Source organism: Alexandromys fortis, unplaced genomic scaffold (genome assembly GCF_014885135.2).
Source record: "Alexandromys fortis isolate MF-2015 unplaced genomic scaffold, M_Fortis_MF-2015_v1.1 scaffold_26, whole genome shotgun sequence".
NCBI classification, from domain to species: Eukaryota; Metazoa; Chordata; class Mammalia; order Rodentia; family Cricetidae; genus Alexandromys; species Alexandromys fortis.
This window is the reverse complement of record NW_026067894.1, coordinates 4,814,883-4,958,185: the sequence shown is the minus strand read 5'-3', so window position 1 is coordinate 4,958,185 and position 143,303 is coordinate 4,814,883. Positions and strand designations below refer to the sequence as shown.

General features: G+C 49.7%; 2 protein-coding genes across 4 annotated transcripts; both read right to left on the bottom strand.

Moving 5' to 3' along the window:
* Positions 1-20,874: 20,874 nt before the first annotated feature.
* Positions 20,875-47,322, bottom strand: Epha8 (EPH receptor A8). The gene is given in 17 exon segments (XM_050153868.1): positions 20,875-21,553; positions 21,685-21,858; positions 22,023-22,213; positions 22,298-22,447; positions 22,707-22,916; positions 23,407-23,468; positions 23,728-23,913; positions 24,057-24,221; positions 24,936-25,003; positions 25,355-25,448; positions 26,180-26,342; positions 26,466-26,590; positions 28,638-28,973; positions 30,738-30,893; positions 36,405-37,068; positions 42,369-42,433; positions 47,195-47,322. Coding segments are annotated over 17 exon segments (3,015 nt in total). The 5' UTR covers positions 47,286-47,322; the 3' UTR covers positions 20,875-21,438.
* A 25,106-nt stretch (positions 47,323-72,428) lies between these two features.
* Zbtb40 (zinc finger and BTB domain containing 40) lies at positions 72,429-138,258 on the bottom strand. 3 transcript variants are annotated; one of them, XM_050153455.1, is made up of 20 exons: positions 138,110-138,258; positions 110,814-110,918; positions 106,832-107,579; positions 106,200-106,333; positions 96,464-96,626; positions 95,784-95,926; positions 91,565-91,757; positions 91,261-91,341; positions 89,875-90,011; positions 88,892-89,093; positions 88,257-88,390; positions 85,936-86,104; positions 85,166-85,627; positions 84,374-84,580; positions 81,341-81,505; positions 79,642-79,856; positions 76,359-76,521; positions 75,646-75,732; positions 74,149-74,375; positions 72,429-72,623 (listed from the first exon to the last, which is right to left on the bottom strand). In XM_050153455.1, exons 3-20 carry the CDS (start codon positions 107,514-107,516, stop codon positions 72,429-72,431), a joined length of 3,762 nt encoding a protein of 1,253 aa, XP_050009412.1. In that variant the 5' UTR covers positions 107,517-107,579; positions 110,814-110,918; positions 138,110-138,258. The 3 variants fall into 3 exon arrangements, with proteins under 3 accessions (XP_050009412.1, XP_050009401.1, XP_050009423.1); XM_050153444.1 differs by lacking the exon at positions 110,814-110,918; XM_050153466.1 differs by lacking the exon at positions 110,814-110,918 and having other exon boundaries at positions 74,194-74,375.
* Positions 138,259-143,303: the final 5,045 nt, after the last annotated feature.

Here is a 143,303-nt window from a genome sequence, read left to right as displayed (position 1 = left end):
TACATGTGTGCGTGCTCACACACGCATGCAACAACATGCATGTGGGGGTCAGAGGACACCCTTGAGTGTCTGGCCTCACCGGCTACCTTGCTGTGGACAGGAGACTTCACCTTCTGCCTTGCTGGGGACAGGATATCTTGTCCTCTGCTGCCTACTCCAGGTGAGCTAGCCCATGGGCTTCTGGTGAGTCTTCCTTTCCCTTTTCCCATTTCTCCACGGGAGCACTGAGATTCCAGACACACTCAGTGGCTTCAAGCAAGAACTTCTACACAAGCCATCATCCCAGCCAAGGAACGTGTTAAAAACTAATCTAGATGTCCACAGTGTCAGACTCCAAAAGTGACTTAACTCACCAAGACCTCATCATGTGCCAAGATGCTCAGGGCAGGGAACTTAGACTTCAGTAAGTACGGCTGTGTGGCCTTGAGCAGGCAGCTGTGCTTCTCTGAGCCTTGGCTTTCACATCTGTAACATGAACAGGATCAACTTTTCTCTCCACGGGCTCTAAACAAAGGCAGGTGGTAAGATCCCAGCAGACTGCAAGCACCGAGGCTCCAACAGTTGATAGACATCCTGTGTCCAGATCTGGCTGCTTTTTCCAGCCTTTTGCCGCTCAGTGGGTGTGGACGCAGCTAGGTAGTCGTGAAGCCTCCAGTCTCTGGGAAGTCTCCCCTTGCTCACATTTAGCCTGCCCCCCTCCTTAGTCTGTAGTGCTGGTTCTGAGGCTGCAACCACCCTCAGGCTTCCCTGCTAAGTTCCAGAGCTGGATGTGGGCTGGGCAAGATCCTCCTTAGCCACGAGGGGCCTGTGACTTCCGGCTTCTGTCGGGGGGGGGGGGACTAACCTGGGGTGTTACGGCAGAGAGGGCCCCTTTGCATCTCAGCAGTTGGGGTGAACAGGTTACAGCAGCGATGAGAGTTTAATACATTGAAAGGCACGGTTCTCGCTCTATACCGTAATTAGCCGCGGTGGCCGTGCTCCCCTAATTGTCTCTCTCACTCCAGACGGGAGGAGATCAATAAGAAGCGGCTGCTGTGCGCTGAAAGTCACAATTAATTAATTGTCGGGCATGTGTGTGTCTCCATCTCTGTCACATCAAAGGGCCCGGGCGGCAGCTGCCCACATCTCAGCGGTGTGGGGCCAGCCCATCCCCCAGGCTCCAGGTGCACATGACTACATGCCAGGGGCTTGCTGTCCCCCTCCCACAGCAGCAGGCTCCAGGGAAAGGGGGTCCTCCTCTGACAGCCAGCATCACCTCACCCGCCACCCCCACCCTAGGCTGCTCTACCTTGCCTGTCTCCCGCTCCTCCGTCTAACCCAGACACCCCCTGCAGTTCCTGCAGCTTGGTGGGCTTTTCCAGCTGTTGGTGAAGTATTGACGGAAAAGGAATGCGAGGAATGCCGGGAATTCGTGCTGTGGGTGGTGGGGTCTCGGTGTGGGGCTGCGAAACGCTGTCTCTCTGAACCTTTGGGACTAGTAAAAACTGTTGAACACACACACGTGCGCTCAAGGCAGACACACGTGCACACGTGGGCGCCTTCCCTTCATCGCATGGCCAGTGAGTGCCAAGTTCACCCACCTTGCTTACACAGGTGTCTCACTGTTGCTTTGGAGGTACAGGACGCCGTCCCTGCCACACAGATGGGAAAATAGAGGCATGTGGGGGTTGGGCTTGGCCCACTGAGGGAGGAGGCTGGAGGGTGGAAAGGGTAAACTCGGTGACCCACCCTTCTTCCCCCTAACAGGGCGGCTATTGAATGGGGAGGGCACTTCCCAGCAGAGGCTAGGAGAGGCTACTGTGCAGGGAGAGACCTGAGTGCATCAGAACACAGGTGCTCTTGTTCCTCCATCCAGCGGAGGGAAGGGAAAGAAGCAGGTAGAGAGGAGAGAGAGGTGAGGGAGAGAGATCGGTGAATCCAGAATCCCCCCCCCCCAGCCAAATTCAAGCACAGACTAGGTGTCCATAAAGACACAGGCATGCAAGTGCTCTCTCTCTCTCTCTCTCTCTCTCTCTCTCTCTCTCTCTCTCTCTCTCTCTCACACACACACACACACACACACACACACACCTTGTCATACAATACAGTGTACACATACATACATACATACATACATACGTGCATACATACTCTCACACACACTTGGCAGCAGCACCCATCCCATCTTTCTTGGGGGTTTCTGTAGCCACCCTAGGGCCAAATGTCCAGCTTTTCCATCCAACGGGTAGAAGACCGTCTGTTCTCGGGTGTGTTGTGCTCACCCATTGGCTAACACACCTAGGGGCTCAGTGAGGTTCCTGGGCCATATTGTGTCCCACTGCAGTAGGTAGGGCCACGTGGACTCCTGGCACCCAGCTGCGTCCAGGGTTTTCTGCCTTGCAGGAGCCTCTTGGCTATGGAAAGGGAGTGTTCTGCTCACCCTGGCATCTTCTCCGAGTCCCCCTCACCTCATAGCAAGCCCCCCAGTGCTTGCCAGTTGACAAATATTATACCAGCCAGTGCTGCAGGGGAGGCATCCTTGTCCTTCTGTCTACCTCTGGCCGCATCACGGTGAGAACAGAGGCGCAGTCTCACCTCCCACTCTCAGCTGGCCGTCAGGGGAGGCCACCTCCACTCCCCCATCACTGCTGCCTCCTGTCACCGAGTCTTTGAAGTGTCGCCTGATTTTCCAGTCTGTCTGAAGTCCTTTACTGTTTATGTAGCAGCTGGTCCAGCGAGGCCCTCCTGCCGGGCATTTTCATGATGGGGATAGCCACTGGGGACACAGGGAGACAGCCACTGCGTCTCAGGGGGGCTGTGAGAGGAAGCCGCGATGACATTCCCATCTTCAGGGTCTCCGAGACAGACTTTGCTTATTTTTTTTGTTTAAAGAGACAAAAAGGGGGTTTCTGAAAACCCTGATGTGCTAGTTCACTTCAAAGAAAAAGGAACAAAGACAGAAAAACCCGAAACAAGGGGCGAAGGTGAAGCTCAGAAATGCTTTGGAATATTTTTGCCACTGCAGCAGCTGTGTGGTGGAAGACACTAACTGGGCTGGACAACCTTGGGCAAGTCACCTCTAGTCACCTGATCCAGCATAGGGGATGAGGGGTCCCCGCCAAGCTCCCCCTGTCCCAGATCAGGCCTCTTTTCCAACACAGATCAGTCAAAGGACAAGGCTACATCAGGATGCTCTAACAAGCCCTGAAGAATGGATTCCCCATCGTGAGAGAGCCACAGCTCAAGACCAGAGTGGTTCAGCAACTGGCCCGAGGTCACACCGTGAGGAAATCGGTGGTAGAGCAGAGCTATTGAATCTGTCTCTTGGCTGACAGTCTGGGGCGTTTTTACCTGCCTCTCCTGGTTCAGGAGGAAGTACTTAGAAAGGGGGGTCTCCTTTCCTTTAGCATAATTTTTCTCCTTACATCTTTCTTTCTCTCATGCGTGGTATACGTGAGGTCAGAGCTTGCCTTGAAGACAGGGTCTCTCATTGAAGCAGGAGCTTCACACTTCTGCTCGTAGGACTGACCGCTGAGCTCTCACGATCCCCTGTCTCTGTCCCCACAATGTTGGGGTTACAGGCATGAGCCCCCCATGCCTAGCTTTTTAATCTAAAATTTATTCTATTCGGCGTATGTGTATATGCCGGCATGAAAGCCTGCCGTGTGTGCTGGTGCCTGAGGAAGCCGGAAAAGGGCGTTGGATACCTTGGAGCGTGAGATACAGGTTGTAAGTCACCCAGTTGGTGTTGGGAACTAAACTCTAGTTGTCTGTAAAGCAGACCTGGCCTTAACCACTGAGTCCTCTTCCCAGCCTCCTTCTTTACCTCTCCCAACAGCCTTTATGGGTGAAGGTTCTGGGGTCGAACACAGCTCTGTCCTATAGCGCTCTCTCAGTTCATGCCTCCAGCCTCAGTTACCCTCCCTGTATAATGGGCACCCTCAGGCCTCGCTCCTGCATGGTAGTGAATGTTAAGGAGTAGAGTGGCTAGGATTCCGGGCCAGCGTTAGTAGCTGGGGATGCTGGTCACTGCCTGTCAGCATCTTCAGTACAGACTGGGACCTTCTGCTTTGTTCTCAACTTTTTGGAAGAGGAGGGCACATGGGCTGCTCTCAAAGGCCTGGCTGTCACATTCCCTCTCCCGTCACGGGCCCTCCCACCAGAGCCCCTTCCTGGGAGAGACAGGCAGTGCCTGCCAGGCTGTATGCAAAGTGTCAACCTCACGTCACTCAGAGGCCTCAGCCAAACTGAGGAGCCCCCAGTGGGGGGTGCTCAGGGCCTGGCCTTTCTCCTTTACACTGTCACAGCTCTGACTGTAGCCCCTGGGAGGTGACCCTGCTGGTTGTTTAGGTCGCCTGCCTGGGCCTAGGGACCTGTCAGTGTGAGCCGGTCTTCAGGAAGCTGGAAGGCTGTGGAAGGCTCAGCCTCAGCAGGGTGCTCAGGGGGGGGGGATGAGTGGGACACAGAACAGGCAGGGTAGAAGCTGAATCCACCCCTCACGCATCCGTCACAGGTGAAGTTGTCTCCGTAGCGGAGGGCTCACATGGTGGGGGGTGGGGTCGAGTTGGGGTGCTGCAGGGCTAGGTGGTATCCTCCCAGCAGGGCTCTGGGGAAGCCTGGAGTGGCGCTCACACCAGTGTGATAGAGGTGATACGACCCGGCCAGATGGGAGATGGTCACCTTCTTGCTTCCCAGGTAGGCACAAGCCTCATCATTTCTTTCGTTATTATTATTATTGTTTTTTTTCCTTTTCATTCTTATTGCTTTTCCCTCGCTGGGATTGAACCTGGGGCCTCAAGTATGCTGGGGCAACTGCTTGACTACTGAGTTGTGTTTCCAGCTTCTTTAATTCACTTTTTATTTTGAGATGAAATGTAACAAAGTTGTCCAGGCTGGCCTTGCACTCCCTCTGCAGTCTAGGCGGGCCTAGAACTTCCAATCCTCTGCCTCCGCTCGGCTCACTCCTGTGACTCCCAGTCCCTGGGGCCCAGAAGTTCACAATGAACAGAGACGAAGCCACTCAGGGAGCTGACATTCTGGCTTCAGAAATGGCCCGGAGGGGTCAAAGGGTGGCACAGAAGACCTGCTTCTGAGTCTGTCTCCCCCACTAACTTGCTGTGTGACCATGAACAAGACACTTCCCTCTCTGACTTCAGTTCCCATGTTTTCAGAATGGGACTAGTCATTCTGTTTTAGAGCAGCAGGAGGCCAGGCCTGAGAGAGCACGAGGAGAATGGAGCTCCATTCCTGGAGATCAGGGCTAGACAAGGAACAGGGGATCTGTGGGAAAGCCACTCACAGTACCTCCGCTCAACACGGATGTCCAGCCTGAAAACCTAGAAGCTGTGACCCCAGAAATGGTGACTTGGCCTTTTGATGTCACCATTTTGAAGTCTCTACTTGCAGGGACAGCCTTCCTTCCTTCCTTTCTTCCTTTCTTCCTTCCTTCCTTCCTTCCTTCCTTCCTTCCTTCCTTCCTTCCTTCCTTCCTTCCTTCTTTCCTTCCTTCCTTCAGTCAGTCCTTGTCAATCACCAAACAGTTGGTTAGCATTTACCATGTGGCAACTCCATACTAGACACAGAGCTTACTGAGAGGGAGTGTGCGTGTCAATTTTGTCTTAATACATTCATCTCATGGAGGTGTGTCCCAGGGTGTGTTTGGAGGTCAAGATGCATTGTGGGAGTCACTTCTTTTCTTCCACAACATGGGTTCTAGGGATCAAACCCATGTCGTCTGACTTGGTGACAAAGAACCTTTACTTACTGAGGCATCTCACTGACCCAGTGGTGTCGGTTTCTTCCAGAAGCCTTCAGCACCTCTGCTTCAGGCGTATGCATCTCTGCTTCAGGCACTGAGAATAGTGATTAACTGATTTGTTCTACCCTTAGACACACCACGGCCCTCTGCTGAGTGTGGAAGATTGAGACTCCAGACCCCCTGTGCCAGGCTCTGTGCTGAAGGCAGAGACCAGAGACTCAGGGCTTCTTACACACCTGTTCTGCACCCGACTCCAAGCTTGGAGAATTGTAGCTGATGTTTTATATGCAGACTTGAAACCCGGTATCTCCCTGTGGCTAATGAATCATCGGGCTTCACAAGAGAAGCCAACAGACCCCCTTGTCCATGAATTTGCTAATTGAGCTCCTCAAACTCAGACATTAACCTGCATTACCATAAAGACTGCTGAGGATGGTCTATGCTCACTCCCGGCTCGGAGCTAATGGAGAAAATCGGTTGAGGAATAAAACTGAAATGGAATCATAAAACCTTATTTTCACCATTAATTTGAACCTCATCTTCCCCAAATACATTTAGTTAAATCTTTCTCTTGAACTGTGGGGCTGGATTAGGGAGCCTGGGGCTGACAGAGGCCATGCTGTGCTGAGGTCATGGCCTCAGGGATAGCTGGGCTGCCTCTCGTGACTCCCTTGCTGGCCTTTGGCCTTGAGGGGTGGCTCTAGTGACTATAAGACCACCTCCACGTGAAGAAAGGAATGGGCAGAGAACAGAGGAAAAGCAGGGAGCTAGAGAGGAGACAGACAGGTGGAAGGTAGGCCTGCCTGTCTGCCGGGTAGGCAGGAGAAATCAAAGGACAGGATGGCCCAACCAATCAGGAACGTTTACCAATGGCCAGCCTGACAGCTATATGGACGGAATACAAATGCACTGGAGGTGGCTCTGGAAGGACAGACAGACTTGATATAGAGAGAGGAAGGCCAGCAGATAGAGTGGCCAACAGATAGGTGGACTGCTGGGCCGACTTAGAGCAGACAGAGTGGTGATGTCTTGAAGCAGGTCAGGGTGGGGTGATCAGTCTGTCTGCCGAGAAGCTGGGTGGATGATTGACAGGCAGTGGAGAGGAGGCAGCAGCTGGGGGCAGGGACTTGGGCTGCAGGAGGTGGGGAGGTCCCCATGTGTTCTCAGCAGGAGGGGAGAACTGGGTAGCTGTCTTCACATTGCATGTCAAGCCCTTTGCGTGAGGGAGACTGGCGTGTAGGGTGCTCCCCTGGGCCCCAGGCTTCCTGACATCATCCCCTCCCTTCTTCCCCCTCAGAGCACCATGGCACGCAAGGCAGGGAGTCTGGAATGCTCCCTGAGTTGGGCTGAGGTGGGTGTGGGGCACTGTCTGCAAACTCTGTGGTCACCTGGGCCCAATTGTCATCAGGGGTTCAGACCCAGTTCACAGTCCCTGCCCTTAGGATTGAGGGGGTCGGAAAGTTCAGAAGGAACATGCTGGGTTGTAGCCACACCTCTCTACCACCTTCTCATCCTCCACCCCTCCCCACAACTCGGTGTGGTGTGTAAGATACTATTATAAACCCCACTTAGTAGACCAGACAGGGATTAGAACAAGGAGGCAGGGGAGGGGAAGACATTCTCTCCTACTTGTGTTCTTGAGGTGGGGCTCCCAGTTCAGAGCTCCTTGGTTGAGCTGAAAGTCAGCCATACCCTAAGTTCACTGCAGGAAATCCAATAGCCCTCAGGACTGAGCAGCATCACTCAGTTTTTGAGGCTCTCTACTGGACTTTCAGATGGTGACAAAGTCAGGGGACAAGTCTTTCACAATCCCATAACAGCTGTGATTGGTCAGGTCTCCGCCTTCAGCTCCAGTCCAACCTTACTGCTGAGCATTGGGGAGCTCCTCTAAAGAGTGAATGGAGTCTCCCTTCCAGTTGCCTTGATTTGTTATTATTATTATTATTTTTTAAATATTTATTTATTTATTATGTATACAATATTCTGTCTGTGTGTATGTCTGCAGGCCAGAAGAGGTCACCAGACCCCATTACAAATGGTTGTGAGCCACCATGTGGTTGCTGGGAATTGAACTCAGGACCTTTGGAAGAGGAGGCAATGCTCTTAACCTCTGAGCCATCTCTCCAGCCCCTATCATTATTATTATTATTATTTGTTTTTTTTTTCAAGATAGGTTTTCTCTGTAGCTTTGGAGCCTATCCTGGAACTAGCTCTTATAGACCAGGCTGGCCTCGAACCCACAGAGATCCTTCTGCCTCTGCCTCCCAAGTCCTGGGATTAAAGGCATGCACCACCACCACCTTGCTTGATTTGTTGTTACTATTATTGTTATTTTGGTACTGACAATTGAACCTGGGGCCTCATGTGTACTAGGTGAGCACTCTACCCACTGAGCCACTTGCCTATGCTCTATTATTGTTTGTTTGTTTGAGATAGAGTCTCACTGTAGCCCAGGCTGACATGGATCTCACTATGTAACCCAGACTGGTTTTGAACTCGCAGCAATCCTCCTGCCTCACTTCCTTCTAAGCGATCACAGATGTGAGCCACCACACTCAGCTGTCTCATCTCTTTGTAGTGGCCAGTCTTCAGGATGCAAGCACAGGAAGATTGTCATACCTATGGTGGGATCATCAGTAGAGGTTGTGACAGTGGCCAGTTGTGGAGCGATGACTGAGAGGTGGTCCAGCTCTCAGGACGTCTGTGCTTAGTCCTCACCCATGAGGCTGCCACTGTCCCATTCCTAGGACCAGCCACACTGGAGTAGCTTTGGAACTCATAGCAGAAGGCAGAGTTGGCATCCATGCTGGACCAGTTTTGTCATCTCAGAGATGGGTCCAAGCTGGGGCATCTTCATGAACCATGGGGAGCAAGGGAGGAGGGGATATCGTGGCAGATGGTGGCACAGACGAGAGAGCCCACAGGGCCAGCAGGCAGGTGGTCTGAGTGACCTACAGTCAATGGCTTCCTTGAGCCATAGTGATGAACACTGCCCCAACTCTCATGAAATAAACATCAATTCTAATCTTCTTCAGCTCCACACACTGGGCCCCTGCTCATCCATTTTTTATTCATCTCTTCTTTAAAAGCCAACCATAGGAGGGAAGAGGGGAGGGAGTTAGAGAAAGCTTGGGAGCTGGGTTGTGGCTGGGATGTTGAGCCCTGGGCTTGTTTAGGGAGCCTTCATAGCACTGAGCCAACAGCAAGGGTTTGGAGTCAGACACGTGTGTGTGATTCCAGCCCTGTGGCTTTCCAGCTGTGTGACAACGATCACGTGGTTTTCCCTCTCAGAACATGGCTTCCTCAGGAATAACATGGAGCAATGGACACACATGCCTGTGGGCTGTCATGGGATATTAGACTAAGATGTGTTACATTCATTTATGCTGTGGAGTGTTTGTTTAATGATGCAAAGACATGTTGCATTATTTTATGTTGCAATTGTTTAACTCTGTAAAACTGTGTTACTTTGCCTGCCCAAAACACTTGATTGGTCTAATAAAGAGCTGCATGGCCAATAGCAAGGCAGGAGAAAGGTTAGGTGGGGCTGCCAGGCAGAGAAGGAGAAATTGAAGGAGAAATCTAGGTTCAAGAGAGAAGAGGGAGCAACAAGAAAAGGAGGCCAGTCACACAGCCAGCCAAGGAGTAAGAAGGAAAGAAAGATATATAGAATAAGGCACAATAAAAAGTCCAGAGAAGCAAAACATAGTTAAAGAGAAATGGAATATCTGAAGTTAGAAGGCTGGCTAGAAACAAGCCAAGCTAAGGGCAGACATTCATAAGTAAGAATAAGTCTCCATGTATTTATTTGGGAGCTAGGTGGCAGGCCCCAAAATAGTTAAAAAAAAACTACAGTGGTCAGCACATAATAATAGGTATTCAGTAGGAAGCAGCCATGGTGCTTAGGGGTTGATTCACAAGGACTGATCCTTTTTGTCAAGAATCCCACCTATTCCTGGCTGAGACAAGACAGTCCCTTACTGAGGAGCTCTGGCTGTACGAAGAGTTTCTTAATTGAAATCTGTCTTCCCAGGGCTTCTACCATCTGGTTCTGGGAAGATCTTTCTCTACTGTTACATCCCCTCAGGCATACCCACCCTTCTTCTCTCTCAGCTGCAGCTTTCCGGACTCTCTGAGTTCCTGATGCTCCGCAAGAGGTGTTCAGCCAACAGTGAAGCAAGCTCCAGGCATGCCAGGCCCATATGCAACACAGTGGGAAAACTCATTTTCCCTAATCAGAGATCTTTTCTCCTAATAATATGACCCCCCAGGACCTGAAGTTATCATTGGATCAGAGTTTACAGCTTCTCAAAGTCAGTCGGGGTCCACCCCAGGCGCCTACAACAGATACTGGCAGGTGCAGCTTCAGCACCAAGAACAGTTCCCTCAAACTCAGGTGTTTCCTCCCGCTCCACCCAGGGACTCCTCCTACAGATGTCTGGTGACAGGGTGCACATGCTGAACTATGAATGTTAAGGAAAAAATGGAACAAAAAGCCTAGAGAAGTAGGGGTTTGGGAGAAGGCCATTAGAAGTTGGAAACAAGAATCTGGGTTCCTTCAGCTGCACTGTGGGAAGAAGGAAATCCCATTACATTTGTTACATTAAAGGCATGATGCATGGATCTTTCTGAGACTTAGTTCTTCTTGACCTTGTAGCAAGGACTGTGTCTGGCCTGAAGGGGGATGCCTGAACCCATTCAAGAGACCAACTGCCCTGTTAAGTAGATTCAACACCACGGACAGATCATAAGTGCTGAAGAGATGGAGGGCCTGGATGCCAGCAGATCCTTTCAGTGTGACATGTGTGTGCATGCGTGTGCACACACACACATACACCTATACACGCACACAAAGTATATACCTGGTCTCACACAGGTTCATTAACAGCTATAGAGACGTGAACCTTCGGACACATGCACACAAAATCACACTGTGGTGCTGTGCAGCTGTCATACATATGTTTATGTGCCTGTATCACCTAGCCTCAGCTTTCTTTGGTCTCAGAGAAAGTGATTACCTGTCCCAGCTCTGATCTTGCTCATTTGCATGCACATAGATGTACACACACACACACTTGGAGATGATACCACACATACCTTTTTGTACCCATGGCGTACCAACCATCACATGCGCTCACATACGGACATAATCAGTTCCTATAGCCATAGAGAGAAGAGCTTTCCTACTACCATTGATGGAGCCCTCATAGCCTTGGATGGAGCCCTCCTCCCACTACAGATGGAGCTCTCCTATAGCCATGGTTGGAGCCCTCCTCCCACTACAGATGGAGCTCTCCTATAGCCATGGATGGAGCCCTCCTCCCACTATAGATGGAGCTCTCCTATAGCCATGGATGGAGCCCTCCTCCCACTACAGATGGATCTCTCCTATAGCCATGGATGGAGCCTCTCTTATTGCTATGCATTTTTTCCATGGTGGACTATATCCCCTTGTGGTGGTTTGAATGAGAATGACTCTTATTGGCTCATATGTTTGAATATTTGATCTCCAGCTGATGATTGTTTAGGGGGGTTAAGGAGTGTGGCCTTGTTAGAGAAGGTGTGTCACTTGGGGTGAGTTTTTAGGTTTCAAAAGATTCATGCCATTCCTAGGAGATGCAGCCCCTTCCCTCTGAGAGCACATTTGGGTGTGTGGATAACTGCTGTCAGCATCTAGCAGATGCCATCCCTGCTCTAGGGTTACCTTGACCATGTCTAGGCTTGACTTTTTCTGCTAAATCAGCTTCGTCCTCCTTTGCTGAATCTACACCACTCACCCATGCTCCTTCCCTTCTCCCTCCAGCAGCAAAGTTCCCAGACCCCTCCTTCTTCCTTCTGCCATCTCAAAGCTGGAAGGTGGCTCTCTGGCTTATTTTGCATTTTTGGTATTCAGAGAGAAGCTCTCTCAGTAATCTCCCCACTCTTGATGCTCGTCACATCCCTCTTAAAGCCACTGGAGCTCCCCCTCCCCATCTTTTATTCATCACCTTCCACCAGCCCCAACACAAGAGACACAGAAAAGCATACTCTCCCAGGACTGTGGCTCGCAGGCCAGCATTGACCCTTCCCCAGCCACCATGCCTGGGAAGGTGGGCAGGTCCTTGTGAAGTGCTGGATGCTTGGGAGAGAATGAGAAGACAGCAGGAGGCAGAAGAGGCATGGCTGAGGTTGCTACAGCATCTGCGGTCTGGCTGGCCTACCCTTCCTGCTTACAAAGCTGCACCCATCTTCGATGGCTCAGCTTTCATATCACAGCTCTCTGCCAGCTTCCTTGAGGTAGCAAAGACAATCATCTGTTCCTTGCACCTAAGCCCTCATAAGTAGAGCTTGGGATGGAAATGCAAAGTGACCCCTTGCTATAGATGATGAAACGAGATTCAAACATAGGTCAAACTTGGCATTCTTAAGTTTGCAGAGAGGAGGAACCTGGCCTGCTATTTGAAGAGAGACTAGAAGCCCAATTAGGACTCCTTCACTGACACACTATCCCACACTGAATTCTACTAGGTTCAGGTCTGAAATATGTAGATGGGGACAGTTCTCATTTCCCACCCACCCAGACCCCAAATAATCACACAGAAACTATATTAATTAAAACACTGCTTGGTCTATTAGCTTAGGACTATTATTATATAACTCTTATATCTTAAATGAACCCATTTCTTTAATTCTGTGTATCACCACAAGGCTGTGGCTTACCGGGCAAAGTTCCTGCATCTGTCTCCTTTGTCAGCCACATGGCGTCTTCTTGACTTCACCTGCGCTCTCTCTATATCTCTGTTCCAATTTCCCACCTGGCTATATTCTGACCTGCCATAGGCCCAAAACATCTTCTTTATTAATCATTGGTAATAAAACATGTCCACAGCATACAGAGGGGAATCCCACATGTATGTGCTCGGCCTTAACAGAGCCGTTCCCTCACTTGTTCAGGGCCAGTCCTTCATTAGTCCACAGGGAAAGTAGCATGTCTACCATGGTGCGTTGTGAGTAGAGAAGCCCATGGTCCTTTGGGATCTCAGAGAAGCAGGGTTCTAGCTCAGAATTAGGGGAAGTGTGAAGAGGTTGAGAGCAGCACTGTGAGTTAGAATTAGCCTATGGGGTGGGGAGGGAAGAGGGAGCTTCCTCTAGTGAGAGTCACACATGGCTAGCCAGGGAAAGCCCAAGCCCTGATGGACCTACAAGAGCTTCTGATGGCCAGAGAGGCCTTGTGGCTTGCTGAGGATGGAGAGCAGGGAATGAATGCTGAGATGAGAAGGGCAAGACAAGAAAACGGGCCTTGGGGCCCTGGCTACCTCTTCCAGTGTTTTCTCTGAACTCCTGGGCACATTCCTATTGATGTGGGAGAGTTGCATCAGCTTTGTCTATTCTAGGAGACCAGGAGACAACCTTCTGGGATTTCTGTTGGCTTAGGGAAGTCCAAAGCAGGCGAAGCTTGCTCAAAAGAGATGGATTTTGAGATGGACAGTGCAGACACTGTTTATGAAAGGGGAGGTGTCCTGGGCACCGGCTGACACTTCTCCTGCTGTCATTCTGCTGGTGGCACCTAGGACAGGCTTCAGTCAGTGGGGGTGAGGAGGACTTCTTATAAATGCAAACTACAGTAAAATATGTGGCTTGAGATCACATGTGGGCCATGCATCTGATGTTGGGTGAGCTTGGGAGAGTCCTTGACTTTCTCTGACAGGCTTGGGCTATTTTAGGTAATAAATAAGGGGCGAGAGATGAGCCACCAGATTACTTTAAAGTTCTTTGATTCTTTAATAAGGGAAAGGGGGATTATCCGCCATCTGAGTCTGCGATTTGGCACTCTGTTCTCTCTAGCCTATGAGCATCCTGAGGGTAAGGATTATCTTACTTATTCTGGAATCTACAGACCCAAGTGCAACGTCTGTTACAGAGCAGGTGCCCAGTAAGCATTCATTCAACAAACATGGATTGCTACCTGCTGGGGACAAAGTACTGAGTGAATCACACAAGGGACCTGAAAGCAAACAAGCTGATAATCACACGTGTGAGATAAGCCCTCCAGTGAGGAGTAGAGCAGGCATGGAGGCACAGGTGGATGGGAGCCCCAGCAGAGATCTTCTCTGGTGGTCACCTGTGACTGAGCCTTTGGGAGTTTGGGAAGAAAGAAGAGGGAATGCAAAGCTCATAGGTTCAAAGAATGAAAGGAAGTGCGCTGGGGGAGGATGGTGGCATGGTGGTGGGAGAGGCAGGAGAATCATCTGGGCAATGCTGAGAGTCAGAAAATAGTTTCAGATGCGATGGAACACTAACTCATAGATATCTGCTTGTCTCTGCCTCTGAGTGCTGGGATTCAACTCATGACCACTCCACCTGGCCAGAAGTATTTTCAATTTTTAATTGTGTGTGTGTGTGTGTGTGTGTGTGTGTGTGTGTGAATGTGTGCCCACGAATGAGTGCCTGCAAAGGCCAAAGGTATTGGATCTTCCAGAGTGAAAATTAGAGGTAATAGTGAGCCACCCAACATGGGCACTGAGAAGCAAACCTATGGGGCTACAGAGGTGGCTTACTGGTTAAGAACACTGACTACTCTTCCAGAGGACCCAGGTTCAATTCCCAGCACCCATGTCGGCTCACAACTCCTGTAACTCCAGTTCCAGTGCTTCTGACACCCTCACACAGTCATACATGCAGGCAAAATACCAATGAACATACTATAAAACAAAATAATTTAAAAAGCTATAAGATTATTTTTTAAGAAGTGAAGAACAAAACTTTTGTTCATGTACATCCAAGCCATGGTGCACCTGTGAGTATCAGAGGGACACTTACACTTGATTTTAGCCAAAAAGCCAAGATGCAATCAGATGACAATTTATGAGAGTAGATCAGGTTCTCTCTTTCTGCCATGTAGATGTGAGAATTAAACTCAGGTCATTAAGCTTGCATGGCAAACTTCTCTACCTCATGAGCCATCTCTCTGGCCCCAAATTGGTGTTTTAAAAAGTTCCATTTTTTGGAGTTGCGGGGCAGTGATGGGGACATGGAAAGCCACGAGGAAGCTCTCACATGGCCTTGAAAGTATAGGACATGGAGCCTATCCTATCTGGGGCTTAGACTTGCAGGTATATTGCAATGCAAACTGTGCCCACCATTGGAGTCCAGAACCCTGGACAGCGCTCTGCCTCAATCCAGGACCTTGGACAGCGCAGCCCTAGCCAAGTCACAGGCAGCTCTCTGAGTCCTTTTCAGAGACACGGGTCCTTCCTAAGGCACCTCAGAATCCTCCCTGTTTATTAAAACAACAACAGCAACAAAAGCTTTTTTTTTTTTACACTTTATTTTGTTGTGGAGGTATTGTGGCACAGAGTTCATGTGTGGTCAATTCTCTCCTTCCACGTTTGTGAGTCCCAAGGTTTGAACTTAGGCTATGAGGTTTTGTAGCAGACACCTGTACCCAATGAACCTTCGTGGTGGTCTAAGCATAAAATCTACATTTTAGAGAAGCCCCAGGTTCACAGACAAGTTGAAAGGGAATAGGCACGGGCTCTGTGTGGTTTTGTTTGCTGTTCATTGTGTGTGTGTGTGTGTGTGTATGTGTGTGTGTGTGTGTGTGTGTGTGTGTGTGTTTTGCCTGCATGTATGTATGAGCACCGCATGCCTGGTGCCTCAGAGATCAGAAAGTGTCTTCCGATCTCCTAGAACTGGAGTTACAGATGTTTGTGAGCTACTGTGCGGGTGCTGGGAACCAAACCTGTTTCCTCAGTAAGAGCAGCAAGTGCTCCAAGCTGCTGAGTCATCTCTTCATCCCTATGCTGCTGTGTGAAGCAAAGATGTCTAAATTAGGAGTTTTGTTGCGATGGAGAGACACCATGATCATGACAACTCTTAGAAAGAAAACCATCGGTTTAGCCCATTGTCATCATGGTGTGACGTGGTGACATGCAGGCAGACATGGCACTGCGGAAGGAGCTCAAAGTCCTATAGCTTGACTCTCAGGCAACAGGAAGTGGTCTCAGACACTGGGCAGTATCTTGAGCATATATGAGACCTCAAAGTCTGCTTCCACAGTGACACACTTCCTCCAACAAGAATACACCTATTCCAACAAGGCCTTACCTTCTAGTAGTTCCCAAAGAGGGACATTTTCTTTCAAACCATCACATTGGCCTTGAACTGTGTCTCAGGCTGGCTATCTGCCCTACTCAGTCTCCTTGATGCTGGAGTTTTAGGCAGGTGCCCACACATACAATTCCTTCTGACTTTCAAACTTGTTTTTGTTTTTAAGATTTATTTTATTATTTAATGCATGTGCATGCCATACACTTGTTGAGTGCCCTCGAAGGCTACAAGAGAACATCAGGTTCTCTGGAGTTATAGGCGCTTGTGAGCTAACCAATGTGGATGCTGGGAACTGAACTCCTGTCTTCTGAAAAAAGTAGCCAGCGCTCTTAACCACTGAGCTCCTTCTCTAGCCTCCAGCCATTTTTATTTTTAATCATAGACTATTTTGACACACAGGAGCAGGAAAACCTGGAAAACAATTAACGGACGTATATGCATCCATCATCAAGATTGAGCACTTTTTTGGGCCATATTTATTTCAGCCCTGTCTTTTAGAAAAGAAAATCAATGAAACACAACAAGTAGACTGGAGTCGAAGCCAGGGTTTATCTGCCCCACAGGGTCTGTGCTGCCATTATCCAGTTATTCATTCAAAACCTCAGCATCCTGTTGCAGCGTGTACTTCTGAGGTTTCCACAAACGAGACGACACGGTGCTTGCTCCGCTGTCATTCATTTCTCTCTGGATGACATTTGGAGGACTCATCCTTGCTGACTCGTGTTGATCTGGTTACTCGTGTTAACCGAGGTAGATTATTTCATTGGACTTGTTAAGCAGTGTGCTGTCCTGATCCCCCGCCGAGAGCCTGTCTGCGTCTTTGCTTTTCCGTTATGTGTTAGGCTGGGATGGATACCCTCGGACACACGTGCTTTTGCATATTAATGGAAACCACTTCTGATGGGGCTGGGAGGGTAATTTAGCTGCAGACAGATTGCTTAGCATTCTTGGGGGAGCAGACTAATCCACAATACTGTCCCCCAAAGCTCCAACTTCAAAGTCACAGTTGATGTCCCCCCCCCCCCCCGTGTCTTTTCATCTGTAGGTGGCATTGTTCCTCAGCGGCTGTGAGAGTCGGGTGCTAAGGGCTCATAGCTGTCCCTTCTAAGCAGGCTATGAATTTGTGGATGACCCACAGGCTGTGGTTAACATGAAGGTACAGAAAGACAAGCTATAGGGTCACTGATACTCCAGTGCCTCCCTCGATCATGTTAATGCTAATGTCGCAAGATCACTGAACTGCCCTGCTGTCCCCTCATGCGCAGGACGTCCTGTGCGGGACGCTCCCTCCCAGGTCCTGCTGAGAGACCAGAAGCTATGGCAGCACGCATTCATTGTGATATTGGCCAAGTCATAGACCTGTTCATTTTAAAATTTACTAAATGTTTCTGAGTTGGGTGTGGTGGTCTACACCCTTATCTCAGCACTTTGGAGGTAGAGGCAGGAGGTTCAAAAGTTCAAGGTCATCCTCTACTATGTTGTGAGTTCAAGGCCAGCTTGAGCTACAGGAGCCCTTGTCATAAGACAAACAACAATAAAATTTCCCTAAGCATTTTCAAATGACTCTCCAGAGTAGTGTGCCAATTTGTATTCCCCCAGCAGTCTATAGACAGAGCTGTTTCCCCCACTCTATCCATAGCCGTTATTAAGCGGATGCTACACTCAGATTGATGTAGACTGTGGCCTCATTATTGTTCTAGTTTGCATTTCTGTGTTTATTGGTTGAGAATCTTTGTAATATCTTTATTGTCTATTCAAATTTCTTCCTGTTATCTGTCCGTCTCTGGCCCATATTCCTATTTTGGAGAGGGGGGAGTTGGTGAAATGACTCCAAGGTTTTGTTATTATTATTGTTCATTCCTGGTTTTCATGGTACTAGAGATGGAGCCCAAGGCCTCATGCCCACTAGCCAAACACTACCTCAGTGCAACATCATGAATCCTGTGGATTTTAAAAGGGTTTCCCCCCCCACATACACTATTCATGTGTGTGTTACATGTGTGCACACATGCCACAGTGCACATGTAGAAGTCAAAGAACAACTTTGGGAGTCACACTGATCCTGGGAATCAAGTTCAGGTTATCAGGCTTGTTGGTAAGTTTTATAACCCACTGAACCACCTCACCAACCTTTGGATAAAAAAATAAAAAAAAACAAAAACAAAAACCAATAAATTAGTTCAGAAACAAATTCTGGTTTGACTACACAGTTTATAGGTATTTCCACAGTCTGTATGTACTAGAAAAAAAACCCCATTCTTCTTGGGCTGGGAATATATCTCAGTGGTAGAGAGCTTGCCTAGATCATGCCTAAGACTCTGGATTCAATTCCTAGTACCACAAAAAGCATTATTCTCACTAGTCTATTGAGACAAATTCTTGCTGGGCAGCTCAAACTGGCCTTCACTCCTGATATAGCCCAGGCTGGCCTTGGGCTTAAGAGCCTCCTGCTTCTGCCTCCCAAGTGTTGGGATAACAGATGCTACCCCCCCTATCTATCTATTTTCCAGTAGAAGTCCTTGTATTTAGTAATTAAACCTCATCATATTTTCTTTTATCATTTATGCTTTTTATGTCCTGTTGATATTTCTCCCCTAGTTGTTTTCCTTTGAAAATTTTATTAGCTTTCTTTATCCATCCAAGGCTACAGTCGCCCTGGAACTTATTTTGTGACTAGTGTGAGTTGGGACCCCGGTTTTCCTTTTCTGCAGCGCTCAGACGTCCTGACGTCATCCTTAAATGGGACCGGGCTTTACCCTTGCCATTGTCAAACTCTCCTGTGTATCAGGCTTGGTTTGGAGGCAGAGTCTCTGCTATTTTCCTAACTTGGTCCTTGGCTTGGGACTAAAACAAACTCTCCAGTTCCCACTTCAAGATGGTGACCAGCACACTGGAGTGAGTCCCTGTGCCTTTCCTCCTTGTTCTTTGAGAAGCCACATTGGCGTTTCCAGGTTCTTTCTTACTACACACTTACCTTGGGCTGACCTTGCCGCACTGCAGGGACGACGCTGGTGAATCTTTTATTCAAAGTGCAAGGCGTAGTGCAAAACGGAGGGAAACAACCAACTCTGGCTCAGCAAGTTTGCCCATCCCCAGCCCACCTCGCTCCTTTTCCTCTCTGCATTCTATGCTTCCTACCAAGGGTTGCCCAGAAAATCAACATCCAGCCCTTCTTTCTTCAGGAAACCCTCGGGGACAGTCCCAGGCACCCTTCTTTCTGGCCTCCCCGAAACCCCTGTGCCCATTTCAGGAACGTCCAGCATGCTGGATAGTCTGAGAAACTCCACTCAGCTTCATGGCCCACGTGGGTTCAGTGGAACCTGATGATTGGTGGGTAAGGGTGAAGGCAAACCAGCAGGAGTCACAGGGAGGGGCCTGGGGCTGGGCTTGGAGTTCCCATCAGGTATGGTTTCACAGAGTTCTCGCCGCTGGGACACAGGACCCTCTGCTCACTGCCGCTCCTGTTTCCACTGTCAGAGGGAGCTGAAGAGGGAGGACGCCCCCTCCTCAGTTGGAAAGCCTTTACTTGTCCATGGAACATAGAAGCATCTTCCCCAAATGCCCATGCCACTGACTCAAACTCTGCTGCCATGGTGTCCTGTCCCATCCAGGCACTGATGTCTGCTCGCCCCGTTAGCTCCTGGTATTACATTCTCAGTTTCCTGAGGTGACTTCTGGGCCTCCCTGCCTCCCAGTTCCAGTAAGTTGTCCCCTTGGGCCTTTCCTACCTCTTGTCTTTCTCCACTAGCGTGTGTGTTTCTTACCTACGAGGCGTCCAGCGAGGCCATCCAACTGCCGTGAGGTCTGGGCTGGGGGCCGAACCCCAACTGCAGCCGTGGAGTCAGAACCTAACCTAGGGGAGGATTGCATCTCCCAGTGTGTGGGCTTCAGTTCGCCAGTACCCCCGACTTGACTCCAAGACCCATTTCTCCTGGAGCAGAAACGGCTGGGGGCTGGGGGGGGGGTAATCTTGCTGGGAACTACACATTGCTAGTGCCTCGTGGAAACAGGAATGGGGGGAAAAAGAGGATGCACAGGCAAAGATGAGACAGAATTTATTCTCATCACAGGTAATTTCCAGACAGAATGGGAGCCACAGAGAGGCCCCAGGAGCCCCCAGGGGGACCCAGCTCAGAGGCCTTGCCTGAGGATCCCAAGCCCAGACACTGGGTGAGTGGGGTGGGGTGGAAGACTGGGTGTCCCCCCACCTTGTGTCCTGACCATGTTTCCCACTTCCATAGGAAGGAAGGGCAGCTCGGCTACATAGTACTATAATATATAGAAGCGCAGGAGCTGGCCGCGGCACCTGGGTGGGGCTGAGGCCCCTGAATTATTGCAGGAGGGAAGGGGCTCAGTGCTGGTGTCTCGCGGGGTGCTGTGCTGGCTGTGGGCAGGGCTGGGAAGGGGAGGGGGCCGCCCTTTGCTCTGTGCTGGGGCTCCTTGGGCCCTGCCTCCCCCAGGGTGGGGCTTTCTCACCCGGGGTGCTTTGTATGTGCTTTGAAGACCATTTTTGCATTGCCAGGAGTGAGGAAAAAAATATCCTGACATGGTAGAAAAAAAGATATTTACATACCCTGGTGGGCCGTAACGGGGGTGTCAGCCTGTAGGTGACAGGCTTCTCAGGCCCCTCCCATCCTAACAGACCATGACTGGGAGGAAGGGGGCCCAATCTGGAATTTGGTTGTCATGTGACCTCAGACAAGGCATCCCCTTCTCTGGGCATTGCTATCTGGTATAGGAAGGGGTGGGATTGGGGCTTAGAATTTGCCCCATGTTCCTGTTCCCAGCATGGGCAGGGGTGGCAGGAATGGGCAGTGAGAAGTTGGGAAGAGGCATCATAGCCGTAAGAGCTTGGCCAGGCAGCCAAGCCCCTCTGAGGGCACCTCACACTCTGCTGTGACCCTCTATGGAAGGTGGCCAGAGGGACTGGCCAGGAACCCTGTTTTCCTGTTGAGCAGCAAGAGGAGCCAGGCAGAAGCTGCAGGTGGCTCCCCCGTATAGGAAGGAGGCCCGGACCTGAGATATAGCCATGGTGGGCTCACCCAGGCTGGACGGTGGGCCTGGTGCTGGTGTGATTCGGAAGCAGCCTGGGCTCTAGCCTCCAGGCACTGGGGGGAGTGGATGTGGGCCTCTGCCTGGTCCCCACGGGTACTGGGAACTGGACAGTGTCAGAACAGATTCCTTGCTCACACTATCATGCCTCCTCATCCATGATGCGTTATCTGTGGTCACACACATGTGGCTCCTCCCCTAGTGGATAAGCACACACTTGGTAACCTGCACACATCTGGGGACAGAGACATGATCACATATTGTTTCCATCAGCTGCCAGGACCTTTCTGACTACCACCTACATGCATGAATGCACACACAGGTAGGGGAGTGACATCGCTGTTGGATTCTGGTGTTAGAGGGCCCAGGCTCTAGAAGACACAGGTCCTGTGCCTCCAGTGGGCAGGTGTTCTATCCACCTGGAGCACCAAGAACCTTGTCCCGGATGCCTGACTGCTGTAACTGTAGGTTCTACGGCAGAGCTCCGGGGCTACTGCGACTTCTGGGTGGCCCTGCAGAGCCCCTAACAGCTAGTACGACCAGGGCCAGGCAGCCAGGAGTCAGAGGTGCCGGCGGGGCCCCTGAGTGCTGCTTAGCTGGGCCCTCATGGTCTGGATGCTTCCAAGGATCTTCTTCTGGTGGCCCATGAGGGTGATGCCAAGGGCACGCACATCCCTGCCAAAGAAATGAGGTCCACTAGTTTGGCCTTAGGAGTCTGGGAGCTGGGAAGAGAGCCCACTGCCCACCCCTGAACTGCTGTGGAACTACTTCTGGCCCTGAACCCTGTTCCCCGCCCGGTCACTCACTGGGCATTCATGCGAAGCACCATGCCAAGGGAGGAGTACCCGCCGGCTGCAAAGTGGTCCCGGTACCGGCCCATTCGGATGGAGTCCAACCAGTCCCCCACAGTGAGGTCCCCACTGCCACTTCCACCTCCTCGGAGGTCGAAACAGCTCCTGGCAAAGGCAGGGGGTGGGCACCTGGGAGCAGAGAATTCAGTGAGTAGCCTATCAGGGCTCTGGCGTTTGCCAGGGACATGGGCATTGGCCATCCTCTCCCTCCATCCCAGCCCCACATAAGGTAGATGATTTGCAAAGCTGGACTCTGGGAAGGAGGCAGTATGGCTGGTGCAGGGCTCAGGTACCTGCTGACAGTGGCTGTGGCCCTAAGGTTCTCAGGGCTGTGGATCAGGGCATCGAGGACGCTCACGACTTGAGAGAAGCGAGGCCGCTGGGCACGGTCCTTATGCCAGCAGTCCAGCATAAGCTGGTGTAAGGTGCGTGGGCAGCCCATGGGTGCTGGCAGCCTATAACCCTCCTCCACTGAGCTGATGACCTGGGTGGAGCACAGTGCTGGGCTCAGGCCCGGTTCCCTGATAGAGCCCCACTGCTGCACCTCTCCCCTGGGCCCCAGACTCACATCCTGGTTGGTCATGTTCCAATAGGGCCGTTCACCATAGGCCAGCACCTCCCACATGACCACGCCGAAACTCCACACATCGCTGGCTGAGGAGAAAGTGCGGAAGGCAATGGCCTCGGGCGCTGTCCATCGAATAGGGATCTTCCCTCCCTGGTATGGATACAAAAATGTTGAAGGACCGGTGGCCGGGTTTGTCCTCTAGCCCCAGGCAGAGTCCTGCTTCTCAGTCCACCAACCAAGAGCTCACCTCCCCAAGTTACTAGAAAGATAAGAGAAGACTAAAGCACCCTGAAACTGGTGTGTTCCACAGAACACATCAGAACGTGACGGGCTGCCCCCCCAAGCTATAGAAACAATTATAAAGCCTCGCCTATACCCCCTTGCTCACAAAAAGATGTTGGAAACTCACCGCAGTGGTATAGGCGGCTTCGGGGTCATCCTCCAGAGCCCTCGAGAGCCCAAAGTCTGACACCTTGCAAACCAGATGGCCATCTACCAGGACATTGCGGGCGGCCAGGTCACGGTGGATTTAGCCCAGGTCTGAGAGGTAGCGCATGCCAGCGCCCACCCCTCTAAGCATTCCCACCAGCTGCACGATGGTGAACTGCCCATCGTGAGTCTGCAAAGGGACACAGAGTGGCGAGGGCTTTGGAGGTAGTTCCGGGTTCAGGGCTGGGGAACCTCCCATAATTCCCTAGAGACTGGGCAAAGTGAAGTGTGGAGCTGCTTAGAGGTGTCTCCTCTGGGGAAATGGAGGCCCAGAAAGGTCACGTTCCAGGTCTGACAGCCCCCAGTGAATACCCAGGAGGGGTGGCACAGGACATGCTATCCCTTAGCTTGGGGCAGGGCAGTTAAGGGCCTTTGCAAAAGTGGGACCTTCACGGTAGGGGGCTAGAAAGCAGTTCAATCACCTGACCCTCAAGATGTCCCTTGTACCTGCCTCTCCCCCACGTATGCGAGATGAAAGCTTGAGTGGGGTGAGAGGTGCCGCTTACAAACCCTCAGCAGCCAGGCTGAACCTCCATATGTGGACGGCAAGCAAACATACCCCATCTGTGTGGGTGGCAGTTAAGGACGAGCACCCTTCCCCCAAGTGGGCACAGACATACCCTGAGGAAGGCGTCCAGAGAGCCGTTCTCCATGTACTCAGTCACGATCATTGCCAGGCGGCCTGGACAGGGAAGGGTAGATGCAGGCCTGGTGTGTGCGGGGCCAGGGCTGCCGATCAGGGACCCCAAGAACATATGCCCACCCGGGAGGTGGTCAGGACCGTTTTTAGGGTCCAACTGTGGTCCTGGGCTCTGAGCACTCCAGGGTCATTTAGGGACCTGAGACATAGGGACAGAGTTAGGATGGCCCAGCAGCTGGGCCTGATCCCCCAGTGAGTATGAGCATCCCACAAGGTGAAGCTACCCTTGTCTGGCACCTACCACGGGTGACGACACCCTCAAGGCGGATAATGTTAGGGTGGTCAAACTGGCCCATGATGGCTGCCTCGCTCAAGAAGTCCTGTCGCTGTCTCTCGGTGTAGCCAGCTTTGAGGGCCTTGATAGCCACAGGCATGTCCCGCTGGCCCGGCACCTGCAGCCGCCCATAGCACACTTCTCCCGACTCCCCTGTGGGGCGCAGAAGGAGCAGGCAGCAGTGGAACCCAGCTTCCACTCGGGTCCACTCTCTCCATACCGCCAGCACCAGGTGCTCCAGGGTCCCCGTTCCCTACCCTCTGGCCGTGGATCCCCTCCCAGCCTCTGGGGCTCACCTGAGCCTATGATCTTCTCGATGTGGATCCTGGACGCTTCGATCTCTCGGGTGAAGCTGCGGCCCGCTCGACCTGGCTCCTCGTAGGTGTGGGGCTCTGCACAGAATTGGGGTTCTGGGAACTTCCCCGGGGGGTGATTCAAGGGCAAGAAGACAGGTGGGGGTGCTGAGGAGTCAAGGAGAAGGGCCCTCAATAGGGACAGGAGGAAGTTTCCTCTCCCAATATTTCCTGGGGGGAATGGGGTGTCCCTGGGAATCCCTAGATTTAGTGTCAGACAGCAGGGACCCCACAAGGCTTACCCATAGACATAAGCGGGAAGTCTACGGCATGGCTCTGTGTTCTGGGTCTCTGGCTAATTCTGACATGTCTGTTGTTCTCCATGCCCCCCCCCCATGTGCAATCTTAAAATTGCTCTTAGGATGGTAATGCTACTAAGAAAAAGAGTTCACAAGTGCCAACTCTGCCTGAAGGTGGGTCACTAAGAATTCCGAGGCTGCATGGAGCCTCGTGGGGAAGACTATTCTGACTGGCATTTAATGGGCACAGTGTTGGGACGTGGAGGGGAAGATCCCCCATGTCTCCCCTGCTTCCTGGTATCTCTCTATGGGACTCTGGAAATCTTTCTGTAGTGGGGTTTCTCGTCCAAAACTGCACAAATCCCCACCAGAGAAATCACACATGAACTATGTCTGAGTGGACATGGCTGGGCCTCGGTCTGACCAAAGAGCCTTCAGCGTCCCCCAGGAGGCTGTTATCCGGCAAAGTGGGGGAGGCCTCTGTAACAGTAGCCTTAGCCTGGGCCCTGCCTGGCCTTCCCTATAGACAGCTGGACCTGGCAGCCCTGCACTGGGTCCTGCTGGGGCGAAGCTGCACACTCACCCTGCCCATTCTGGTAATGCATCTTCTCCTCATCCGAGTCCTGGAAAGCCTTGCTGTAGCCGCAGTGCCTGCATGGGGGTGGGGGTGGGAGCAGTCACCACCCTGCTGTGGCCAGGCCAGCCTAGACCCAGTCAGAAGATGAATTAGGATGCCCCTCTCCCAGCAGGTTGGCTCTTGTCCCTCAGCAAGTCTGCAGGGGATGGTCCTTATTTTGGGGCTCACAGCCCATGGGTATAGCCCCAACAGCCACAAAACAGGCTCTGCTGGGCCACCCTAGTAAGTCCCCTCTTTTCCTGGCGTGAGTGTTGCTGGGCATGACTGGGCTGTGGCTGAGGTTGACTAGGCATGTATGTGCCTGGGGTGGGGCTGAGGTGGGACCGGGCTGGGTTGTGGCTGGGTTGTGGCAGAGTTGCACCTACCTCTTCTTGCAGATGAGGAGGAGGAGGAGCACCACCAGGCCCGCGATGAGTGTCAGGCAGATCCAGACAATGGTCCGGGTATCATAGCGGGGTCCTGCAGGAAGTCCTGGTCTTTTGCAACCAGCAGCCTGCTCTGTTCCCATGCCACCCTGCCCTAGGCTTCCCTTGGAGTTCCTGCAGCTGGGCTGCCTGGCTTCCCACTGTGCAAGCTGTGCATGCTGGGGACAGCTACTTTGCCCTCTTTGACTCAAACAAAGAAGAGCTGGAAACCACCTGTGCTTCCGTCAATCTTACAGCACCTGGAGTGTGTTGAGAGAAGGGAGCGCTGGCCTCTCTCAGCCCTGTAAGGTCTGGCCTGGCACCGTCCGCAGCCTACCGGAGGCTCTGAGAACTCTTACTGGAGGCCACACAATAAATGGAAGGGATAGGGCGTGACTGCCACCTTTGGCAAACACTGGGGCTTGTGCACACCTTTCACCGCTAAGCCCTCTTTGCAGTGTTTCTGATTCAGGGCAACAGGCCTGGGGATTATTATTTCCAACAAGGACCAATTGATGTGGATGCTGTGGGTCCCAGAATACACACAGGAAAGCCTCTACCGTCTGTGGAGAACATGAGATTCCGAAAGGATGTCCCTGGGACACCCGTAAGGTCATCTGGAAGAGGCCTTCCTGCCTGTAAAAATCCCACTGGATTAGATAATGAGAACAGAGGGTCCTGAGGGCACAGCCTGGTATGGCCACAGGTTTTCCCCTGCTGGTCCTCCTCATCCTCCTCCTGGTCTCACCAGTGGGGCTCCCTGTCCCTCCCCCTCCGTACACTCACGGGGTTTCCCGGTCTCCACCTCCATAGCCTGGCTGAAGCGGCCACAGCCGGCTGAGGTGCGGGCTCGGACCTGGAACACGTAGCGAGTGCCCGGTTTGAGTCCTGACACGGTAGCGCGGGTGGTGACGGCCTTGAGGGTGGAGTAGCTTTGCATCTCCTTATCCTGACCGAAAGGGACGAAAGGGACGAGGGCGGTGAGGCCTCGGGGCTCCGGCGGGGCTCGGCTCCCCGCCCACCTCCCTCCGGGGACCTCCTCGCCCGCCCACCTCCGGGGACCTGCTCAAACCTTCTCGTAGTACTTGATCTCGTACTCCAGGATGATGCCGTTGGGCTGCTCTGGCTCCTGCCACAGCAGTGACACGCTGGTCTGCCCCGCCCGCTCCTGCCGGATCACCACCACCTGGGACGGGGCTGGGGCGGCAGCTACCCATTAGGCCCAGCATGGGCCACGCCCAGGGCCCTCTGGGACCCCAGACTGAGCTTGTTGACCCTCCTGCTTCTACACCAGGAAAATAGCAGCCCCATACCCTGCAAAGGCACTGGCTGCCTCCTGGACACTCCCTGCGGCCAGCACAACAGCACAGCCTGGCTCTTGGGCCGGGATATGAAGTTGGCCACACCTGGATAGACCTGGTTGCCCTCAGGGCCTTCACCCTGAGCAGAGGTCTGGCTATAGCAGGTATGCCTGCAGAAGGACCCTGGGCTGGAGTCCTGGCTGGGGTAGCACTGGACAATGAGGGGCAGGAGCTGAGGAGGCCTGTCTGTGTTCAGGGGTTCTTTGGTCACTTGAGGTGCCCTGCCTCCTACCCCTGGCTTCATCTTCAGGTATTCTGTGCTCTCCTGAGTTGGCTCTAAGGTCACACATAGCTACAGACAAGGCCAAACAATGACATAAGCTGGGCATGGTGGCTCCCACCTGTAATCCCAATACTTGGGGTGAAGGCAAGAGAATCAACATGAATTCAGGGCCAGCCTGGGCTGCAGAGTGAGACCCTGACTGGCCAGTTCTTCCTGTGTCTAGGTGTCCTGCTGCTCCAGCATGCCTGGGAGCGCTTTGAAGGCAGGGACTGCATACAGCTGGTGCCCAATAGATGCTGCTGCTGCTAGACACTCTGACGAGAAAAGTCAAGAAGCCCCTATGGAAGGACCTGAAATAGGGGAGTCAGATGTGGGAGCTCACAGCTCTGCGGTGGCTTTCTTTCTCGCTAGCTAAGTCACTTTCGGCTGTCCCTGCAGGCTGCTCTAAGGAGCCCAGGGCTGGCAGGCAAGATGGTCAGGGGTACAGAACAAGGAGAGGCACCCCGCTGCATGTGGCCATGGTGCCAAGGTAAGGAAAAGACTAGCAGGTGCAGTTGAGGTCACTCTGCAAGGGAGCCTCGTGGGCCTTTTGACAGGGACAGCACATGAGATCCACGGTGGGTGGAGTGGGATAGTGGCATATCTCTTTCTAATGCGGGTGCTGTCCAAATGCTGCTGGGGTCTCTGCTCTTCCCTGCCCCCCTCCAGCCAGCCACCTGCCTTCCTGCTCCTGCAGACAGCTGGCAGAACAGGGCTGTGAACCCATGCAAGGGTCCGTTCCTGAATACTGCTGGACAAGTTGGTGGGAAGATGTGGGGGAAAGGAAGTGTGTCCTGGATAGATGTCACTGGGCCATGGGAGAGAAGGGAGTGGTGAACTTCCCAGGAGGCTGCTCCTCTGGGTCCCGACCTCGGCTTTCTATGTGGAGACAGGGGGTTTCTGAACCATGTCTGTGTATGTCAATGGTGGGGCGGAGCTGAGGGTCCTGGGAATGTTCCAGGGTGACCAAGCATAGAAAGCTGTCCCTGGCTGATCTGAGGACCAGGCTGCTGCCCGACAGGCAGGACTCCCAGAGTTTGGAAAGAATGAACCTCCGGGGGCTGAACTCAGTCCAGCTGACCAGAACATATCCAAACCCACCTGGCTCTGGAAATAGGCACTGCTGTGATGGTATCTGGGGCTGGGGATGTGGTTTAGTTGGTAGGGTGCTTGCCTGGCATGCATGAAGCACTGGGTTCAATACTCTGCCCCGCATAAACTGGAAGTGGAGGGCCATATCTGTCATCTCAGCACTTGGGAGGCTAAGGCAAAAAGACTGGTGTGGGTTCAAGGCCAGTTTGGGCCAGCATCAGACTCTGTTGCCAGCTGCTGGGCTGGGCACTCTCCCCTCTCTATGCCTCCACAGTATGGAGGGCAGTTCCGTTACTTCCACTGCACAAGAGAGAAAGCAGAGATATAGGTAGGGAAAGTTCTAGAATCCAGGCTTATGCCCCCCCCCAAGAAGCCTGCCTCTGTACTTTCTGGGGTACATCCATTCACAGTATGGGTTCTGCTTTCCTACAGGCAAAAATGTCCCCTGCTTAGGTCTTGGTGGGAAGGAAGAGCCAAGAGAGACAATGGCTTAGGGGGGTATGGGGGTCCCTAGGGCTGCTCCGCCTACCTGCCTGGTTCGTGGTGATGTTGACCATGGCAGCACTGCGGGGCTCGGGGCTTAGGTTGGACACACCGTTGACAGCCTCAATCCAGAAGGAGTAGTTCATATGGGCCAGCAGGTTGGCCACCAGCAGGCTGGCCTGTGCCAGGCTGGTCTGCTGCGGGACGAAGCGGGTTCCACTCCCACAAGCCTCACAGTGGCTCAGGGCCCAGGGGCAGCGGCGGCACACTGCGTTGTAGGTGATGTCACTACGACCACCTGGGTCCAGGGGAGGGGCCCACTCCAGGGTCACGGATGTTCCATTCACACTGGAGATCAGGTTCACTGGAGCTGAGGGTGGCCCTGAGGGCAGAGAGTAACAAGTTGGGGTGACACTGGCCCAAGACCCCCATTGTATCTGGGGCCTCTTTACTAAGGAAGCCACATCCACTCCATCCTCCAGAAGCTCACAGGGCGAAGACTGTGCCAGCATCAGAGAAAGGAGCCTGAGTTTCCATGTGACAGCTGAAGGGACACTGCGCAGCCCTGGGGAGCCCACAGCAGCCACACTTCATGTGAACAGCCTGGTCGTGTCCACCTGTCTCATCTCTGCGTTCTCCTGCTAACAGAAATGCCACCGAGCACTCTCTGCGGAAGAGGAATCCTGCCGTGTATGCACTAGGCTGTGTGGTACCACACATCCCTGCCTCATCCTTGGAATACAGCCCCAGGCTGGGCAACACAGACTCTGGGGAGAGGGGGTGGTGGCTCCTTACTTGAGCTAATAGTGGGGCTGGGTAGACGTGTCATGGGGGTTGAGCAGGGAGAGCACAGGGTGGGTAGAGGACCCCAGGGCTCATCATTTCAGGCTGGGAATCTTGGCCTTGAGAGATTAGAAGCACACGTTCTTAGAACCCTTCTTAAAGGGTTCTCGGGGCTCTTGAAAGATGTAGGGAAGAATTTCCAAGCGCACGGTACAAGACACCAAAAGCCCGGAGTTATAGACTTAGGCCAATTGGTAGCTCTGGGCCCTGTAGCATGGGCTTGGGAAGAAGCCAGAGTCTAGCCAAATGTGGGCACCTGCTTTGGACCGAGAGCTAGGTCCGCCTCAGCTGAGGAGGAATTCTTTCTGCCCCATCAGGTCCACATCAAGATAATGCTCAAGCCTGGGCAGGAATCACTATGGAGGGACGATCGGCATGTGTGTGTGTGTGTGTGTGTGGCACCCGTGGGTGTGAGCACATTGGCCGGCACATGTATGTGTGGCACCCATGGGTGTGAGTAGATTCAAGCCCTGACCTACCTGTGCAGGGAGCCTGGGGCTGGGTGGTGATGGGAGGGGCAAGGGAGGAGGGATCTAGGCTGCAGCTTCCACGCAAAATCATGCAAGCCCCTCTGCGGTAGGCAGTGAGCTAGGGTTGGTGAATGCTGGGCCCCAGGCCAGTGGAGGTCAAGGGCCAGGGTTGAGGAACATCAATGCCAAGACAGTCCTGCAGCCCTCAGAGTCCCCTTGGGTACACAGGGCACACATACACAGAACCACACCCTCTCCAGGCACGAGTCACACTTGTTCAAGCTCAGGAATCCATTCAGCTGTCCTGTGTCTCACACACAACCACCTGAGAATCTGTAATACACATGAATACAAATGCATGCTGCACACTCACACTCAGGCGTGCAGACATCACCCGTGGGTCTGCCAACACACACACATGCACACGCACATGCTGCTCCCAGCATCCAGCAGTTCCTGCTGGCTTGTCTAGGACGGTGAGGGTGGGAGTGCTGTTCTGGCTCCCACCCTCACCTCACACTGAGCACAAGGCTTGCCCACCCAGCCCTGGGACACTGACATCACTGCCAAATCTGATGACCAAAGCCACCTTGCTCCAGGAAAGCAGGAGCCCTGACTGGATGTTCCTTTAGGAGAGAAAGACCGAGGGAAGGGCAGAAGGAGGTTCTTGGGTGTCCCTGATGGCAGGGGACCACATCAAGACTCCAGGAGGTCAAGCTTGATGCTGCAGTGAGGGCCAGCCCCTCCCCTACACACAATCCACCCTTATTTCACAGACACACAGCTCCTGAACCTTGGGGGTCCTACCAGGAGAGCTGCTAGGCAATACTCACGGGTGCAGGCTGCTGATGGTGGGTCCAAGGCTGCGCGGTAGTAGCTGAGGTCACAACGGCAGGTCTGGGCCGCAGGGGTTGCAGAATGGCTGTGGGGTGGGCATCGGGCACACAGCTGGTCCCCGGGGGCTGATTTGTAGAAGCCCAGCTCACAGGCTGTGGAGGATAAGACAGTTGCAGGCAATCTGGGGGCCCACCAAATGGCTTCGGAGAGATTCCCCCTGAGCTTCCCAGTGTTTGTGTTGGGGGGTCCTGGAGGGCCAAGCTTCTCATCTGTAACACAATGCTGCTATCGTCACCAATGAATAAGGGACAGAGTGTAGAGAGGACATTTGACTTCTGTAAGGTTGTATGGAGCTGAGCTAGGACCTTGATATGCATTCCAATTACCAAAAGGGACATCCCAAAACCCCACTCCCAAGCTTCCCAAATCACCCACCCTCCTTGGCCTTGGGGTCTGACAGGGCCCAAGCAGCTGAGAATCAATGGTAGGGTGGTTAAAGCCATGACTTGAGTGGGTCAAAGAGGGAGAGGGGGGAATATGGGCGAGTAAGAAAAGCCCCACGCATGACCTGTCCCCAGCCTGGACAAACAGGGACCCTCTCCCATTAAAGCCAGCTTCCTGGCTCGAGCACAAATCCTAAGGTGGCAATGGCTACGGCTGGGGTCTCATACTTCATGCCTCACAAGTTCTCTGGGGAACCTAACTCCAAGGCCCACCACCTTCCTACCTGTGCTGCCCGCGGCTCGTCTCCTGCCTGATCCTTTCTTCTGCCGACCTGGCCAGATAGCTTAGAGAAGGACCCAGGACCAGGCCCTTATCCAGACCCAGGAGACTCTGACAAAAACCCAACCCACTTTCTGGGGCCACCATGTTAGGGAAGGACACACAAAGTAAACATGACAAAATAATCTTCAGGAGGGCGAGGGGATTTGTGGAGGGCAGTGGCAAAAGCCCCCTCCCCAAGAAGGGGAATGTCTGAAAGGTACGAACAAAATCACACAGGCAGATGGGTGCAGGAATTCTGGCACCCCCGCACCCACTCAGTCTCTTAGAGTTCCAAATAAAAACAACCTTCTCTGCCAGGCCAATGTCAGTCGCCCATCCCCAGGCCAGACTGAACAGGCTGCTGGCCTCAGGGCCTTTGCACGTGTTGGGTTTTCTTCCCATGGTGTCTTTTCTCTCCTATCCATGTGCTGAGCTCCTCTTTCTGGATCCATTCCAACTGGTCCTTGGTGACAGCCTTGCTGGCCCTCCCCATTGAACACACAGAAATGACTGCCTGTCTCTGCATCTCCCTTTCCCGGTCAGTCTCTCCCCCTGGGTTCCCAATCCAGGGCCTCCCAGGTCCTTAGGAGGTTAGGATTGATTTGTGCCAAAGCCGGTACTCATGGGAACCTTTCTGGAGGGTCAGTCACACCCAGTGCCACCCAGTCGCTTCCAGCTCTGCCACAGCAGAAGTCCTGTGCCACAGGGACAGTCACAGGCTCACTGGATTCTCTCCACACTAAATCCCATTCTGGAAAAGCCAGTCCCCCAGAGTTTTATTTAAGGATGTCATTTCAGAGCACGGTGCCTGTGGATGCCGATCAGATCTCTTTATTATACCCGCTAATGCCAAGCAAATTCTAAAAGTCAGCAGACTTGTAAGAAAGTGAGAGGCAGAGGAAAGGACGACCCTAGAGTGACTTTGGGGGCTCAGCATTGTCAGGTGATGGGACAATATGTCCACGCTTTGAGGTACCTGCCCCATCCAAAGGGACCCCAAGAAGATTCAGGCTTGATTCCATCTGGGCTCGGAGTACAGGGATCTGTCTTGGGGTGCAGCCTAGACACAGGCTCCTTCTGAGGCAGGGAGCTATCAGGGCAGTTAGCAGGGGGCTTGGTACCTCCATACTGGACCTGGGATTGTGCTGAGCAACAGTGCCCACCCTGTGGTGGGCAGACCCCTGTGTGCTGTTCCTCCAGTACCCATTCCCCACTCCCTTGCCCCTCCACTACAAACTAGGTCTGAGGAGCTGGCTCTGCCCAGGGAGCCATTGGAGCAGCAATGGACAGAGAAGCTGTTCTTAGGGACATCTTGCTGTGGCACAGCATGAAGGGAGCACAATGTGACAGGCATCTCTGAAAAGCTTTGGCTGTCAACAGTTCATGGCTGTTGGATGGGCATGGGGGGTGGACTGAATCTCTTTCTGGTATAACCCCACAGTTGGGCTAAGTGACACAGGGCACGTCATTGGACCCTGGTTTCCTTATCTGTAAAACGGGGACAGCAACAGTGCTAGCTCGGGGCCGCAGAGAGGGTCACGTGAGCATCAGGATCTGGTGGTACCTGGTACCGGTTACTATAACTAGATACAATCGGCAATTGTAGTACAATCGTTTTGTCTGTGTGTGTGCCTGAGTGCGTATGCCTGTGTGTCGGTGAGCATGTCTCCGTATGCTTGTGCCTGTGTGCGTGTGTATGTGTACGTGTGTCTGTGTGTGTGCATGTGTGCATGTGCCTTTGTGTGTATATGTGTACGTGTGCCTGTATCTGTGTGTATGTGTGCATGTGTCTGTGTGTATGTGTGCACGTGTCTGTGTGTGTGTGTATGTGTGTGCATGCTAGGGCTAGAACCCAGGGCCTTGCACAAGCTCAGCAAGCACTCTGTCACTGCATTGCACCCCAACCCACAGGACCCTTTGGCAGAAGAGGGAACAGCTCAGAGAGTTGCAGCCTTCAGCCCCAGATTCTCAGCCCGGAGGTGATGCAAAGACAGTTAGGACCACCTAGCTGGGCCCCTACCTGGTTCTCCTCACAGTCCTGAGCTTAGAGGTGGCTGTGTCTTCCTTAACCACCAAGCCATCTCTCCACAGGCTGGCTGTGCCTTCCTACAGCTCACCGGTTGGCAGTTCCCTCCTGCTCCGCTAATACCCAATATGGCTATCACGTGTCAAGGCCAGATTAATCCACGCCTTGAAAATAAAATCATCTTTAATAAGAATACTAATCACCGGGCCTCAGGGAGTCCTGGATCCTGGAGGCTGGGCTAGGAATTAGCGGCTGGGACAGATGGAGGTGCTCCGGGCTGTGGCCTGGTCCTGCCCCGTGACCCAGTGGGCTTCCGGAGTAGTACAGGGCTGGAGCGGCAGGCTGTGGGCCAGGAGAGGCCGCTGCCCCGCCGAGGGCACCTTGCCCAGCCTGCCTGTCAGGCTGGCAGCTGCCCACAGCCTCAGCCACCTCTCTGCTCCCCCTGCACCAAGCCTGAGATTTGACAAATAAGGTGCCCGCCCGTGGTCGACCAAAGGAAATTAATTCTAAATCAGATTTTAAACACAGGCAGGAAGGCGAAAGAGCTCATCGTCCCCGCTCCCCTCCACATGAGCCTCTGATATTTATAGAAAGATGATTAGGGCCCCCGAGGGTGATTTACATTCCCATCCAGGTGACAGGAAGGACAGCAACTAGGCTTCAGACTCTTCCTGCCACTTGGGATGGGGGTGATGCTCCAAGGCCCTTCCACATGCTGAAGGAGTTGGGGGAAGAGAGGAGTACAGGTGGCTAAGCAGGTCACTGAGTCACTAACTGGCAACTTCCTGCTTGGAGGATCCTGGAGACTAGAGATCTACCTGCCAGTCTTTGCTGTGTGTCCCTGGGCCAGTAACTTTACCTCTCTGGACCTCTGTCTCTTAATGGTAAACTGGACTAGCTTCGTATGACTCTGACATTTTCTGACGCCTGAAAGAAATCTCACTTGGGCACCTGAGGAGCCAGGTGACACGGCAGAGTTTACAGTCTCCAGACAGAGACCCAGGCAAGGCTGCTGGCCTGGCTTCCCGTGTGAAGGTCTCAGTTCAGACCCCATGTGGCTCCTTCCAGATGTGGTGACATAGACAGCCACAGATGCCACCAGCAGGGCTGGGGAATGTCCTTCCATGTGGGACTCGAAGCCCGCAGCTCATCCCTATGGCTGCCTGCAGTGCACTGTGAATTGATATTTTTTATAAAACCTGTAATTATCTTGCAACTAGCGTAATTATGTTGCATTATGATTTAAATGTAAAACTCAAAACACACTGCAGTTCCCTAACCCTGCCCTGCGCGTCTTTGTTATTTTTTTATTAATGGGCTGGCAGCGGCAGGCAGGAAGCTTGGCCTTGGCCTCCCAGTCTCTGAGGAATTCTCACCAAGAGCCCTGCCCTGCCCCGTTTCTCACCTCTTCCAAACAAGGGGACTTCCTAGTCTTTCCCGCAGGCCAGCTTGTCTTGGCGCATGTGGGACTGGCTGGCTTACTTGTAGAGCTGGTGGCATACAGGACTGGGAGCTGAGACAGCCCTGAGCAGGTGTTACCAGCTAGTCGTCTGCCTAGTCATGAAGGCATGGCTGTACCCATCACTAGTAGCCTGAATGGGATAGGTAGGCTCCATGGGTAGAGGGGGAGTCTTGATGGGCAGTCAGCCTGGGATCAGATCCATTCTGCTTCTCATGTTAGAGGGTCTCAGTTTGTCCCATGTGCAAAAATGTCCCATCTCACTTAGAAAACTGTTAAAAGAATGGGGACTTCCTAAAGGCAGGGGTATCTGGCCCAGACCTCCATGCCTTGAGAACATGGTACTCAGTGGAAGAATAGCTAACCTAATGTGTTAAGGGAATACATTAAAGTCTCCAAATATGGCAAACATTGGAAAAGGTGTCACAGAGACAGTGTGTTCTCCTTGGTCTGTAGGAGGTATCTCCATGACTGCCACAGAGGAAGGTCCCTCCCTGAACCCTCTGTAGCCAGAACCAAAGTTCTCCACAGCCAGTCTTGTCTGTGCTCTGATGGCAGAGGGACCATGTGTCCAGCCTCTAGGGGATCCAAGAAGGGCAGAGGGAAAGCAGGCCGAGCCCCACACCAGCTGGTACCCCAACTGGTGCCCACGGAACTCCCCTAGGTAACTTGTTCTCAGCATTCCAAGCTGCAGGGTCCCACATGGCTCCAGAGAGCACAATGTGTGCACATGCTTGTGTGTGCACGTGCACAGACACAGGCAAGCATGCGTGCAGGCAGTATGGTGCCTTGTCTTGGAACACCCAGTTGCTCAGCTGTTCTCAACAGCACTTTGCAAGCTCCCAGAAACACAGGCAGCCTGAGTCTGGGGCCATGTGACAAGTCCAGCCCAGGCTGTCCTCTTTGGGTGGCCCTGTAGGCATGTCTTTGCAATGTCTCCTCCCTACGCTTCTTTATTCAGAACCCTGGTTCTGCTTCTGTTCACTCCACCATTTAGAGGGTTGATTGAGTCCAGAGCCAGCGTCCAAATCAAGCTTTGCTACTGCCTAGCTGTGTGACCTGGGGCACGCTGCTTCCCCTCTCTGCGCATCTTCAAAACCAGGGCATTAACAGCCCCTGCTTCACAGGGTGGTGACGGGGACTGAGTAAGTTAAAACATGTGAAGCCCCTAGAACAACAGCCTCACAGATTAGCACACAGAGTGGTTTCCTACCCTAGGGACATGCCTGATAGCATACCTGATCCCTTTGACAATGTCGACAGGACAGGCCACCTGCCTGCTCCCCAGCCCCCAGATGCCCTGTGCATCTGCTGACAGGGAGCCAGATGGCTGGCGATGACGTCCACTGGCAGCCCTGCCCACACGGAGCCACTTGCCACCCACCCGGCCAGCCAGCCTTGAGTTCCACTCACCCATACAGGCATCCCGCCGCTCCTCATAGCCGGCACTGCACACACACTTCCCGATGGGTACCAGCCACTCGCCCTCGGCACTGCAGTACATCTTGGGTGTGTCACGCTCCTCCGAGTGCCGCACACACTGTCCTCGCACCTCTACCAGCGAGGACGAGTCAGCCCCCGTCACTGCTTCTGAGAAGGCCGCCAGGTTGCGTACCATAGCGGGGCACTTCTTGTAGTAGATGCGGAGGGAGAGGATGGCGAGGCAGGCGCCTATGTCCTGGAAGGCCAAGTAGAAGCCGCGCTTGCTGAGCGGACCCACCCCACGCACCTCCGTGTTCAGCTTGAGCCTCCGCACGCCCAGATCAGCACCCGTGAAGCTCTCATCAGCCGCGATGGTGTCGATCTTGAGAAACTGGCTCTCCTGTGTGCTGGCACCCAGGTCCCGGTCAGACTCCAGGTAGTGAAGGTTGAAGGTCTCCTTGCAGGTACCCAGCACTCCGGGGATGCTGTTGCAGTCACGCAGTGTGAACTTGATCTCGGCTTAGACACGCCGGGCGCCGTCGCGGGGCACCCAGCTTGTACGCAGCCAGTTGTTCTGATTGGGACTCATGACGTTGCACACTTGGTACGTGTGGATGGGCCGGAAGGACTCGTCCACCTCATTGATGGAGTCCCACTGTGGCAAAGAGAACACAGTCTGCTAGGGTGGAGGCCACACAAGGCCGTCTCCAGCCAGCCTCTGCATAGGTACCAGGAAAAGCACAGGAGAAATGTCCCTCTGGGCAGGCGGTCACCCCTGCCCAATGCCAGACATCTGCAAATGAACCCTCAAGTTACACCCATGGAAGTGTTACTGAGGAAGAGCCAGCTATGTGCCGCCAAGCAGATACACCAGAGCCCACCTTCGCCTGATTGCCACCCAGGCTCTGAGCACTGTTTCTATATGGCTTGTCCCTCCATTCCCAGGGTGACAGGTCTAGCTTAGAGAAGTGGGCGAGTCCAGTTTCCCACTGAGCTACTTAAGGTACCTGTCCAGCACAAGAAGCAGTGGCCCTTAGTTGGACCCCACTTCAATCCCTCTCTGGCTCCCTCTCCTTTGTGGCTGCTTGCTGAATGACCGACGGACTCTTCCCTTTACCCTGCTGCTTTTTGGTTTGTGGTTTGTTGGAGATGGGGGGTCTCTTGTAACTCAGACTGGCCTTAAACTCACTTTGTAGTCAGAATCAAGCCCGAACGCCTCCGTTCCTCCTGCCTGGACCCTCTGAGTGCCTGGATTACAGACCTGACTGGTTGGTGGAATGCTGGGGATGGGACTCAGAGCTATGTTGTGTGCTTGGCAGGAAAGCTACCGAAAGAGGTTCTGCACCACATCCTTGGCCTGGGATCCTAGGGCTGGTCTGGACCCCACTCAGGCTAGAACGAGGCTGAGGGAAAGTTAAGCGGTACTGCTTCTGTCTGGCCCTAGCCAGGCAATGGAAACAGAGATAAACCAAATACCCCCACAGAGCTGAAAGAAAGGCAGCCGGGAAGCAGGGGAAATCTGCCAACCATATATCAGACGAGACATTATTATCCATAACAAATAAATACGGCTCACCAACGGAAAACTAAGAGTCCAATTAAAAAAGGAGCAGAGGACTTGAAAAGACATTTTTTTCTAAAGAAGATACACAGACGGCTAAACAGCACAAGAAAAGACACTCGACATCGCTAACCACTGGGGAAATGCGGATCAAACCCACAGTGAGAGCCCACTTCTCATCCGCTAGATATTTAAACAGAAAAGAATGCCGGTGAGGGCACGGAGAACGCGGGAGCCTGGTGCATCTCTTAGCCTGGTGTATTGCTTAGCCTGGTGTTTGGCTGAGCCTGTTGTTTTTCTGAGCCTGGTGCATCACTTAGCCTGGTGCATCATTGAACTGTGCAGCTGCCGTGGCAAACAGTGTAGCAAGGGCCTCAAAAACCAGAATTACACGAGGCAGCGATTCCTGGTGTACACAGTCTTGATGAGACACCTGTATACCCACCATGCTCACGAGGTGGGCGGGCAACCGGATGTTCTGCGGAGTGAGCCTGCCTAAAATGCAACATCCCCTGGGTCTGATCCCCAGCACCGAAAACACAAACATCTCAAGTACACAACCTACCTGTCTACCAACAGACACACTGACAGAGAAAATAGTGCACACAGACAGGGGACTATTACTCAGCCTTAAAGAGGAATGGGAGCTGGGCGGTAGTGGCACAAGCCTTTAATCCCAGCACTTGGGAAGCAGAGGCCTGCGGATCTCTGTAAGTTCAAGGCCAGCCTGTTTGGTCTGCAGAGCGAGTTCCAGGACAGCTAGGGCTACACAGAAAAACCCTGTCTCGGAAAACCAAACCAAACCGAGCAAAAACAAAATAAAGTGGGCTCCTGGCCCCCCAGCAGTGGAGAGTGACAGCTCAGGGGACCTGGATCCAGATGGGAGAGGGAGGGTAACACCTGAGCCCTCCTGATGTGGCACTTGCCAGCTACATCCTGGGTGAAGCAGGGGCTTATGTAGGCACAGCAAGGGAAGAGCCCTGGCTCCCTCATCCACACCACTACCTAGCTCTAGCCAGGGGCAGGCACTGAACTGAGTCCTGAGGGCCTCAAGGAATTGCCGGGGCCGAGGAGAGACACCATGTCCACCTCTGTGACTCTCTCTCTCTGCCCTGTCGGAACTAAGGATCTTGTTACTTCAGTATGGGGCAGGGGGGCTTGAAGACCCTCCCTCCTGACACTCCACTAATCTGGAGGTTGAGTTTGCTCTAAGTGTGGCACAGTGGGGGTCCTGAGTGCCCCAAGGCCTTTCCTGCCTGTCACAAGGCCCTCCACCTGTCCTCATTTCTGCTGGCCACACTGGCAGCAACCCCAGCACCCCCAGACAGGCCCATCTCTACTAGGCTGGGAGGACGCCAGGAGAAAATGTCTACAGAGTGCTGAGCTCAGGCCTGGCACAGGAAGACACTCAAAGAGCAGAACACGAATGCACCGCTGCCCTTGCCAGCAGATCCCTGCTCTGCCTGCATGCCTGCAGGACCATTAGGATGAGGTTCTTACCCACAGAGCTTCTGGGGGGTGTGGCCTCACTTGTAAGAGCCCTTGCTTGCTGCCCCCCCCCAACACTGTAGCCCCAGCTCCAGGCAGTGGTGCCACATCTGGGGCTAAAGTCATTGTCACAGTTAATGGAACACCAAAAAGCTTGCCAGATGCTCCCTGTCTGCTTCCTGCCAGGGGCCCAGATAAATTACCCAGCTTGAACAGAGTCCGCCCCAGCTGTCCCCACCAGTGCCAATGGCCTGGCCCAGCCCTGGCAGCCCCAGAGTGAGGGCAGACGCCTGGAGTGGCCAGGTTCCTGGAAATAAATGCAAGGACAAGCCAGCCCAGTCAAGACCACTCTGGGCCACTAGCACCCAAGTTACCTCTGCAGCTGACACCTCAGGCTGTCCCCCACAGTGTTCTCTTCCTGGAACAGAACCATGCAAAGCAGCTGTGCAGCTGTGGGTCTGTTACACTCCCTCTTTGAGTGTTGGGTGTTTTATCTATGAATGCCTGCTTCTTCTAGCTACTCCAGGGCATGGTAAGGGTCAAGGGAGGTGAGGACAGTAATGTGCCCCCTTCTAAGGGCAGCGTGCACTCTGGCTGTTCATCGCCAGGCAAGGCACTGGATACTCCAGCGGGGCAGAGAGAGAGAGAGATGCATTCTGGTTAAGTACACAGGGTCGGGGCCTAAGCAGAGTAGATGAAGCTCTCAAAAGCTTCTGGCTTCTCATTGGCCAATGCCCTTTCTATGCGTCACTCTCTGTAACTGCACAGAGCATGCTCCATGATCATCTCGGTATAAATGAGGAAGTGAATGGCCTGTGCGGTCCCACTGGTCAGAGAAGGCAGCGCTGGACCATCTTGGGTCCCGGTACCCACGCCTTCAGCTATGCTCTGCCCAAGCGAGATACCACCCCCCAATGCTAAGCACAGACCAGAGGACCAAGGAGCAAGCTGCAGAGAGTTGGGCAAAGCTTGGTGAGCCAGTCCCAGAGGCTTTCCTCCTTGCTGGGCAGGAGGATCAGCAGAAGGACCCTGAGATGGGAGTATGTGCTCACGCCCCCACTCGACCTGCTCAGTTTCAAGCCTGGGGTTGGAGCCAGCAAGCTATTCCTTTTTGGGCAAGTCCAGACATCCCTGGAGTGCATCCTTGGCTCAGCAGACAATATGAATCCTTCCTCACCCCTTACAGGGAGGTCAGACAAGCCCTGACCACCTGAGGTGCCTATGGGTTCCACGTAGGTGCCAGGCCTAGAGAGATCTGGGTTTGAGTTTGGCTCACCGCCAGAGCAGGGTTCTTTGCTTTTTGTTTTTGGGCTTTTTTGTTTGTTTGCATTCATTGCACTGATGCAGGCCTCATCTGTGGAATGGGCTACCATCCTCCAAGGACTTGCTCCCGTGGTGATATAAACACAAGGTTTTATCATTGTTTTCTAAATCTCAGAAGAAGCAAGAAGATGCTGCACATGCCTGAAAAGCTGAGCCCTCTGTCACCGGGTGTGAGCCTCCCCAAACCAAATCCAGGTTCTCATTAACCTAATGGCCAAGCCCTGGCCCCAGGGCAACAGAGACAGCCAGCACGGAGCCCACCTGGGGCCAAAGCTACCTCTACCTCGCAGTTAAGAGGCAAGGGAGATGCCCACTCAGCTAGTATCAGGGCACTCAGCATGGACCAGGCCTGAGACTGGAGTTTCCCGTGGACAGGCCCATCCCAGGCCCTTCCCAAGGACAGCCACACTGAGAAGCATGTCTCAGGAGCAGAAGGCCCAGCCTCTGTCCTCAAAAGCCGTGGTTGTGCAGGCTACCGCTCTGGGTCTCGAGAATTACAGCATTCAGGCTTGTCCCTGCCAGCTCCCAGAGTCCTGCGCCCAGGGCTGATGGCTGTTGGCTCAGCCCACTGCTGCCTGCCATGAGACCCCAGAGAGGGAGAGCAGAGATCCATCCTGGCATCCAAGAAGAAAACCCCACCCGAGGTAAAACAAAACAAACAAACAAAAAAAAACCCTGTCCCTTTCCAGGCCTGAACTCCTGGGGCCACTGTCATCATCAAGGACAAACTATGCCCTGTTCCCAGGACTATGAAAGTCAAAAGTATTCATAAAAGCCGTCAATATACACGCCTGTGCTGGGACAAGGGTTCGTGTCACACATGTGTTCATTACAATCACAGCACACACAAGTAACAATGCTCACTGACTCCAAGAGCCACACTGCTGAGGTCCCACCCTGCACCAAGGCCATGTGACAGCCTTAGGAGATCACCACGCACACCTTCCTTTCTACAGACAGGGAAACTGAGGCCTGGAGAGGTGAGGTGGTGACCCAGGTCCCACCAGTCACTGTCCCACCTTTACTATGATGTCCATGGAATTTGGGAAAGATCGTGGAGGCCACAGGTTGTGCAGTATTGTTATAGAGTCCACGGTCACCTGGAGACCTGATGGGGCCTGGGAATGTGCCATCGTGGACTGCTGTGCACAAGGTGATTCCAACAGACACTCAAGGTTCCTGGGTCCTAGGAGCCCCTGGTGAGGCCCGGCAGTTGGAGGGAGGGGACCCAGCCGAAACGAAGGAAGGTCTCGGTGGACTTGATTGTCTATTTTTCTGTTGCTATGGTTCCAACTACCTTGGGCCTGGGCTGGGCAGGCTGTGAATTCGCAAGTCCAGGGCACAGATATAAAGATTCTCAAACGGAGGGTTAGACAGGAATCGGGGGCCTGTATCAGAGCTGGCTCTGTGACCCCAGGGGAGCCAATGAGCTAAACTGCTAAGAACTATCCACTCTGCCTCCCATTTCTGTGCCCTTGAACGAATGAATATACTTCTCAGAGCCTCTGCTTCCTTTTGACCTGTGTCATGCCAAGACCCCAAACTGTAACCTCTCAGAGAGACGACGCAACTCCATCACTCACCCCATGAGCCGGATACGTGAGCCAGCCCCAGTCTCCGTGGATGGTGGATGTGTCCAACAGGTTCACTGTCAAAAGAAGACAAGAGGGCATTAGGACCCTGGGACCCCTTTCCAGCCAGCGCCAACCACACCGGTCACTCTTAGCTGCCCCTTCCCAGGAGCTCACAGTTCCTATCCCAGGATGCTTGTTCTTGCCAGTGTCCTTCAACGCCCCAACCAACAGCCATGTCCACTACTGCAGCACATGCTACCCAAGCCCGGGGCTTCCTGGAATATCTGGGTGTACAGAGCTGGGTCTGGGTGGGGGCCGTTCTGGTTCTGCCTCTTCACCCTCTCTAAGCCTCAGATTCCTCCATTGTGGAACGGGGGTGGTGGTGTTTACCCCCAGTGCTCTCTGAGGAGATGACAGCATTCACGTTTACACTATCAGGTCCCACCCTTTCCCCGAGGACAGGCACGATTTTAATGTCCTCAGTGTCCCCAGGATGGAGATCGGCACCCGCTGGACCACTGAAGACAGGAATGGGAGGGGTCGTGGATGGACGAGAGCTCCCTCCTGACGCCATCTGTGTGCTCCACTCTGCCCACGGGAGCCTTAGATGACACCTTGCCTATGACGGTGTCTCATGACAGTCCAGAGAAGCAGTCTGTACTACTTCCACTTAGGAATGAAAGACATATGTCTCTAAGAGGTTCGGAATCTGCCTAGAAGCCCGGGTGTGTCTAGCAGGGCCAGCACAGAGAGAGCTAGCCAGAGACAAGGCTAGCCAGAGAAGCAGGTTCTCTGGGTGGTGCCCTGGGCAGCAGGGAAGGGGCTCTGACACAAATGCCAGCTTGTTCAAAGTCAGGCCCCACAACCACCTGGGGGGGGGCCTGGCAGAATCACCAAGTAAAGAGCCTGCTTTTGGGGTCAGGCATTCCTGGGCCCTTGCTACATTAGCCCCTCATTACCAAATGGCTTCTATTTCTTTGAATCTCAATTCTTCATCTGTAAAATGAATCATTAGGACTTGGGGGTTGAGATGGGGGCAAGGAAGCCATTTGTAAAGCACAGGGCCAGCTGCCTGGTCCAAAGCTGGTCCTGTTGACACGCCGTTCTATTTCCTACAACCCTATGCCTACGCCCTCGCTATCCTGCTTAGAGAACAGGACTCCAGTCTCAACCATCTGCGTCTGCTGTGTGTCCTAGGAAAGTTCCTTCCTGTCTCTGGGCTCTGCTTTTTTTTTTTTTTTTTAAATTATCTGAATATGCCTTTGGCACAAAGCCCCATAGCCTTCCGTGTTTTGTTTTGTTTCTTCTGTGGGCTTCCATCTACCAGGGTGGAATGTGACCTGGCTAGGTCACAGATGGTTAAAGCTCTTGGAACTTTCCCACTGGGAGGAGGGGTATCCTTCTGTTTGACATTTGCATAGCTCCGAGTTGGCCCTCTCTGGCCCTCGAAGACACAGCCAAGTGTCATCAGGAACTGTGGAGTGAGGATGCTCTTACAGACTCGTTTTCTTTTTCCTTCCACCCTCCCACCTCAATGTCAGGAGCCTGGCTGAACCGGGGAAGACTCCTCTGCACTCCTTTCTAGGTCCCCAGGGACTGGGTGGGACCAGAACCAGAACAAATGCCCACAGAGGGAAGTCCCCTCTCTGGAGCCAGCCCTACGCCAGGGGCGCAGGCAGAGAGAAGGCTTTCCGTCTCCCTCCCTCCTTTGCTCTCAGGCAATAGAAAAGTGGGTCAGGCAAGCTCTTTCCTCCTGCTGGCTGGGGGAGGGGAGGGGGCTGTATTGCAGCCCCCCCCAAGACCGATGGGGCCCCATTAGGAGAGAGGGTGGGGAAAGAACACCCAGAGGTGTCACCACACGAGCCAGTATCCCACATGTGGGTCTCAGCCTGAGGCCCCTCTTCCAGGCACAGAACAGTCCAGTCCAGACCTGCTTCTACATTAGAGGACCCTCCATTGCCACGGAGGCTCCCCCTGAACACCTTGACTACAGGGCCACCGTCTGTCCCTAGGAAGTACCACCACATCAGCCGGTACTCAGATAATCCACAGTTAAGTCAAAAGTCAATTCTATTGAATTCACAACAGGCTACAGGAGTCCAGGGCTGTTTGTTTCGATCCCTTCCAGACCATTCTCTGTCCCTTTCCTCCCATCCTTCTCCTCTGGACCATTGCCAGCTACCGTATCTCGCATCTCATCCGTGAGGGTACGGAGGAGAAGTGGGATGAACCTCAAAGGGCAACCCACGCCAACAGGGGTTGATGGGAACTGGGTGGAGTTCCAGTACTAGGCCTGTCAGGCAGTCTGAGGCCCCTTGGACCAGACCCCTGATCGTACAGCTGCCTGGTTTCCCGTCCTGCCAGACCGTGGGATCGATTCCCCACTCTGGACGGATCTCCTATTTGGAAAATGGGAGGCTGGACTCTGAGGCTTCCCACTGAACCCTTCAGGCCTCAGTTTCCTCATCCGGAGCATGCCCACAGGCAGTCCTCCGAGAACTCCCTGTCCAGGTTGTACTGGGGACCACACGGTGCCGTGAGGTGCTGAGCAGCAGAGATAATTCCACCGCGGCTTCCCGCCGGACCGTGGAAGGCATTATGTGATTCCTTTTCTCTCCAGAACTGTCACCTTCCCCCATTCCATTTCGCTGAGACTAATACTTAAATTGATTCACATTCCCCGAGGACGCAGCACGTGATGGGGAGGCCAAAGAATCGGGGTGGCCCAGGGACATCAGGCAGGACATGCAGACTGCCTTAGAGACCACCCTGAAGTGGAGGACGGTCCACTCTAGGGAGCGAGAAGGGGCCTGGTGGCTGGCCCGACTCAAGGAATCTCTGCAGGTGTACGACTGCCCAGCAGCCACTGCGAGCAACGGGCAGCTAGCCAGGCTGGGCACTGTCGCCTCCGCTGGTCCCCAGCTTGGAAGTGTGCCTTCTCCCCGAGTCCCCAGTGGTCTCCCTAGCAGGTTCTGGCTCTGTACCAGTGCAAGGATTCCTGGGAGTTCCACGTGGACATCGGGTCCAGGTCTCCATCATGTGGTCATCTGAGTTGTGTGGGTCACCCCTGCTTGGCTGGCCACTCGGCAAGCTATCATTTGGCTCTGTACTTTGCACTTATCCGTGACCCCCTCAGTGTGGGCAGGTTTCTCCTCTTTTTCCAGGCCTGCCTTTTTTCCAGCTGTGACCCCTCTGTTGCATGTGTTCCTTACCTCGGATCTGTCTGCAGCATTAGAGCCTGAGAAAAAGTCACTGTACCATGGGGACTCTGGGACCCACAGCCTGTGGCTCTGGAAGGTGGCTGGCTCCTCCACCGAACAGTTGAGGAAAGGACTCGGGGAGTACAGCAGACTCCTGGAGCCTTTCTGTAGACCTCCTTAAAAATTACTGGGCTAGAAACACCACCCCCACCCCCAGCTTTAGCCCACCCCAACGCGTGCCGCAGCACTTGGTCCAGCTCTGGGAAAACTGCTCTCTCAGGCCATCTTTCTCCTGAGCCTTGCCTCTGCCCCCTTCCCTGCTCACTCAGAATAATGCCCCCCAAACCTGTCTCATAACTAGATAGCCAGCCAGCTCTGCCTGCCCACCTGCAACACGCCCCCGTACCTCCTCGGCTCTGCTTTCCTTGGGGACAGCATCCTACCTGTCTCAGAGTGCACATGTTTCACTGGGACGAATGTAAGTCACAGGGTCTCTTTCTGAGGGTGCTGCGGCACCTAACATGCCTATGTGGGTGTCACAATACATTTCCATGTGCATATACTGTGCACATGCGTGTGCAATGACTGCACTGCTGTGTGCAATGGCTGCACTGCTGTGTGCATGATGGTGTGTGTGCTGTCCATGCATCTCAGGTTCTGCTAGCCTGGGTCTGTGTGGATGAATGAGCCTGTGCTTGTGGGCTGGCTGGGCCCCCTGAGCTAAATGTTTGGATTCCAGGGACACTCAGAGCAGGAAGAATAGTTCAGCTTGCTAGGGAGCAATGAGCACTATAAGTCCTGCCTGACTGGCGAGACCGGCTTTAGCCCTGAACGGTGGGCCACAGCCTCCTTGGCACAGCATCCTAAGGAGAATCCACACCAGAAGCTGGGGTATAGGAGGCAGGACCCTTGGTCTGACTGCAGTGTCTCGTGGGACTAAGAAAGGGTGTGGGTGGGCACCCTGGAGCCCCTCTAGCTCCGGGGTCTCTTCCCCCACCACAAATCACTTCCCAGATTCTTTTGGTCCTCATGTCCTGATGACTCCGTGACCCTCCCACCTTCCTGGGGCCTGAGTGAAGGGGGCACCCGGCTTTGACCCAGACAAGACCCTTCTTGGAGGCAGCATGCCTCTGTCTCTCCCAGTCCTTTCCTCACCGCACCTCTTCCCACCGAGTGCCTCTCCATTGCGCCCCTTTCCCCTGGCCAGCCTCCGCCCCCACCCCACTCTCAAGCATCCCTCAAACCCATGTTTCCTAACCCCTGCTCTCTGGTCTCTGTCAGTTCTTGGCCTTGTTTCTCAATGCCATCTTCAGCCCCCATTCCTTCAGTCCTCTGTATCTTGTCCCCGATTCTTGGAATCTTGCTTGTCTCCCTGTCGGTCCGGTGCCTGCCAGTTCGTTCTGTCCTAGGTCCCCATCCCTTGCCTTCTCTCTGTCCCCTCTCTCCTCCATACCTCTTCTGCCTTCTGTCCGGTCCTGCCCCCTTGCCCTGGCGTCCTATTCTCAATCTCCTGTGTATCTTCCCTCAGCCCCTGTCCGTGCCATCCTGAGCCCAGGCTGGCTGGGGTCGAGGCGGGGAAGTTGCGCCCCGGGCAGCGCCGCCCCCGCCCCCGCCCCGCCGCGTCTCTCCGCTCACCTTCGCCGCGCCCCGCAGACACGCAGGTGGCCGCCGCCGCGGCCGTGACGACCCAGAGAGCAGGGGACAGGCGGGCCCGGGCGGGGGCCATGGCCGGGCGGCGCCGCGCTCCTCGGGCTCGGCCCGGCGGCCGCGCGTGGCGCGCTCCTGCCTCTCCCGCACCCCGGCCGGCGCACACGCGGCTCAGCCGCACGCGGGCACCCGCGCCCGCCGCCGCCCCGGGCGGGGCCGCCCCCGCACGCAGCCAATCAGGGCCCGGGCGGGCGGGACGCCGAGCCCGCACCGCGGCCACCGGCCGGCAGCACGTGCACACGCCCGACCCGGCCGGCCCGCGCCTGGGGGCGTTGGCCCCCACGCCACTCGTGGACAGCACCGCACACAGGAGGCTTCGCGACCTAGGCGCCCCTGGGGATGTCCCAGAGGACGCACGCGGGACGCACCGCCAGCTCTCTCACTCTTGCCCATGTAGTACCTCGCAGGGTACCGCGCTTGCATGCTTCTAGTTCGTGGGCCCATAGGTAACTCAGAGCCACTTGCTTTTTACACACCTCGCTGCCTCCCCCACCTCCAGGACTAGGCGGCCACCGAGGTTCAGGAAAGTCATACAGATCAGATGCTCCAGAGAGTTCTGCATGCTGGGCATCCGGGCTGTGTGGCCTCAGGCAAGTTTCCTACCCTCTCTGAGCAAAGCAGGAGTCACTATGCCTGTACCCCAGGGCTGTGGTGAGAGTTAAGTCAGAGGGTCCAGGTAAACTCCTTTAAGGGCACACAGCCAAGCTGGCAGTGGCTGAAGTTAATTTCCTACTTCTCCTTTACCTGATTCCCCTAACGCCCATCCATCCTGGGAGGGCCACAGGCTGGGGGTATTGAGTTATGTAATGTCTCTTGGGGAGACCCCATCACCCTTCAACACTCTGAGCAGTCTTTGGAGACCAGCCCCAAGTGTGAGTGCCAGTGAGGATGAGACACAAAAGTTCCTGATTGACACGACCCTCTGCTGAGGTCACACAGAACATACCTGAGGAGCATACCCATGCCTTAAGTATACTTAGCCCCCTATTTCCGGGCCTTATAAATACACCTGTTCTAGCTTAAGTTCCACACCGCTGGGCAGGGAGGAGCTGGGAAGGAAACTAAGGCCATCATGAGCTGGATGCTCAAGGGGTCTCCAGACTGTTTGGCTCCAAGCCCATGTTTTTCCCTGCATCTTTATCACAGAAGGGGCGGGGCAGCTCCATTTCAGAACTCTTTCTAGCAGAATGAGCTGACTGTCTCAAAAATGTAGTGAGCCTCCTGTTTCCAGAGACATTCAAGCAGATAGTAAGCTAAAGATTGTGAAGGGGTGGGGCGGCGGGGGAGCGGTAGAAGAGGCAAATTTGACTGGACCTAGGGTGATGAACTCAAATACCTATGTGAGACCAGCAGGCATCCCTGGAATATGAGAGTCCTTGAGGAATGTCCCAGTGTGTCCTCTCTGGGGAGTCTCTACTTCCTAGCTTCTGTTGTTCTGGGTATCCCAAGGCTATGCAGAGTGGAAGAAGCCATTAAAAGTGCTCCAGCAGGGCCTTGGGCAAAGGACGTCTGGCCCAGGGTGGATGAGCAGCCATAGGGCACACTGGATGGGCTGGGGGCGGGGTCTTCCAGTCACTGAGCACACTCAGTCTGGACCCACATTCTTCTCACTGAACCCCTGCAGCCAGGCTCTAATCCTGACACAGACAGGTACGGGGGGATGGCAAAGAGGACCAGTGATCGAAGAGTAATCAGAGCTCTGAGAAAGATGCCAGGAGGGTGTGGGGAAGGAGCTATCCTCACATATGTGTGATCTGACAGTTGAGGTCCGCTCCTCTGTCTGATGCTTGCTGACCTATGGGCAGGCCCGTCTGCACAGGATCTTCCTGCTACACTGGAGTAGCTGTTGAATGGCCAAGTGTGGCTTCCAGAACCCTTAGAGAAGGGAGCTGAGCACCGGCTCCTCTCTTACCGGCACAGTGAAACCTTGCTCTGCGGAGCAGGCAGGTCAAGGTGGCGAGGCTAGAAGCCTGGCTGAATTGGGGGAACCCCTGAGCTGTCCTCCTGCACCCCCCTCGGGCCTGCTTCACTGGAGCAGGGCTGGAGAGAGTAGGCCCTTCATAATTGGCACGCCAGTCTCCTCCTCCATGCCTGGGAAGAGCCTGAGATCTAGATAGAACTTGTATTCTCAGCGTGAGGCCATGAGCCTCAGTTTCCAGTTTGCAATGCGCCACCTCAGTTGTTTTTCTAAAGCTGTAAAGGGCATGGAGGAGCCTGGCACTGGCCCTCCTCTGTGAGGGTGCCTAGCTCTTCGTAGTAAAATGTGACCTTGCCCTTGCAGAATACGAGGCCAGAGCAGAGGCAACCCAGCCTAAAGTCCCACAGTCTACTGCTGTCTACCCTGCAGGAGACTCAGGCTGTACCCTCTACCTGAGTCCAGGCATGAGTGCTTAAGGAAGTGTGTGCCACATATGAGATTCAAACTTTCCTCCAATATCACATTAAAAAGTAAAATGAAGCAGTGACACAAGGTGTAAAAATATATGTATAGACTGGATGCTGCCGGGGATGGAATATTAACCAGTGAACCTGTTCGCTAATTCACCTAGGCACGTGCCTGTAATCCCAGCCGTTGGGAAGTGATGGCAAGAGGATCAGGGGTTCAAGGTCATCTTAAGCTTCATAATGAATTTGAGGCTAACCTGGGTTACATGAGGCCAGCCTGGGCTACATGAGGCCAGGCAGGCTTCAAAACAAAACAACAAGCCAATTCAAATTGTGAATCAGCAGCTGTGTTTGGGTCCTTCTCTGAGGTGGTGCCAGGTCCGGCCTAAGCTGATGGGCCACACAGAGCCAGTTTCTGCTCTCTCTGAGAGGTGGTGTATCCATGACACAGATACACAGGCGAGCACCAAACTCCCTCCCACATAGAGGGGTATGGCAGGAGCTGTCGGCACCAAAACTTAAAACCAAATTTACAATTTAAAAATACATATTTTTAAAGTCCCTTTCAGGCATAAATGTGGCATGTGATTTAGTCCTTTTTTTGGTGGCTCAGAGTCACTGTATGAACAAAGAATCCTTGGCTTTATGCGGAAACTGATCCAGAGATGCGCGGGTCTGAACCACCGCGTGGTGAGGGGGCAGTCTAAGACAGATGCCCTTGGGAACACTGAGGTGGGTAGGCTGACTTGCCCTCCAGCTGGGTGACCCTGGGTGGCTCTGCCCTCTCCTCCTCACAGGCTGGCAGTTGCCCGGTCCCTCTGCTGCAGAATCTCCTCCTAAATTGTGGTTTCTGACTCACTGCAGGCTTTAGTGACCATCACTACTGTGAGAATTACATGTAAATCAGGAATCTGTTTATTCCAAGGGACTTGGGAGTGGGGTTGGGGGAGCCAAGGCTGTTTGGAGGCCTCCTCTTCTTATCCCAATCTTTTCCAAAGATGTTTGTTCTTAGGATATTGGTCTCCAGGTTGGAGGGTAAGAGAGGTGTCGTTACAAATACATAAGAGGTTTATTAATGGCTGGGCATGCACAGACTAATTGCTCCTTCCTGTTTATGCACAATCAATCACTTCTATGGTGGGAACCACTGGCAAGCACAGAGTGGACCAGAAAGACGTCCAGACGGGGAAGGGGCCTCGGCTGCTCCATCCTTCAAGTTCAAGACTCTCACGTCAAAACAAAACAACAGCCAGAAAAGCCACCCAAACCATGCTTGGCTCCTTCCCCCGTCCCACTGCCTTCTCCCTCTCCTCCCTTCTGCCTGTGTGGATGGGAAGTCTGTTCTCACTGTGTCTAGCTTTCAATCCAGCCTCTGTTCCTCTGCTCAGCTCTCCTTGCCCTGCGATCCATTACAGCCTCCTTCATCCTCACTGCCACATGCCAAGGGCTGATACCCCTGGCCTTCTCCAATCTACACAAACCAGGAAGCTGCACTTGGTCTCTATTCACTCTAGGGCCACCCATACCTTGTGATGACAGCAGCATCTGGACTACAACTGTCTCTGCTGCCTCTAGTCCCCAGTACCGTGTTGTTTCTATGTTGTATCGCTAGATCTGGGCATGCTCTCTGGACTCCTCTGGCTACTACTCACTGCCCAAGATCACAGTCATCGAGATCCAAACCTTCATCCCACTGGAACCCTCCCAGAGTCAGCTGCCCTGTGCCGGTAGAGGTCTACCCCTATGGCTCCTGCAGGCCTGTCCAGGAGCTCGACGGCAACAGCGCATCTCAGGTCTTGTCTTAGTCATTTCCATTGGTACTGGGCTCCACCGGGAGTTTTGGCTGTAAAAAGTAACTCCTCCTGGGTTGGCACAACCCCTTCCTTCTGTGCTTGCTGGATCTCAAGACAGAGGGGTCTCCTATCATAAATGCCTGGTATTGTTTGGCCATGGCTCCCTTTGAGACTTGAGACAGACCTGCAACTGAAGCTCCGCCACCAGGTGACCCTGTGACTCCAGGCAAATCTCCAAACTTCCTATCTGGGGCTCTGTGCAGCCGCGGGGCGGGCGGGGGGGGGGAGCTACTGAGGGCTTTCCACATCTGGAATCATGTGACAGCTCATGCACTGTTCTTATTAATCTTAATAGCAGCCCTTTGAAGCGAGTTCTATTCTTATCTGCATTATCTCTATAGAAATGAGAACCGGGTGGGGAGGGGGGTGACATAACTTGTCCAAGATGTCACAGATGTTAAGTGGCAGGCTCAGATCTGCCTGGCTCCATAGTGGGGAGCACTTAGCCACGAGGTCTCTAGGAAGTGGGGGAGGGGGGCTGGGCTGGAGCACCGGGAGAGAGAAGAAGTCCTGGATTAGGGTCCTGAAGGCTCTGGAGGGAGCTGACCCCATGCAGGTCCAGGCTGTTGATTTATGGACTGCTGGGCTTGCTGTCCCCTCAACTCTAGCCTGCCAGGGGGGAAATAGAACAGCTCATAGCCTGAGGAGAGGCTCATGCCTGGAAACCACAGGGAGGGGGCAGCGTGCTGTTGTGGAGTCCAGAGACCATAGCTGGGCCTGACCTCCCTGCAGGCACAGAGCAGAGCCAGAGCGTGGACTCCTGGGCAGCAGCTGGAGAGGTCAAGATTTGCTGGCAGGCTGAAAAGAGCGGATGTCCTGGCCTCAGACCTACTCCAGGCAGAGCTCTTGCTGTGTGGCTTTGCGAGGACACTTCACCTCTCTGAGCTTTTGTCCTGGTTTATAAAACAAGGACACCACCACCCAGCCTTTAAGCTTATGGAGATTAAAAGGCACCCGGCACACAGTAGGCCCACACGTCTCACCTTCCTGGACCTGCCTTTCCCTCCCCATCTCAAGATGGGATCAGGAGGGGGGGCAGTCCAGGGCTCATCAGCAGAAATAGATGCATTCTTATCCCTGATATTAAAAGATAACCTTCCTGTCACCCTGCCTTGTTAGGAAGGGAGCCCACATGGCATTCTGACAGCTGGGAGCAGCTCACTGTATGTTGTGATGGCTTCTATAGCCAGTCAGACAGACAGAGAGACAATGATGAGGGGCAAAGCCAGCAGACCAGTACCTGATGACAGGACCTTGCTGGAGGTAGGGAGAGGAGGAACAGATGGGGTGGTGGTGGCTCACTGGACCAAGGATTAGCTGAGGAGGGGGCCAAGGAGTTAGGACTCAGACTCAGATGCCAAGCAACCTGATGACCTGAGCCTGGTTTTCACTGAGGGTCAGACAGAGGGGTGGTGGCTTGTCACATCTGGAAAGGTCTAGTGCCAGGATCACAGCCTGGTCTGTGTGGTACCAGCCTCTATCCTGCCAGCTGCTCCCATCCAGGCTCTCACCTCAGCAGCCCTTTGGAGGAAGTTCTGCCCTCGCTTGCCCTGCGGTGCTGATGGCCAGCACCAGTCATCAGTCACCGTTGCCGCTGCAGCAGGCCAGGGCTCCCTGCGCGCAGCATCCCCCCCCCCAGACCCATTTGTCACATAGGCAAGGACCCCAACTCATCTTGCATTTCATTCCTTCTCCTGTGTTCTGTAGGGCCCTGCAGCCTGGGGTTACTCGGGGGGCACACAGACGTCCCTTGGGACAGAGCTAGTGATAGCAGAGACTCGACAGGACAGACCGCCTAGTCGCCAGTTCACGACGGTGAGATAGGAACACAAATAGCTACCGAATGGTCCAAAGGAAAGGCAGTGCGGGGGCAGTGTGCACGGGGGAACAGAGGCAATGACCTCAGGACCAGAGAGAGGAGAGGACGCCCCTGAGACGCCACACAGCTGATCCCCACCCCTCGCTTAGTGCTCTGACCCTTCAGGAAACCATCTCCTCACAGAGCCACTGCGGACCGAGAGGATGTCAGGCTGTTGGCCTGTATGCATGCCAGCTCCCCAAGTACAGAGGACTGGAGTGTGGCATTGTGAACCCCCCAGCAGTGCAGGGGACACACAGCTGGAAGGAGCTGTCATTGGTGAGGTGCCCACAGTAGTAGCTGGGTGCTTTGCAATGCCCCTGTGCGCTACTGGCCTTGCCCTGAAGAAACCCAGACTCCATGGAGAGTCGCAGTGGGAAAGTGACCCGCTGAAGATCTGGAAGGAAGTAGCTGGGCCGAGATGCAGGCCTGAGCTGCCAGCCCTGCATGTTCCCCATCAGCCAAAAGAGTCCCTGAGATGGATTTCTTGGGATAACGTGGAAGCTAGAGACCCATTAATGGCTCAGTTCTTGAGATGCCATTTTAATTTGAAATTGCCCCAAATGCAAACATGTACCCTAGGGAATAACAGAGAATCGGGGGGCTAGCCCTGCCCCTCAGGGGCCCAGCCAGAGGTGTCTGTGTCCAGGGTGGCCAAATGCCTCCTAAGCTAACCTGCAGCTCAAGGTCATCTTTGAGGGAAGAAAGGCAGCTCCTGCCCGCCCTTGCTGCCCACTGAGCTCGGGCTCAGGCGGGGTTGACAGACAGTTCCTAGTGAAAGCTTAGGAAGGGGCTGGCTGGGGAGACAGGTCCGCGGTGACACTGTCTCCATGGGGGAGTTTCCTGGGGCTGCTATGACAGCTTCATCTCTGGCTGGAGGAGAACGGGGTGGACACAGATCAGCCCTCATGCTTCTTTGTGGCTTCCTGAGCAAGGGTTCAGCTCAGGGTCTCCTCCCCAGGAGCCCTGGGATTCATCTGTCCGCAGAGACCAGTGACCACATCCAACCCTGTTTAACTCCGTTGCCTCTTGTCTCCTGGCTACAGTTTCCAGCGGATTTTCTGCCTCCACCCCAACCAGGGTGCCTTCCCAAAACAGGGCATCCCCCCCCCCCTGCTTCTCGGCTGCAGCAGCAATGCCCCTGATGCAGGAAAAGGCCTCCCGTGTCTGTGGTTTGGCTTCTTCCTGTAGTCCATCCTACATCTCGCTGGCTCTGGGCCCTACATGTGTGGCTCTTTCTGCCTTCCACGGACATCACCTCTCCTCTTCCTTGAAGCCTTTCCTGAAGCAAAGCCTCGGTGTTGAGTAGAGTGAACCCACCCCCATCACACGCCCCTGGGACCATCTGTCATTACAGCAGGGTGCTCTCAAAGCCAGCTAACTGCCATTCGCTGCCACGTCGAATTCCACCCCAGCGCTGACCATGGTGACACTCGTTCATTCTTTTACCCACCCAGACTAGAGGCCACAGAACCGCTCTTGACAAGAGATCAGGGGTGATGTACCCACACAAAAGGGGGGAATCCAAGGACTCTGACTTACCCAGCCCCCCTTGCCACATAGCACCCTCATGCCTGAGCTTTCAGCTCTCACTCCACAGCTTAGAACTTCGGGCCCTCACTTCATAGCCCATCTCCTGGATCGCCATGCCTGCTGCTGGCTAGCCCTGTGCCACGATGGGCAGTCCGAGAAGTGCCCTAATCCTAGAGCCCGCCCAGACCCCACACTGGGCTTGGCTATGCTCTGTTCCTGCCCCCAGAACAGCTTGTAAACCCCATAGGAGCTTAGCTCAGGCCCCAGGCCTCTTCCCCATTAAGGAAAGGAGCTGGGGGCTGGGCATGATGAAGTTGTCAGAGAAGGACGGTGCTAAAGATGTAAACGAACCCATGAAATCCCGCGTGACAGCCGTGACCGCTGTAGCTCCAGCCATTAAGCACGGAGCTTTAGCGGCCCTGAAATACACCTGGGGCGCTTGTAGCTGCGCCTGCTCGACACACGGGCACACATGGCTGTGCATGAGCATACATTTCTGCAGCTCAGGGGGCTGGACAGAAGGGTGAGAGGAGGGCGAGCAGCCCCTTACAAGGGGAAGAGCAGGGCCCCAGACCGCCTCATGGTCCGCACCCTCTTCCAGGCCACATTTGACACATGTATACAGCACTCAGTCTTCTCTGTGTCCTTCTAGAAAGGCTGTGGCTTGTATACTACTTAATTGACATCACACCATCTCATCCCTCAGCCCACCCACCAAATGTGCAACCCGATGCCAGGCAGTGGAAGAGATGAACTAGGTGCCCTGGTCCTCGAGGAACAGCCCTCCTGATGGAGCTGCAAAGCCTGGATGGGGACTCTGGGCTCTGGGTGCCAATCTTGGCTCTGACTCCTGTTGGCTAAGGAACGGCTTCTCTCCTGCCTTGCCTTAGGGCATTCTGTGCGTTTGTCTGAAAAGGAGTACTAGGTGTTGGTGGGCAGTGGTTGCTGCAGCCTTGGTGGTGGGCTCACACTCGACATCCCTGTTGGGTCACCTCAGGCTATCATTTCTGTTCACCAAGCACTAGACATGAGGTCCATTGAGGTACCATGGTAATTCTGACAGTGGCGGTGGTATTGGGGGGGGGCTCACAGGAAGAGTTCACATGCCCCTTCAGCTCTACTGTTCCCCAGGACTTTCTGGCTTTTATTTCTCTTCTCTCTGACTGCATGTCATGTCTCAGCCCTCCTGTCCTGTGAGGGCCACCCTGACTCCCCTTTCCCTGTTTGCTGTGGCCTTTCTCTAAGCTGGTGTGTTCTCCTCCCCCCCCCCACTTCCCTCCACTCAGTGTCTCTGAGCTGGTGTGTTCTTTCCCCACCCCTGCTTCCCTCCATTCATTGAATTCGACTTCAATCCACTCAAGCTTCAAGTCTCCGAAAGACTCCCTGAGGAGGCATGGCTCCACACTCCGGTAATCCCATCACTTAAGAGGTGGAGGCAGGATGGTAAGTTTAGGGCTAGCCTTGGCTAGTACAGCCCTGTCTCCCAAAGCTAAAGCCTCCTGTACCTCCCCACCCTGACCAGGTGTGTCCCCAGGTTTCCCCCAACCTTTGGAACGTCCCATCTTCTCAGACTGATCATGGCGGCGCGGCCACGCCAGGCCATGCTGCCTTTCTCTTGATGTGATGTGGGGACATCTCTAGTGCCGTCAGAGGTCCCTCATTCCCTCCTGGACACCTTTTCTAAACACTGGGTTTTTTCTCTTGCTCCCGAAGGCCTTCGAAGCTCATCTTTCTACTTCAGGCAAGTGACTTCTGTCCTTTCCAGGGGTCACGTGTCACACATGACAGGACTTTTATTCTGAAGTTCATAAGCAGAAAACTGCCCCTCCATCTGGGCCTGATGGTAGTTGGTAATAAGACCAAAACCCAGAGGGCTTTTCACAGCAGAAAGATCCGTCTGGCAAAGGCCGGGCAATGGCGGAAGGGCAGTTCGGTCTGGCAGAGAGTCCTTCCAGATACCTGGAAGCAGGAAGCCACCCTGTCAGGAGGGACTGGCGGCAGGGTCTGTGACCTTAAAGAGGCAGGTAGGCATTTCCAGGGGACACTGACGTGCAGGCAGTACCTGGAGGCCAGACCTGGGCTTGGGGCCGCTGGTGGAGGCTCTGAAGTTGTGGGCAGGGTGGGGTAAGAATCAGAAGTCGTTCTCAGCACATTTGTAAGATGGCGATCACGCCGTAGCCTCCATTAATACAGTCGTCTCCGGAAACAATGCCTGGTGCTTAGGATTGCTAATTGTTACTGATGACCATGGCTTTGCTGCCGCCGCCATTCTGCTAATGACCCTTAATGGAGCAGCTGCCATGGGCTGGGTGCGAGTCAGGTCATAATGAATTAATCCTCACCACACGTTGGGAGTCCCTACTCTATGCCATGCCGAAGATGCCTAGAGGGGTGAGGTCAGGGTCACAGAGCCGCAGAGGCACAAAGATGACCCAGAAGCCCCGTCTGACCCCAGACTTCAGCCCACTTAGACCTCAGCCTTGGGCAAAGTCTCGATGGGCAGGACCAGGATGCCTGCTCTCTCCTTGCTGTTTCCCGTCCCCCATCTGTGGGAGAGGTGGGAGACCCCAGCAGCGGGGCTGTGCCTGGACAAGGCTGGTGGCTAACTCCCTGAGCCTGTTCCGTGGATGTGGCCAGCGGCGATGGTCAGGAGGAGAGACCTCACTCTCCTGGTGACCATGCCTGCTGCCCGGAGCCTAAGCCCCCCTGATTGTTTCCCACCGGGACTCATTTAAGAGCACTGGCCAGCTTGCTAGGGGACTTCAAAGATAGTATTTGATGAGTTTTAGCAGCTTCAGCGAAACTCTAATTTGAATTTCAGGCGATGGTGTGTGATTTCCTTGGTGACAGCTCCGAGGGATGCGCGGGCTCGGCTGTCATCCATGGGGCTTCTCCAGTGCTGCCATGCCCGCCTTCCCAAAGAGGAGCGGGAGTCTGTGAGAAGCCCAGCTCCACTGAAGCTAGGGGAGGAGGGGGATAAACAAGTGACTGGGAGGGGACACAATAGCCGAGAGGGAGGGGGAAAGATGTGAGGGGGAGTGGGACTTGGTGGTGACAACTGGAGAAGAGAATAGGGGTGAGGCGAAGGGATCTGGGGGTAGCAACAGAGACCAAGAGACACAAAGTGTGTGGGGGTGGGGTGATTAGCTCCAGAGGGAAAACTAGAGAGAGAAAGAGGAAGGGAAGACAGACAGACAGAGACTGGCAGGCGGAAAGCTAGACTGGAGCAGAGAACAGATGCAGAGAGATGGGAAGACTTGAAAGCCAACGGAGACAGAGCTCTGAGGGTGGCCCAGGGAACAGGAAAGGATGGGGAATGGCAAGGGACACCTATACCAAACGCAGGAAGATGCAGAGGATAAGCGGAGGAGACACAGAGGTGCCCACACAGCCAGCGTGCCTTTGCTAAACAGCTACTCCTTGCCCAGCCTTTCTTACTTAGTCCATGGCTGCTCCCAAGATCAGAGGCGACATGTCTGTCTGTCCTGCTGATCTGATCTGCCCCCTGACCTTCATCTGATGCCCTGACCCCCTTGACTGTGGAGTTTATATATAGAACTCTCTCTCTCTCACTCTCATACAGAGAGAGAGAGAGAGAGAGAGAGAGAGAGAGAGAGAGAGAGAGAAGGGAGACTGAAGCCAGAAGGAAGGAACTTTCCCCAGGTTCAGGAGCCAGAAGTGTTTGGAACACTGACCTGAGCAAAGGTCTTGGGGACAGAGAGAGGACAAGACCAGCAGTCTGTTTCCATCCTCCTCCCATCCCCCCTTCCCACCTCTGGCAAATGTTGACTGAGTTTTCATTAGGACAAGATTTGAAGGCATAATTTCCCAGAGTTCAAACACCTGCCAGGTGGATTAGGCGCTTGAAAAGGCTCCCGCCAAGGCTGTCAGAAGATCCTGACCCCAGCCGGAGGCCTCATCAAAGACAGGGCCAGAGAATTCATGACACCACAGCCCAGAAGGAGTGCGCTCATTTCAAAAGCCGCAGGGGGCTGGGGGGACCGGTCAAGCTGAACTGCAGCCGATTATGGTGTCTGCGGTTCATGGCTGAATAAAAGACAAGAACGAAGTCCTGAAGGTATTACCGGCTCTGTGCCTGGGCCCTGAGGACTTGGCTAAAGGCCCTGCAAAGAATAAACAGTGTCTTGAGCCAGAACCGGCTGAGTGACCTTGGTAGGAGCCATGCTAGTGGGTGCAGGACCCTCTTTGAGACAGGATGTCTGAATGTGAGTCTGGAGATCAGGTTGACCTGGCCGCTGGTCTCTGCCACTTACTAGCCCTGGGCCAGCCTCTGTGGGTCCCTGTGTCTTCACCTGAAGCCATATGCTGCTGTTCAGAGGATGGCTGAGAGGATCAAGGGGGTGACAGATGTGGTTGGCCACGTGGTGAAGGGAACTCACCTGGCAAGCAGTTCCTGGGCACCTGCACTAGTCCAGCTGTGGAGAGCCCTCAGCGAGCACAGCTGGCCGCTGTCCCTACCCTGGGGGGCTGTCCCCGTGGTGGGAATGAACCTAAAGTGTCAAGGCTCAGTTACGAGAGAAACAAAAGGCATGTCAAAGGAAGAATATGAGCTGCCCTGTGGGGCCGGAAGGCACGCTGTCCTTGAAGGGGACAGCAGCAGATTTGTGTCAGAGTTCGGGTCTGTAGCCTAGGGGTCCATGATTGCCAGGGCTTTATCCAGCACCACCTCAGACTATGCCTTTAGGCAAGTCATTTCCCAGTTTGTTTGCTTCCGTGTTGCATGAGGATGATGGTGGATATACTGTGGGGGTGGTGACAGTCACTCTACCCCTAGAGGCAACTTCTGACTGTTAGCTGGAGAGATGGGCACACACAAAAGCTGTAGAGCCCAGGTACCAGGACCAGATGTTACACAAAAGAGACCCTTATCCTTGGAAAAGCTGAGGGGGTCACGCTTCCACAGGGGAAGCCCCGAAGGCTCCCACGGCAGAGCAGATTCTCCTTGCCCAGAACTGGGGCAGCAGAAATGGGGGTGAGATAACTCAAGTGAAGGATGAAGCCAGGAGAGAGTGATGGGGGTGGGGAGCTGGAAGAGGTCAGCTCTTGGGGGAGCCTGACAGGCCAGTTAAGCTGCCAGGACCTCATCTTGGGCGCCACAGGGGTCCGTATCAGGCCTCGGTGTGGTCAGATCTGCGTCCAGTGTTGGATCTGACAGCTGAAAGGCCTGTGAAGACAGCTCCGGGCCCCCTGGGCTCCCCCTTCCCTGCTGCGGGTCTCCAGGGCCTCCAGCTGCCCCAGTCCGACTCCTTAGTGCGTGCCATGCTTCTCGATAGCTCCAGGAGAGCAAGATGGGGGCTCCTGGGCAAGACAGCCCAGGCCACCCACAGGACAGTCAAGCACAGGGGATCTGTGGGTGCCTGCCCCCCATCACCTATCACCACGGCACCACACGCCCGTAATCTTACTGGCTCTGTGCCTGCTTTTGGTCACTGGGCTAAAATCCTGGCTCAATCCTAGCTGGGAGACTTTTGACAAGTGATTAACTTCTCTGCGCCTGCTTCCTCACCTACAGAACAGGGCAGACGCTCTCCCTCACACGAGTGAACTCATTTATTCCTAGACTATTCTCTTTGGTTTCCATGGGTTCCTCCAATCAACACCTGGGTGAAGCAGGTGGTAGCAGGGGTGGAGGGGCGGGGGCTGTGTTTACCTCTCGCTTCAGAGATGGCCAAGCCCAATCTGAGAGGGAAGTGACCCATCTGGGGACACTAGGTACCCACCGCCATACCAGTACTGGAATTCTTACTACCTTAAATCAGGTAGCTACAAGAGCAGTATCTGCTGTTGAGGAACAAAGCCCTGGCTGAGAACAGCAAGCAGGGAATTACCCCTAGCTGGGCCTCCTGATCCTACCTGTCCAAAGGGATCATCCTACATAGCACCTGTGTGCTGGCCTCCAGTGCCAGCCCAGTCCATGGAACCTTGAAGCTGAGCCTGTCCCCTCCTGGCCCCTGGCCCAGTGGCTCTGACTACAGGGTGTCACACTGCCTGATCTTGCATGCCACTCACTAGACTGTGGCCTCAAGGGCAGTGTCCCTGAGCTTGGTCACCTTTATCCCCAGCACCAGGATTGGCCACCGCATTCCCAGACTTAACCTGGGCTGCCCCATCTTATTTTCGGTGTCATTCCCCAATGATCCCTTTAAGAATTTTTCCTAATTTAAGTTTCGTACTATTGATGTATATATGTCTGTGTATGCGGCTTGTGTGCTCTGTGCATATCTGCTTTGGAACAGGGACCAAGATTTTCCAGCCCAGCAGCTCATTATCGCCCCCTTGAGGATGTGACGCACACCCAACCCAAGCTGTGTGATTGCCTTGCCAAGCTAATCACTTCTCCAAGTAACTTGCGGAAGGCAGGATTGATGCTAGGGCACATTTTGCTGGTCAGCTCTGCATTCTAGGAGGGCACAAGGTGCTGACACAGGGCCCTCAAAGCTTGGAAGATTAGGGCGGCCATAATGATCTAGTGAAGCTAAGGAGGGCTGAGTTCCTGGGGCACCGGGAGGCAGTCTGATCCACATTTTACTAATGGAGGAGCCTGGCTATCAGAGACCTGGGGGTGGGAGCAGAAGCTGGAAAGGGAGGTTGGGGAGTCTGTAACTGGAGTGAGAGTTCCTGGAGCAGGGAGGTCAGCCGAGTGCTTGCTCCCTGCTGAATTCATTGGCTGGGTCTGACTCAGGTTAGACACGCAGGTCATATCAGGAGAGCAGACGGATGATGAATGGACGGACAGATGGACAGATAGGTGGGAGGGACAAACTGACCCCTGTCTCTTTCCCCACACTGAACTGATAAGTCAGAGCTGCAGCTAGAGTCTCCAAGGGGGTTTCTGTGATGCCAGATGCCAGACAGGAGACAGCAGAGGATCACTGGCCAGTGTGTTCTGTAATAGCAAACAGGCTTCCCAGACTGCAAGCACCCAGCATATTCCTTCTCTCTTCCCGAAACACACCTTTCTCCGGGTCCCCCCATAGCCCTCAAACCCTGGGGAGCCATCCCGGACTCTCCTTCCTCTGAGACCCCATGTCCGACCCACCAGCAAATTTGCTTTCTCCCGCCACCCGCCATTTTCCTCACTCTCCTTCAGAGTCTCAGAACTTTGTCGTTGCTACCGTCTTATCCCATTTGTAGAAAGCAGCGCTGTGATGAAACCGAAGAACCCCTTAACTAACTCCCCAGCACCCACCCCTTCCCTTAGGTTTATTCTCTACACTGCAGCACAATGCTTCTGCTCAAAACCCTCCTCTGGCCACACCTGTGATACCCCCACAGGCTCCTGTGTAACTGGAGCCCTCTTTATTCATCTAGCGTTATCCCCAACCAGTCTCCAGTTCGCCTACTCAGCCCTAGGCCACTTAAGTATTCCACAAGAACGTTCCTGCTTCAGGGCCCTTGCCCCAGCTGTCGCCTCTGCTAGACATGTTCGAAGATATTTGTGCAGTTACTCCGCGAAGGCTACCAGGCCTTCATTCAAATCCTTTGGTCAATGAGGCTCATCTTGATTATACTGACTGCCATGGCGTGGACAGTTTGAATGGAGCTTGGGACCCAGCGGGATGGTTTGGAGGAAGGGAATTGGTGGTTGGATGCTGCCCTGGGAAGGCATTAACTCTGGTCTCAGAATGAATCACTTCCTAAGTGAGCAGTGGTTAGGTGTCTAGGCCACAGCACCTGATTAGCTCTTTTTGCACACGGCCAGCTCACTTTCCCTTTGTCTGCCACGGAAGTGATGCAGCCTTGGGGGCCTCACTCACCAGAGGACACACAGATATGCTTGATATTGTGTTTGCATGTTGTTGTTGGAGCCCAGGGAGCAGTAGCTGTCTGGAGTGGAGGCCTTTGGATGGGTTGCGCAGGGCAGGGAGAAGCTGGGTGGAAAGGCCAGCTGTGGGCGTGGGTGGCCCCACAGCTGGGTCAGGGACTCTGGGAGTGTGCACATGTCTGGGGCAGACCCGCATATCTGCAGTGCAGTGATGCCCTTCACCCCTAGGCTTGAACCCCGAGAGTGACTTGTGAGAGTGTGGAGGGGGTGGCTCTCTTCTCAAGCTTCTTGAGTGACAGGATGAAGAAATACTCTGGGGTCACCTAGCCAGGCAGCTGTGTTCTAGAAGCCTCAACATCTGGACGCACTGGACACTTCTCAGTGCTCAGGCCCTGCCTCTCACAGCTGGCATGGAGGCCAAAGTTGCAGGTCAACGGGAATCTCCTAGCAAGAGTCTCCCATCACCTACGGGCATCAGAGCTCAGACAAGCATGGCTTCTTCATGCAGCAGGCAGGAAGAGCCACTGTCCTCACGCCCTGCTGTGCTGGACAGGGCTCTTCCCACTTCTGAAAACTTCCTTCTTCCAGGCCAGCTAAGTGGTCACAAGGCTCCATCTGCTGAGGGGAGGCCCCTTCGGAACTGTTCTCAGAAGTGTGGTCTAAGAAGGACACAATCCCTCCACGTCTACCTGAGGACAGAGCTTCTCCTTCATCTCCCCTGAGAGTGGGACCGTGAGGCTGCTGGGGCGCTGTACACACGGCACAAAACCTAGAAAGGCCTTCACTGCACACTGGCCACGGGCATGAGACCTCCTTCCTCGCACTGCAAGTGGCATCACTAGACAAACACGTGTCGGCACAGACGGGGCGCATCACACGAGTGGTGCAGAGTTCAGGTGCAGATCCTCTCAAGGCCGTGGGAGGGAGTGCTTCCTGACTGCCTCCTCGGTCCCCTTCTCATTCCTCTTCTGCCCTGGTCTACCACTGGGGATAAGTAGGATGGAGAACACGGTACTCTCCGTTGGCATCAGCATGGCCCCAAAAGCTGAGTGATAACAAGCTCCTTAAGGTCCTTTTCCTGTGTCCTGAGTTTGGTCCCTCTGGATGAAGATGGTGAAGGCTGAGCTGGGATGTGTTTCCTGTGGGACCTCAGGACAGGAGACAGCCTTAGCGCTGTCAGTCTTCTGAAGCTTGCAGCCAGTACCACCCACATCAGGTGCCTTCCCTTCCTGACCTGGTCACCAGTGGGAATGCCACAGGCGTTAGGTCCAGATGGCAGAGCTGGGCTGGGAGGTGGGCTCAGCCACCTCCCATCCGTGGTCCTCCATTTAGTTCTGTTGTTTGGTGACAGTCACTAGCTGCGTCTGATGCTGAGATGGACATTAGTATCGGGTCCCTCAGTGGCACACATTTCAAATACTATCAGTCATGTGGGCCTAATGATTTCCATACTGAATGACACGGTAGACTGTTCCCATTGTCGCCGAGTCCCGTGGGACCCTGTTGATCCAGGGATGCTCACGGTGGGAGTGAACAAATGGTGCCCCTGTCACTGTACCCTGCTGGGATGCTTGCCATCACGTTTCTTTAGGAAGCAGACTCAGTGCCAGGCCCAGCTGTCCTGACTGCGGGTCTGCTACTGGCTTCTCAAGTGACACAGTGATCTGCTTTCCTGAAACCTCAACTCCTTCATGGGCAAAACAATGTCATGTCCTTCCAGCCTCAAGAGTACTGATGCAAGAATCAACAAGCAAACAACCAGAAGAGTCCTGAAATATGGGGAACCAGAACAGACAGAGGGACAGCAGGCTGGGGGAGAGCAGTCTGAGTCTGGAATCAGGGAAGCTGCACTCCAGTAAGCCAAGGAAGCTTGAGAATGAGGCTGAGGTCTCACTCTCTGCAGAGGGGAAGGTGGAGGGATTCTGAAGGTCCGTATTGTAAAGACCAAAAGAACACTCATGGGAACCCATGTGAAACAGCAGGGGGCTACTGGGAAGTGAGGCACGATGCGACATGTCGCCTGTTCATCCACAACGGAGGGTGCCCTTGTTAGGCTGAACCTTTGCCACACTCTCTTCCTGAGCTCTACCTGCCACAGCCTTCTGGTAGGGACAATGTATAGATAAGATGACCTGTTTGGCCCACATAAGAGGTGGTGGGCTGGAGGAGCCCTGGCCCACGGCCCTCCCCAGTAGCCTCTGCTATCCTTTTTATTAGACTTCACAAGTTTTCAGAGTGCCAGCCATGTGCCTGGCATCAGGGAAGTAGGAAGACAGACAGCTGGGACCAGGCCTTGCCCTCTGATACTTATTCACCTTCTCCTCCACAATCCCATCCTGCCTGAGCGTTAGCAAGGTCTCTGGCACTGATGGCACACCAGTGACTATACCAGAGCCACACACACACACACACACACACACACACACACACACACACACACGACTGTCCATTTGTCACTCCAAGAGTGTTCACTACCCCATCTAACAGACAAGGTCATCAGGACAGGACAGGACAGGACAGGACAGGACAGGACAGGACAGGACAGGGACTGGAGCCCAGATCGGAGTAACTCTAAAGCTGGGCTCTTGCCCTAATGCCTCCCAGTGTCTTCAGATCTGATTCTAGTAGGATGGATGTTGCCATAGGAAACATTGGCTCTAGGAGCCCAGGGTGAGAGGAGAAGCCAGAGAACCTTCCCCCTAAGTGGCTGGGCCAAGGAAGCTCCCCAGTGTGCCCCCCTCTGTGCTGAGTTCAGACACCCACGTGGAGTCCTAGAAGGGTCTGTGATGTGCTGTATTCCAGGGGAGCCTTGACTGAGCCGGGAGGCGTCAAGTGAATACTGGGGAAGCTACAAGGGTTTCAGGGATCCAAAACAGGGACAGATCACTACTGGCCAACAGGCCCACAGCAAGACACCACTACTGCTAACTAGATGGAAGTTCCCTGGGCACAGGAGCCATGCATCTCAGCCTCATCCCAAGTTTGCAATGCCTGTGGTGTGGGAATCAGTCACTCCCAGAATCCCTGGTCTAACAGATCTGTGTAGTCAGATACCTGGTGGGCGGGCCAGACTGACTGTCTAGATGCTCACGTGTGTGTACTTGAGCAAGGTTAATGCCTTATTTGCTCTTGAAGGGGTCACAATAGCTGAGGGAGGCCTGAAGTCACCCTGTGACAATCTAATAATCTCACAAGCTCAAGCTCACCTGTGTGTCATTTTACGACTCTCTCCCCTATATTCCACAGCAACATGTACAAAGCCACCTTGTTCCCCAGCTCCAGTGCTGGCCTTGAGAGCTGGCTTCTGTCCTGACCCTGCCTGGACCAGGCACTTCCATCTTGCACAGGGTGAAAAGCTGCTGGGCCCCATGCCAGTTCCGATGGGCCCTTCCCAGGCTGTCCATTTTTATCAGACCCTCCTGATGGCAGGACTATGAAATCTCTCCTGGAAAGGCCTGCAGGTCCCTGGACTGACCTTGTCCAGATGTGTTTGATCAGCTGTCCCTGGCCTGTGCTGGGGGAAGAAGAGCGGCAAGGCGTGCTGTTTGATCAGAGCAGCTGGGGAGCTCAGGCTAGCTTGCTCAGCCTTCTGCTAATCTCATCTCAGAGGACAAAGAAAGCAGGATGTTCTCGCAGACTCTCCCACAGGTATCTATGGGAGCATCCTTGCCAGAGATGTGAAGCAGTGTGGGGCGGGGTGCGGGGGAGACAGCAAGCAGAATACTGGGTCCCCTTTGTTCCTAAGCTCCCCACTTTTCCAGTGAAAGTTTGTCAGGTTTGGTCCCTTCCTCGAGGCTCAGAATCCAGCAGGGATGGATGGAGCTGCTTAAGAACTGCGGCAAAATCTAACTTCTGCTGCCAGGGGTTTCCATTGTGTAGCAGCTGGAGAGGAGAGCTGGGCAAGCCCCACCTCCCTCTGTGGGACTCCAGCAACACTCGCCCCAGGCCAGTGCCACTCTCTGTCCTGCCTAACTGCAGATGTGCTGTAGGCAGGGAGGACCGGATGGAATTACAGTACACGCCACCCGTGGGAAATAGCTCCCGCAGGGCATCGGGTACAAGCTCAACACAGTGTGCCCGGGCTGAATCCCATTCCCAGTGGCAAGCAACACCTAAGCATCCAGCGACTCCACTGTCCATGATCAGTTCTGCTGCCACACATGTAATAGGTGACGTGGGACCTGTGTGCTGACAGCACTTAGCAAGGGGGCAAGCAGAGAAAAGGGGAGCATGGTGTCTGCACATGCTGGATGCCTCTTCTCAGGGAATCCTTGAGTTCTAGGCTTACCCAAGCCATGGTGGTGATGATACCCCCCACCACAATACTTCGTTCTCCCCTCCCCCATTTTTCTCTTTGTGTGTTTTGAGACATGGTCTCTCAATGTAGCTAGCTGGCCTCAAACTCAGAGATGCTCCTGAGTGCTGGGGTTAAGGAGTGTGCTACCTCACCCAGATTTTTTTTTTTTTTTTTTTTTTTGAGGCAAAGGTCTTGCTGAGCAGTCAAGGCTGACCTCCAACTTGCTCTGTGGTTCAGGCAGGCTTCGAACTTACAATCACCTGTTTCTTCCTTGGGAAGGCAGGGATTATAAGGCTTGTGCCACCTCATTAGGCGGCTTTTCTTTTTTCCACCCAAAGATATTCATGATCATAGGCCGACAGAGAGACAGCGAGCGGTGGACTGAAGATGCAGGAGAGCAGCTGGAAGCTTGGCCACGTTCACCAGACTTGGTCCTACTGCAGTGCAGTCTAGAGGCCCTTGTTCCTGGCTTCCCTCTGCTCCTCTCTAGTCCTTCTTGGTCCTCGTTCATTCCCCTTGAGCCTGTCAGACAGCAGCAACTAACAGGAGCCTCTGCACTCAGGTACTTTAAGATGTTAATAACTGTTCTGTCATTCTAGGAAAGGCTTGTCCAAGGTCATCTTCTCACTAAGAGAGAGGGGGCTCCCACACCCATCCCTCCCCTCTATCTTGTTCTGCCTCCCCCAGCCAGCTCCCCTCATCCGGGCTCACCAGGGATCCCTCAGCCCATTTCCCACCTCTGTTCACACCATCCCAGACCCTATATTCCCCTCCCTCCAGGGCCCAAGGGCATGCTTCAGTTAGATCTCACAGCAGTACAGACACTCAAGACTACTGGTCCAGATGAGACCTGGACAGCTTTAGTCTGTGAAAACCTCACGTGGACAGCAGGGTGTCTGCGAGTTCTGAAAACATACACCTTTGTGCCCCAAGATCATCCCAGAAGTGAGCCCCCCTCCCCCCCACCCTGCTGTCTTCCCAGCTGAGTTCAGCTTGAAGATGCAGCAGGCTTCTGTTGGGAGCTGTGAACCCCCCAGATCCTGAATTTCTGGTAAACAACTTGTAATGTTTGCAGCTGCTTTGAGCACGAGATCCTCAGGAGTTCCTGATGGCAGGGGAGTGGTTTCTGGTGGGTTTGGCTGGGGCTTGGCTATCAGTTAAGGATCCTTATATAAGCTGCCCCTGGACATAATAAAGGGGGCATTCCTGTTTCAAGGATGACCAGTGTTGCTGTGAGTCTTTGTGTTTAAATCTCCAGACCTCCAGTCCCTTGCCCGGTTCACAACTGTATGGTAGCGCAGATGGGTGTGGTGCGCTACAGCCTCCTCTCAACTCTGGTCCTCCTAGCACCACCTCTTGTCCTTCGTCAGCTGACAGCAACGTGACATCTTTGTTTCTGCTTATCTATTGCACACTTAGGAGCCACTGAGATCAATACATAAATGAAAAGTGGTGGATGTTGTAAGGGGTCTCAGGGGATTCAGGAAGGGGGAGACAGAGGAGGAAGAAAAGATTCTCCTCGTATTAGAGAACACAGGAGGCTGGCCTGCGTGTAAACCTTCCACACTAAACTCAGTAAATGCAGATTTTATAGCCACCATTCCCCTTACTGTTAAGAGCCTAGGAAGGAGCTGAGCAGGTGTCCCCTCGCCCCTCCAGTAGGATACTGCAGGGCAACTCGGGTGTCCCCCGGATTCCATGCTCTGAAATGTGCTGCTTTCGAAAGAGAAATTAGGATGAAATTGCGTGATGGGAGTTATCCCCCAGGCCAAACGTGGCCTGACGGTGCACAATGGTCCAGGGACACCAAGCCCTTTCTTTGCCCAGAACCAAAAAGCAAAAGGGTCTACAACACCAGTGTCCTGAAATAACATATCACAACTGTTTCCAAAGTACAGACTTTATTTGTAAGCACAGTGCATGTTGAGTGGAGATGTTTGCCATCCAGTTTACACATCTCATGGGGCTGGTTGTCCTGGTCATGGGTGGCTTTGCTCAGGGAAACCATGACCATTGTCACAACTTGGAGGCCATGTAAATTAGCCCAAGGAATGATTTCCTCAACATAGTCCCCAAAGAATGCACTGCTCTCTTTCTTCATAGGCCCAGTTAGACTGGAATAAGTTTGAGTTTCTTTCTGAGTTTTTAGCATAAGTCCTCAGTGCCCCCAGAGTTTCCATAGCAACAAAACTATTAACCTGCCTCTGACTTCCTTGGCCCCATGTCTTTCACTTTTCTTCCAGGCTCCCAGTACCTGATGGGATACACAGGGCGCTGCAGCACAGGGCTAGGCTGGGAGAGCTCACTGGAGCAAACCAGTGTCATAGCCACCACTGGCCAACTTTCTAGCTCCACAAGAAATACTCCTGTCCCTTAGAAGCACTTGCCTATTCTAAGTGAGGCTGTCATGTCAGTATCTCCATCCTTTGTCAGTACAGGTTCTCAGGCACATGAGATTTAAAGACAGATCCTCCCATCCCCAAGAGAATAGAGATCTTTTCCCCTTATTTGGCATGTCTATCCCTCATCTGATTCCTCAGCCCTGACCATTGGGGCTCAGACTCTAGGAACAAGGCTGAGGTATCACCCCTGTGGTCACCAGGGGCCAGAGGCTTCCTTTGACTGGGCAGCACAGCACACAGGCCTAGAGCTTAGGCCACAGACTTGGGTACTGACTGAACTCAGAGCTTTTCCAATAAAGAGCTTTGGAGACAGAAGAGTCAGTTTATAAAATAGTTGAGAAAGACCTTTGTCTGTTGTTGCATTGGCCAAAATGCTCACAGTGGTCTCTGCTCCTCAGTCACCTGCTTGCTGTCCATGCACTGGTGACGGACCAACCAGACTCCAGCTTGGCATCTATCTGCCTTCTCCTCTTCAGTGGCTGACTCAGGAGCCCTGGGGAGGACTGGTGCCCCATGGCTCAAATATACAAATCCCAAGGAACCCGGAGACTCCTCTGGCTGCTGCCCAAGGGCCAGGCAGACATATTCATGGGGAGGAAGCAAATGGAACCACACTTCCATTGTAAAAGCAATGTGGACAAAGAGGCCCATTAACAATGCCCTCTGCGGTAGTTCAGGTCTTTGGGGCAGCAGCGGCAGACCTTCCCCAGGCTTCTTCGGAGTCACTATAAAAAGTCAGGCAGCTGAAGCAGAGGCCACCAGTCACCAGAACAGAACTTGCTGAGGATAGGTGAGATCTAGCGCTGCGGTTATGTGCACCAGAGCTGTGCACCCAAGGATGGGCAGCAAGCCTACCTGCCCTACGGCTCTCTGCAGCAGACACATCTGATGACTGAAGGGAGCGTGTGCCTGAGCATCACCTGGGTCCCCAGGAAACCCGAGATTGGCTTTGTCAGGCCGGGAAGGGCCTGGCACTTAGGCCTCTAACTTCCGGCTCTGTGTATTCAGGCTGACCTCCCCTCATAGGATCTCAGGATGTATTATTTTGAACTGCTGTTCCTGACAGGCTGGAAGCATGTGCCACCCACTGTCTTTCAGTGGGTTACTGATGTGGAGGGACCGGCACACCACTTACAGATCAAGAGCTCCCCTGGTCGGCTGCCACGGGTCTGAAAGCCAGCAGGCCAGGGCCGCAGTGTGGGAACACTGAGCTTTCAGGGAGGTAATGTCTTGATGTTTGAGCACCATCTTCTGGTCAGTGTTTGGTTTCTGAGGCTGAATGGCTTTGCAAAACATTTACTTTAGAAGGGGAAAGATTCCTTAGCAAATAAATTCAAGCAGCCTGCATATACAATGAGGGTGGGCTTGACAGGCTGGCCAGAGCTGGAATTCAGCTTGGAAACTCACCAGGGCTGCCCGTGCCCAGTGTAGGGGCAGCCCTTGAAACACTGACTGCTGTAGGTTAAACTGCTACGTCCTGTCCTCCACAGTGAGCCAGGTGCAGGGATGGTGGCACTGCACACTGCTGCAGGTTAAATCGCTACCTCTTGGCCTCCGCAGTGAGCCAGGTGCAAGGATGGTGGCACTGAACACTGCTGCAGGTTAAATCGCTACCTCTTGGCCTCCGCAGTGAGCCAGGTGCAGGGATGGTGGCACTGCACACTGCTGCAGGTTAAATCGCTACCTCTTGGCCTCCGCAGTGAGCCAGGTGCAGGGATGGTGGCAATGCACCTACACCATAACAAGACTTGACCTTCATCTCTGCACATGGTCATGTGAGTTGCACTTGTGCGGGCTTATCTCCGATAGCAGGTGGCTTAAAGGCCAGTGACCAAATCAGGGCATTTCCCCTGTGTAGGGAGTCAAGCCACACTAGGTGGCAGGGAGTCCTGCCTGATGGGCAAAAGCTGTGATAGCCCCACTTCTATCTTTGGGCTTCCAGGAAAGGAAGATAAATGCAAACCTTCTCTGTAAGCAGCAGGAACCAACATCCATCTAATTGCACTTCCAACCGGATTCCATGAGCCATCAATTACCAGATTGTATCTCAGGATCTAAAGATAAAAGGCTCTGTGACGCTCAGACTTGAATGGAGCACCAATCTGCAGTGAACATGCAGCCAGGGGGAGCCCAGAGAGCAGGTCATGCACCAGGCAGGTGGGCCAGTGGCAGAGACAGAGGCCACCTCGGATACTTCTCATCCCCCACATGCAGGCACAGGCCTGCCCCCAGGAGCTGGGTCATTTTATCACATGCTCCAGAGGAAGCCAGCAAGAGGTCTCCAGGATGAGGAAAGGTTTCAGCCTTGATTACTGGAAGGAATGGAAGGCCTGTGATCACAGGGTCGCTCTCCATAAGGAATGCAACAAAGAACATCCAAAAAAGCAGGCGCAGCTGGATGGCCTCAGCGAAGGTGCCTCCCACAGCAATGCTCCAAAGCTTTGTTTTGGGAAGGTCAGAGCTGGAGGGATCCGGAATGGCAACAAGAGCTTCCTGTGTTGTTAACATTGGCACCTGCTTTACAGCCAAGCTCTGAGGGGCACCTGAGCCGAGGAGATGATGGGGGAAGTGGGAAGGGCAAGCTGCTGAGCTGACATCCCTGGAGGCTGTTGGTGCTTTAGTGCAGAGGCACTGGCAGTGTTTGCAGGCCCTCTGTGGGCTCAGACGCAGGTAACTCCCCTGCTCTTGAGGCTACTCAGCACGCTGTATCTCCTCGGCCACCTTGGCCACCAGTTCCCATCCACTACTCTTCAGACTGTCATTTCAGAAGCCAGACTTCCCTGGGGGGGTCGGTGGAATCTAGGCCTGAGCTGCAGCCTGGAGAATTGAGGCTGTCTGCCACGAAGGCGGTAGTGCTGGCGTCAGAGAGGATGGCTCAGACACTGTGTCCTAGGACAATGACGAAGCCTCTGACTTCCAAGGGAGAGCACCAGGGTGGAGCTGAGTCCAACAGCTCACCACTTGGGACAGCAGCTAGAGCAGAGGCAGGCAGGCTGTGAGCTTCCTCTGTGGTCCAGTCCAGTCCCCCGCTATTGAAGGAGCAGCCATTCACTTGGCCTCACCACATATCAGAGTGACAGTACCATCCAGCAGATCCTCCACTGTCACTGCCACAAGCTCAGAGCTGCTCTGAGAAGCCTGTGAATCTGGCAAGGTCACAAACACCTGTGAGCCAGCAAGTTGCGTCTCCTCTAACGTGATCACCTGCTCAGCTGGGGCTGCTGGCTCTGGAGCTTGGATCACCTGAAAGGAAAGACAGGAAGGCTGCTCCGGGCAGTGTCCACAGTGAGCTCCCCAGAATTTACATGGCTCCTGTCTCATGCCGTAATGATGATATTTATGTTTTCACCTGAGGAGAGCAATTACTTACACCTAATGGGAAGAGGGAAGTTTCACACACCAGCGATGCAAAAGAGCGGCAGGCAGACAATTTAAATAACTCTGCGCACTAAATTGCTATAATTTTGCTCAGTACGCCACCTCGGGGTGCATGGACTCTGTGATTACACCCCAGCGAACACTGGTGCAGCAGCTTGCACTGGCTTCTTCTGTCTCAGGAATGGCATGCTGAGTAAGTGCCGTGCAAGGGCTCCAAGGAAACAGGAGTGCTTTACCAAGAGCTCGGGCCCCTCTGAGGCTGAACACCTTCTCGGTGAGAAAGTAGCTCAACTATGGCTGCTCCAACTCTCTTCAGTCACTTGGCCCAGTGGCTGGTAGGGCAGGCATAGGCTCCTGTCCTCTCCACAGGCTAAAGCTGCCCCTGCAAACCTGCACACTCTGCTAACAAAGGCCTTCCCAGCTCTTCTGGGGTTCCTGCTGCACCTCCAAGCTATTACTTCCGACAGTTTGATCCCTTGACATTTCTAAGGCAGTGTGTCCAAAGGGCATAGCCACCTGGCTCTGGAGGACCAGCCAGGGCTGGAGAATGGGCACTGGGGAGGAAGGTGGACTCAGCTGTGTGGCATGGTTGTGGGATAACTGTGGTGGCCAGTCACCAGGTATCTGATTCAGGATACTGCTGTAGGTAAACGGCCTTCCTTTCTTTCAGGAGTGGAGTCCTCTCCCACCTGCAGGACACCTCGTCTAGAAGCCTTGTTTCTAGGCAAGACTGAGGCAGAGTAGCTCAAGGTGGGATGACAACGGGAACCTCACCTGGAATCCTGCCCTGCTCTCCAGAGGCTGCAAAACAAGACTGGCTTACACCTGGACAGTGTGACAGCTGGACAAAGACACCTCCATCAGTATACAGTCCCTACCCCAGCTTCTCTAGGAACCACGGACAGCCGCCAGAAGTCAGTTTCTTTTCCTTTCTGCCGCCTCTGGAGAAGATGCCAGAGCAGAAAGCAGCAGGGAAGCAGGCCGGCCAAGCTTAGCCTTCTCATCATGTGAGTGAGGCACAGGCTTACACAAATGCGTACTGTATCCAGCCAGGTCTACCCACGGGCCTTGCCCGTAGAACACAGCAGTCTTCTCCAGGGTTTCCTGATGGCCCTCCAGATCCTGCAGTGCCTTTCAGAAGGTGGGGAATTTGTGAGCTGGAAGGAGAAACTGTGGTTCCACCCGGCAAATTCCTGTTCCAGGCTCCCTGCACCTAGGGGCCACAGCAGACTAGAATTTCCTGTAGTCTGATAGGCAGTTCAGAGATTCTAAGATCAGGAAGGCATTGTGTAAGGACCTGTGAGAGGCCCAGAGTGGGACTGGATACTGAGAGTGAGTGTCCTAGAGGAACCCTCGGAACTCTGTTCACATCCAATGACCCCAGTCTCACCTGCACCATCTGAGAGCTGGTTGCCTGGGTCTCAGTGCCCATTACCTTGGGGTGCTCAGACTCCAAGTGGCCATCAAGCTGGGCCTGGGAAGTGAAGAGCTCACCACAGAGCTCGCAGGGGAAGGTGTTCTCTGACTGCTTGAAGTGCTCTGTGGAGACATGGTGCTGCAGTGCTCCAGGAAAGCGGAAAGTGGCCGCACAGTACAAGCACCGGAATGGCTGCGACCCTGGAGGAGGAGGCAGCAGACATTACCTGGCCGCAGGGGATGATGGCTCAGAGCAGGGGAGGAAGAGGGAGGCACAGTGAGGATGGGGGAGTAGAGACAGGGCTCACGGGACCTGAAGCTCAAACACCTTCCTTATGAAACTGTACAAAGAGCAGGCTAGGGCCCTCAGGCCACAGTGCCATTTGCAGTGGACTCTGGCCAAGTCGCTTCTGCTGAGGTATGTGTTTGCCCACTATTCACTTAATAGCAGACGGCCTGCCAACGGGCAGCATTTCTTCAATCTAAGAAGCACTGTTTTCTGGGCTGGGAACTGAACTTGCAGTCTTCAAAGGCTAGGCAAGAAGCCTCAGGAAGCACATCTTGAGACTTCTGAATGGGATGGATGGCACCTGACCACTAGACCTCAACTGTGCATGCTGAAGCTGAGTCTGTGGCCTAGGGGAGCATGTCTAAACAGGATGGGGCACACTTTTACCTCTCAAGGATCCAGTGGTCTAAGGGTGAGAAGGCAAATGAAGTACTGGCTACATTCCAAGACTGGGGACCTAAAGCAGCCCAATTTTATAAGGTATTCAGGGGACCAAACCAATGGCTTCCTGTCCTTTGATGGAACCCTATAGCTTGTGCACTATATCAATGCTCTGATGGCAGAGTAACCCTGGAAAAGGGATCAAAGGCTACTCTATAATGCTCAAGTCTTCCTTTATTTCTTATGCTTTCCTTTTTATGTATGTACTTGAGTAAGAGACATGACAAAAATCGCTATCAATTAAGACTAAATACTGCCTGGCGGTGGTGGCGCACACCTTTAATCCTAACACTCAGGGGGCAGAGGCAGGCAGATCTCTGTGACTTTGAGGCCAGTCTAGTCTACAAAGCAAGTTCCAGGACAGCTAGAGCTGTTATACAGAGAAACCTTGTCTTGGAAAAAAAAATAACAAAAACAAAAAAGGAAAAACTACTTTGAAAAGCCTACAAATTCTAATAATTGAAAAAGCACAGCTTCACTGGCAGCACTATTCCTTCTGGATGTTTCTTTAAAAATGGTTCAGTTCATAGTTAATGAAATATAGCACCAGTGACAGTCATGGCTCTCACACAGGGCTGCGTATCGGGGCCAGGCCTGAAGCTTTCATGGTTTCAGGTTAGGTTGGTACTGGTGTGCCATCTTCCAGATGAAACGCAGGCACAAGTCAGTAAAAAGACAGGCTGGGCTCTAGCGCTGCGAATGGTGGAGCTCAGCTCAGGGACATACAGGAGGGTCACTGACCTGAATGCTGGCACTTGATGTGAACCTGCAGCAGAGCCGGTGTGGGGAAGAGCTCCTTACACTGGTCACACTCGTGGAACTTCAGATCTGTGAGTGTGAAAGGAAAGAGGTGGCAGAAAAGACAAAGGATGAAGAACAGGGCGGGGTGGGGCTAAGACCCACGTTCCATATAGCATCTGCCGACTGTTAGGAACCGGTGCCTGTAGAGATCTGGGTAACCTACTGGTAAAGAGCACTCATCTGCTCCAGATGGATGCAAAGGGGTTGTGAGAATTAAATGACAAAATATACAGAGTGCTTGGCTGGTGCCCTACGCATAGGAAACGCTCTGTAACTGACAGCCACTGTGATTATCCCCAAATGTACCTGCAAGGAAGGTATTAATAACTTCCATTCTGAAGAGAAGAAAACAGACTCAGAAAAGAGATGTCACCTGCCAAGGTCATGCAGCTGCTAAGAGCTAGAGCCAAGACTCCCACCTGGACCCATCTGCCATGAAAGCCTACACCCTTTCCAGGAGCTGGCTGGCTCCTGAGGACTGGTTGGAGCTTACACTGCTCTATGCTAGGGGGCTTGGGAACTGCTGCCACATACACTACAGCTCCTGATGGGTAGGTGTGGCCTCCTCTGGGGAGCCAGGGCAGAACAGAGGCAATCATCAGTGCCTGGACAAATGACTCAAGACCCTCCACCCTCAGCCGCACCAGTGTCACCTGCATGCTCTGCTTTGACGTGCTTCTTGTGTTCGATGGTGTTAGGAAAGGTCTTGTCACAGGAGCTGCACTGCAGCGAGGAGAACTTGGGTGACCGATGGTTCTGGGCAGCAAATACATCTGGGTGGTGGGTTCGATTGTGGTACCAGAGACCAGACAATTGCTGCAAGGCATTTGGCAAATGTGAGATCCTAGAAAGTCCCAGCAATGACAGAAAGTTTGGACATAAGCTCGTGGATCTAGAATCATGCCCCTGGAGACTGATGTTAGTGGACAGGCTACTACAGGCAGAGCTTAGTAGACCCTACAGTAAGCCCTCACTCATGCAAGAGTATGTGGGATATAAGGATCTTCCATTGAAGCCGACTGACACACTATATATATATATGTATATAGTATGTATAAAAATGTGCTCAGTTGCTAAAGAAAGAAAAGAACACGGGTGTAGATATGGTGTGGGAAGTCCTTCTGTATATGTGTTGCCTTTATTGGTTAATGGGTTTTTATTAGTCATGCTACAGGGATTCTTTCAAAACCAGTAAAGATCAGATTTGATTGGGAGAGACCTCCTAAAAATCTTGGCTAAAGACATAAAAGTAAAAAAAAAAACAGAAAAGACTACAGGACAGGTAATGTATAACCCTCTGCTATGGGAACAGCTCTAAGACTGGATGAGACGTGATAAATCTTGTTGGCTAGAGTCCTTATGACCTATTATTACATGTCATCCTTTCCTATGGCATGGATAGAGGTTTGGTTATACAGTCCAAATAAACTTATAAAGATTTAAAAGAAGTCTTTTAGCTGCACAAACATAAAACAAAAAAATCATCTTTAACTGACTTGTGCACACTGCAATTCCATAGTTGTGTTACTGATGATATATGTTACCTTTAAAAGTTTACATGTTTTCAAAAAAAGGACCAGACACCAATAAAGACAAGTTGCCCAGGTGATCCAGCCTCGCAAAATGCCTGTTACGATTTCCTCAAAATTCTACATCCAGATCAACATCAAAGTTGCTAGTAGAGGTTATGTTCCAGCCAAAACTTCAGATAAGCTCTACACTTTCCCATCACACAGAGACAAAACAAAAATAACACAGCTAGCTCTCCCAGGACTTGACCATTATCCCAATTTTCTCAGAGTCCCTTAAAGAGGCCACTGCTCCCCAGATAGCAAGAAGCAGTCTAGATAACAGATGCCCACATCCCCAAGAGGTGGGATGGGTGGTTTTCTGTCATTCCATGGTTATGGGTGTTGGTCGTCCTTTAGGGGGGTTGGTTACAAGTTGTTATTGGTCATGGTCAGGGAAAACACTGAATAAAGGAGGGATCTCTTTCTGAAGAGAAAAGGAAGGATATAGTATAGAAATTATGGAACAAAAGGGTGGATTGTTGAGTCTACTTTTGAACACTAATTAGTCTCAAATATTTTACATTGGTATGGATTTTTGTACATCAATACAAATTTAAGGTTATTTTTGTTATACTGTGTATAAGTTCTACTCTTGTTTAAGGTGTAGTACCTATGTAGCTCATTTAAAAATGTAAAGTTTTAGCCAGGTGGTGGTAGTACACACCTTTAATTCCAGTACTCAGAGGTAGAGACAGAGGCAGGTGAATCTCTATAATTTCAAGGCCAGTCTGGTCTACAAGAGCTAGCTCCAGGAAAGGCTCCAAAGCAACAGAGAAACCCTGTCTCAATCCCCCCAACCTCCTCCCCCAGAAAAAAGTAAAGTTTTAGTCCTTTAAAGCTATTTAGTATAAAAAGAAAGACAGGTTGGTAGTTAGTCATCGGTATCAAATTTATAGTCATGTTAGGTATGTTTTCAAGGTCAAACATATATTTTAAATAGATAGATGGTCTTCAAACACTTTCAAAAGACCTACAGAATATGGCATTTAAAATGTTTTAATAACATAAGGCTTTTCATGACAGTAAGACACATCTGCTCCCGGAAGCAACAATTTACTTAAAAAAAGGATGGGCATCGAAGAACCTTCATATGGAGTTTGCTTTCTTTGTGGCAAAGTTAGTCATGGGGCAAAGAAACTACCCCTGCCTTGACTGCTGACAGAATGCTGTCCAAACTGGACAAGAAGGATGAGAAAGAAAGTGACTGCCAAACTTTGCCAAGACAAGGTAGGACAGGCCTTCAAAACTTCCTGCTTCACAGAAAAGTCTGTGATATTTTGGCCTACAGGCCAAAGATGGATGTTCCAATGCTGCAGATGAACCTTGGGTGACTCTCCAGGAAGTCAGCTGTTTCTGTCATTTCTATAGTTTTAGAAGTTGGTTTGCTCTGCACTTCCTGTTGACTCAGGTAACATTATATCCTTCTCTTTTCTCTAATGGAGCTGAAGATGAGATAGATATAGTTTTCCTTGTTACAAATTTCAAAGAAGAAACTTATATAAGAGATGTAAAGTTTATAAGGTTGAGAAACATAAAAGCTTAAATTGTTTATCTAAGAAAATGTTTTGAGGGGCTAGAGAGATGGCTCAGTGGTTAAGAGCACTGCCTGCTCTTCCAAAGGTCCTGAGTTCAATTCCCAGCAACCACACGGTGGCTCACAACCATCTGTGGTAAGATCTGGTGCCCTCTTCTGGCCTGTGTGCATACATGCAGACAGAATACTGAGAATACTGTATACATAATAAATCTTAGAAAAAAAAAAGAAAATGTTTTGAGGTATAAAAAGATAGTTTAAAGATAGTAATACAAATAATGATAAAAATGATGGTTTAGGTATAAAACTTTAAATTCATCAAGATAAGATGGATAATACTTCCTCCAAATATGCCAAATACAAATGGACTGGACATTGTGAATGCAATTCTTAAAGGATAATTGTTAATACTGTATTTAGTTTTACTATGTTAGAGTTAAAAGCATTCCTTTTTGTTAGACAAAGGGGGGAAATGTAGGATATTTGTACACTGTGTGAAGATATATTGCTGTGATTGGGTTCAATAAAGAGCGAGTGGCTTATAGCTTGGCAGGAGGTATAGGTGGGACTTCTGGACAGAGGAAGAAGTAGGAGATAATTGAGGCACGCGGGAGATGCCAATAGAACAAATCAGACATAAGACAGAAGAAAGGTAACCAAGCCATATGATGTGTCTCATGGATGATAAGTGTGTGCTCACTGAGTACAGCCCCAGCTCATGCTTTCTCAGAGTCAAATTGTCTGTAACATCCTGGAGACAAGCTTGCAGGCAACAAACGCCAATAGGGAGTAAGGCACAGACAGGGGTGTGCTCCTGGTGGCCAGGGTCACCTGGTAGGCCTTGTTGCAGATCCCACAGCTGAAGGGCTTCCCTCCAACATGGGTCACCATGTGCCGCTCCAGCATGGAAGGGGCGCTGAAGATCTTCCCACATGTGGGACAGGGGTGGTATTCTTTGGAGTGCACCTCATGGATGTGCTTCCGGTGATCCTGCAGCGTGGGGAAACTCATCTTGCATTTTTTGCAGTCATAAGGATCTTCTATGTCTGCTTCCAGGCAGGGCATCCACGGGAGGGAGGGGCAGAGAAAGATAATAGCAGAAGCAGCAGTCAGTGACATGCCACTGCTACATACAAGCAAGATGGAAGGCTGTTCAGACTTCCTGTGGCACCAGAGTCCAAGGACCCCAACTCAGTGTGGCAACAATCTGGCTCTACTCCCTTTTCCCGAGGAGGCAGGACTCCTCCAGGCTTTTGGACTCACCATCTGTTCAGTGTCAAACTGCTCACCTCCACCACTAGCTTCTAGTCTTATATGTCAAACTCCCTCCATCATGGGGCTACATTACAGGCAGTATCGTGCTTGCTTCTCCTGTCTGCAGTGATAGGTCTGTCTACCACTTCCCTGTAGACCTTCCCAACACACCCTCTAGAGTGTCACTGTGTCTCCTGACAGTGGCAGTAAGGGGACACATTTTTGGTCCTAACTTGAGACCCAACAGTAAAGCCTTTGCACAGACTCCCAGTGAGCACTGGACGGGTGTATTCAGGAAGTTTATGCAAGTTAACTCCCTCAGAGAACAGGAGAGGAGGTCTAGTTTGAGTCTTATTTTAAGATTAGGAAAATCAAGGTTTAGAGATCAACCAATCCTTGCTCAAGGATCTAATTGGGAAGATGTCTCACTTATACATCCATGGATATGCCAACTCCTCAGTAAGACCTCAAAAATAGGAACCACTGCTGATGGACATTTCTGCCATCTAGATGACAGAAAACATTGTATCTTTTTCTTAAAGCAACTGAAAGCAAAATATTTTGATAATAAAATCCTCTGTCCACAAGAAAGTTCAAGCCATAGCTCCGCCTATGTATGTACAGTGACTTTGCATAACCCAGGAATACTGCCGACAGCAGCCTTGAGAACCATTTTGCTAGTTAACCCCATGGAAATGTCAGGTTCACACTATCTTTTAAGACTCTTTGACAGTTTCTATGAGCAATGCTGTGATCCTGAATACTAGGGTTGTGTGAATGGTACACTCTAGGATATGCCAGCGGGGATCTAGGATATGCCAGCGGGGCTCTAGGGTATGCCAGCGGGGATCTAGGATATGCCAGCGGGGCTCTAGGGTATGCCAGCGGGGCTCTAGGGGATGCCAGCGGGGCTCTAGGGTATGCCAGCGGGGCTCTAGGGTATGCCGGCAGGGGCTCTAGGGTATGAAAGACTAGATTTGAAGATTAAGTGTTCTCCTTCACTGATTCTCCCCCTGCTGTGAGAAGAGGACTAAAGCAGATCATCATCTCCTGAGGTCGAGAAGACACTGGGTCTTGTCTGGAGGTCCACTTGACTAGAGTTACAGTCTTGTTAACTCCTTGGGTTAATGACCTTTCACATGCTGGGCACATAGGAGCTCTGGGAAAGTCCTTAATGGGAGGCTGATTAGAGCAGTGACTGCTCTGTTATGACTGTCACAGGCCTCCTCAGTGCCAAACGTGTCCTGTGGTGCCTGACACTGACTGCAGTACTCACTGTGAAAGGTGTGCAGGTGGATGGAGAGGCCATTGGCTTGCCGGAAGCCCTTTCCACAGTCCCTGCAGACATACGGCTTGTCCCCAGTGTGGGTCCTCACATGCCGGGACAGCTCGATGGATTGGGCGAACACAGCATCACAGTACTGGCATGCGTACATTTTCCCTGCAAACGCGCCCGAACATGTGAGAACAAGCACTGAACACGGATGGCACCCCTACAAACAGAACAAACTCGAAAGCACACACCAGAGAAATGTCACTGGCAGGTGACATTACCTCAGGCAATGCTGGGTAAGTCTGAGGCACCTCATCAAACGCATCTACCTCACAAACATAACCCATCACACAGTGGGTGAGCACAGCCGGATGGGGAACAAAGCTCTTGTCTCTAAGAGAACCCGTTTGTTTATCAGGTTTCTACAGAGAGGAAGAGCACACTCCACTTCCAGTCAGAGATAGATCCTTCTGTCCAGAAATGTGAGTTAGATCTTGCAAAACACACGGTGTTCTTGTAAAGCACAACCTAGGTTATGGGAGACTAATCTCACAACAGAACAAAGCAAATTAACAACCAAGTCTAGCACGGATTCCCACTACTACAAAGATGATCTGGGGATTCAGAGGGGACGAGGGCTTGCAGTGACCCACTGCAGTCAGCACACAGCCCTTGACTCCTTCGCTTTCCCATGTGCACGAGAATGTAACCAGAGTTTCCTCCCAGGCCAGGGAGCATCCACTGGGGAGTGGGTTCTAGATCAGCAAGTCCAGTACTAGGCCCCACTTCAGCTGGAGCCTTGTTCTTACTTTTTTCCTGGCCAGGCTTTGAGGAAGATTTTGTACATGCACACACATGCATACAAACACATGTGCCCACTGTGAATCCCATCTTATCATCACTCTGATCCAAACTCTTCGGAGGCTTCTGTAGCAAGAATGTTGTGAGGAGCTGCGGGCCACCTGGCCGCCAGCTAGCTGTAGCTTATGCCCCGAAATAATTATACGGAAACTGTATTCTTTTAAACACTGTCTGGCCCATTAGTTCTTTGGGCACCAAATGTGGCAGCTTAGATTAATGCAGACAAATTGTACACAACTTTAATGGAAAAATCAGACTCACAAAACCAAGGTTCCAATTTATAAGTAAACGCTCGCCCGAGGCAAGCCTGCCCCCATGGGCTGGCTTAACCCTACACAAGAATCTGTTACTGTCACCTTATAAGTCACTGCTGTGACTGAATCAAGTGTCTGGTGATGAGAAACTGCACTATCCTATCCAGGTGGCCTATGGGAATTCCAGATAAGAGAGAGGACACAGAGTCCAAGGAGGAGGTAGAAAGGCTGGAGTGATGTGGCTCAGAACCAAGCAAGAATCCAGAAGCTTCACAGACTAGGAAATGAGTCTCCTGACAAACCTACTCCAGAGGAAACCTTGGTTTTGTCATTCAGGACCCTTCTAAAAATAACCTCTAGCTCCCTGGTGGTAATGACACGTATTATTTCAAGCTATTACTTTTGGTAATTCACAAGGACAGAAGAGAAAACCAAAGTCCTTTCCTTGGCTATAAGAAAACCCTGCAAGCCTTGGCCTTTGACAGCCCCTCTCTGAATACTGCCTCTTATCGCAGTCCCCTCAGGATTCTGCTTCCAGCTCTGTGGTCCACCTGGAACTCATCTGCACTGAGGAGGGGTGTGGCCCTTCTTCCAGATGTCCCTCTGGCTGAGTCCATCCCTGATGGTGTGGGCAGCCCTGTCCTTCCCCATTGCTCCACAGCCTTGGTTTCCACCATGGCAATGACTACCCTCTCCATTTCTATCCCGCAGTTGCTGTTTATCTTGTCCACTGAAATTTAAGTGCTACAGGACCAGGGTAAGCATGTTCACAAATCATTTATGTCTGGAACAGCACTCAAGAAATCCACCCACCGAAGTGTTTCTTTTTTGTAAGTTTGGTTTTTCAAGACAACGTTTCTCTGTATATCCCTGGCTGTCCTTGAATTCAGGGATCCACCTGCCTCTGCTTCTGGGATTAAAGGGTGAGCCACCACTGCTAGACAAACAAGAGTTCCTTGAGGGCCTTTTGTTGCCATGCACTTTTCTAAGTTCTCCTGAAAGACTAGCAAATCTGTCACCACAGAGCCTGTACTCTAATGGGGCACTAGGGTGATTGAATTATGGTGCATGGTTCTCAACGCAGTAAGCATGTGGAGAAAAGTAAAAACAGGCTGAGGCAGTTTCCACTAAGGAGGCCAAAGAAGGTATGTCTAGAGGAGGGAAGAGGAGCAGACACCTCTGAAGGGAGGGGCCCCAAGAAAGGTGACAAGCACAGAAGTCCTCGGAAGAGTGAGTGTGAGTGCACGAGGTGCTGAGAGCAGAAGGCAGTGTGGCATCTGTAGGCCTAGCAGGCTATCAGAACTCAGATTCCACTGCAGATAAAAAGCCTCTGCAGTGTGGAGCAGAGGCGTGGTCTGCCAAGGTTTAGTGTTAAATGTAAAGAGCGAATGCTGAGACAGAGAGGCTGCGAGGACACTGAAACCATCCAGATAAAGTGATGGAGGCACGGCTACTCACATGTAGGAGCTGAGCTCTTCTTGACTGCTCATGTCCCCACCATGGTCTCCTCCACCATCCTGGGATGCTACCTTGTGATGCACTGATATATTCCACCCGTCTCTAACCTCTCCCCCCCCCCCCCGCGCCCCCAGCCCTCAGGCCAGCAGGTGAAAGGGCACAAGGATCCCAGGCTAGTCACCTGGAACTTAGCATGGCCCTGCCACAGAAGTACTCCACCAGCCCTTTCTCTTGCTTCAACTCTATGACAAGTGAAACGATTCCCGGCTGCACGTAAATTCTGACCACAAAGTCCCAATACTGCTCTAGCCGACTCCTCAGAAGCCCTCCCAGAAAGCTTTCTACAGCCTGTGCATACATGCTTACTTCTGCCTTTACTTCCCCAACTACTGTGCTGCCTAAAGTCAAGTGGGTTTCAGCTCCCACAGTGGCACTGTGCAGGGAAAGGAAGGGTGCCCCTCACCTTCTGAGTGCTTCTTCTTGGTGTGGTAAGCCAGGGCTGAGGCCTGTGTGAAGGTCATGAGGCAGTGCTTGCACATGAATGGGCGGTCCCCAGTGTGGAGGCGCAGATGGTTCTTTAGGGTGGAGTTGGCAGCAAACTTTGCCCCACATTCTTCACAGGAGAAAGGTTTCTCGTCGAAGTGCTCGGTCAGCTTGTGGTACTGCATGCCTAGGAAGGGGTACCAGGCCCGGAGGAGACACCAGAGTCAGTTAGGAACACAGCAGAAGAATGTTCAAACAAGCGGCACTCGCCAGGCTCAAGCGCACTAGCCTGTTGCCGGCCACACCATTCACACGCCCACTAGTCCGCTCCCTGCTTCCTTGTCACCTTAGCTTCACTCCTGGTTGAATTTGGCATAGAGATTTTTAGCCGATCTTCCCCATTCATTCCTCACACTTTCATGGTTCATTAGGTTTACCAGACATCTGGGGCAGGGCAAAATGATTCTGACTTAATACTTCAGGATTTATGTGGGCACCAACAAGCCAAAGGCCAAACATCTGGCTACAGTTACAATCTCCAGTGTGTGGGTGTGGTGCTAGGTGTTTAGTTCTATCATCAAACACCCTAACAGTGCAGAAGAGTGGGATGAGGGACCTCCCTAACAGTTGGGAGAGCAACGCTTGGGGTCTCAGAAGACCGTTGTGTGTCTATGAACTGGTCCTAGTGCCAAAGGCACACGCAGGGGGCTAGGCTGGAACCTAAGCTACACCATCTGCAGCCACTGTCCTCTACGACCACCTTCTGACATACCTGAGGCATGGGCAAACTCCCTTCCGCAGAGGTCACATGCCACAGGCAGCCGCTTCTTCTTCTTCTTGGGGGCGTCGGGCTCTCCACCCACGCTGTGGGTCTCCAGCTGCTGCTTCTCCAGCCCCTTCTCCGAGTCCTTGGTCCCACTGCTGTCCTTGCACTGCACCTGTTTGCTCTTGGCCACCCGGCAGCGCTTCATGTGCACCTTCAGACGACAGTAGAAATGGAAGCTCTTGTCACAGGCTTTGCAGATGAAGCTCTTCTTGGCAGAGTCCGGGGAGGCAGAAGTGTCTTTCTCCTGTTGCTCTGGCACGGACCCAGGCTCCCCCTGATCCTTTTGTTGCATGGGCTGGCAGTCTTTGCTGGCTGCGTTGGCTGCTTTCTCCTCTTTGTCCTTGGCTCCAGGGTGAAACCTATCACTCACCGTCAACCTCTCCTCTCCATTTTCCTTGGTAAGAAACCCTGCACAGGAGAACACTCGTGGCTCTAGGGCTCGTTCTATCATGCTTTGCTACTTTTTAACACACTCTTAGAGAGACCGGATTAGCTGGATCCTCAGGAAACTCAGAAGTAATACCGCTGTCATCTTCACTTCCCACTAAACACAAATAGCACCATGCCACACCTGCGCTCCTGGCTGGTAGGCGCCAAGAGCACGTAAAAGGAATAAATATCTTGAAGCACGGCATCCTCTTACATCAACCGCTGTTTCTTCTACTCAATATAGAAAGGGCCCTGGGGTCTAGCAGGATCCAACCCCTGTTCCTTACCAACGTGTGCCAACTCCTGCATGAGGGGTTGCAGGCCAGGGAAAGACTTGTGGACACCACACAGGAGGCGACAGATTGCAGGGGCTGAGACAGATTTCTCCATGTCCTTGCTCAGCACTGCTCTCAGGGCCGCTTCAGGGCTCACTGTCTCGGAGGATATGCTCAGCATCTAAATGAAACCCAGAGACAGGGCTGTGTTAGCATCAGATTTTCTCCATGCTCTTCAACAGCGGGGGCGGGGGACGGGTGTGCGGGGATGGAATTCGAGAAGACACAGAGCTCTCCAGGTGGTTTATATTTCTCCTGGAGACACACGAAGAGCCCTGTTTTTCAAAGGACAAGAAAATTAGCAAAATGCAAACCAGGAAAGCACATATCAAGACAGACGTGCAAACAGAGAGAACAAATGGGGGCACTGGTGTTTTCTGTAGGACTGTCTTCTTAGCACCTGGCACCTCAAGGAGTCTTTCTAGAACTAAGCACAGGAAGTTGGGGGGGGGCAGTAAGAAGAGTCTAGAAGGTGGGGGAGAGTATAAGATTCTGGATCTGAGCATGGTGGGGGTGGGCTATAGCATTTGGCAGCGGCTGCTTCTGTAGAGATCAGGATAATTTTTCATAATATATAATTGCCTCCATGTCTAGAAGTAATTCTGCATAGAGAGTGGCTTCATATTTTTAGACACTTAGATGTACCCTTTTAAACATCATTGAAACTCAGCGTTTTAAAGCCGGTTCAAATAGGGGCTTTAAAGAGGCCAGGAATATGATTTCAAAGCTGTCCTCTTTCAGAATGTTAGAGCTATGGGCAGAGAGCACACTGAGAAAATAAAGTGAGACCATCCACAGATGGCCACATGGAACTTTCATTTTGGAAGAGATTTCCTTTATGCTCTTTTCAGGTCTATCTAAATAACCCTGATGCCCCCGAAGGCAGGCAGGAGACTAATTAGTGAGGCTAAAGCGATCAATGCACAGGCCTCAGCTCTGAAGTGCACAGCACTCTGGAGAGAGACGGGCAGATGAGCCTTGCCTCTGGAGTGCTGCAGGGGCCTGCACCGCCTTCTTCCTGTCTGAGAGGCAGACTGAGGCGGGGCTGTCACCAGCGGGGATGGTTAGGAGCCTGCCCTTCTGTCTGCATGGATCAAAAGGTCACTCCAGGTACATCTGTGATTTAATTTTATGTTCCTTTATTTATCCTTCCCTGTTGGAGATGTACAAGGCCAAGTTTGGGCATCTCTGAGAGTCTTCCTCAGCCCCCATCTAGATTTTCTGGGATGCTGGTCCCATTGTGAGATGCCGCACAGAAAACGAGCTGGCACTATTTGTTGCCTCATATGGGCAAAGCTTTTTTCTGTTTATCTTGGCTCTTTCAGGAAGCCAGAAGAAAACATGCAGTAAGACTAACTTCCTTCATCTGAGACCAGCTGCTTCTGAGAACATGGTTATAAAGAGTCACCATTTCTCCAGCTACTCTGAGCTTAGGCAGTTGGAAGATGTGTTCGCTGGGGCTGTGTCACTGGCTTCCCCACTCACTCACCAGTTTCCTACACTGGAAACAACTGTGAAGTCTGAACTCTTCTATAAAGGGAGAGGACATCACTTGCCACTTACGGCTGGAAAGCTAAAGAACAAAGGTGTTCTGTTGTGGAATATTATTTTAAGTAGGCAAAGATGTGCTACATTTGTTTATGCTGTGCATTTCTTTAACTGTGTGAAGGTGTGGTGTTACATTTGTTTATGCTGCATCTGTTTAATTATGTAAAGATAGGTTGAATTTGTTTCACCTTGCCTGCCTAAGGCACCTGATTGGTCTAATAAAAAGCTGAACAGCTAATAGCTAAGCAGGAGATAGGCAGGGATGGCAGGCAGAAAGAATAAATAGGAGAAATCTAGGCAAGAGGAGAAAGAGAAGACAACAAGGGAGAAATGAGGGAGCCACCTGGGGCCAGACAGCCAGCAGGCACAGGAAATACAGAAAGAAAGGTAGAAAGCCTCGAGGCAAAAGGTAAAGAGAAACAGGTTAAGATAAAGGAGATAGCCAAAAACATGACTAAGCCACACCGAGCATTCATAACTAATAATAAGTCTCCATGTCACGATTTGGGAACTGGTTGGTGGCCCCTAAAAAAGCCTGGTATGGTGTTCTGAAGAGCCAATGGAGCACTAGGCAGGCAGTAATTACGGTATTCTGTAGTAATTACGGTATACTGTGGTAATTACAGTATACCGCAGAGAATGGAGATGGCTCCAGGGCATCTTCCTATAAAGTTCTACAGAATCTGGTGATCCACAAACTGTCATCCACTCCCTCCACTCCCCACCTCTTTCACAATCTCAGCCAGGGCCTCATCCTCTGGAGAAAAGTGCTTGAGCTCCATCGTCTGCTGGATGGCCTCTGTGACCAGCTTGCTATGCCTCAGGATTATTTCCAACACAGTGCTCTCTGGGGCAGTCACTGAAAAAAAGGGAGACTTGAACACTCAGCCAAACCATGGGCATCATTTTCTCCTTCACCTCTCAATTCCACTCTTCACAAAGACAATACATGTCTAACAAAGACAATACATGTTAGCCACTGTAGCCAGGGCATAATGAATAAGGGCTTGTCAGCACCCATATCCCCAGACACAATTTCCTTTAACACATAAGCCTTTGTGAGCTTTTACCACCTGATGTTTCTGTGTGTGGATGCTGTGCCATGTTTGAACCAGAATTCACTACCTAGCTTCTCAAACGCCACTTTTCTGAACACACTGAAAATCTTTTCTTCTTGCTTTCCTCAAACACAGCACCTTGGTCACCTATGGTCACCCACTATGTAGGAGAACAGGGAATTTACCTGCCACTGCTCCTGAGGGGAGGGACACAGATGGCAACCGTAAGAGAGTCCTCTGATTTCCTGGTGGTCGACAGTTATCTCTACAGGGGCAACATCAAGACAGGGCAGACAACTCACCTGCCCGGAAGAAAGCCCCAGCGCCAGGCTCCTTTCCTACTTCCTCCAAGAGAAGGTTCAGTGGGCAGGTCTGGGTCTCTTGAGCCACTAGCAGCAGCTGCCAAATGGCTGTTGCAGAGAGAGTCTGCCTTTCCAGAGCAGCTGACATCAGGGAACTGAAGCCACCTGAGCCAGAGTCCTGTTTCACGAGTGTCTCCATAACCTTCAAGATGCAACATAAACATGGGCGTAAGACTCTGGTCCTGAGCTGGTGGCAAAACAGTTATGTATCAGTACTGGGTTCAGGTGAACGTGTTCCGGAGTGGAGACCTTTTCAACCTCCTCAACCTCGGGGGCTTTTTACATCAAATTTACTTTTTGTGTAAGCAGGTGGAGTAGAGTCAGGGACACAGCCTAGTAATAGAAAGCTTATGATGCTCTAGGTGTGGCTTCTAATATATACACACACAAAATAATCTTAGCTGAAAGCATCTCTCTCTCTGGTTTGTTTTTTAGGCAGGATTTCACTGTGCACGCCAGGCTGGCCTTGAACTCAGAACACTCTTCTCCCTGGCAATGGGGATTATAGGCATGTACACCAAAGCTGGCTACTGACAGAGTTCTAATTTGTGACAAAGTTCTTTGTTCTTTCTCGTGAAGGCTTTTCTTTATTACTACAGAACCATGCAGTGAAATACAACTAGTTAGGCCAGTGAGATGGCTGAGGGAGTACTGGCACTGGCCACCAAGTCTAATGACCTCAGTTTGATCCCTAGAACTCACCTGACAGGAGGGAACTGACTCCTGCAAGTTGTCCAGTCTACAAACTAAATAAATAAAACTGTAAAAAAGGAAACTGCAATTATTCTATTTGGCATTTACCCTTAGAAAATGAGTCACCTTCTAGTCTCCTTCTTGGCATTTCTCAACTTGGCGGTGTATATGTATTTATAGAAAATGTAAATGTGTGTATACATAGCCATATTTCCCTCCCTCCTGCTCACCTCTCTCTCTCCAGGGGCCAAGCTCCTCGCACGTGAGATCACTTTTAGCAGCACCTGGTTGTCCGTGAGAACCTCAGACAGGTTTTCATGGTACTTTCTCAACAGCTCAGCTCCGTAGTCCTCAGGGCTAGGGTGGGCTGGAAGGACAGCAGCACAATAAGGCCTGAGGCTCCACAAGCAGCCAAGGGCTTCTACAGACAACAAGGGCCACAGACGCAAGTGAGGGGAACAGCTGAGAGCCATTTCTGCCTCAGAGTAGAGTCTCATGGCTAGCCCCTGGCCACATATACAGCATCTGAGTCTCCTCTGGTCGACACCTGTGCTTCAGGGTCACGGAAACAGACGAGAGCCTGGTAGAAGCCAGGGACTGCCCAGCAGGTGGGTAATGAGAAGGCTGCACTGTGAGAGGCTCTGATGTACAGATCAGGGGGTCTTCCTCACAATGCCTGGGGTAAAGGACCCATGTGGTGATCCCAGATACCATCAGCCACCAGTCCAGGCCGTACCCAGGAAGAGGCATGCCGTTCTGTTCAGATGCCCCCTGTGCCCATCTGTTAGCTACTTCTTAAGTCATATTTCCTTAAAGGTAAAGAAAATACAAGCAATCTGCACAAAACTAGATCCCTTGATTTATAAATAGTTATGTTTTTATTTCCTCTTTGACCCAGTAAATCCACTTCTTGAAACTAAGCCTAAACAAACAAACAAAAAAAACCCCGAAGGCTAAGAGCCATGGCCGCTGCAGAGCCACGTGATGACACTGTGAGGACAGCCCTAATATCTGCTGAGCCCACCATGTGCCAGGCACGTCACTAAATGTTTAGTGGGTGTCATCTCACAACAGCCACAGAAATGAATGCAATGGTACAGTCCTTACACCCACCCCAGGGACAATACGGTTCATAAAGGGAAACTGCAAGCTCAAGGTCAAACGGCCAGGGATGGCACCACGGCTTTCAGGCTTCCCATCACACCACATCTGCCCAAATCAGGACACGTGTAACATACAGTGCATATCTGTGTGATAGAAAACTATATAACCTTCAAAAAGATTGGAGTTCTTGGAAATGCAAGAGAATGTTTTGATATTGCTAACCAGGGGCAATCACACAACTGAAAAAAATAAGGTAATCAATGACCGTGAGCACACAGCGCCAACAGTGAAGGACTGGGGAGTAGAACACAAGCTTATTTTCTTCATTTCTGGGAACCCTGATTTGTGTGTGTAATATAATTATTACACAACTACATAGGCAAAGTAATTCCAGTTGGGTTAAGAAGGGAAACGGGCTCCCTCCCCCAAGCTGAGGGACACCAAAGGGGCGACCTAGGGACTGTAGTACACAGCTGGGAAGGGGGCAAGCAGGATTTGAATTTGCCACTCACATCCATCCACACAGTCTGTTGGAATGCACAGCCTTCTGGGCCCCTCTGTCTGTTCAGTCTCACAGGTGACCCTGGCCAGCCCTGTGGGAAGAGCGTCCATTAATAAGCCTGAACCACAGAGATGATAGGAGGGACCTAAATGGAGAAGAGTCTCAGATCCCAGCTGATCTGACAGAGCTCGCTTCACAATGCAACGCCACCGCTCCACAGAGCTCCACTTCCCAGCATGGAGACAGGAGGGAGCTTTACCCCGTGATTGTCTGTACAAGCTGCTCCTGTCCAGAGAGGAATAATTAACCAGTACCTCTAGTGCCAGGTGACTCCGCTGCTGCCTGCAAATTCTCCAGCAGGAGGCCCAGGTTTGGGAATGCTGTTCTCACAGCCTGGAGGAGTTTTACCAGGCTCTCGGCAGGCAGGGTCTTCTCTTCAGTCATTCTGTGCAACAAATTCTCTATCGTCTCCTTGGGTGTTCTGCCCTCACAGCAGTTCAGAATCACCTGCAGGGGCATGCAATCAAGCAGACACCGTTACTGCAATTCAAAATGGATCTAACACTGAAAGAAAGCCAGCAAGAGAGCCTTACCGGATGCCCATCTCCAAGCCCTCCCCAGCTGGTCTCTAGCACTACTTTTTGTCACAGTCCCTTCCTTTTTTTTTTAAATCTCAAACATTCGCCAAACAAATTGCTCCACGAAACTCTTACCAGCGGCAAGTCCACGTACAATAAATAGTCTTTGCCTCCAACTGCTTGCACTGTTTGAAAACCCTTTTCAGAAATAGGACTGGTCTGGTACTTATTCTATAGCCCAAGCTGGCCTTCCTTCTGCTCACGGCAATCCTTCTGCTTCAGCCTCTCAAGTGCTAGGGGTACAGGTGTGCACCAGCACAGCCAGCCGAAAGCCCTTCACGCCTGGCTGGTGTAATACAGGAAGTAGTGAACATCTGACCTGTCCGCCTGAGACACAGACCGGCGCTTTACACTGTCAGAATGCTTTTCTATCTGTTCCATATTCCGTTCTGTTTATTTACTTCATTTGAATATTGAAAACTTTATAGTCTCTGGTTGCAAAACAATAAAGTGTGCTTTCAGATTATTTTCCTTGTAAAATCTTTTGTTTGTAGAGACCAGGTCTTACTATGGCTGCCCTGGCCGTCCTGGTACTCAATCTGCAGCACAGTTTGCCTCAAACTCAGGGAAATCCTACTTTATTTAGCCTCTTGAATTGAGGTTACAGTGTGTGTCCCTAGGCTTTGTGGGTTTGGTTTTTGTTAATTTTGTGTGTGTGTGAATTCTTCTCTGTGTATCTACACACCTGCACTATGTTCTCTCTCTCTCTCTCTCTCTCTCTCTCTCTCTCTCTCTCTCTCTCTCTCTCTCTCTCTCTCTCACACACACACACACACACACACACACACTCCTATGCTTTGTACATGCAAAGGCCAGAGGAAGATACTGGGTGTCCTGTTCTGTCAACCTCTACCTTGTTCCCTTGAGACAGGTTTTTTTTACTGAGCCCAGATCTTGGCCTGCCAGCCCCTATGATCCTCTGCCCCACCTCCAGCACTGGGGCTACAGGCACACAGGGTGACTCTGCCTCTTTAGTACCTGAGTGCAGGATCCACACTCGGGTCCTCGCGCTCATACAGCTGTCTTACCCACCAGCCTATCTCCCCAGCCTCTGAATGACCGCATGTTTCAGCTCCACTCACAACTCAACAGTCCCACTTCCCTTGATCTTTCTTGGTTTGTCAATGGATTTTCTGAGCAAAAGGTCACAGGGCTCTAGAAAATATGTTCAACAATTAAACCTGTGACAGACACTTTCCTATTGCTGCAGAACTATTTTTTTTTTTCTTTTTCGAGACAGGGTTTCTCTGTGTAACAATCCTGGCTGTCCTAGAACTTGTAGACAAGGCTGGCCTCAAACTCACAGAGATCCACCTGCCTCTGCCTGCCGAGTGCTGGATTAAAGGTGTGTGCCGCCACCTCCTGGCATAGAACCATTTCTTAATGGACCATGGTGCAAAATGTGTAGCATGGTTCTTACAGAACCAAGAGAGCAGATTATTTCAGTATATTTGATCCACAGCAACTGAACTGTAAGCCTTCCTCTGGGAAATGCCTGCTCTCAGGAGACAGTCAAGCAATCAGTCACAGAAGCATGCCAGCAGCTGCCATTATCAAATTAGCTCTGTTATAAAATAACGAATTGAGCTTTAAAGCCAAATTGGCTTTCTACATATGAAAGGAATATGTGTAAAATAATCAAGTTGTCATATTCCTTGTTAGTCATCTTTCTTTGGATAAAGTCTAATATAGGGTGGATAGTGACTAAGTGAATCATAATTTAAAATTTAAGACCTTGTACTTAATACCTGTAGTGACTTTAGCACCAACCCCTCACTCTTAAGCAGCCTTCTGATGCCCGACGAAGAAGCTCAGGGATGGCTCTTAAGGCCAGACTGACCCAGCTTTACCCCAGTTCTAGCTATGCATGCTATGTGACTTCGGGCAAGTTCCATGATTCTTGGGAACTTGTTTTCCTCACTTGCAAATAGAGATAACTGCACCAACTCCTGCGGATCTCCAACTTCTGAGGATCCTGAGATGAGACTGCAGCTTACAAAGCCTGCCGTGACTGCTAAGGACACACGTGCTCCTTCAGAAGCATGCTGCCACTGGCCACAAGCCATGTGCACAGTAGTGAGGATGCTCTCGATGTGCTCAAGCCCAGCAGAGCCCAGCAGAGCCCAGCAGAACCCCAGCCTCCCCAAGCTCCCACTTCTTATGGGGATGGTCCCTGTCCATGAGGCTACAGAACTGCTGGGAAGAAAAAGTCAGTAACAGCACAAGTCTTCAGTATATTGCTTAGCAGGCCATAAGCAGCAAGAAAATGGCAACTTGTAACTGCTATGCTTATGTTGTGAAGTAAGAAGTTCTTCTTTCTCATTTTTTACAGAAAGAACTCAAGACTTTGACAGATAAAGCACAGAAAGCATAATTTCATAAAAGAAGTTCTGAAAGGCCTGGTGCGGGGCTGCGCTAGGCTGTGTGACCCAGCCTGAGAAGTGCTGCTGTGATTTGCAACTCATTTAAGTTCTGCTCCAGGCTTTTTTGTCAAGTAAACTGAAAGTGACAGAAGAAAATGACAGTGTGGTCTATCCTGCAGCAGAGCTTAGGGCTGGGGCTGGTTCCACCTCTAATTGCTGTTTTACAAGATAATGGAACAGCTCAAAGTCCACTTTCAGCCCAGCTCATCAGGAAAGGCCTGGGAGGAATAATCGAATAAAATCTCTCAACAGGGAATCAGAGGCTTCTGGGGCCATAAGAACTCACTGAAATTGAGTGCCCAAGATTACACCTAATCGGTAACCTCAGGAGGAAAACACGAGTTCATTCCCCACCATATTAGCATTGTCTATGAATTTTACAGAACTTTAAAACATCAATTTCCAAAATACACTTCTGAGATTAGACGCTTCCCCCAGCTGTCTGTCTGCCTGGACATTTAACCTAAGATGACTCAGGCAGAGGGAATCTAGGACCCAGCCCACTATGAACCCAGTGCTATCACACCAATGGTTCGGAAACCATCTCTCTTGGGCATTCTCTCAGTTTTAAGTAATGCCACGAAAGTTCTCTCTCCCCACCCTTCCTTCTAGAGAGACATATTTTTAGCACAAAGTTGAAATCGATAACCCCAACAAAAACAGTTATCTAGTTGCCCTAAGAAGTCATGCCAGCAGTTTTATGAGGTTTTAGCAGCTAGCTGTTGGGAGAATAAACTGGCGTGTGACCTTCCTGAAGGGCAATTTGAGAATGTCCATGAAGACTTTTACATTCTCTTTTAAAATTTCATTTAAAAATTACCCTAAGGAAATAATATTGAGAAGTCTGCAGAGCTTAGCCTGCAAGGATGTCCTCAACAACATCATTTAGTATACCAAATTATTGGCAACAAATGCCCAGGAAGAGTGAATGAGTCATGGGATGTCCATTAAAATACAACAGTGTTCCACAATCCCTTAGTGGAGATAGAGACATGTGGTAGCAGACAAGAGCCGTGAGTTTGTGCTGCCTCATCCCAGGACTCCAAAGAGACAAAGAGAACCACATGCTGCTGTAGCAGGACCCTCTCAATTTTTTAAATATTTATTTTTCCCTGTTTTCTTCTGTATCTACATTATTAACCATGTATCATTTCTGTAAATAAGAAAAGCATCATAATTACAAATGTGCCACAACGTTCAGCTCCTGCAACAGTAGCTTCTGGTAGTCAGAGTCCCAGCAGCAGTAGGGTCATCTACCCATCCACCTGCCCAGTGGCCATGTGCTGCAAAGTGCGCGGTATAAGCTATGGCAAGAAATGTGATGGAGCATGCGACAGGAACCTCCAATCAGCCAAGGTGATTACAATGCAGAAAGTATCAAAACATCGCAAGGCAAAAAGCACCTCGTGCAGCAGAGCACTAGAGCAAGCTCTGCAGCAGTTCAGAAGGGGGCAGAGGCTTGACACAGTTACCCTTTTTTCCGAGACGGGCAGGAATTCCTCCTTGGCTGTTTCCAGGAACTCCACAATAGGTCTGAGCTGTGTTACACACTGGATCAGGTCCTCTTTGTGTTCCAGTAACAGAGCAGACAAGGTCTTTCCCTCCCCTGCGCTCCCTGGGGGAGAAGGAATTAGAGACACACAAGAGAAGCTAGTCAATTTGAAGAAAATGACAGCGTGGTCTGTCGAGAGAGATCTAACGGAATAGTAAAGAGCTTCGGTGCACCTGAATGCAGAATCACTTTTGGAGAGAAAAATACTTTATTATTCTGTTTAAACTCTATGAAAGGAAAAATGTTTCATTTATCTGTCGAAATACAAAGCTTCAGAGCCAGCCAGAGGTTAACTTCTGGTAGGCAAGGCCACTGCTTTGTACCTAACCCAAATGAGAGCAACTTCAGCCTTTAAGTGCTGGCAGCGAACCAGTCACTTGATGCGCTGCTTTGGACATTCGGCTTTTTGAAAGGCATGAGGACAGTGACAGTAGCCTCAGTTTGCTGAGGGCTGAAATGGAGACTCACATGTAGCCTGTGCACATTTAACATGCAGCTTCTGGGATGGCACAGGAACCTACATGAAAGCCAACAACAACACACATCACTGGCTGGAACTGTAAAAGCTGGGTCACCTAGGTGGCCAGAATGCCCTCCTACCTTCTGGCTGAGACTGAGACACCTTCTCTGCAGGTGTGGACTCCTGGTACAGTCTGATCAGAGACAAGACCACCTGCACATCCAGGCTCCCATCATGCACTTTGCCCAGGATTCTCTGGAATGCTGAGCCTCCTCCGTCATCCTTGAGACATTCTATTATGACCTGTGAACCAGGTGCCCAAGAGAAAGAGATTAATTACCCACACACTCTGTGTGTGGCATGAGGGCTCTGACAACCTGACCCTCACATCTCTCCATCAGCCCTTCACCCACTACACCGTCTTCCTTAGGCTCCCCACAGGTCTGCTTCCTCTCTGCTGGTCCTCCTCTGTAAGGACACACATACTGTAGCTGTTTGCTGCTTTCTCCTCAGACTTCTGGAAGACATCAATCCTACTTCCAGGACTCGACAGCCTCAGCGAGTACAGCCTGCCACATAGTAGGTGTGCAGTGTATTTTTAACAAATGTAACACACTTCTTGCCTAATTAGACCTTTCTGAATCTTATGACACTGGATATTTCTCAGGCAAAGATATCTGAATTTCAAATTGAACGAACTGTCATTTTACTATTTGAGAATGCAATTAAAATCTTGCAAGTTAGGAAAAAAGAACACTTTAAGTCATTTACATTCCGAATGATAGACTATTTAGAAAGACACGGGCCTTATTACTTTTAGATATATTCTGTAATAAGGCTAACAATGTGTTGGCTTATAGGTGCCAGCTGTCAGAGAACGTGATTCACATATCAATTACCCCATGGTAATGGCTGCATCTACTCCAGAAACGAAAAGTGTCAAAGTTTCTTCTGGAACTCACACACAGCCTGCCTTGCCTCTCACCTCATGTTGCCTGACCTTACAATAGCATTTGGCATCACTCCGCCTTGGCATCATAACTTCCTGACATCGGTGACCCTGAAGTACTATGATTAAAAACCCATCTTTGTAGCCAGCCCCTTTCAGCTTTCTCCCAAATCCGTAACCACAGCAGGATCTAAAACTGGTCTAAAACATTGCTTTGAAGAGACAAGAAACTGTTCCACAGCTCGGCTGGCCCCAGCCTCCTGTCAACCCTTATTTCTTTCCCGGACAATCCTGCAGAGGCTCCGATCTCCAGCCCTCTTCTGAGCAGAGCCACACCAGTATTACACCACACAGCTCTGCGAGATCTGCCTTAGACTCCAGGTCTCAGGGCACAACCTGGACTCTCTCAGATCACAGTAAAGTATTAGCAACCCCAGTGGGAAGATAAACAAAATGAACATGCCTTTCTTTGATCTGATAGACCATCTCTTACGTGAATGGGAGGAAGACCAATGGAAAGGTAGAATTAATATTTCTCTTTTAGCACAGTTTATTTTGAAAAAAAAAAACATGAGGTCACCAAAACATAAAAAATAATAGTTGCATATATATTTCTTATAGTAACCTTTAAAGGGGTTTCTTGTGGTTTTGGTCATCTCTAAAAGTAAACTAGGACAAAACCTAGTTTAATAATCTACACTTCTGGCTAAGAGCACTTGCTGCTCTTGCAGAGGACCAGAATTCAGGCTCCAGGACCCATAATCACCTGTAACTCCAGTTCTAGGGGATCTGATGTCCCTTCTCTCTGGCTTCTGCAGGCACATGTGTGCAAGTGCACACACATTTTAAAAATCTACATAAAGATTTTATAAATAATTTCCATTAACCTTAGGCAAATATCTACTTTAAAAACAATGAACAAGAAATAAAGACATCAGGTGAATGCTTAAATCCCCTTTGGCCAAATTAATTCACCTTCTCATGCTTTTTGTAGTTGGTCTACCATCTCTTTAGAATATCCCTCACTGATAGTAATAGGGATCCTGGGGTCAACATGCAAAACAGCTCCCCAGACTTCTGCCTCCAGGTAGCTCCACCCTTGGTCTGAACCTCATGACTTATTCAAGAAGAGACTATGGCATAAGCAATGAGATGTGCCTCTGGGAGTTAGGTTACTATGCTTTTCTGTCTGGTATTGGGGACTGTGGACTCCCAGACCCTGAATTTTCTATGACCCTTTGCCTGCAGCTGCTCTGAGCATGAGACTCTAATCAGGGACCAGCCAGGTTCCACCCAGGAACTCCTGACCTGCAGAATCTGAGAATAAGAACTCGCTGTTTCCAGGCTGCTGAATGTTACAGTGATGCCTCACACAGAAGAGGTGGCTCACAGTCACTCTTCACTCCCAACTCCCTCAGTAAACACACTGCTTCCTCTGTTTTCCTTTTCCTCCCTTCCTTTCTCACCGATACCGCACAGTCCCCTTATTCTAGCCCGGGCCAGGCTGTTTCCTTTGTTCACCTACGGCTCTCTGAATAGTCTGCATTCTCTCTGGGTATCCACTGTGTCTGGCATTATCATCTGAGCTGAGGGGAATGGAGCTTTCACCAGCAGAGGCTTCTGAAGTGCTCTCATCTGCTGTCTCTCCCTCTGCAGAACTACTCAGCGGTGAAATTAAAACATTTGTTAACTTCATTGCTCGGCAGTGGTGCTGGGTGACCACCTGGGAGGAGAAGCAGGGAACTGTCAGCTGCCTGGGCGGCCCTGCTCTTCACCCCAGCACTTACTGGGCATTCACATCAGAGCTGGCACTCCAGGCTTGCAGGCATTCTGTAGTGCAACAGCAGCTCTGCCCAGACAGGAGTGCCAAGAGGGTGCCATATATTGCGCAGGGCTGTCACCATGTAACAGAACTCTAAGATCCCAAGTAAAATAAAGCCTTGTCACTAGGGCCAAGTTCTTTAACCAAACACTACTACTTCTTTGACTCGTAAGGAGTTAAAGGTATTTCAGTAAACTCATGTCAACACATGTTCATGCAAGTAGTCAAAATTACTGAGTAAAATATAGGTAGACATATTTCAAAATGAGGCAGTTAGTTCTCCTTGTACAACACAGAAAAAGCATCTACTCTGTCCCTTCACCCAAGCCTTTTTGTTGCTTATCTCAACTGTTTCTCCCTAAGACCTTCACATTTGTCTGGGTGACAGTATTGTGCGCTCAGACCCTCCCATCCATGATGAGGGTCGGGGGACAGCAATAATGATAAAGATGAGGCTGGGGTATAGCTCTGGGGGAGTGTGCCCTGCTCAATTGCTAACACCAAAATAAATAAAAATAAACTGCGATACAGACCATAAATAATAGTTCCATACCATCCTGGACTGAGTGTAGACTTGCTGTCTACTTTACTCCTCACACTGTCCCAGGAGGCATTCCTTCTGCTATCTAGATAAGCACTGGAGAGGCTAAGGAACTTACCTCAGGTCACAGGGCAGCAAGTAGAGTAGTCTGAATAAAACGCTGGATACATTAAATCTCTCTGCACTGGATGCTACCAGACCTACCACAACCAGTCACTGAACCCTGAGTAGGACACAGCAATATGTACACTATTCTTCTTAGTCTGTGTGATTACTACAGAGACCAGTAGTACAGAATGCTCACGCAAAGTGTGAGCCTTTCCCTACAACTGCAAGCCTTTCTAGAGCTCTAGCTGTGTGTCCCAGACTTGATGTCCAGAGGAGATCTGGAAAATACCAGCTGACTTGTAGACCTGGGAATGAGAGGGTTATCCTAGCCAGTGAGCACTGTCCTTACGACAAAAAGTTGCACCCACCGGACCACAAGGCAAAGCACCACTGAGAACAGATTCACAGAGGAGGAAACTAGCTCGCCTTTGCAATGCAGCTGAAAGAGAATGAACGCTACCTAGTCTTCAGCTCTGGGAGTCTTTCTAAGACACCAAATTTAAAAGTGAAATAAGAGAGCCTAGGAATCAATAGTGGAGAAGTTAGCTTCTTATTCCTGACAAAGATCGCTTTGCTATACACACAGTTAACTAAAAGCAGGGACGTGGCTAGGAATAAAGGAAGAAGACAATGAAAAGGTATAGCACACACTGAAAGAAAATATGGCTGGCTTGAAACAGGTTTTACTCAGCCAGAAAGTCACCATTGCTTTCTTTAACGACAGTGGCAGTTAGACTGTGTACAGTTTGGCAGGAGATGCTCCCACACCCCAGCCCCAGCAGACCTGCTCTGATCAGTTCTGGCCGTGGAGCTTCCCTGGGTTCCAGCACCCAGCCTCTTGTATTTCAGCAATGATTACTTAGGGAATGGCTTTGCCACCTTGCATCAGGTAGCTTGGGAGATAAACCTTTCAGGACACCAGGAGCCCAAGCTCTCCCTGAACTCAGTCCATGTCATCTGTATGCCTTGGATCTGTGTGTCTCAACCAGAACCCGATGCCACTCACCAGTGGCAGAAGGCCTCAAATGGCACACACACAGTGGGAATACTTTTAATGGTGTCAAGTTATATCATGATTATTAGCCCAAGAACAAAAACAATAAAACATTTAAAACTTCTTGGGAACTAAAAATTTAAGAACAGGAGAAACAGCAACGCCAATGAGAAAAGTCAAACCCTATAGTTGTACTAGAGCTTAAAATACGCTGCTCTGGGAAATAATTCTTGAATACATTCATCACGGAAACCTTTCAGCAGGATCCCACCCAGAAGCTGGCTATACTTGTGAAACAATGTTTTCACCATGATGTAATCCGCAATGATAGGGATCAGGGTTGCCTGTTTCATACCAGTGGCTCACCGAACAGCTGCTGAATCAAAGGCAAGCAGAGTGACAGCTGGAGAGTATGGCAGTGGTTCTCAACCTGTGGGTTGCAGCCCCTTCCACAGGGGTTGCCTAAGATCATTGGAAAACAGATATGTAGACATATGTAAACATTCTAATTTATAACAGTAGCAAATTAGTTATGAAGTAGCAACGCAATAATTTTATGGTTGGGGTGACCACAACATGAGGAACTGTATTAAAGGATCACAGCATTAGGAAGGTTGAGAACCGCTGCTCTAGAGCCTCTTAGGACACAGGCATCGTGTCCTCTGCCATCATGCAGTGTAGGAGTCTGCAGGTCATTAACCTCAGCAGTGATTCTCAAGATGTGGTTCACGGCACAGACACCTGGATGGCAGCCCTGAGAAACCTGCTAAGGGCAGATTCCCAAGCTCTCCCATGACTTAAGAATCAAACTCTCTGGAGGTTCCCTTCTTAACAAGTATCCCAGACCATATGGAACACACCACTGCTGGAAGACCAACACCCCTGCAGTTCAGGAAGCTACCTCCACTCAAGAGGTTGATACTTCTCTGAAAACATGCCCGATAGATTAGGCCTAGGGCCACACAAACATCTCACAAGTCAGAGTGAAGCACACAGCACTGGGACCTCTAAAAGACTCAGTGAAAAGGGGGCAGAGGCTGGTTAGGCCAACAAGCTTGAGGTAATTAGAAATCAAGGCAGCAGTTGCTACCTACTGAATTCCTGCTGTGTGCCTGGCATTTTATAGAGAATACCATATAAATAATCTTAATTACGTCATAATGGCCCAACAAGGTGGTGCCTGGTGACATTACCATTTTATAAAGAAACCAAACCTTATAAAAGACTAGGTTGCTCAAGATCACAAGGAAGTAGTCAAGCTGAGCAAATAAACTATTAGTATTGCAATGGATTATTACCCAGCAAGAAGGAATGAACATACAATAGCACAGATGAGTCTCAACAAAGTATGGTAAGGAAACAGACCCCCACAGACTCCATTTATGCAATACTCTAGAAAACACAAGCTAATCTAAATAGACAGCCAATCAGCAGTTACCTAGAGCCTGACCCAACTGGGATCAGATAACTGAGTGTGTGTGTATGGGGGGGGGGGTATTACAAAAGATTTGGCAACAAAATGTTTCTGAATATCCAACAGTAAGAAAATCAAAGTTAAAATCAAATGGGTAATAAATCTGTGGAGTTTCTGGCCGTGCTCACTTGGTCTGACAGTAAGACTTCACTGAAGTCTCGGTTCTAAACGCAGTGTGTACAATTTATTCTGCACACACTGGCATGCCAGGCATGCCACAGATGCTACCTCAAGCACCTCAGCAATCAGTCAAGGCTACTGCTTCTAGGAACTACAGGGGTTTTACTGCTTTCACCAAGTTTTTTTCTGCTTACATAGACACATGGTTTAGGGAAAGCAAAGACTGAGTATTTTTCTACCATTATTTCTCAGCATGTGAGTACTGAATTAGTGCATTTGGGGTTGTACTGTGCTAGAATGCTTGATTTTTCAAATTGTTGGCTCATATTTTATTTTTTTTAAAAAAGGTTGAATGAATTTCATCTTGAGATTAGAACAGTATTTCACATATTTTCTGAAATGGCCCTCAACACCCTTGTGCCATTTTATGTGAAGCAGCACTCGGTGCAGTCACAACTGTGAAGCCCAAGTATTCATCAACTTGGAAAATGCTGAAGATGCTCTCTGCATCCTGTAGTATCAGATTTTTTACATAAAAATAGACATTCATCTCATTAGTATGCAAATCTGCTTTTGTGTATAATAAGTGATGAAATTATATATACATCAAAGAATTAGCTTAAAATAAATTTCTTGATGATTTATTATCAATAATGTTGGATATGCATATTTTTTTTATATACCTGTATACCCAGGGTCACAGAAAATTTCTCAAGCAAAAACAGGTTATGAATAGGAAAGACTGAAGCTGCTTGACGTAAGGGATAGGTGAATGGAGGGATGGATTTCCAAAGGCCATGAGGAGATTTGGGGTGCTGCATGTCTACCTTGACTGTGATAATGGTCTCTGGACATACATTAAAACTTACCGAATTGTGCACTTCAAGTGTACAGTGTACTACAGTCGAGTATGCCTCTCTAAAGCTGGCTGAAAGAAATGAGAGCAGAAGATCCTGGAAATATGATGGCTTCCCAACCCTAACTCAGTAAATCCCTTTTTTTTTTTTGCAGTGATAGGAATCAAACCGAGGGCCTTGTGCTTACTAGGCAAGACTTCTACCATGAGCTACATTCTCTGCCCTTATATTTAATTTAATCTTATGTTCTTAAAGACTGTTTAGATCTGCACTCTGAAGTCCAAAGATGTATTATGGACAGTTTAAAATACAGCCACCAAGTGATTTTTAAAGCTGGTACTCTGACCTCTAACATCGAGGAAGAAATAACACAAGCCTGTAATGATCTCCAGCAGTGACTCAGGGCTCTTCTAAAGCACTTTTAAAGCTACTGCCATCAGAAGATCAGAACAAGAATTAGAAAGGAAAGAAAGAAAAAAGGAAGCGTTCAACAGACCCACATAAAGATATATTTTTTGCAATTTATTTTTCTTTTATGTGTATCATGAGTGTTCTGCCTGCATGTATGTACATTGTGTTTTTGTATCGTGTCCACAGATGCTAGATCTATGGATGATTGTGAGCCTCCATGTGGGTACAGAAAACTGAACCCAGATCCTCTGCAAAAGTAGTGAGTGTTTCTAACCACTGGGCCATTTCTCTGGCTTCTGCAATGAACACATCTACGCACAGCATTATCCAAAAAGGGCAAAGACACAACTCAAATAAACACAAGTTTTACTCATCTGAGCACTGCTGATCTATGGGAAGGAGAGAAAGCCTAAGGGAGAAAGTGAAGTGGCGTGTCTAGATGTTATCAAGATAACAAACCAACAACAAAAGTGACGGCTTAAGCAGTGAAGAGAATATGCAAGTGAAAAAATATAAAACCATAATGTCCTTCAGAGCAACCAGACAAAGGGTGACAGGGATTTACAACTTGAACCTCACCCCAAACCAGCACCCAGACAGACATCAGGGTTGACCCAGCCTTGTACAAAGTATTCTCAAGGCAGAGATTCATGACTATGGCCAAGTATTTACTAATATGGTTAAAATCAATACTGAATTTGAATTTGTTTTCTAAAATGTAACCTATAATGAGTCAGGAACACAATGCAATGCTGATAGGCATTTACTGACAGAATTAGCAGTCAGCAGGCTGCAGCAGCAGAGACCCTCATTCTGGCATTCCCCATCAGATGGATCGGTCTGCTGGAGCCCCCTGCCGAGCTCTCAGCGGGTTCTCCAGAGGAAGCAGGTGGGCTTCTAAGTGCCTGTGGAGTGAACCCTGCAGGGTCAGGCGTGCGGAGCACAGGTGGGGATGGGTCTCACTTGCCTTACTGAAAACAGAAAAGGGCAGCTAAGAAACAGCATGACAACCATCTGGCAGCTTCCTGTCAGGAGATTGCTAACGTGTTTCCACATATGGGTCACTTTCGCCCTGGTAGAATCAGGATACTTCAGTGGGCAGCTCTCTAATGTTAGAATTGGAGCTGAGGGTGTCCTTGGCAGTAGAAGACACGCAAGGTAGGCCCTGTGCTCTATCCTCAAGACCTCACAAAGTCAGAAGCCTTGGGTTTTCCATCTGGCTACAACTCTTCCGTGCTCTGTGCCTTTATCAGGCTTTTTCACCTCTTTGAATTTTCAACCATAAAACAGGACCAAAAGATAGACCCATTGTTTCTATGAGGATTGAATGTGATAAATTATGTATCAAGTTTAGCATAGTGTTACTAAAAAAAAGTCTACCGTTGTGTTTTTAATGTCTGAAAGGGCCAGTGTACTCCTCATGTGATGCCATCTGCTGTTTCTATTAAACACTTTCTGCATGTGTTTTGAGTGTCTGCTGTCTACCTCTCTGATTTGGGGTTATCTGACACTACCTTGTTGTGGCATATTACTTCAACTAGGTAAAGGTTTGTTACATTTGTTTATGTTGTGGCATATTACTTCAACTACGTAAAGGTGTGTTACACTTGTTTACGTTGTGGCATATTACTTTAACTAGGTAAAGGTGTGTTACACTTGTTTATGTTGTGGCATATTACTTTAACTAGGTAAAGGTGTGTTGCGTTTGTTTATGCTGTACTTGTTTAATTATGTAAAGATGTGTTGTGTTTCACCTTGCCTGCCTAAGACACCTAATTGGTCTAATAAACAGTTGAATGGCAAATAGCGAGGCAGAAGAGGGATAGGCAGGGCTGAATAAGTAAGAGGAGGAATCCAGGCTCAGGCAAAAAGAACGACAAGATTGGGAGGGAGGGGACACAATGCAGCCAGGCCAGCCAGACAAAAGAAGTAGGAAAGTAAAATGAAAGAGAGAGAGGGGTGGGAGGGGCATACCTTGACAGTGACAGTTCTTACCCATGATAAACCCCAACACACAAAAAAATTAAAAAGGGGGGGGGGAGGGGAAGAGAGGGGGACAGAAGGGGGAGGGATAGGAAGGGAGTAAAAAAGGTAAAAAGTCCTGAGGTAAAACATAGATGAAGAGAAAAAGGCTAAATTAAGTTAAAAGAGCTAGCAAGAAACAAGCCTAAGCTAAGGCTGAGCATTCATAACTACTAAGTTTCTGTGCCATGATTTGGGAGTTGGTTGGTGGCTCAAAAGAAAGCTTGGTACAAGGAAGGCACCATGGTGCACACCTGAAATCCCAGCACTTAGAGGCTGAAGCAGGAGGATGTTCAAGGCCAGTCTGGGTTACAGAGCGATTCTCAAAACAAAACAACAACAAAAAAAACCGATTTAAAAAAAGTTGAATTGTCATGGTGATCAAAATACAACTTCCTTTTGGAAGTATACTGCTTAGCGGTCTTTCAAGACCCTTCTTTGGAAAGGGAGGGAGGTCATTTCATTAGGGAAAGTGAAATCCTAGGAGTTTTGCATTTTTCTATTTCTGCCCTGTGAGGGACATTGACTTGGATTCCTGAGATGTTGAGTCCAGACAAATGATGCTCAGAGGCACCTACCTCCTTCTGAGGGCTTTTAATCTCTGAGCATCCTTCCAGTCTTTTCAGTGTGTCCTCTGTGAGCAAGACTGCATTTGAGAAGACACTTTCCTGTTCTAGCAGGAAATTCAGCTGCTCCTGCTTCCTCTCACACTCTGAAGGAAGAGCAGAGCGAAACAAAACAGGGCGTTATTATTTAAAACGACGAAAAAGCAGTTTCAGTTGAGAACTGTCAGTCCCAGACTGCCCCACCTAGCACACGAATAAGCAGGACATCGGCATTTTAAGGCTTTTTTCTCTACACATCATGTCTAGTGGAGGTCTTGGGCAGCTTGGGAAGCAACAGGACACTGCTGTCTTAGTATTGAAAACTATCAGTGAAACAAAAATTTGCAGGGCATGGTGATACATATCTGTAATCCCAGCACTTGGGAGGCAGAGGCAGGAGGATTGCCAAGGCCAACTTGGTCTTACACCGTGAGTTCCAAGCTACCTAGGGCTCCATAGAGGGACTTTGTCTCAAAATAACAAACAGGCACAAAACAAAGAATTTCAAAAAGTAAAAACCATTAAATACTGTAAAGGCACTAGAAGTGTGGATTTCAATTAAATTTAAATTTAAATGAAATGAAACAAAATCAAACGATGGTTACCTGCTTGTGTGTTGGTTTCCTCTGCCTGACTTGGGAGCTGTCCAACAGAAGGGGAACAAACTTCGGCTGTGTGAGGAGTCACCCCTGTGATTTCTGTAGCCACCTGAACAACGGGAGGATCTGAATTTATCTCTTGGGTAGCCACGTGAGTTACTTCCTGGGTCTTGGCTTTCTCGGGGCCTGCTGGCACGGTAGAAACTTCCAGGGATGAAGAGGGCTCTCCAGGACCTTCAGAAGAAATGACTTCTACTTGAGGCTTCTCTGAGTCCTTGCCACCTGCCTCTGAAGACAGCACCGAGATATCCCTTACCACCTGCCCCTGGACAGAGCAGTTTACAAGGTTGGTCAGAAGGTTTTTACAACCAACAGCCACATCAAACATCTGCAAGCTATCAGCTAAGGAGATGATCTTGGAGAAGTTGTGCTTGCCCACGGGGAGCTTGCCAGTGTATGTCATTTCTAGCAAGAGGGCAAACTCCTCGGGGCTCACCACTGATGCATCGATGGAGATGGCATCTGTATTATCCAGCAAGGTTTTAAACAGGAGGCTGGCCGCTGCCAGGACGAGCTTATGGGCCCTGAAGTAGATGTTGCCAATGGAAATAGTGCAATCACAGAACCGCTGCTCCTTGCACAGGGCGTAAAGCTGCAGCAGCAGCTGCTGGCTGTAGTTGGGGAGATCCATGGTGTTGCTCCAGCCTCAACTCCTTCCTCTCTCCCTCCAGACTCCACCTAGAGAGGTTCAGCCCTAGAGAGATGCACAAAGAACTACGTCAAACACACAGACATTCAGGGAAGATGTAGTGGACAAATTCACTCACAAGCCAAAGGGCACTCACTCGTTGCTCAACAGGGAGGGTCAGGGCACCAAGACTCCTGAGTTAGCAATAATTATAGTAATAATCCTATGGGATTAGTTAGAGGCAGGGACCTTGCTTAGTGCCCTGCATGCATGTTCTCACTTGCTCCTCATGGTGACTCTAGGAGTCATCTTTCCTTCCCCATTCCAGAGAGTAGTGGAGGGAAAACCAGCTATGGAAGGGCCTGTCATCACTACAGGCTGATCTGGAAGCTTTAATTGCCCCCAAAAGTGCTGGCAAGCAGGACGGACAGACATATAGACACAGACTGGAAATACAATGTCCCAATACTCATGCTGTCATAGCACTGGGCAGGGATCATCACTCTCCCCTTGTACACACGTGTCATCTGGTTCACGCTTGCAGATGGAGGCTGCTTGTTTGTTCCAGGGCACCCAGATCCGAAATAATCACACAGAAATTGTATTACTACAACAACATGGTCTATTGGCTCATGCTTTGTATTGGTTAGCTCTTATATCTTAAATTAACCCATTTCTATTCATCCGTGTATCGCCACATGGTTGTGGTCTACAGATAAGGTTCTGGCTGGCAGATGGCCTCTGTCTCCTGTGGTGGCTACATGGCTTCTCTTTGACTCTGCCTACTCTCTCCTCCTCTATCTGCCTGGAACCCCCACCTTGCCCTATTCTGTCCTGCAATAGACCCAAAGCAGGTTCTTTATTAACCAATGGTATTCACAGCATACAGAGGGGAATCCCACATCACATGCTTCAGCTGACTCACTGGCCAGGCTTCCCTGTATTCTTTGTTGGGCATTCCTTATCACTTCTCCAGTTTGAGCCTCCTCTCAATTTCTGGTATACACTTCTAACATCTGGTGTACCAGCTTCCCGGTATTCCTTCTCAATGTCTCCAACCGGAAACCTAAAAGCTTTCTATGTCTATGTCTCCAAAGCTCCCTGTCATCTTCCCCACTTTCCAGAAAACCTATCCTAACTGCTCACACCAAAAACCCTATAATGGGGCTAGAGAGATGGCTCAATAGTTAAGAGCACTGGCTGTTCTTCTAGAAGACCCAGGTTCGATTCCCAGCACCTATGTGGCAGCTCACAACTGCCTGTAACACCAGTTTCAGGGGATTTGGTGCTTTCTTTTGGCCTCCAAGACTACCAGGCATTCATGTGGTACACAGACATACATGCAGACTAAATACTCATACACATACAATAAAACAAACAAAAGAAAATCTATAGTTAACTATAGATACCTGTGTATCTTCATACACTAGATCTAATCCTTGAAAACCCCACTTGCCCTACCTTCAATATATGGAAATCCCAGCACCTCTCATTCTTTCATGGCCAGCCTAACATACCATTTCCCATCTATCAAAATTTCTACAATAATCTCATAGCTGATCTCCACGCCTCTGCCTTCCCCACCTTCTATTCAACAGCCAGAGTGATCTTTTATAACACACAGTCAGAACCTGGCATTTCTTTGCACAGATGCCTTAAATGGCTTCAGTGTCAGATCAAAGTCAAGGTTCTTATAATGAACTGTACCAGCCCTTCAGAATCCAGCTGTCACTGGCTGTCTAACCTCATCTACATTCTGCTCCTCTGCCCTCAGCTCTAAGTGCACTGCCTTCCTTGCTGACCTAGGAGCACATGTGTACACACGCAATATATGTATATTTATGTGTGTGAATGTGGACATCAGCTTCCTTGGCCCATGAGTTTCCAGGTATTCTACTGTCTCCACCTTCTATCTCCCATAGAAGGACTTGGAGTATAGATGCACTACACATTCAAGTTTTATGTAAGTTCTGGAGATTTAAACTCAGGTCCTCATGTGTGTGACAAGCACATTTACACACCGAGCCATCTCCCCAGCTCCTTGACCTGCATCTTAAAAGATGAGGAAGTCAGAAGGGTTAATGCTAAGCTAGTGTGTGCAGGGCAGGTTGTAGAAGGCACACAGGCAAGAAAGCTTCCTCTTGGTCAGGAAGAACACTGGGGTGGAGGAGGTTATAAAAAGATCAGGTGCAGAATATAAAGTGGGGGCTGGAAGAGTCAGGAGATGGGTCTGGAGAAGCACAGTATGATGAATAGGCCACTTGGAAGAACTCGGTTTTCTCTTAAAGGCAAAGAAAAATCCTGAAGGAATTTGTAGTAAAAAGTAACATGGTCAAAGATGTACTTTAAATATGTTATTTCAGTTAGTATCTCTTCTTTTTTTTTTTTTTGTGGGGGTGTGGAGGTTTGAAACAGGATTTCTGAATAGCCCTACCTGTCCTGGAACTTGCTTGGTAGACTAGGCTGACCTCAAACTCATATTCATCCACCTGCCTCTGCCTCCCAAGTGCTGGGATCAAAGGTATGCACCACCATGCCCCTGACATCAGTAGTGTATCTATAGAATTTAAAGAAGATAATTTTTTTAAATATTTATTTTATTTATTTATTATGTATACAATATTCTGTCTGTGTGTATGCCTGCAGGCCGGAAGAGGGCACCAGACCTCTTTACAGATGGTTGTGAGCCACCATGTGGTTGCTGGTAATTGAACTCAGGACCTTTGGAAGAGCAGGCAATGCTCTTAACCACTGAGCCATCTCTCCAGCCCCTAAAGAAGATAATTTTGAAGGCATATTCTATTATCAAAGAAGATCCAAGCAAACCAATGAGGATCTGTTGGGGATTGCAGACCCTCAGACCCTGAATTTTCTATGATCCCCTAGCCTGCCGGAGTAAACAACTTGTTTTCCTGTGCTTGCAGCTGCTCTGAGCATGAGACCCTCATGAGTTCCTGATGGCAGGGGAGTGGTTTCTGGTGGGCTTGCAGCTGGGAAATCCCGAGAGCTAGGGCAAGGCCATTAGCCAATAAAGATCCCCTATATAAGCTGCCCTGGAACACAATAAAATTGGCATTCTTATTTCAAGGATGACCCGTGTCTGTCTGAGTGTGTTTCAATCTCTAGCCCCTTGACTGACTTGTGAACTGTCGTGTGATAGACAGGCGGTACAGTACAAGGGTCTTCACCAGAGGTGGAGGCAGAAAACAGGAGAGTCCAAGTGATTTAGGAACGGAAGAGCACAAAGAAAGAGAGAAACACACCCCAGGGCCTTAGTGTGGTAAGGAAGGTCCGGATTACCTGTCTCTGAAGGAGTGAGGACGCAGCTCAGGTTTGGGTTTGTGGATTCTACAGTGATGTTAAATTGTAGCATCTCCAGAAGGTAAGAGAAGGGTAGAGAAACCTCTGTTTATAAGAAGAGAGAGAAACAGTAGCTGTCTTTGTTAAACAGTCAAGGCTGATTCTCTTTTTACCCACCACTAGTTTTATTTTTCCTGACTCCTGAAACAAGAGTCCAGGCTCCACTGTGCACGTGAATGGCTTATAAGGCACCACAATCCTCACAATAGTCAAAAAGCTGAATGATGGAAAAGCCTTGATTGGAAAAGAGACCACTATCTTCCCTAAGATGGGTACCAGGCAGACACAGAAGATCACCAGGATCAGAGGCCCAGTGCCAATGTCTCTCTCCAACAAGCACAGGTCAGGAAAACCTGTTCCCTGACTGATGAACTGGTGAAGGCCAAGAACCCAGGGCATCCTGCATACATTCCCAAGTTCTCCCTCAGGGTGACTTATATAACCACTTGTACTTTAGTCCCAGAGGCATGAATGCCCTCACCTGGCCTCCATAGGCACCAGATACAAACAAGGCACATAAACAGATGCAAGCAAAATACTTGGAACACAGCATAAATCTTTTTTTAAAAAGTTACAAAGTCATTTCCAAGAAATGTAGACTTTGTTTCCGCACCTCAGCAGTGCTATGGTGCCTGGGGTTTGTTAATTCATACAACTGTTTCAGTTTCTTCAGAGAGGATGGCCAGCCCATGAGAGCATTTAGCCCTACCATGTGAGTACAGGCTATCTTAACATTTACGTTCTAAAAAGGTACATGGCTGTCTGTGGTGGCACATGCCAACAATCCCAGCAGTGAGAAGGCAGGGGATCACCCAAGTCTACATATCAATTCCAGGCCAGCCAGGGCTGCACAAAAGCCACAGGGGAGAAAATCCTTTTGTGTTTCTAAACGCTGAGTGACAGCAGCAGCATGAACAGCATGGGAATTTGCATCCATCTCATGGTACTTAGAGCAAAAGAAAAAGTTGCAAAAATTTTAAAAAATTAAGCATTGCTTATGTGATCTTGTGGCCGAGCTATTTAATATTTTTATTAACAAGAAGAAATAATAATGTAATAAGTTGATGAATAAACAGTTGGGCAGATCAATACAGGATCTCTTATAAAAGAGTAACAAAGATTTTTGTTTATATTTATGTTATTTATATGGGTGTTTTGCCTGCATACGTAATTACATTACATGTCTGCAGTGCCCATGGCGGCCAGAAGAGAGCATTGAATCCTCTGAACTGAGAGTTACAGGTGGTTGTGACCCACCATGTGGGTGATGGGAATTGAACCTGGGTCCTTTGGAAGAGCAGTCAGTATTACATAGTGAGTATACAGACACTAGCAATGTCATAAACTTAGAACAATAAAGGGAGGATGGAGGTAGTTATGGCCAAGAACAATCAAGGACAGGCAAGGGCTACTCAGTGTATAAGCTGACAATATTAAAAATTAAAAAAAAACTAAAACTAACAGGAATGATAATTTCAGAATAGACCTTTGGCAAAACAGCACACTGAGGTGATATAAAGTCATCTTTTCTACTACTACAGACATACAGAAGTGCTGGATAAAACCCATAAAAATGCTTTTAAAATACATAGTCAAGTTAAAAAAAAATTCCCCAGGCACCTGAAAATGAAAGAGACATCAAAATCAAAGCTAGAATAGTAAATGGGAGTTGAGACCAGGGGCCCCGTGGAGTATTCAAGCTCGTGTACAGGCCCTGAACTTGAAGGACGCTGCAGTAATGCAGGCAAGAAATGTGGCTTCCAGCAGGCAGAAGACAAGGAGTGAGAACTGAGGCCCTGTATGAAGCCTAGGGCCCAGGCCCATCCCCCGTGCTAAAGCAGTGCCGAGCACCAGGAAGCAGCCAGCAGCAGCTAGTCTTCTAGACCTGGCGCAGAGAACCACACAGGCCCGTGCCACACAGGCACAGCAAGCTTTCTGTGTCTTACAGGAAACCCAATCTGAGAAATTACCGCAAAAACTTGTCTCTGGTATGCATCAGAAGACGCTGGGAAACTTTCATAATCCAAAGCAAAGAGACTCCCACAGAGAATCAGAAAAACTCCCAAAAGGATGCTCACCACCACAAACCACGTGAGGAAAGCTGGGTGAGAAAGGCAACTGTATACAGGGTCAGAAGAAAGTTTCAGAGGGACCTTTGAAGTGGGGGTAAGAAAAGACTTCTTAAATAGTGCCCTAAAAGAAACAGGAGGCTCATATTTTCAGTGTATAGATATCAACAGAGCTCTCTACAAAGATTCACAAACGGGAGATAACATCCACAAAGTTTAAAGGCATCAAAGAATTTGTAACTAGAAAATATAACAAATTCCTCTAATCTTAAGAGGGAAAAAAAGTGAAATCTGCAGAGGAAGGGCAAGCAAAGTGGCTCACAGGTAGTGATGATGTTGTTACAAAATAATGACTCATTTTATTCTCATAACACCCAAGGAGACAGACACTGACCTTTCTTCCTAGCAGACACTAACATTATCCTCTTTACTGATGAGAAGACTAAAGCCCAGAGAAGTTGCTCGATTTCTTGAAGGTCAAACAGAAACCCCTAGCAGAACCGGGTTTGGGCTGTCGCCGGGGTTGGGGGTGGTATGTAATCCATACAGCTGTTCTGGGAAGTTGATCTGGTAGAGTTCAGGAGACAGGCAACACACATCTGCCTTTCAGACTGGGAAACATTCTCCTGTGCATACACACATGCCCATTAGGAAATAGCACTCACTGAGCACTGTCTGGTAGTAGAGAGACGAGAGCATTTGAAATGTCCAAGCCTGAGAGAATAGAAATGGAAGCTGTACACCACAGAAGACAGGCCACCAGACAATACTCAGTAGTGATTAAAAATAAAAACCAAACCAGCAGGATGAGACATAAGCAGGCAGTACCATGAACACAGGTTACAAACATGTCAAAGGACATTATGTATCAGTCAAGATCTCTCTCTCTCTCTCTCTCTCTCTCTCTCTCTCTCTCTCTCACACACACACACACACACACACACAGACACGGCCACACATAGAACACACACAGCACACATGCACTGGGGGTGGGGGTACGTAGGAACTAGTCACAGAAATCCATTCACTGCCCATCAGATTAGACAGAGCAGAAAAGAAAAGTACTCACTTGAGAAGTCTGAAACAACTGCTCACAACAGATAGTAGAATTAAAAAGACAGACAACAGGAAAGGAAAGCTAAGACTGTAGAAGACAGAATTCTAAGCCTGACACGCATCTGCTGGGAGCATGGAGACATGCTGAGGACACGTAGAAAAATATACCATTCCTGAGAATTTTCTAAAATTAAAGAAAGGGCTGGGAAGACGGCTCAGTGCATTCCAGTGCGTGCTGTGCAAACATAGGGATCTGAGTTTGACTGCCCGGCACTCATGTAAAAGTTAGGCATGACCATGTGTGCCTATGATGCCAGTGTTGAGAAGTGGGGAGTGGGCAGAGACAGGCAAATTCTGTTACCCTAGCCCATATGGCAAGCTCCAGATTCAATGAGAGACCCTGTTTGAAGGGAGTAAGTCATCAGTTATAGAGCAGGATGCCTACAACACTCCCTGGCTTCTGCTGCACTTCTAAGAACATGCACAGACATGAGCAACCTCTCAAAACAAATAAAGCGACAGATAGGCATATGCCTTTAGAATAAAATTACAAAATACTAACACAAAAAGAATTTAAGCAAACAAAAAAGCATCATGAGATTGGCAGACACGTTACTAACTTCTCAATCATGGAACTGGTGTCAATAGAAATGGAGAAGCCATGTTCTCACCTCCACGGATAGGCCTATAAACCAAGCCTGCACAAAACAACAAAGTGACATTTGAGATGAGCCTCAAAGTGTGAGACTAGGAGACAATCAGTGACAGAGTTGTTGTGTGGGAAAAGAGGCAGAGAAGAGATAGGTAAGAGAAAGAGAGCAACAAAGAAAGCACAAAGCTCCCAGCTCAGCTAAATAAGAAACGCTGAAAGGACTGAGAACTGGAACCTCTTCTATTGGTGAAAATAGAAAATAACTATTTGAGAAACCGCACACTTTATACTGATGGAGAGACCTGTCTACCCAATGTCATGGACACATTTTAAAGAAACTGCCAGAGAAAGCAGACACAAAAGGGCACCTGACTAGATGGTCCTGCATACAAGATGCAAATGTAGGCAAAGCTGATCCTATAATAAAATCAGGTGGTGGCATCAGGAAGCCATTGCTGAGCACAGAAAAAGACAGAATGAGAAACATGGAAAAACTCTGGCAGAATGGAGATGCTCTCCATCCTTTTTGGGGGGCAGTGGCAATTCCTTCTGTTTTCTCTTTTAGAGTTCCAGGTATACAAGTCAGGGCTTCAGAATGCTACATAAACAAGTACTCTACCACTAATTATCCCTACCCCCATCCCATGAGTTGGATTTTATAATCAAATCTGCTAAATTTCACCAAATACAGGCTGGGTATGATGGTGTATGCTTTTAATCCCAGCACTCAGGAGGCAGAGGCAGGTGGATCTTTGTGAATTCAGTCAGCCTGCTCTACAAATCAAATTCCATATCAGTCAGGACCACACAGTGAGATTCTGTCTGTCTCAGCCCGGTCCCATCCCCACCCCCAATTTTTTTTCAAACACAAAATACTTAAGATTATAAATGGTGACCAACGATGATGCACACTTGCAATCCCAGCTATTTGGAGGACTGAAACAGAACTATGAGCTCAAAACCAGTCTGGATAACACATCTCCAAAAAAAAAAAAAGACCGAGCAAGACAAACTGCTGATGCTTTGGGGAATGGTCTCAGACACCAACTCTGGGAATTAAATATCAGCAACATGGAGGCTAAGAGAAGCGAGACTAGACTAATTTTCTATGAGTCAGAAGATGCCCCCCAAAATGTTGGCCTGTTAACATACATAGTGACATGTAGAGCATAAGGAAATAAAAGCCAAGACTAGGTAAAGCTCAGCGGTAGGGTAGTCCTTTACCTGGCATGAATGACCCTTGGTCTGATCCCTTAACAGTGGATACAAAGGAAGGAATTTACAAACCAGAGGTATAAAAAAGGATAAGGAAAACATTTAGTAGGGAAAGAGTGGAAATGAAAGCAAGGGAAGTACACTAAAGAGAAACTAATTAAGATGGAAGCAATAAATCCATGAGTATTATCACAACAAGTGAACAGGTGACAATTTTGTTAAGAAGTAGGGATCCTCTGCTTGAACTTTAAAAGCTATATTGTGTATTGGCATGCTGTGTGTGTTTGCACTTAAAATAGAGTCGTGTGTGTGTCTACACTTAAAATAGTGCAAGCATTAATGAATTAGCTATTTTTTACTACCAAGGGAGGCTGTGAAACCTCTAAACAGTTTTGAAACTAACCTCCTGACTTAAGTATCTGTCTTTAAAGAAACAAACTATACAGCCTTTGCAGACCACTTTGGGAAAGCCCAGAGCTCTGGCTAAGCTACACTTGAGAAACAAATTACACAACCTATACAACCTTTGCAGAACACTTTTTCCACTATGTTACTAAGTAAATGAATGCAATGAGCCATGCAGATGTGACCTGGAGGTGGGAGCAACAGAGAGTCCGAGAGGCTAAGCTACACCCGCCACAGCTTCCAACATTCTTTTCTGCTTCAGCCTAACTCCATTTGCAGGAAGTCCCATGGAGAGAGAATAGAACACTCACTACAGTGTGATTTGGGAGGTAAAGAAACTTACAGCTGATCACTGAGTGCTGAAATCTCTAAGTCTGGAAGATTGACACAGGAGCAATATAAAGTATGTTACAAAGCACTTGCAGAAATTGCTAGGCTGGGGAAATTGTCAAAGGTCCCATGGGGAAAACGTTTAAGCAACAAGAAAGAACTCCAGAAAGAAGGATGCTTCTCAAAGGAACACTATTAAAGCCTCAAGAAAAGGCTATACTGACTCAGAATAAAGACGCCAGACAGAAGAAACTTAATTGGCTGAACCAAGTGCTGTATAATGACCCAAAACACAAATGGGAATTCAACACAAAGTAGAAAACTAGGCCAGCTTTCTAAAAGGGGCATAAAGAATATTTATTTAAATTTCTATCCTGACTCCTTCCAAAGAAGATTTGGAAGTCTCGGGTTCCTTACATTCCACAGAACACAAACCAGAGAAGGCAAGTGGGGCAAAGTCACGTTTGGAGGGAAGGTGACATCTCTCTAAGGAACGTGGAAGGAAATAACGCTGAAGATTCCAATGTCCACATACACTGTGGAACTGAAACAGTTCTGCCCTCCAAAGCGGCAGGCAAGTGAAGGAAGGCCTCTGCCGCACCACTAGAGAGCGGAGCACCGGATCCCGCCTTAGGGCGGCAGCCCACATACCACAAACTACTTGCACACCTTAGGTGCTGTGTGGGAGCCAAGACCCTGGTTCACGGGGAGCACATGGTCCACCCAGCACAGCAGCAAAACTGAAACAGAACTCTCAAACCGGCTCAGTCTGTAAGAGGCCAGAGAGAGGAAGGGAAGGAGAGAATGGATGGGCATGGCCTCCATTGAGCAGCAAGAAAAGGGAAAAGGGTGGAGCTGTAATTGCCACTTAAGTATGACCTCAACAGGTGAGGGCAAAGGTCAGGCGCACTAGTCAGAGGAGACACTTGGGCCCATTTCTTGAAGGGATCCCAAGGCACTGCACCAGACACAGCTGACAGAGGTCTCCAACACAGAATGTAACAGCAGCAGAGTGGATGTGGCCAAATACAGAGCAAAGGAAAGGGCACCTGAGTTCTGCATGCAAAGCCTCCAAAATAGGAAGAGTAAAACTGAGTCAGAGCCGTAGGAGTGAGAGGACAGGTGGACCCAGCAGAGGGACCAGCAGCAAGGACAGGTGACCTGATATCCTACCCACACTGTCTATCAGGCGCCAGCTGCAGATGCCCAAAGGCTGGACTTCTACTGCGGGAGGGAAAAGCTATTCGAACTCTTGGTCAAGGATCGCCAGTTTGGATCCCCTACTAATTCCACCTCTTGCTTTATTGTCTCTAGTGATAATTCCCGACTCCTCTGCAATCTTGCCTTCTGTCTCATTGCCTGGGCTCTGTGGTAGCCAGAGAGCTGGGGGACCTTGGAGAGCCCTTTCAGTTACTTTCGCGGTGCAGGAGTTCATTACTTCATCTGTCACGTACTCCTGTCACACGACCAGATGACCTTAGTCCAATCTTCTCCTTTTCAAGGGAGGAAACTGAGGTCCTGAGAGGCTGAGCTGCTCTCTGATCCTCGTCTGCCTTAACCCTGTGGCTATTTAGTATCTCACAAACAACCAGAGCCAGGTGAAATAACTGGCTCTCTCAATATAATTAGAGCAAAGATCACACACTCGGAGACAAGAAATGGGGGATTGCTCCACACGAAAAGATGATTTAAAATGTAAGGTATCTGAGGAATCAGCCGAGTTAAAAGAGAAGCCCTGGCAATTATTTCTGAGAATGCTAGGAGGATTGGTGAGGTTAGAAAAGGGTAACTGTAGCTTTTCAGCAGGCCTGGATTTCTCAAGTTCAAAAGCAGCTGTCATTTGGTATCTTCTCTAACACGGAGTGCCTGATAGGCAGAGCTGCAGTGTAAGGAATTCAGATTTCCCTGTGCTACTCTGGGGTTCACGGTAGTGTCTCTCACGTGGAGTTGTTGTTTCTAATGTTACCATCACCGTTGACATCATTCTGCCCCAAATGTAGAGCAACATCTCAATGGGCCAGCGGTCTTTTGTAAAGGTCACTGGGAATTCCAAGCAGCTAGAACAGCTTCAGAGAACTCCAGCATGGGAGGGTCTAAGGGCCAGCCCAGGCACAGCACATACCTTAAGGGACTTGGGAGGCTATCTCCTGAGCAAGGAGATGCATAGATACATAGCTTGTTGTTTATGTACTAGGATTTACAGCTCACAATTCCATCTACCCTTGTGCACAGATGCAAACTAAAGCACCAAGATATTAAATACCCTGGGAAAGGGCCAAAGAGCTAATACATTAGGGCTAAATCCTGAATTAAGTTGGGGCCTCAAGACGCAAGCCAGGGTTATGTGGTCTACAATGCACAGCCTCGCTGGTTGCTAAGACTTGGCTCTCCACCCCCTCTGCAGGCAATTTTCCCACGAACTGAGCTGTCAACTACTGGTTACCTACCAGAAGCATCTTCAGTCTCTCCTCCAGGAAACTGGTCAGGGAACTAACCAGATCTACCACACAGCAGCTCCGAAGACCTTGTATTTCTTTTCCCTTCCATTCCCTGTTTATCCCTTTGCTGAGGTTCTAGGGATGGAACTAAGGGCTTTCCAGGTGCTAACTGAGCAAATGCTGTACCACTGAGCAACAGTCCCCGCACTTGGTTTCTTAACCCAGGTTCTTGCCATACAACCCAGGCTGGCCCCTCCACTGCCACTATATCTGGTGACCAGTTTTTCTAAAACTGCCAAATCATGCCTCAAGTCAATGTTAACGACATCCTGGTCTTTCTTTTTCATAGTCTACCAGTTTATACGAGGCTGTCACTTTTCAAAGAAGCACTAACAGCCACCATAATGATGCGCCACTCTACGTTTCTAAGCACTTCTTAAGCTCTTTCATACTAACAACCCAGTAAGCACTAACTTACTTACACAACAAGGCCTTGACAGAGAAAATGTTAAGTAAACCGCCCAAGGGCACAGGCAGTCAATACAGGCCTTGAATGTGTCTGACTTGAAACTCAAGTCCTCTCATCCACCAGAGCAACTTCTCAGACTTTAATGTGCCCAAGAATCACACGGGGATCTTGTCAAAGGAAATTCTGGCCCAGAAGTTCTAGTGTGAAGCCCGAGATTCTACACTTCTAATAGTTCAGGATGACACAGACACTATGGAGAAGCCAGGTACTGTCTTCAAGTCACATCCATTCATATCTAATTATTTTCAAATATGTTAAAGCAACAGCTCAAGTATATAAGTTACAAGCCATTCACACATCCCTCCCTTTTGCACTGGCTCTAGTCAAAACAAGAATGGCTACAACACTCTCATATCTCTGGGAATAATCTACAGAATACGGATACTTCTACAGCCAGGCCAGCTTTGGGCAAACAGCTCCATAGCCTCTTGGCCTGCATTCCAACATCCTAGTCTTCCAAGATCCTCTCACTTCCCTGACTGCTACCAATCTAACTTGACCCAACGAGGCTCATTTTCAGGGCAAGCTATTCCTTACTTAAGCAGTCACTGGGACCTGGTTAGGCCTCTGAAGATGGCACACACAAGCCATAAATATGCAGAACTGAGCACAGTGAACAGATCTTGGCTCATGCCACTATACATGACCTACTGTGGCATTTCTTCTCTAAACACAATGCATCTGTCTTCCTCCACACAACTCAGCAGCCTGCTAAGATCCTCAAAGCTGCCTCTAATGGCATTTAAGACCACTATTCTCCTTTGTGGAGTCAAAAATTAAAACTCAATATTGCACACTGCCTTGGAATTTAGCAATACTGGGAAGGCTTTCAAAAAACCTAACCCCAGTTCCTCTCCCACTCAGCTCCAAGTCACTCATCAGAACAATTTTCCTATCAGAGACCATGTGCAGCTCCTAGTTGTCTCTCAGTAGAGGGTTTCAGCTCCCCCAGAGAAGCTGAAGAAGCCGGTCACATCTGAATACTACAAAAGCTGCCTCCCACATGCACTTGGTGCATGGGCTCCTGCAAACTGCACATTGTTTTCGCCCTCCAACTGTCAGATTTTCTGTGTTGGGCTATCCCCAGACTCCTAGGACAGGAACTCCTTCTTATCAAGGGGGTGGGCAGGAGGAAATTAAAACATCGTTTTCGGCCAGTCCTAGACCTGCCCTTTTCTATATCCTTGACTCTCAAACACCAACGCCAGGAGCATAGGACTAATGTCTTGTGTATGCTAAGCATTTTCCACCTCCTGTTTAATTCTCCTGACATCCCCATCAGATAGAAAGTTACTATCTCTATTTTACAGTAAAGGAAATTGGTATCCAACAAGGGAACTTGGCCAAGACTGCAGAGGAGTCATTAATGTTAGGCACAGCTCAAATGCAGATCTGCCTGGCTCCTTATCCTTAAAATATTATTTATTATTAGAGAGATGTCACAGCATACATGTGGAAGTCAGAGCACAACCCTGTGGAGTCAGTTCTTTCCTTTTAGCTTTATGTGATATCCTGGATAACTGTCACAGCCTAGAGTAACCCGAGAAAAGGGGATGTCAGTTGGGGCACTGCCCAGATCAGACTGGCCTATGAGCATTTCTGTGGGAAATTGTCTTGATTGTTAATTGATGTAGGAGAGCCTGGCCCACTGTGGGCAGCTTTCCCCAGGCAGTTGATTCCTGGCTATATACAAGGAGGCTAGCTAAACATGAACCTGTATGTAAGCCAGCAAGCAGTTCTCCTCCATGGTTTCTGTTTACAAATTTCTGCACTGGAAAACTCAAGTTTTCAAGTTCCTCCACCGTTTTCTCTCAATGACAGACTGTAAGCTGAAATGAACCCTCTCCTCCTTAGCTGCTTTTGGTCAGTGTGTTTTATGACAGCAACAGAAAGGGAACTAGAACATATGGTGGATGGGATGAAGCCCAAGTCACCAGACTTATACAGTCAGGGCTTTTCTCCACTAAGCTATCCTCTCAGCCCCTGGCTCCCTGTTCTCATTTAAAGCCTCAGTTTATTTGGTTGCCAGAGCTTCTGGGCTCCCCAAGCCTCTTCCAGGAGAGATGAAATGCTAGCTGCCCTGATGGGAACATCTCTGCTTGAGGAGCCTTACTGCACTTTGCTGGAGACTGAGTGACGCGATGTATCTAGGAAAGTGCTCCTGGCATAGGCCAGCTAGCTGGCTGCCAAGAAACTTCCCCAGATGGCTTGAACTTAATTTACCAAAAGGTCTGACTTGGCTATCAGCCTTTACAGATACATAAACTAACCTTTCAAAGTCTCACAGTTGGCTGGACTTAAGAAACATAAATAACTCAATATAAATCAGAGAATCGATTCATAATGTAATCTATGCCTATTCTTTGCAGTTATCTGCAAAAAGATGCAAGTAGCTGGAGCAGAACATCAGAAAGCCCTTTACAAATCACAGAGAGAACAAGAAGTTGGCTATATGGAACTGACATTTAGAGAAAATCCTGCAAATCACCTGGTCATTAAAGTAAATGCTGGGCTCCAAATTCAGCAGGCAAGTTTTGGGATCAGAGCGCAATGCCAAATGACAGTGTCTTGTTCTTCCCGCCACTGATGTCCCATACTCTTCTGCAGCCCAGTCTCTCCTGTGACAGGTGCACACAGGACTCTGTTGAGCACTGGCCATGAGCTGAGGTTTTGATGGCTCCATCAGAACGCAAAGAGGATCCTCACTGACTTTGGCCAAGGCCTTGATTTGCTCTGAGCATCTATCTGTAACAGATCAGATCTCTCCCTCTTCCAAGTTGCCTAAGCCCAAGGAAGCTCACTTCAAATTCATCTTCATCCTGTTCCCTTTCAGGTTGCCAACCACACACTGGCTGCAACAGACTCGCCCCTCATTCCCTCTCTGCTCCCCTCACCTCAATCCTCCCTGGCTTTCTCCACATGCCTCACTCACTTAATACTCAGCTCACCTTCCTATCATTCATTACCAGATTAAAACTAGGAAATGAATGCATCAATGTATACCACCATGAAATGATCTTCATAAGAAGGTGATGAAAGCTGGGTGTGATGGTGCCTCACCACACAAAGGCAGAAGGATAGTGAGTTGGATCTCAGCAAGGACTACCAGCAAGTCATTCATGTACCTAAGTAATGCTAGGGCCAGAATCAGGATCCTGGCTTCTGGATCTTATGTTTGTATTTGGGGCAAAACTAAAACACCCAACTTCTAGCAAAACAACAGAGGCCCTCAGCAGGGAGGGCTCTGTGTTATGGCATTGGACGTGGTACACAGCATATTTTTTATTTCTTCTTTGTGATTAAAATATCAACCACTGACACTAGAAGGATGGCTGTCTACTCTCTCCATTCATTCTGTATTCAATATAGTACTCAAAGTTCTAGCTAGAGCAATAAGACAACAAAAGGAGATCAAGGGTATACAAACTGGAAAGAAAGAAGTCAGACTTTCACAATCTGCAGATAACAGGATAGAATATATAAGTGACCTGGAAACTTCTACCAGGGAACTCCTCCACAAGGATGACCCCAGCTAAGAATCTAAGTAATAGTGGAGAGGGTGCCTTAACTGCCCTTCCCCTGTAATCAGATTCATGACTACCTTAACTGTCATCACAGAACCTTCATCCAGTAACTGATGGAAACAGATGCAGAGATCCACAGTTAAGCATTGGGCCGAACTCCTCAGTTGTAGAGAGGGAGGAGCAATAATATGAGCAAAGGGGTCAAGACCATATGGAGAAACCCACAGCTGACCCAAGCTAGTGGGAGCTCACTGACTCCAGATTGACAGCTAGGGAACCTGCATAGGACCGAACTAGGCCCACTGAATGTAGGAGACAGTTGTGTTGCTTGGGCGGTTTTGTGGGGCCACTGGCAGTGAAATCAGTATTTATTCCTAGTGCATAAACTGGCTTTTTAGGATCCATTCCCTATGGAGGGATATCTTGCTGAGCCTAGATACAAGGGGAAGGGCCTGGTCCTGTCCCAGGTGATGTGATAGATTTTGGTGACTGACTCGCCATGGGCCTCGCCCTCTCTGAGGAGTGGTTGGAGGTGGGGTGGGCAGAAGGTGGGGGGAGTGGGAGGAGGGAAGGGAGAGGGAACTGGGATTGGTATGTAAAATAAGATTGTTTTAAGAAAATTAAGAACATTAATACAATTTGAAGGCAATTAAATCAGAAAAAAATTTCAATGGTAATATTTGAGAAATAGTTTTATGACATAGGACTCACTGTTAAACTTCCTTGGAAAACTCCACGACCTGGGTTAAATCCTTTTAATTACTGAACGTTAACATCTTAACAGTGTTGTCTACACTAAATATTCAGTAAGTGTTGAAGGGAGTTGTGTATATGTGTCTCATGTAGTCCTCAAACCTGCTAAGTAGCAAAGGCTGACCTTGAACTTCTGTCTCTTGCTCTTCTACCTTCCAGAGCTGGGATTTTAGGTGATGGACCACCCCAACTTAGATGCTCACATTATAAAAATGCCAGCATGTTAATGCAAAAGAGGGAACAATGAGTGGGCACTCACATGATGCTGAGGAAGTACATACTGGTAAGTCATATGGAGCCGACCTGCTCATCTAGAATGAGAAAAATGCCCTTTGACAGGATAGGAATATTTGGGGATGGAGAACGATTTATTTACTTGTGCCACTATTTGACTGTTTTACCAAAATGAATTTACATATCAGGTACATAATAACAAAATGTGTAATCCCTGATAGAAAAAAAATAGATTCATTCTAGAATTCTGACAGCGCAGAGAAAGAAAGTGAAATGTTCACCCGCACTGTATTGAAAGCAACAGTGTTAATGGCAAAACAACAACAAAACCACACACACACACAAAATAAAAACTTTAAAAATTTAAAATACAAAATATTTTTAAGTAAATACAGTATAGAGCCATACTATGCAGCCATTTAAACAGGCTGTTGGCTGGGGTATATTTCATCAGAAGTGTGCTTGCTTGACTAGCATGTATAAGAGCCTAGGCTCCACATTCAGCACTGGACAAAGTTCTCTATGATACCAAAGGACAAGTAACCGGAGACAAGAGAGAACCCAGATATCATGTCATCTTAGCTTTTCAGAGTATGGTGGCACACACCTGTATTCTGTTCACCTGGGAAGTGGGGACAGGAGGATCAGGAGTTTAAGGCAGCCTAGGCTACATAGAATCACACAAACTAAACAATCAACTCTTCTATATCAAAGGACACTATCAAGAAAGTAAAAGGGTAACTCATAGAACAGAAACACATCACATAGAAACCGTCGATCTGAAAAGGACGGCATAGAAGAATTAGCTTTCACAATAACGAAAGACCAATAAGCCAACCCAAAAGTGAGCAAAGGATTGAACAGGTGTGTTCGTTAGGCTGACCAAACAGCCAATGAGCACCAGGCTGCAAGGGAGCAGACAAGGAGAGAAAACACAAGTGCTGCTGAGCATGCAGCAGGGCTGGAAACCTACAGAGTGCAGGCAGGCATGTAGATGGTGCAGCTGCCTTGGGTAACAATTTGGAAGTTCCTCAAAAAGCTAAACACGCTCACCTGATGTGTGATGCACACCTATAATCTGCCACTCAGGGGGCTCAGGCACACAGACTTTGCTTCAAGACAAAAAGTAAAACCCCAAATGGCCCAGCAGCTCCATTGTTGGTAAACACACGAGAGAGCTGAAAACAAACACTCACACAGAAACTTCTGCAATGGTATGGACTGGAACACGAAACACAGCAGGCAGTGCCAACAACCTAATGCAAACGCATCAGCACAGCCCACATCTATAAGGTGGAATAACATTCAGCCATAGAAAGAAGTGCATGCTTACCACATGCTACACATTGCACAAGAATGTCCACAGAAGGAAAACTCATAAGAACTGCAAAAGGGTGAGTGGTTACCACAGACTGCAGGGAGGAAATGAAGTCTGAAGTAATGGTTACAGGTATTTAACCACACAATTTAAACTGAATTACATCTAAATAAATTAGATCTAATAAATTACATTTAAATACATTTCCTGGAAAAAAATTAGACACTTTAAGAGTTTTTAGTAGTGTGAGGAAAATGCTGCTGCTTCTCCAACACAGTTCACTCACTAAACATTTACACTCTACTAGGTAGCAAGCTTAGGAAATAGGACACTGTCAGAGGGGTATTTGCTTAAGTCTAGGGTGGGGTTTAAGGCCACACTGTGTAGGGAAAGAGTAGTCACAAATTCCTTACATGGCCCACAGATGCCCAACTGCATCTTTTTCTGGGGGAAGGAGTTCTCTCTCCCCAGGTGTGGCTTAGTAGTCAAACCAAACTACAGTGTGGTGTGAATTCCAATTGAAAAACAAAACTATGTTACAAATCCTGGAATCTATGTAGCCGTTTTCTCTCTCCCAAACAGGGCTACTGAAAGGCTGGGTGAGCACAGTACATGCAGTACATACTCAATCACTCAAACAGCTGTCAGCACCAGCATCAGCACCACTTCCTCAGATCCTCAAGGAAACAGAGGAGAAAGGGGGGCTTAAGAGATGGCTCAGTGCAGAAGAGCACATCTGTCCTTCCAGAAGATGGGGCCTCACAACCTCCTGAGACTACACTTCCAGGGGATCTGATGCTGCTGGCCTCCACGAACACCTGCACAAATATACACTAATCTACACATATGCACACAGTTAAAAATACACGTTTAAAAACTATTTAAAATTTTAAAAAGAAAATTAAGGATCACTGGGAAGGCTGATTTCCACAACTCCAAGCTGGGAGCAGGCATCGGATTCCCACCCTGCCTCTAACAACCAACCAAGGCAACTAATTGCTTTTCCCAGATTCTCTCAATTCCTAATGAAACTCTTCTTGAGGCGTTCTACAAAATACAAGTATGCAAAAACATCAAAATAGCATAGCAAACTGCTTGTACCCTCTTATCGTCTGACTAATTCATAGAAACAAGCGATTGTGCACGCCTATTACAACAGAAGGAGGCTCTGCAGGACTTAGGTGCCTTTCTGGGCACGCTGCTCTGATCCAGTTCATCCCAGATTACTCTTCACAGACTCCACTGCAAAATCCCCTGAGCAGCACGGCCGCCTAATGAGCAGCTGGGGATTGTGACTGCATTATACTTAATGCCAACTTTTCCATCTTGCCGTCAAGAGTCTCAACAAGCAATCACTGCTTTAATGCTTTCAAATCCAGCCTCTTAGGTGTACAAAAGACCCTTGGCTTTGCCACTGATAGGCCTTTTGCTCTGACCTGAAAACCTGGATGACTTACAAGTTCTCATAACTTGATTATCTGAATACATCTTTCTTCGGCAGGGACTGCATCTGGACTACACATTTAACCCAGAGCAAAACTCTAAAACTCCAAATCTCCATCTAATGTACAAATGAAAGCGCTCTGGCAGGGGCCCAGCAGCCCACTAAGTGCTGTGATTCTAAAGGCTGTGGGCTTACCAGTAAAGGTCTGGAGTGTGCCCCCTAGACATAGCGGCTCAGGAGTGAATACCAGCTTGCCCTCTAATGAACTAAGATTTGAGGCAGATTGATTATTCTTGGGAACTCAGTTTCCTCCTTGGTAAAACAGGGATGACTTTAGGGCTTGCCTCACGAGATGTTGCAAATTGATACAAACCAGCAGCTCCAGCAGCCTCGCAGACACTTATCAGAGTGAGGAGGTATTGCACGGTGCAGGCCACTGCTTCAATGAGAGAAACATAGACGTTCCCCTGCTGAAATGTTTGTATTTATTACTGAGTGTCATCATTGTATAATGGCTTTTGAGAGCAAAGACCAGACAGTCCCACTGTTCATCTCACACAGCTGTTTGGGATGAAAGCCAGCTAGGGAAGGGAGAAACTGGGTAGTGTGAGGCCTCTCTTAGGAGCACAGGCTATGATCTGAGGAATTTCATACAAAACTCAGCACAGAATGGTAATGAGGAATTTCTCAGGTGACCCTGGCTCAGTTCTCAAATTGCATAACTGAGTGTTTTTTTAAAATATTTATTTATTATTTATTATGTATACAATATTCTGTCTGTGTGTATGCCTTCAGGCCAGAAGAGGGCACCAGACCCCATTACAGATGGTTGTGAGCCACCATGTGGTTGCTGGAAATTGAACTCAGGACCTTTGGAAGAGCAGGCAATGCTCTTAACCACTGAGCCATCTCTCCAGCCTCCATAATTGAGTGTTTTAGCTTGCAGTTCCTTGATGGTGGAAGTCTAGGAAGACCCTTCCTGCTTTCTATATTACATGTGCAGCTGATCTCACTGTAATTGGTCCAGGACATCCTGTGGATACCTCCCATTCCTCACTGACAGGTCAACTGGATCTGGATTAAACCCAGGGTATAAATACTTACCCCAGCCCTAAGTTCATATTAAATTCACAATAATAAATAGCTGCTCCTTGGTACCCATGAGTATTGATTCTAGTCCCCCAGAGTTATCAAAACCTTTGGATGCCCAATGCCCACAGAACATTGTGCAGAACTCCAAATTACCCCTGCACATCCTTCTGTAAGCTTATGTCTCTTAAAAATGCAAATGCTATGTAAACAAACTCTACATGTTCAGAACAGGTGTATTCTTCCCCAAATATTTTCTTTCTACTGATTTTTATTGAGCTCTACATTTTTCTCTGCTCCCCTCCCTTTCACCTCTTCCCCAAGGTCCCCATGTTCCCAATTTACTCAGAGATCTTGTTTTTTTCTACTTCCCACGTAGATTAGACCTATGTAAGTCTCTCTTAGAGTCCTCATTGTTGTGTGTGTCTAGGTTCTCTGGGATTGTGATTTATAGGCTGGTTTTCTTTGCTTTATGCTTAAAAACCACTTATGAGTGAGTACATATGATAATTGTCTTTCTGGGTCTGGGTTACCTCACTCAAAATAATGTTTTCTAGCTCCATCCATTTGCCTGCAAATTTTGTAAATGTACCACATTTTCCTTATCCATTCTTTGGTGGAGGGGCATTTAGGTTGTTTCCAGGTTCTGGCTATGACAAACAAAGCTGCTATGAACATAATTGAGCATCCTACGGATATATACCCAAAAGTGGTATTGTTGGGTCTTGAGGAAGGTTGTTTCCAAATTTTCTGAGAAATCGCCACACTGACATCCAAAGGGGTTGTACCAGCTTACACTCCCACCAGCAATGCAGAAGTGTTCCCTTTTCCCCACAACCTCTCCAGCATAAGTTGCCATCGGTGTTTTTGATCTTGGCCATTCTTACAGGTGTAAGATGGAATCTCAGAGTTGTTATGATTTGCATTTCTCTGATGACTAAGGATGTTGAACATTTCCTTAAGTGTCTTTAGCCATTTTCTATTCCTCTGTTGAGAGTTCTCAGTTTAGGTCTTGTACTCCTTTTTTTTTTATTGAATTATTTGTTCTTTTGATGACCAATTTCTTGAGTTCTTTGTATATTTTGGAGATTAGACCTCTGTCTGATGTGGGGTTGGTGAAGATCTTTTCCCATTCTGTAGGCTGTTGTTTTGTCTTGTTGACCATGTCCTTTGCTTTACGGAAGCTTTTCAGTTTCAGGAGGTCCCAGTGTCTGTGCTACTGGGGTTATATTAGGAAGTGGTCTCCTATGCAAAGGCATCCAAGTGTACTTCCCACTTTCTCTTCTATGAGGTTCAGTATGGCTGGTTTTATGTTGAGGTCTTTGATCCATTTGGACTTGAGTTTTGTGCATGGTGATAGACATGGACCTATTTTCATTCTTCTACATGTTGATATACAGTTATGCCAGCACCATTTGTTAAATATGCTTTCTTTTTTCCATTTGATATTTTTTTGCTTCTTTGTCAAAAATCAGATGTTTGAAAGTGTGTGGATTAATATCCGGGTCTTTGATTCAGTTCCACTGGTCCTCCTGTCTGTTCTTATACCAATACCAGGATGTACAATACAGTACTATAGCTCTGTAGTAGAGTTTGAAGTCAGGGACTGTAATGCCTCCAGAAATTCTTTTATTGTACAGGATTGTTTTGGATATCCTGGGTGTTTTGCTTTTTCATATGAAGTTGAGTACCGTTCTATTGAGGTCTGAGAAGAATTTTGCTGGGCACTGCATTGAATCTGTAGATTGCTTTTGGTAAAATTGCCATTTTTACTATGTTAATTCTACCTACCCAAGAGCATGGGAGATCTTTCCACTTTCTGGTGTCTTTTTCATTTCTTTCTTCAAAGATTAAAGTTCTTGTCATACAAGTCTTCCATTTGTTTGGTTAGAGTTACTTTGAGATTTTTTTTTAATGTTATTTGTGGCTATTGTGAAGGGTGATGTTTCTCTAATTTCTTTCTCAGTCCATTTATCATTTATGTACAGGAGGGCTACTGATTTTTTTTTTAGTTAATCTTGTGTCCTGCTACATTACTGAAAGTGTTTATGAGTTGTAGAAGTTCCTTAGAAGAACTTTCCCCCAAATATTTTCAACCCAAGGTTGATTAAATCATGGATGAAACCCATAGGCAAACAGGTCAACCGTATATTCCAAATGGTAAGCAATGAGGAAGACACTCTGGAAAGACAGTTATGAGGTATCCCTAGGGACCCATCCATAGCAGGTAACATTTACCAAGCATCTCTTGTACCCTAGGCATGGTGGCAAGTGTCTTATACAAGCCTTACACAATCTCTGCAAAACCAGTGAGTCAGTTTCCACTTTCCACTTAGGAAGAGGAGGCCTGGCAAAATGAAGGGATTTGTCCAAATAACCCAGTCAGTAGGTAGCAGTCAGTAAATGAACCCACACTGTCTGATGCTGGAGACGATACTGTTTCCAGAAAATTATAAGGTCCAAGCCTGAGAACCTGAGATTCAATGAACCTTGGCATCTTAGTCTTCTCATATCTGAACAACTTGCTGCTGCAGAGGTACTGCACACACACACAATAAACAAGGTGTTTTTTTAAATAACAGCAGAAAGTAGGTGTGAAGCTCCTCTGTACAGCACTTGTACATGCCTGAGGCCCCGGATTCTGCCCCAGCACCAGTAAGACGGAGGACATGGTAAAATCTACTTACTCTCTGCTGTGTGAAGCTCTGGCACAGTATAGATCTTAAATGCTCTAACAGGCTCACATGCTGAAGGCTTGTACTTCAGAATAGAGCTACTGGGGGTGGGGAAAACTTAAAAGGTGGGGGTGCATGGAAAGTCTGGGAACTGGGGTATATCCTAGAGGGCATGGAGGAGTTTGGTCTTCCATGTGCTCTTAGCCTCACCACAGACCCCAAAGCAACAGAGCCAACCAACCAGGGACCAAACCATGAGCCCCAAACCTCCAAAACAATGATCCCAAACTCTTTTCTTTATGAGTTGCTATCTCTTTATGAGTGGCCTGTGCAAGCAGCAGAGCTCTGCCAAGCTCAGGTGTCATGTCTCACACTCACAGACACTTTGCTCCCAGGGAGCTTATGACCCAGCTGAGGAAAGCCCTCTCTGCCTAAATCCACCTTTGTAAAGAAGAACAGAAGCACACAAAGACTCCAGACGCCTGTCTTTCTGCACTATGTCCTACCGCAATGCTCAGATCATTGGGCCCTCAGTTCCTTCTGTGTGAGCTCCACAGAGCAACGTCACGCTCCTTGCCTGTGCTGGGAACTTCTTCCTTTGTCTTTGAAGAACTGGGAATGGCTTTTATCTCTAGCTTTCCCCCAGTCCATCACAAGGGAGTCTAACAAGAGGGTTATCTTAAGGAACTAACAAAAAAAAAAAAATAATGCAAAAGTGTAGCTTCTCCACTGCCTTTAACGCCGGCAAAGAGCCTGTGGGATTCCATCGTTATTTGCTCAAAAATGTTCAAAGAGAAACATGGAAAATTTCATCCTCACCATGCTGCAGCCCAGGAAAGAAACCCAGAACTCTAGGGGCCAATTACTCTACCGTCTGGACTTTGACCTTCAGAAGTCTCCCTCTGGTTTTAGCCTGACTGGAACTAAGGGCAACTGACAGCAGAGGGCCAGATGAACGGGCAGCTTGTGTCCAGGCTGGTCATACTTAATGACTGCCGGGCCCTCAGACGCTTAAAAGTTGCAGTGCCATGCCAAACCTACGGGCTAATTGAGCAAATTTCACTGTCACTTACTTTAAAGTTGCTACCTTTGTGACATCGGGCTAGGAGCTGGGCACTCAGAACAGGGGCAGCCCTTTGAAAATCAATCACTACCAATAGCTCCAATAAAGCCAGAGAGAGGAGCCAAGCAGGCAGAACACACAGAGGCAGTGAAGCATGAGCAAGAACTGGCTGGCTGCAGACAGAAGTGAGCAGCATTCTGCATGAGAAGCTCATGCCAAAGCTGAGAACACAGGCAGGCTGAGGACGGCACGCCTGCCTCCCTCCCTCCTGCCTTTCCCAGGACAACTGAAGCTGTAAATGTGAAGAGGCCTGACGCAGAACTAAGCCTAGTTTAGCGCTGCAGTTCTCGCATGGAGCCTTCAACATGTGCTTTCCCAAGCCTTATCCTCAAATTAATACACTGGGAATTGTTCTTCAGAGTTTATAGGAGTGTGAGCTAGGAGAAGTTGGGATATTCTAGTTCAATGGTAGAACACTTCCTACCATGTCCAAAAGGCCCTAGTACCACAGTAGTAATAATTTTTTAAAAAATGCTAATAATTGGGTCCTTAAATTATAAAAATAAACACATACAAACAACACCAAATGGACTCAGAGCAACATATATGTAACAGTAATATTTAAGAGGTCATAAAGTTGAGAGGTAGTCAGGTGACACGAGGGAAAATTGGAAAGGGGAGATTGTGGTGTAGAAATAATGTAAACACAGGACTTGTGTATGAACTTCTCAAAAAAACAAAATGTTCAAATAGTCAGTACTGAAGCTCTGAAGGCTGTAGTCAGTTTGTGCAATGGACACTGAGCTGCTGTATGGCATTTTCTTTGAAATGAGGATTGGCTCACAGGCTGCTCACTTACTGGAGTAAGCCTGAATGATCCTACTCGCCTCAAGAAAAACTAGTACTCACTGGCTTCCACTTCTGCTTAGAATCAGAAAATGTGAAAATTAATATAAAATAGGTGAAAGCTCCTTATTCAGGTGAATATACCAAAGGAGGAAATAATATCCAATGCCTAGTGGCTACGAAAGGCACACGGGACTACATGACATAGTTATGTAAACACAGTGCATGGCACTTTGTGTGTGTTCAATGACAGCAATTTTTATTATGATAATGGTATTTCCGGGATGGGTTAAGGTAGACAAACCGCTCTGCATCAGAGGCTGCAGATTTAGGAGTGCCTGGGTGCAGGACTCTGTCACCCTCTCTCATTTCCCCTTGTCTAGTTTGTTCATCTATTTAGTGGGTGGATACTGAATGCTTCTTAAACACAGGACAAAGTGTTAAGTACTAAATAGGAAACAGTGGAAACAGACAATAGAAGGGCCTTTGAGGGGACAATGTGACGGGATAAAATACCCTAAAGGGGTAGTTATGAAGCATCTGGTTACATGCTACAAGGCTGTTGCAACATCCAACACAGAGGTCATAGTAGCTTTAACCAGAGGTGGAGAGAGGGGAGCAGAGACCAACACAACAGAAAAGCGGCTTAACCAGCAGCAGTTTCTACCACCATCTCCTGTGAACTGAAAGAAGCAACTGTGTAATCAACTAGACTTTACCATTCTGCAAGGTGACATGTAATACACAGTCAACCACCATGTTGTACACATTAAAAAAAATTCACTCCATGTCACTCTAAACAATACATTCGCTGCAGTTGATAAAGCTGTGTGACAAGGTGCATACTGAGCATGGGCAAGGCTGATTTTAATCCTTGGCACTAAAAAGAAATACATCAAATATTAAGAAGAAGAAGAAAAAGAGGGAGGAGGAGGAGGAGGAGGAGGAGGAGGAGGAGGAGGAGGAGGAGGAAGAAGAAGAAGAAGAAGAAGAAGAAGAAGAAGAAGAAGAAGAAGAAGAAGAAGAAGAAGAAGAAGAAGAAGAAGAAGAAGAAGAAAAAACAACAACAACAACAATCTGGGCTTGGTAGCTCACACCAGTAAGCCTAGTACTCAGAATGAAAAGGCAAGGAGAATCAGGAATTTGAAGATCTTAAGGCCAGCCAGTGCCACTTGAACCCATCCAGGCAGGCAGGCAGGCAGGCAGATCTGTTAACAAGGTCACTAAGAGACACCATCCACATCTCACTAGTCTTCTGTAAGGCACTAACATTCACAAGGAATTTTGAAGCATGCCCTTAAGTTTATCCATCATGTCTGACCACTTCATATAAGAAACAAAACCTAGAAAGGTACTTCTAAAACTCATGTCAAGGGCACAGATGTGCACAAAGGACTGCCTGCATGACTTTGGTCTGGTGTTACACGTGGCATTCATTATGGGCTCTGCTCCTTTTGAGGGGTCAAGGACTCTCTGAGATCTGATTAAAGGGATTGTTCTCCTCCTGCAAGAATGGCATTCTGGAGGATTCGTAGCCATTTTCAGAGGCCTCATAGATCCACTGAGAGTCAACATTTCCCTGGATGTTAACGATCTCGGTTTTTCATGAATCAGCTATACTCTATTTACTCTGTGTAAGGAAATGAGTTGTTTGGTTTCGAAATTTTGAGGATCCGAGTTAAGTAACATTAGGGAAATAGAAGGAAAGTCATTTTCTTTCTTTCCTTGCCCTCTGTTCCCTGGAGAACTGCCAGGGCCTCACACTGTGTGCTCTCTGTGAATGAAATACTGTACCCTCTGCACAGCTTAAAGAAAATGACAGCTTCATCTCTGAACTTAAATGTCCTTAATATTTAATTCCTTCCAGTGTGGTTAGTAGCTTGGGTCTCCACATTCTCCAGATGATGGCTTTGGAAGGTAAGCTATTGGAAGTTCAGAAAAGTGCATACCCCAATTCAATTTCCTCAGGAAAATCAAAATCTCACAGGGGTGAGAACTCAGAATGATTGAGGGGCCAATGCCGTTGTTCCCCAGGTATGCTGGGGAGGGGTAGCGTGCATACTGAGGATGGAGCAACAGGGCACACCAATTTGTTTTTCAATCTATTTCACTTCAGTTCAGAGCATCATCTCAGACAGACAGCCCAGGAAAACAAGCTGCACTTTGGTTACTTTCAGTCTTCCTCAATCTGCAAATGCAGCTGAGTGTTGCCAGAGTGCGGCCTGTTTTCCTGGGCTGCCGTCTGCACTGATGCTCTGAACTGAAATAAAATAGATTGGAAAACAAATTGGTATGCCCTGGCTCCTCCTGCAGTTTCATACCATGCTTCAAAGCTGGCGTTACCACCTACTCTTTACTGGAACCCAACAAACCCAAATCACAAAGTAGAAACAGCAACGCTCAGATGGAAAGGTCCCACCCAAACCCGAAATAGCAATTTAATTCTGGGCTTGCAGTTCAATACTGCATTAACATGCCACTCTGTGGCCAGCTCCCAGCTCCATTCGCTGGCCTGGTTGACATCTTCTGATGACATGCCTAACACGGTTACTGCATACAGTATAAAGCAAAACCTGACATTCATTCTTCCATATGACAGCTCCAGTGCTCCGTGGATTTAGTACAGCCTATCGTTTCTCACGCTCTTGTTCTGTTCATACCTATTCAAAAAGCCTGGTGCTTTTCAAGTATTCCACACCACGGTAAAGATGCCATGATTTTGTTCTTTGAGACACAGCCTCACGATTCTCGTTTTTTTGGTGGGCTGGCACAGGACTCACAGAGATCCACCCTCCTCTGCCTTCGGAATGCACAGATTAAAGGTGTGCCTCACCACGCCTGGCTCTTAAAGGATGCTGCTTCATTAGAAAACATTGAAAGGAAATCAACAATCAACTGCAAACACACCCTAGATTTCCCCAAAAAGTCCCAAGAAAGTGCAGATATCGGGGCTGAAGGTGTAGCTCGGGCTCAGAGCACATGTTTGCTGTGGGACAGACTTTGGTTACATTCCCAACATCCCCAAAATGCAGGTATCCCTGATGGAAGAACATTAACAGTTCTAAATTTAAAGTGCTAAAATGATGAAAAAAACTTTCTATATAGACAATTGTATAGCTGGGTTGGTGGGATGGCTCAGTGGACCAAAGGTACCTGCTGCCAAGTCTGACCTGAGTTCAGTCCCTCATGGTGGAGCCACGTGGTGGTAGGAGAAAACCAACTCCTGTAAACTGTCTTCATCCTTCCACCATCACACTGCCGCATCCAGGCACCTCTCCCCATCCACACTCTCCTCCCCCAACCTCACCACACGTGTGTGTTCATATACACAATTAATGTAATTTTTAGATAATTTAAAAGAACAATTAAATTCCACTTGGGTAAGCTGCCCTCTATTTAAACACTAGAGAAATCTATCTCTCCCTCTCCCCAAAAGATAGAAAACACACATCCTCCTGCCCCTCATTTTGCTTGTGACACATCTGAAATTTCACTATTATTTAACACATCTGGGGTCAAATTTAGGTTAGTCTTTCCAATTGGATGTAATTACATACAATAGTAAGCACACTGTACCCCAGCACTCCACAATAGAACAAGGAGATAAGTTGCATTACCAGTTTAAGACCAAGAAGACCCCCCTCTCAGAAAGCAAACTCAGGACCTATTAAGACATTTTTCTCTTCAATAAGCAAGACAACACCCTACTGTGCAGACCGTAAGAGCAGACAACCACTCTGCAATGTGTCAAGCCACCCAGCTCTACCAGTGCTCGTGGTGTAGAACAAATTCTCAAGTATTTGCTCAGTGGATGTTAAAGGTTTGTATATTTACTACCTTCCTGAAAACATCAAGTTGTGGCACGGGCTAGCAGCTGAGGCCACAAAAGTAAGATGTGGCATTACTCTTGTGGACCTCACAAGCTGGCAGGGAAGACAACAGATGGAACACAGCATGACATGATCTGTTTACTTCAGCTCCATGCTCCCCATGCATAAACCATGTAATACTGGCCATCTCTCCAGGGTAAAAGGTTAATCCTAACACTGTCTGTGTCACAGACTAAGTGACAGTTCACATTAAGCTTTAGTGCCAGTATCTGGCACAAAGAAACTGCTCAATGAGCACTAACTACTCATTTATTGCTCTGGTGCTATGAGATAGGTTTGAAATTATTTTTTGTCAGACAGGCAGGGGTAATGTACAACTGCAATTCCAGCATTTGGAAGCTTAGGAAAGAAGCTCTCAAGTTAAAGGGGAGCCAGGGCCGTGCAGCAAGACCCCTGTTTCTGTGTACCTGTACATCACCCAAGCCCGTTGAAGAATTTAAATTCCAAAGAGACAGAGGTCAGGGCTATCTTGTGCACTAGTACATTTCCAGGAATCAGACCTGCACACAGTAGAAGCAAACGGCTAATTAAGTTCGCTTATGCAAGCCTAGGTGTTAAACAAACAAAACAACCGTTAAAAGTTTGAGGGGGCTGGGCAAGGGGTACACTTGGGAGGGAGAGGCAGGAGAGTCAGGAGCCCAAGGCCAACCTCGGCTACCGTGTACACACAGACACACAGACACACACACACACGACAGGGGTTGGGAAATACCATCACAGAAGAACCATGTCTACATGACCGGTGGGTATAATTTATGCCAAGTACTGAGATTGCTCACACAGCGATAACCAATACCACGATTTGGATACAATTACAAGAAAGAACACTTCCAGAGGGAGAAAGCAGTCTGAGGCAACAGGGGTGTCCCAGTGTTAGGCTCAGATTGTGGGTTCTATGACCTAGTACACCCCAAAACAGCTTAATCTCACGTCATTTCTTTTGCAAAAGAAAAATATTTCCAACGTCATGTGTAAACATAAAGTAGATGGTCTATTGGATGCATTGGGCGGGCAACATTGCGTAGTATGAGAAACTAACTTGACCGTGACACGGAAGTCAGGGTATTGTGTCAAACGAACGTTAGCTCAATCTACTTGTGCCTCGGGCCAAGGCTGGCAAACTTCTGTAAAGCGCCACTGAGAAATGACTCCAGCTTCACGGGCCTTTCCATCAAAGCGGAATAAAAGCCAAGCAACGGCGAGCACTCCCCCGCCCCGCGTCGGGCAGGCGGCCAGACAACACATAAACAATGAACGTGGCTGCTTCTCGGTGCAACTTCACTTCTGGGAGCTGAAGTTTTATTTCATATGACTTCTATTTCCCCACAACTATTTTAAAACGGATAAACCATTCTCGTTTCGCAGTAAACAAAAGCTGAGAGCAGGGACGGGGAGGGAGCCCTGGGAGGGCGGGCGTCGGCTGGCCAGTCGCGGGGAGCTGGGTAAAAAGGCCCACGGTTGCCAGGCAGGGTCCCGCGTCCTCCCGCAGGAGTTCACGACCGAGATTACGCCCGGGGTGAGGGCCATCCCTGGGCCACTTCCAGAGGACAGCGGCGACTGTGACCGACGCGAGCCCCGCGGAGCTCGCCACGTGCTTAGCCCGCAGTGCGCAAGGGTCCCGGGGCGCCCCTCATTCAGGGAATCTCTCGGGCCGCTGCCGCAACAGGGGTCTCCACGAGAAGTCCCAGCGCCGTTTCTATGGTTACCTGCTCAGTACCGATTCAAACTGCCGTTCTTTATTGACAGCGCCATAGAGGACACGAACACTCCTGCCCGAAGGGAACAATAAAGCTTTCTCCATTCAACAGCGCCAAAGACGCCAAAAGGCAGCCATCTTGGGGCCGAGGGACGCTGAGGGCAGAGTCTCTGATGTGCTCGCGCCAGTCACGTGCTGGGGGTGGTCTCGCGAGAAGGCGGTGCCTGTACCACGTGGTCACTCTCCACCAATGGTAGGCTCCCAGGGAAAGCTGTCTGCTAGCCTGTTCTTGACCTCTGAACTCCGCCCCAGTTCCTTGGGAGAAGTTTGTCTGGTGTGGTCCCTCATTACCTGGGCCACCCTGAGAGCATCAGCGTGGAGACAACAAAAGTTTCTGTCCGTTTTCCATAACAGCGAACACGGTCACGTGCGGGACGGGGACGGGACTTATTCTGGACTGGGCTTGGCGTGTATTCTTTTACCCTTGTTCTCTCTCGTCTTACTGCACCCCGATCCTAGCGTCTTGGCAGTCAAACACGCAGACTTTTTTGTCCCTGCTACCGATGTCAGACCCAGATCCAAGCAAGCCTCTTGTTGCAGAGTCGAGCTCCCTCTGTGATTACAGCTGTTCCATCAGCAGTGACAATATTCAGTGCTGTAGCTGTCAGTTGGACTCGGTGCAATGCCGTTTGAAACCAGAAATTCAATCTATCGAGTAGAACTGCCACCTCGATAGGTGACTGCTGCTGTCACCTGGCTTATCGTATTTACTGTCACCGCGGTTTGCACCCACTGCCAGAGACTGTAACGTTCGTACAATTCTGCTCATCGGAACACTCTGGCCAGCTGTTGTAGTTCGTTTTTGTTGTGATAAAGCACGCTGACAAAAAGCAACATAATGAGTCAGGCTTGGTGGCCTATCCTTTAATCCCAGTGCTTTGGAGGCAGAGGCAGGCAGATCTCTGAATTTGAGACCAGTTTGGTCTACTGAAGGACTTCCAGGACACCCAGGGCTACATAGTAAGATGAAGGAGGACCAAGGAGAGAAAGATTTATTTCCGCTTACAATTGTAGGTTAGTCCATCACTTTGGAGAAGTCAAAGCCAGACATGGACTTCACAGTCATATCACGTCCACAAGAGCAGAGAGAAGCGAATACACACACGCCTGTTTGCATGTGTGCAGTTGGATTTCTTGCACAGCTAAGGACCCCAGTTCAGGACCAGTCTGGAGAGTGGTGCTGGCCACAGTGAACTGGGTCTTCTGACCTTGGTTAGCTCAAGACACCCTCAAGCCCCTCCCCCCCCCCCAGACCCAGCCAGTGTAGACAATCCCCTAGTGAGACATACTTCCCAGATGATTCCCGGTTGTGTCAAGTTGACAAAGCTAAACATGACACCTGTAGTCACCTGTCAGTTGTTCCCACTGTCATCACTCGGTTATTCTTGCCACAGTCAAACCAGCATTTAGCAGGCAGGCCCCTGCACGGACACAGTCACCTTCTGAGTCACTCTCCCTGTTATCCTCACAGGTCACCATCACCTTCAGCCTCAGATTTACCACTGGCGTAGCCTTTAGACCTTCACCTGCAGCTCTTATGATGACCGAGCCCGACAGCTAGCAGCCTCTGGTTCGCTTATAGTAGGAGCCCCACATCGTAGAACTGTTGGCTTTAAGAAACACCTATGGCAGTGCTCGGCACATCGGGGCTCCACAAGTAGGTACTAAATGAGTGGATCTTTAAAAAAAAAAAAACCGGCGTGGTCACTGTGCTTTATGTAAACGTGGCTGACTTGCAACTCATGCAGCAGGGATCAGTTTTAAACTCCTCTGCTTAACCAGGCTCTGCATCACATAAGGAGTAAGAGGAGAGATCACAAGAAAGGAGGCACCATGTCCACAGAATTTTCATGACTGGTGACAAAAAATTTTTTTTTCAGTAGTGGGGATCAAGCCTTGCAAATGGTAGTCAGGGACTCTACCCTGAGCTGCATCTCCCTAACCCAAGAATAGGATTTCAGAAAGATTTTTTTTCCTTATTTTAAAAGGAACATATGGAATCAGGCAAAACGTCTCAGTAGGTAAAGTCACTCGTCACCAAGCCTGATGACCTGAATTCCATCCCCAGGACCCCACATGCTGAAAAGAGATAACTGAATCCCACAGATTGTCCTCTGACCTCTACACATGCTGTGGCACATGTCTACCCATACCCAAATAATGAATATACATGTAATAAAAGACTACATGGCCAGTGAGATGGGACAGTGAGTAAAAGCTCTTGTCACTCAAGCTCAACCTGAGATCAATCACCAGCACCCTTGGGAAGGAGAGAACCAAGTCTAGAGCGTTATCCTCTGACCTCCACATATGTGCACTGTACTCACCCACATAGACACACGTCATGCATGAATAATAAAAATGAGAATAATAGCTGGGAGTGATGGTGCACACCTTTGATCCCAGCACTTGGATGGCAGAGGCAGTCGGATCTCTGTGAGTTTGGGTCCAACGTCGTCTAAAAGCAGGTTACAAGACAGGGCTACACAGAAAAACCCTCAAAAACCGCCGCCCCCCCCCAATTAAAATAACAGGCAAGGCTTTCCCTAGTAGACACGTGATACATGCACATGCACAAATACACACACACACACACACACACACACATCCTTAGCTGCAGTTTCCTGGTAGCATTTACTTGAAGTTTTTCATTGAGTATCCCTAATTCGAGAACCTATAATCCAAACTGCTTCAGACTCAAGACTTTCCAGTGGTAACATAACACGATGAGTAGAGAATTCTGCACTGTATCTCCTGTGGCAGATTGTAGTTAAAACAGGTGAGAGGGCTAGAGAGCAATGATTTAGTGGGTAAAAGCCATGGCTGTTTTCCCAGAGGACCTGGATTCAATTTCTAGCACTCACAAGGTGTCTTACAACCATCTGTAACTCCTGTCTCAGGAGATCTGATGCCCTCTTTTAGCCTCCTTAGGTACCAGGTACCCACATGGTACACAGACATACATGCAGGTGAAACACCCATACACACATCCACAAACAGGTGCAGACAACCTGACTTTATATAGCTTTCAGGCTATGTATGTAAGGTGTATATGAAGTACCCGTGACTTTCTGAGCCCATGATTTCTCATATGTATGGCAAATATTCCAAATTCCGAAATCCAGAATACTTCTAGTCCCAAGCAAATTCAACTTGCACGAAACATTTTTTTAAATTTCATTGGTGTTTTGCCTGTATGTATGTCTGTGTGAGGCAGTTAGATCCTGGAGTTACAGACAGTTGTGAACTGCCATGTGGGTGCTGGGAATTGAACCCAGTTCCCCTGGAAGAGCAGACAGTGCTAGTAACCACTGAGTCATCTCTCCAGTCCCCTATACATGAAATATTTTTTAAGAATATATTTTACTTATTCTTGCAGTTTCATAGATTTAAACATCTTGACCATATGCACCCCTACTCCCCCCCACTTTTTTTTTTTTAATTTTTGTAACTGAGTCCAATTAGTGCTGCCTGATGGAATCCTGATTGATCTTGTTGGTCTGATCTTGTGCGGGTAACCATGAATTCATGGGTGCAATGGCCATGTCATTCATGTCCCAAAGATAGCATTACACAGCACACACGCAGGCAGATCTCTCTCTCTCTCTGTCTCTGTCTCTGTCTCTGTCTCTGTCTCTGTCTCTCTCTCTCTCTCTCTCTCTCTCTCTGTCTCTCTCTGTCTCTCTCTCTCTCTCTCCTGTCTTCCTGCTCTTGCATTCTTTCCACCTCTCTTTGGAAGTGTTCCCTGAGCTTTGGTGGCGGGGCTGATACAGGTGTATCTCATGTAATGCTGAGCGTTCAGTAGACTTATTCCCAGCACTTTGGCCAGTTCTGTGTCTCTGTAGTGACCGTTGCCCACTGCAGAAAGAAGCACGTGTGGCCAAGGCCAAGAGGAGCACTACGCATGAAACGTGAGACAGTCTTCTGGAACTGACTTACCTACAGTTCGGGAAGAAGAGCACAGGAGGGCATTTGAGTAGGTTCCATAGTAGAGCATGTACCTAGCATGTGAGCCTGTATTTCAGAACAGCAAAACTCTGACTGGGCACAGTGGCGCATGTGTAGTCACTGCTATGCAAGAGGTTGAGGCAGTTGGGTCACTTGAGCCCAGAGTTGGAGGCAGTGTGGTAACATGGGGGGACCCCGTTTCAAGAAGGAGGGGGTGGAGAATGTAGGAAGCATGGCACTGCAAAAAGCACTGCCCCTGGCTTCTGGCTGCTGTCAGAATGGAAGAATAAGAAAACAGTGCCTGGACCGTCTGATAAAGTAGCCTCACTCTCTCAGAGAGTGGCAACAGCTTTTGTAAAAATAACACGAGCTTCCCCATTGGTAGAAACTTGACCTTGATGGGAAAGACACTTGGGGAGTTTTCAACTCTGTCCACCATAATAGAGTTGCTTCTTGGGCCACTGCCCTATGTAAGGTACCCGATGGTTTCAGTTAATCCACCCACTGTGGTGTCTCAGGAATGTGGGTCAGTGCTAGAGCACTCGATCATTATTCAAGACCCCATCACCAAAAAACGAACGCAATGAAAAGCTACCATTTCCACAGCGTTGAACACATACCAAGGACACTGAAGCGGGAGCTAGCGCAGCCAGCAGCATTTCCCTGCTAATGAGAGCAGTTGTCATTTATCTCTTTACGCCTCTCTGCCACATGCCACGCCACCCGGGTGTCTGGAGTATCTCGTTTTACTCTCATAACCCTCAATGACCTTGGTACTGTGAGGCTGGAAAGACAGCTCCGCAGTTAAGAACATTACGGCTCTTGAAGACAACTTGAGTTTGGTTCCTAGTACTTCTACCAGGCAATTCACAACCCCCTTAACTCCAGGTCCAAAGGGTATCATACCCTCTTCTGGTATCTGTGGGCACCAGTACTCGTGGGCATGTTGCCCCTGCCACATACACATCTAGACACAATTAAAATTGTTTTAAAGAGGAAACTGATTCAAAGAAAGAAAACAATGCATCTACAAACTCACAGCTCTTGAAGGAATTCAGTCTTCAGCCAGGAGATCTGACTCCAGAGTCTGCACACCCTTCAATCTTGCGTATTAACTTATGTTTTATGTAATAAATGTGTTCACTGTAAGGAATGGAAAGATTACAGCAAAACACAAAGATAGTGGGAGGCCAGTG

Excerpts from the sequence above, each read along its gene's own strand:
- Zbtb40 (XM_050153455.1), bottom strand. The coding sequence starts at position 107,516 with ATGGATCTCCCCAACTACAGCCAGCAGCTGCTGCTGCAGCTTTACGCC. Across the intron at positions 90,012-91,260 it reads AACAGACTGTGTGGATGGAT|CCCACCCTAGCCCTGAGGAC; the intron begins GTGAGTGGCAAA and ends CTGTCCTTCCAG. Across the intron at positions 88,391-88,891 it reads TGGGGCTTTCTTCCGGGCAG|TGACTGCCCCAGAGAGCACT; the intron begins GTGAGTTGTCTG and ends CCTTTTTTTCAG.